Here is a 144,179-nt window from a genome sequence, read left to right on the forward strand (position 1 = left end):
CTGCAGAAAACAGTCTGCATTCCTATGTTGCTCTTGAATAATCAAAATCCAGAGCTTCGGTAAGGGTGCTCCTCATTTACAAGGTTAATTCCTCCAATAACAGCATCTCTACCCTCACACACAATTCACAGCTGAGAATTTATTGCACAGGCCAGAAACTCATTGGCTATGCAGTGTAAATAACCTTATCAAGAATGCAGAGAGAGGATCTGCATTACTGTTCTGTTGGGTCAGGAGGGTAAACACAACAGGAAAATGAGGCATTTGCCACTAAGTACTCCAAGTGATTTATTTTACTGTGCCTTTTTCATTTTGAGCCTTTTCACGTGCAAATGTTTGGATATTTTGCCCTCACCTATGCATTCGTTTAGCAATTTTTAAACTCTAGCGGGTGTGCGACTGTCCCGGAGGATAATTGCAGTACCTGTGGCTGTGTGTGAACCTGCTAAAGCTGAGATGAGCATTTCAGGCGAGAGTGAGTTGAGACTGAATCTGCTTTGCATTTGTGCATTTGCTTAGTTTCAAGACAGGATGAGAAGAAGAATGTCTCCCTCACAGTACAAAGTAAAATCGGTTGCTCTAGGTCTAACTGTGGTAGTTGGTCAGAGTCATGTTCAGGCAGGTTATTCTAACTCTTCAGTAGGATTCCATTGTTGGTATTTTCTATTTAGCTTTATGTGGATCAGTAAAAGAAAGCTGTCTGTAAATGCTTAGTTCCCCATTGGTCATGCATTACCTTTGTAATTAACATGGTCAGTTGTGCTAGTCACAGAGCACATGCGCAGGGATTGGCCTTTAAGAATGAACTTCATGATTACACGCAAATAATGAAGCCACACAGACACCTCTAGCTTTCTGTCCCAGACATCAGTTCTGTTCTCAGCTTGAGGACATTGACCTTTCTGTATGCCACCTATAAGCCTGGCCTTTTCTGTCCAAAGAGAGCCTTGTCCCACCACCTATCCTTTGGCACTCTCTACACTGTGTCACCATCTTTTCCCCAGAAGGCCTTAACTGTCATACCAGGGAATACATAGCAAGTTGGAACCCAAATATCATAAAATGTATATTTGCTCATTGATTTCAAAAGAGGACATATTCAACCTTTAGATTCTATGGAGTTTCTCTCTCTGTCTCTCTGTCTCTCTGTCTCTGTCTCTGTCTCTGTCTCTCTCTCTCTCTCTCTCTCTCTCTCTCTCTCTGTCTCTCTCTGTCTCTCTTTCTCTCTTCCTCGCTTCCTCGCTTCCTCCCTTCCTCCTTCCTGTCTCTCTCTCTGTGTGCTTGTGCATGTGTGCATGTATGTGTGTGCGTGTGTGTGTGTGTGTGTGTGCGCGTGTGTGCGTGTGTGTATGATATCCTGTGTATACACATGAGTTTGGGGGGCCATTAAGCTATGTATGTGAGTATGGAGGTCAAAGACTGAAATTAGGCACATTTCTTAATTGTTCTCCACCACATTTATTGAGTAAGGATATCTCCATAAACTTAGCTCATGCTATTTGTGCTAGAATGGCTGTCTAGCAAGCCTGTAGGATGTGCCTATCTTCCCGTCATGCCATACCCCTTTACCTCAATACTGGGATTACAGACTTGTACCACTGGGTCATGCTTTGACATGGGTTCTGGGCATCCAAACTCAAGTCTTTATGCTTCCACAATAAGCACTTTACCCAATAAGACATCTATCTCTTTGGGACCAATTTCATGAACTTTGAGTCTGTAGTCTGAATTGACAACTGGATGATAATCCCGATAGTTAGAGGTCAGTACATTTTTTTTTTCAAATAAGAGATATTTGTTTGGGAAATTCAATGATTTTTAAGAAAACTTGGGTTTTCTGTTTCTAGCTGAACTTTAGAAACAATGCTAATAGATAATTCTGTGCTCTTTCTTATGTGAATTTACCAACAGAGAAGGCTAGATTTACTAACACCTTAAGTAGGGCCACTTGTTCTGCCAAGTGTGCTAGAGATACAACAATTCTTTATTTAGTGTGCAAATACAACACGCAATTCTCCATTTTTCTTCTTTTTTCCTTTATTTTTTAATGTCCAGCTTTTGTACTTCTGAACACATTGGCTGGGCATTGTGGTCTTACTGGGACCATGATGTATCTTTTCTCTGTCACATTTTTATTCTCCTCTTTCCTATAAGTCTCAATCCATACTCTGTTTTCTTCAGCAGCAATACATCTCTATGTAACCTTTAGGATGGGTACTTATTTAACCTAAGTATGTTGGTTTTGATGATTTTACTTTTAGAAATTTATATATTGTTTATTTTACCCTTACATTCCATGCAATCTAGATATTTTAAAATGATGTAACCTTTAACACTGTCTACTATATTCACTCATTCTTACATGCAAATGATTTTTGCATCATCAGTATTAATGAAAATACCATTTTAAAGCATGGCTACCTACTATAAATCATAATCACAATTTAAAACCTATCTTAGTGGGATCTTTAGGAATAACATTTATTAATTATTTATGTTTTCAATATGTCTCTTTTATTTATATAATGGGGTGAGACTTTTTGAATCTATGTTTATAAGGGAAATTAGTCTGTAATTATCCTTTTTTGTTGGCTTTTTATATGGCTTGAGTGTCAGGGTAACTGCCATGTCATAAAACAAATTGCAAAATATTTCATCTCTTTCTATTTCATGGAATAATTAGAAGAGTATTGGCTTTAGCTCTCTTTGGAAATTCTGTTAAATTTCTCTGGTAGAGTGATCTGGTTCTAGGCTTTTTTGTTCAGCGACTTTTAATTACTGCTTCTATTTCATTAGAGGATATAGGTCTGTTTAAGTTGCTTGTGTGATATTGATTTAACCTCGGCAAGTGACATGTCTTGAGAAAATTATTATTTATTTTAGATTTTACAATTTGGAATACAGGTTTTAAAAAGTTTCTCCTTAGGTTCCTCTGGATTTCTTTGGTGTCTCTTGTTATGTCTCTCTTTTAATATTCTCTAATCTGTTAATTTGAATATTCTTCTTCCAATTTTTAGTTACTTTTAATAGTTTGTCAATCTTACTGATTTTTCAAAGAACCAATTCTTTCTTTTATTGATTCTTTGGATTTTTGTGGACTTTTTTCTATTTTATTGATTTCAACACTGAATTTGATTATTTCTTGCATATATTTCTTTTGGATATGATTTCTTCTTTTTGTTTGAAGGTTTTTTGGTGTTCTTGTAAGTGGTTTATATGAGAACTCTCCAATTTTTTAAATGTAGTACTTAGTGGTATGAGTTTGCCTCTTAGAACTGCCTTCATCGTGTCTAATAAGTTTGGGTGTGTTGTGTGTGTACTTTCATTCCATTCTAAAAAGTTTTTATTTCCTTTGCTAATTTCTGTCCTCATTTCTGACTCATTTTTTTATTCAGTAGAGAATTTTTCAGTTTCTATGAATTTGTAAGTATTCTGTTTTGGCTGTAGTTGATATCAGCTTTAATCCATCATGGTCAGAAGGCATGCAGGGTCATTCTTTTTTTTTTTATGTTTTAGTATGAAGTCAGTTTTGGAGAAAGTTGTATGAGTTGCTGAGAAGAGGGTATATTCTTTTGTGTTTGGGTGAAATGTTCTATAAATATGTTAGGTCGAATTAGTTTATAATCCCAGCTTCAGCAACTCTTTGTTTAGTTTATGCCTGAATAACCTGCCTATTGGTAAATGTGGCATACTGAAGTCTCCTCTATCAATGTGTGAGTGTTAATTGTGATTTATGCTGTAGTTGTGTTGCTTTTATAAACTTGGATACTTTTGCATTTTGTGCACGGATGTTAGGAATTGTACTATCTTCTTAGTGGAATTTCCTTTGATGATAAGTATGTATTTTCCTTCCCCATATCTTTTTCCATCCTTTTACCTTGACATTATCTTTATCTTGTTAAAGCGTGTTTGTTGGATGAAAACACGCTTGGAAGATGGATCCTGTTTTCTCATCCATTTTATTATTCTGTGTATTTTTACTGAGGAATTGGGACCATTGATAATGAGAGATATCAGTGACCAATGACTGTTGATTCATATTATTTTGCTGTTATTTTTATTGTGTATGTATGTGTATGTATATGTATTTGTCTTTTTGTGCATTTATGTGTGTGTATGTGTACATGTTTGTGTTCATGTGCATGTGTGCTTGTGTGCATGCATGTGTGAGTGTGTGTGTGTGTGTGTGTGTGTTTTCCATCTAGGAATTGTTGTGGTCTGAGATTATTTATTTTTTTTTGCAGTTTTTTTTTGCAGTTTTTTTTTATTCGATATAATTTATTTACATTTCAAATGATTTCCCCTTTTCTAGCCCCCCCACTCCCCGAAAGTCCCGTAAGCCCCCTTCTCTTCCCCTGTCCTCCCATCCACCCCTTCCCACTTCCCCGTTCTGGTTTTGCTGAATACTGTTTCACTGAGTCTTTCCAGAACCAGGGGCCACTCCTCCTTTCTTCTTGTACCTCATTTGATGTGTGGATTATGTTTTGGGTATTCCAGTTTTCTAGGTTAATATCCACTTATTAGTGAGTGCATACCATGATTCACCTTTTGAGTCTGGGTTACCTCACTTAGTATGATATTCTCTAGCTCCATCCATTTGCCTAAGAATTTCATGAATTCATTGTTTCTAATGGCTGAATAGTACTCCATTGTGTAGATATACCACATTTTTTGCATCCACTCTTCTGTTGAGGGATACCTGGGTTCTTTCCAGCATCTGGCAATTATAAATAGGGCTGCTATGAACATAGTAGAACATGTATCCTTATTACATGGTGGGGAGTCTTCTGGGTATATGCCCAGGAATGGTATAGCAGGATCTTCTGGAAGTGAGGTGCCCAGTTTTCGGAGGAACCGCCAGACTGCTTTCCAGAGTGGTTGTACCAATTTGCAACCCCACCAGCAGTGGAGGAGTGTTCCTCTTTCTCCACACCCTCTCCAACACCTGCTGTCTCCTGAATTTTTAATCTTAGCCATTCTGACTGGTGTAAGATGAAATCTTAGGGTTGTTTTGATTTGCATTTCCCTAATGACTAATGAAGTTGAGCATTTTTTAAGATGCTTCTCGGCCATCCGAAGTTCTTCAGGTGAGAATTCTTTGTTTAACTCTGTACCCCATTTTTTAATAGGGTTGTTTGGTTTTCTGGAGTCTAACTTCTTGAGTTCTTTATATATATTGGATATTAGCCCTCTATCTGATGTAGGATTGGTGAAGATATTTTCCCAATTTGTTGGTTGCCGATTTGTCCTCTTGATGGTGTCCTTTGCCTTACAGAAACTTTGCAATTTTATGAGGTCCCATTTGTCATTTCTTGATCTTAGAGCATACGCTATTGGTGTTCTGTTCAGAAACTTTCTCCCTGTACCGATGTCCTCAAGGGTCTTCCCCAGTTTCTTTTCTATTAGCTTCAGAGTGTCTGGCTTTATGTGGAGGTCCTTGATCCATTTGGATTTGAGCTTAGTACAAGGAGACAAGGATGGATCAATTCGCATTCTTCTGCATGCTGCCCTCCAGTTGAACCAGCACCATTTGTTGAAAAGGCTATCTTTTTTCCATTGGATGTTTTCAGCCTCTTTGTCGAGGATCAAGTGGCCATAGGTGTGTGGGTTCATTTCTGGATCTTCAATCCTGTTCCATTGATCCTCCTGTCTGTCACTGTACCAATACCATGCAATTTTTAACACTATTGCTCTGTAGTATTGCTTGAGGTCAGGGATACTGATTCCCCCAGATTTTCTTTTGTTGCTGAGAATGGTTTTAGCTATCCTGGGTTTTTTGTTGTTCTAGATGAATTTGATAATTGCTCTTTCTAACTCTGTGAAGAATTGAGTTGGGATTTTGATGGGTATTTCATTGAATCTGTATAGTGCTTTAGGCAAAATGGCCATTTTAACTATATTGATTCTACCGATCCATGAGCATGGGAGGTTTTCCCATTTTTTGAGGTCTTCTTCCATTTCCTTCTTCAGAGTCTTGAAGTTCTTGTCATACAGATCTTTCACATGTTTGGTAAGAGTCACCCCAAGATACTTTATACTGTTTGAGGCTATTGTGAAGGGGGTCATTTCCCTAATTTCTTTCTCAGCCTGCTTATCCTTTGAGTATAGGAAGGCCACTGATTTGCTTGAGTTGATTTTATAACCTGCCACTTTGCTGAAGTTGTTTATTAGCTGTAGGAGCTCTCTAGTGGAGTTCTTTGGGTCACTTAGGTAGACGATCATGTCGTCTGCAAATAATGATAGTTTGACTTCTTCCTTTCCAATTTGTATCCCTTTGACCTCCTTATGTTGTCGAATTGCCCGAGCTAGTACCTCAAGTACAATATTGAAAAGATAAGGAGAAAGGAGGCAGCCTTGTCTGGTCCCTGATTTCAGTGGGATTGCTTCAAGTTTCTCTCCATTTAGTTTGATGCTGGCTACCGGTTTGCTGTATATTGCTTTTACTATGTTTAGGTATGGGCCTTGAATTCCTCTTCTCTCCAAGACTTTAAGCATGAAGGGATGCTGAATTTTTTCAAATGCTTTTTCAGCATCCAATGAAATGACCATGTGTTTTTGTTCTTTGAGTTTGTTTATGTAGTGGATTGTATTGATGGATTTCCGTATATTGAACCAACCCTGCATTCCCGGGATAAAGCCTACTTGATCATGGTGGATGATCGTTTTGATGTGTTCTTGGATTCGGTTGGCAAGAATTTTATTGAGTATTTTTGCATCGATGTTCATAAGGGAAATTGGTCTGAAGTTCTCTTTCTTTGTTGGATCTTTTTGTGGCTTTGGTATCAGCGTAATTGTGGCTTCGTAGAAGGAATTGGGTAGTGTTCCTTCTGTTTCTATTTTGTGGAATAGTTTGAAGAGTATTGGTGTTAACTCTACTTTGAAGGTCTGGTAGAATTCTGCACTGAAGCCATCTGGTCCTGTGCTTTTTTTGGTTGGAAGACTTTCTATGACTCCTTCTATTTCTTTAGGCATTATGGGACTGTTTAGATGGTCTAGTTGGTCCTGATTTAATTTTGGTATATGGTATCTGTCAAGGAAATTGTCCATTTCCTCCAGATTCTCCAGTTGTGTTGAGTACAGGCTCTTGTAGTAGGATCTGATGATTTTTTGGATTTCCTCAGTTTCCGTTGTTATATCTCCCTTTTCATTTCTAAGTTTGTTAATTTGGATACTTTCTCTGTGCCCTTTGGTCAGTCTGGCTAAGGGTTTATCTATCTTGTTGATTTTCTCAAAGAACCAGCTCCTGGTTTTGTTGATTTTTTGTATGGTTCTCTTTGTTTCTACTTGATTGATTTCGGCCCTGAGTTTGATGATTTCCTGCCTTCTACTCCTCCTGGGCGAAATAGCTTCTTTTTGTTCTAGGGCTTTCAGGTGTGTCATTAAGCTGGTAATGTATGCTCTCTCCATTTTCTTTTTGGAGGCACTCAGGGCTATGAGTTTTCCTCTTAGCACTGCTTTCATTGTGTCCCATAGATTTGGGTATGTTGTGTTTTCATTTTCATTGTGTTCTAAAAAGTCTTTAATTTCTTTCTTTATTTCTTCCTTGACCAAGGTATCATTGAGTAGAGTATTGTTCAGTTTCCACGTGTATGTGGGTTTTCTGTTGTTTCTGTTGCTATTGAAGACCACTTTTACTCCATAGTGATCAGATAGGAGGCATGGGATTAGTTCTATCTTCTTATATTTGTGGAGGTCTGTCTTGTGACCAATTATATGGTCGATTTTGGAGAAGGTACCATGAGGTGCTGAGAAAAAGGTATATTCTTTTGTTTTAGGATAGAATGTTCTATATATATCTGTTAAATCTAATTGGTCCAAAGCTTCAATTAGTTTCGTTGTGTCCCTGTTTAGTTTCTGTTTTCCTGATCGGTCCATTGAGGAAAGTGCAGTGTTGAAGTCACCCACAATTATTGTGTTAGGTGCAATGTGTGCTTTTAGTTTTAATAAAGTTTCTTTTACGAAAGAGGGTGCCCTTGCATTTGGGGCATAGATGTTCAGGATTGATAGTTCTTCTTTTTGTATTTTTCCTTTGACCAGCAAGAAGTGTCCCTCAGGGTTTCTTTTGATGACTTTGGGTTGAAAGTCAATTTTATCTGATATTAAAATGGCTACTCCAGCTTGTTTCCTGGTGGTCTGAGATTATTATTCTTTGTGTTTTCTTGGGTATCGTTAACATCTTTATGTTGAAGATTTCCTTTTAGTGTAGTCTATAATCTGTATTTGTGGATAGAAAAGCTTAAATTTAGTGTTATCATAGTTTCTCCATCTATTGTGATTAAAAGTTTTGCTAGGTACTTAGTCTGGGTTGATATCTGTGCTGTCCAGACCTTTTCTACTTTGAGTGTCTCCATTAAGATCAGCTATTATTCTAAGTGGTCTACCTTTATATATTTGGTCTTTTTTTAAGTTCTTTCTTTTTGATGTACATTTTGTGCTTTGATTATTATGTGTTAAGAGGAATTTCTTTTCTTGCCCAGTCTATTTGGTTTTTGAATGCTTCTTGTACATTTATGGGTATCTCTTTCTTTAGGTTAGGGAAGTTTTCTTTTATGATTGTGTTGAAAATATTTTAAGTGCTTCTGACTTTTATCAGGGACCAACTCCAGCTACAAGATCCTGAGACAGGAAAGGGGTATTGACAAAAATGAAGACACCAACCACCTACCTTTTGACTTTCAAGCAAATGGCCCTGAGGACTTGGAGCCATCTTTATTTATAAAATCACAACCCTGCTTGCCTGAACAGTGACATCATTGGTTATTTTATTAAAAGAAATCACAAAATCAGCATTATAGAAGCCCCATCATTACAAAAAGCCCAATTGTTTCCCTTCCTCTTGCTCCCCTCACCCCCAATGGGTCAATCACCCCCTGACCTTAGTTTGTACCACAAAGTACAATTTTGTCAAGCCCCAAATAAATATCTAGCTAGGCAGGTCCTGTAGGCATGAGCACATACACAGGTGTTAGCAAATGCAATTACACAGTTATGCAAGGTGAGACACAGATTAAACATTGGTGGGTAAAAAGTTCAATCTTCACATAGCACCCCTATGTCATAATACTTTTTAAATTATATAGAAAGACATGTTCATTGTACCAAGAAACCTTTTCTAACATGTACCTGATACCAACTTCTCAAGAACCATTTTAAAATCTCTATTGATCAGACATATCTTCCTTATTTTAAGTCTCTGTTGATCAGTTACAGGATATTCCGTGTGACTGTAGCTGTTTATCTAAAGGTATTGTTACATGTCCCCAAATATGTAGGATTTTTTTATTCGATATATTTATTTACATTTCAAATGATTTCCCCTTTCTTTGATCCCACCTCCCTGAAAGTCCCATAAGCCCTCTTTCCTCCCCCTGTTCCCCCATCCACCCCTTCCCATTTCCTTGTTCTGGTATTCCCCTACACTGCTACACTGAGCCTTTCCGAAACTAGGGGCCACTCCTTCGTTCTTCTTGGACATAATTTGATATGTGGATTGTATCTTGGGTATTCCAAGCGTCTAGGTTAATATCTGCTTATCAGTGAGTACATGCCATGAGTGTTCTTTTGAGACTGGGTTACCTCACTTAGGATGATGTTCTCCAGATCCATCCATTTGTCTACTTTTATGAGGTCCCATTTGTCAATTCTTGATCTTAGAGCATAAGCTGTTGGTGTTCTGTTCAGGAACTTTCTGCCTAGGAACAATAGAAGTAGAAAGAGGAGAGGCAGGTTCCACTCCTCTAGAGTCTTAAGAGAAACATAAAACCATCCACAGGGCTTTTAGCCTGAGTGATCCTGACCTTACCCATGACCAACAAGGTGAAACTAAACTTTGCTATGAGTATAGATAGTACAGGGAAAGTAAGGAGGGTGTGTAGCACATGTGATCTCAGTAATAAGCATAGAGGCTACCAAATTCATCACAGGTCCTTGCCAAGTGAGCAGTGGTTTCCATGGGCCTTGCCACACAAGAGTCTAAGGATTTCCACTGGCCTTGCCACAATAGAATTCTCTCAGTGAAGCACTCATATGCTGTTCTCTTCATGGCCACTGCCAACCTGGGTTTCTTTTTCTATTCCCATTACACTTAGATCTGATCTTTTCATATTGTTCCATATTTCCTGGATGTTTTGGGACAACATTTGTTTAGAGTTAGTATTTTTTAAATTATATATTTTTATTTTCTATATTCTTTGTTTACATTCCAAATGATTTCCCCTTTCCCAGTTCCCCCCTCCTCATATATCCCATAAACCTTCTTTTCTCCACTCGTTCTCCAATCACCTCTCCTTTTTCTCTGTCCTGATACTCCCCTCCAATGCTAGATCAAGCCTTTCCAGGATCAGAACCCTCTCCTTACTTCTTCATGGGAGTCATTTGTTATGCTAATTGTGCCTTGGGTATTCAGAGCTTCTGGGCAAATTAATATCCACTTATTAGAGATTGCATTCCATATGTATTCTTTTGTGATTGGGTTGCCTCACTTAGGGTGATATTTTCCAGATCTAACCATTTGCTTAAAAATTTCATGAATTCATTGTTTTTAATTGCTGAGTAGTATTCCATTGTGTAAATATACAACATTTTCTGTATCCATTCCTCCATTGAGGGACATATGTGTTCTTTCCAGCTTCTGGCTATTATAAATAAGGCTGCTATGAACATAATGGAGCATGGGTCTTTATTGCATGCCGGGGAATCCTTTGGGTATATGCCCAGGAGAGGTATAGCAGGGTCCTCTGGAAGTGTCATGTCCAGTTTTCTGAGGAACCGCCAGACTGATTTCCAAAGTGGTTGTACCATCTTACAACCCCACCAGCAGTGGAGGAGTGTTCCTCTTTCTCTACATCCTTGCCAATACCTGCTGTCTCCTGAGTTTTTAACCTTAGCCATTCTGACTGGTGTGAGGTAAAATCTCAGGGTTGTTTTGATTTGCATTTCCCTAATGACTAATGATGTTGAGCATTTCTTAAGGAGCTTCTTGGCCATCCGAATTTCTTCAGGTGAAAATTCTTTAGTTTTGTACCCCATTTTTAATAGGGTTATTTGGTTCCCAGGGGTCTAACTTCTTGAGTTCGTTGTATATATTGGATATTAGCCCTCTATCAGATGTAGGGTTGGTGAAAATCTTTTCCCAATTTGTTGGTTGCTGATTTGTCCTTTTGACAGTGTCCTTTGCCTTACAGAAACTTTGTAATTTTATGAGATCCCATTTGTCAATTCTTGATCTTAGAGCATAAGCTATTGGTGTTCTGTTCAGGAACTTTCCCCCTGTGCCCATGTCCTCAAGGGTCTTCCCCAGTTTCTTTTCTGTTAGTTTTATATGTGTGTCTGGTTTTATGTGGAGGTCCGTGATCCATTTGGAGTTGAGTTTAGTACAAGGAGATAAGAATGGATCAATTCGCATTCTTATGCATGCTGACCTCCAGTTGAACCAGCACCATCTGTTGAAAAGGCTATCTTTTTTTCCACTGGATGTTTTCTGCTCCTTTGTCGAAGATCAAGTGACCATAGTTGTGTGAATTCTTCACACAACTTCAATTCTATTCCATTGGTCCACTTGTCTGTCACTGTGCCAATACCATGCAGTTTTTAACACTATTGCTCTGTAGTATTGCTTGAGGTGTGGGATACTATTCCCCTTGAAGTTCTTTTACTGTTGAGAATAGTTTTAGCTATCCTGGGTTTTTTGTCATTCCAGATGAATTTGAGAATTGCTTTTTCTAACTCTGAAGAACTGAGTTGGGATTTTGATGGGGATTGCATTGAATCTATATATTGCTGTTGGCAAGATGGCCATTTTAACTATATTAACCCTGCCAATTCATGAGCATGGGAGATTTTTCTATTTTCCGAGGTCTTCAATTTCCTTCTTCAGAGACCTGACATTCTTGTCGTATAGATTTTTCACTTGTTTGGTTAGAGTCACACCAAGATACTTTATATTGTTTGTGGCTATTGTGAAGGGTGTCATTTCCCTAACTTCTTTCTCAGCCTGCTTATCCTTTGATTATAGGAAGGCAACTGATTTGCTTGAGCTGATTTTATAACCAGCCACTTTGCTGAAGTTGTTTATCAGCTGTAGGAGTTCTCTGGTGGAGTTTTTTGGGTCATTTAAATAGACTATCATGTCATCTGCAAATAGTGATAATTTGAATTCTTCCTTTCCAATTTGTATCCCTTTAACCTCCTTATGTTGTCTAATTGCTCTAGCTAGTATTTCAAGTACTATATTGAAAAGATATGGAGAGAGAGGACAGCCTTGTCTAGTCCCTGATTTCAGTGAGGTTGCTTCAGGTTTCTCTCCATTTAGTTTGATGTTGGCTACCGGTTTGCTGTATATTGCTTTAACTATGTTTAGGTATGGGTCTTGAATTCCTGTTCTTTCCAAGACTTTTAGCATGAAAGGATGTTGAATTTTGTCAAATGCCTTTTCAGCATCTAATGATATGATCATATGGTTTTTTTACTTTGAGTTTGTTTATGTAGTGGATTGCTTTGATGGATTTCCTTATATTGAACCATCCCTGCATCCCTGGAATGAAGCCTACCGGATCATGGTGGATGATCGTTTTGATGTGTTCTTGGATTCCGTTGGCAAGAATTTTATTAAGTATTTTTGCATCAATATTTGTAAGGGAATTTGGCCTGAAGTTCTCTTTCTTTGCTGGATCTTTGTGTGGTTTTGGTGACAGTGTAATTGTGACTTCATAGAACGAGTTGGGTAGTCTTCCTTCTGGTTCTATTTTGTGGAATAGTTTGAAGAGAATTGGTGTTAGGTCTTCTATGAAGGTGTGATAGAATTCTGCACTGAAGCCATCTGTTCCCGTGCTTTTTTTTTTTTTTTTGGTTGGGAGACTTTCTATGACCCCTTTTATTTCTTTAGAGGTTATAGAACTGTTTAGATGTCAAATTTGATCCTGATTTAATTTTGGTGTCTGATATCTGTCTAGGAAACTGTCCATTTCCTCCAGATTCTCCAGTTGTGTTGAGTATAGGCTTTTGTAGTAGGATCTAATGATTTTTTGAATTTCCTTAGTTTCTGTTGTTATATCTTCCTTTTCATTTCTAATTTTGTTAATCTGGATACTTTCTCTGTGCCCTTTGGTTAGTTTGGCTAAGGGTTTATCTATCTTGTTGATTTTCTCAAAGAACCAGCTCCTGGTTTTGTTGATTCTTTGGTTCTCTTTGTATCTATTTGAGTGATTTCAGCCCTGAGTTTGATGATTTCCTGACTTCTACTCCTCCTGGGTGAAATAGCTTTTTTTTTTTTTCTGTTCCAGGACTTTCAGGTGTGCCTTTATGCTGCTAGTGTGTGCTCTCTCCATTTTCTTGTTGGAGGCACTCAGGGCTATGAGTTTTCCTCTTAGCACTGCTTTCATTGTGTCCCATAGATTTGGGTATACTGTGTCTTCATTTTCATTAAATTCTAAAAAGTCATTGATTTCTTTCTTTGTTTCTTTGTTGACCAAGGTATTATTGAGTACAATATTGTTCAGTTTCCATGTGTATGTGGGCTTTCTGTTGTTTTTGTTGCTATTGAAGACCACTTTTACTCCATAGTTTTCTGATAGGAGGTATGGAATTATTTTGATCTTTTTATATTTTTTGAGGTCTGTCTTGTGACCAATTATATGATCAATTTTGGAGAAGGTACCATGAGGTGCTGAGAAAAAGGTATATTCTTTTGCTTTAGGATAGAATGTTCTATATATATCTGTTAAATTTAATTGGTCTAAAGCTTCAATTAGTTTCACTGTGTACCTGTTCAGTTTCTGTTTTCCTGATAGGTCCATTGAAGAAAGTGCAGTGAGGAAGTCACCCACAATTATTGTGTTAGGTGCAATGTGTGCTTTGAGCTTTAGTAAAGTTTCTTTTATAAGTGAGGGTGCCCTTGCATTTGGTGCATAGATGTTCAGTATTGAGAGTTCTTCTTCGTGTATTTTTCCTTTGACCAGCAAGAAGTGTACCGCAGAGTCTCTTTTGATGACTTTGGGTTGAAAGTCAATTTTATCTGATATTGGAATGGCTACTCCAGCTTGTTTTCTGAGACCATTAGCTTGTAAAATTGTTTTCCAGCCTTTTACTCTAAGGTAGTGTTTTTCTTTGACACTGAGATGTGTTTCCCGTATGCAGCAGAATGTAGGGTCCTGTTTACGTATCCAGTCTGTTAGTCTATGCCTTTTTTATTGGAACATGGAGCCCATTGATGTTAAGAGACATTAAAGAATAGTGATTATTACTTCCTGTCATTTGTGATGTTATTTTTTAAATTTGGATGGTTATCTTCTTTTGGGTTTGATGAAAGAAGTTTGCTATCTTGCTTTTTCCAGGGTGAAGTTTCCCACCTTGTATTGGGGTTTTCCTCCTATTATCCTTTGTAGGGTTGGGTTTGTGGAAAGATATTGGGTAAACTTGGTTTTGTCATGGAATATCTTAGTTTCTCCATCTATGGTAATTGATAGTTTTGCTGGGTATAGTAGTTTTGGTTGCCATTTGTGTTCTCTTAGAGTCTGCATGAGATCTGCCCAGAATCTTCTAGCTTTCATAGTCTCTGGTGAGAAATTTGGTGTGATTCTGATAGGCCTTCCTTTATATGTTACTTGGCCTTTTTCTCTTACTGCCTTTAATATTCTTTCTTTGTTTCGTATATTTGGGGTTTTGATTATGATGTGATGGTAGGTATTCCTGTTCTGGTCCAGTCTGTTTGGAGTTCTGTAGGCTTCTTATATATTCATGGGCATATCTCTCTTTAGGTTAGGGAAGTTTTCTTCCATAATTTTATTGAAGATATTTGCTGACCCTTTAAGTTGTAAATCTTCACTCTCATCTATGCCTATAATCCTTAGGTTTGGTCTTTTCATTGTGTCCTGGATTTCCTGGATATTTTGAGTTACAAGCTTTTTACATTTTGCATTTTCTTTAACTGTCGAGTCCATGGTTTCTTGGTATCTTCAGCATCTGAGATTCTTTCTTCTATCTCTTGTATTCTGTTGTTGATATTTGTATGTATAACCCCTGATTTCTTCTCAAGGTGTTCTATCTCCAAAGTTGTCTCCCTTTGAGTTTTTTTTTATTTTTTATTTACATTTCAAGTGATTTATCCTTTTCTGGTCCCCTACTCCCTGAAAGTCACATAAGCCCCCTTCCCTCCCCTTGTTCTCCCAACCACCCCTTCCCACTTCCCTGTTCTGGTTTGCTTTATATTGCTACACTGAGTCTTTCCAGAAACAGGGGCCACTCCTCCATTCTTCCTGTACCTCATTTGATGTGTGGATTATGTTTTAGGTATTCCAGTTTTCCAGTCTAATATCCACTTATTAGTAAGTGCATACCATGATTGATCATTTGAGACTGGGTTACCTCACTTAGTATGATATTCTCCAGCTGCATCCATTTGCCTAAAAATTTCATGAATTTATTGTTTCTAATGGCTGAATAGCAGTCCATTGTGTATGTATGCCACATTTTTTGCATCCACTCTTCTGTTGAGGGATACCTGGGTTCTTTCCAGCTTCTGGCTATTATAAATAGGGCTGCTATGAACATAGTGGAGCATATATCCTTATTACATGGTGGGGAATCCTCTGGGTATATGCCCAGGAGTGGTATAGCAGGATCTTTCGGAAGTGACGTGCCCAGTTTTCTGAGGAACCACTAGACTGATTTCCAGAGTGGTTGTACCAATTTGTAACCCCACCAGCAGTGGAGGAGTGTTCCTCTTTCTCCACATCCTTGCCAATACCTGCTGTCTCCTGAGTTTTCAATCTTAGTCATTCTGACTGGTGTAAGGTGAAATCTCAGGGTTGTTTTGACTTGCATTTCCCTAATGACTAATGAAGTTGAGCATTTTTTAAGATGTTCCCCTGCCATCCAAAGTTCTTCAGGTGAGAATTCTTTGTTTAACTCTGTACCCCATTTTTAATAGGGTTATTTGGTTTTCTGGGGTCTAACGTCTTGAGTTCTTTGTATATATTGGATATTAGCCCTCTATCTGATATAGGGTTGGTGAAGATCTTTTCACAATTTGTTGGTTGCCGATTTGTCCTTTTGATGGTGTCCTTTGCCTTACAGAAACTTTGTAATTTTATGAGGTCCCATTTGTCAATTCTTGATCTTAGAGCATACGCTATTAGTGTTCTGTTCAGGAACTTTCCCCCTGTACCAATGTCCTCAAGGGTCTTCCCCAGTTTCTTTTCTATTAGCTTCAGAGTGTCTGGCTTTATGTGGAGGTCCTTGATTCATTTGGAGTTAAGCTTAGTATAAGGAGACAAGGATGGATCAATTCCCATTCTTCTGCATGCTGACTTCCAGTTGATCCAACACCATTTGTTGAAAAGGCTATCTTTTTTCCATTGGATGTTTTCAGCCCCTTTGTCGAGGATCAAGTGGCCATAGGTGTGTGGGTTCATTTCTGGATCTTCAATCCTGTTCCATTGATCTGTCCGCCTGTCACTGTACCAATACCATGCAGATTTTAACACTATTGCTCTGTTATATTGCTTGAGGTCAGAATTGATTATATTGATTCCCCCAGAATTTCTTTTGTTGTTGAGAGTAGTTTTAGCTATCCTGTTTTTTTTGTCATTCCAGATGAATTTGATAATTGCTCTTTCTAACTCTATGAAGAATTGAGTTGGGATTTTGATGGGTATTGCATTGAATTTGTTTATTGCTTTTGGTAAAATGGCCATTTTAACCATATTAATCCTGCCAATCCATGAGCATGGGAGGTTTTTCCATTTTTTTGAGGTCTTCTTCCATTTCCTTCTTCAGAGTCTTGAAGTTCTTGTCATACAGATCTTTCACATGTTTGGTAAGAGTCACCCCAAGGTACTTTATACTGTTTGTGGCTATTGTGAAGGGTGTCATTTCCCTAATTTCTTTCTCAGCCTGCTTATCCTTTGAGTATAGGAAGCCAACTGATTTGCTTGAGTTGATTTTATAACCAGCCACTTTGCTGAAGTTGTTTATCAGCTGTAGGAGTTCTCTAGTGGAGTTTTTTGGTTCACTTAGGTAGACTATCATATCATCTGCATATAATGATAGTTTGACTTCTTCCTTTCCAATTTGTATCCCTTTGACCTCCTTATGTTGTATAATTGCCTGAGCTAGTACCTCAAGTACAATATTGAGAAGATAAGGAGAAAGGGGGCAGCCCTGTCTAGTCCCTGATTTTAGTGGGACTGTTTCAAGTTTCTCTCCATTTAGTTTGATGCTCGCTACCAGGTTGCTGTATATTGCTTTTACTACGTTTAGGTATGGGCCTTGAATTCCTGTTCTTTCCAAGACTTTAAGCGTGAAAGGATCCTGAATTATGTCAAATGCTTTTTCAGCATTCAATGAAATGACCATGTGGTTTTTTTCTTTGAGTTTGTTTATGTAGTGGATTGCATTGATGGATTTCCGTATATTGAGCCAACCCTGCATGCCTGGAATAAAGCCTTCTTGATCATGGTGGATTATCGTTTTTATGTGTTCTTTGATTCATTTGGCAAAAATTCTATTGAGTATTTTTGCATCGATGTTCACAAGAGAAATTGGTCTGAAGTTCTCTTTCTTTGTTGGATCTTTGTGTGGTTTTCGTATCAGCATAATTGTGGCTTCATAGAAGGAATTGGGTAGTGTTCCTTCTGTTTCTATTTTGTGGAACAGTTTGAAGAGTATTGGTGTTAGGTCTTCGTTGAAGGTCTGATAGAATTCTGCACTGAAGCCATCTGGTCCTGTGCTTTTTTTGGGGGGGGTTGGAAGGCTTTCTATGTTCCCTTCTATTTCTTTAGGGGTTATGGGACTGTTTAGATGATCTATTTGGTCCTGATTTAATTTTGGTATTTGGTATCTGTTTAGGAAATTGTGCAATTCCTCCAGATTTTCCAGTTGTGTTGAATATAGGCTTTTATAGTAGGATCTGATGATTTTTTTGAATTTCCTAAGTTTCTGTTGTTATATCCTCCTTTTCATCAGTAATTTTGTTAATTTGGATACTTTCTCTCTGCCCTTTGGTCAGTCTGGCTAAAGGTTTATCTATCTTGTTGATTTTATCAAAAAAAAAAAAAAACAGCTCCTGAATTTATTGATTCTTTGTAAGTTTCTCTTTGTCTCCACTTGACTGATTTCATCCCTGAGTTTGATGATTTCCTGTCTTCTACTCCTCCTTGGTGAATTGGCTTCTTTTTGTTCCAGGGCTTTCAGGTGTGTCATTAAGCTGCTAGTGTGTGCACTCTCCATTTTCTTTTTTGGAGGCACTCAGGGCTATGAGTTTTCCTCTTAGCACTGCTTTCATTGTGTCCCAAAGATTTGGGTATGTTGTCCCTTCATTTTCATTAAATTCTAAAAAGTCATTGATTTCTTTCTTTATTTCTTCTTTGGCCAAGGTGTCATTGAGTAGAGTATTGTTCAGCCTCCATGTGTATGTGGGTTTTCTGTTGTTTTTTTTGTTGCCAGTGAACACCACTCTTACTCCATAGTGATCTGATAGGAGGCATGCGATTATTTCGATCTTTTTATATTTGTTGAGGTCTGTCTTGTGACCAATTATATAGTCGATTTTGGAGAAGGTACCATGAGGTGCTGAGAAAAAGGTATATTCTTTTGTTTTAGCGTGAAATGTTCTATAAATATCAGTCAAGTCCAATTGGTCCAAAGCTTCAATTAGTTTTATTGTGTCCCTATTTAGTGTCTGGTTTCCTGATCGGTCCATTGAGGAAAGTGCAGTGTTGAAGTCACCCACAATTATTGTGTTAGGTGTAATGTGTGCTTTGAGCTTTAGTAAAGTTTCTTTTAAAAATGAGGGTGCCCTTGCATTTGGCACATAGATGTTCAGAATTGAACGTTCTTCCTGGTGGATTTTTCCTTTGACCAGCAAAAGTGTCCTTCTGTATTTCTTTTGATGACTTTAGGTTGAAAGTCAATTTTATTTGATATTAGAATGGGTACTCCGGCTCGTTTCCTGACACCATTGGCTTGTAAAATTGTCTTCCAGCCTTTTAGTCTAAGGTAGTTTCTGTCTTTGACATTGAGGTGTCTTTCCTGTATGCAGCAAAATGTAGGGACCTGTTTCCTTATCCAGTCTGTTAGTCTATGTAGTTTTATTGGGGAGTTGAGTCCATTGATGTTAAGAGATATTAATTAATAGTGATTATTATTTCCTGTCATTTTCTTTTTTTTTCATATTTATTTTTATTTATTTATATTTTTTATTTACATTGCAAATGATTTCCCCTTTTCTGGGTCCCCACTCCCCACAAGTCCCATAAGCCCTCTTCTGTCCCCCTATTCTTCCATCTACCCCTTCCCACTTCCCTGTTCTGGAATTCCCCTATACTCTTGCACTGAGTCTTTCCAGAACCAGGGGCCACTCCTCCATTCTTTTTGGACATCATTTAATGTGTGGATTATGTCCTGTGTATTCAAAGTTTCTAGGCTAATACCCACTTATCAGTGAGTGCATACCATGATTAATCTTTTGAGATTGGGTTACCTCACTTAGTATGATGTTCTCCAGCTCCATCCATTTGTCTAAGAATTTCATGAATTCATTGTTTCTAATGGCTGAATAGTACTCCATTGTGTAAATATACCACATTTTTTGTATCCATTCCTCCGTTGAAAGACATCTAGGTTCTTTCCAGCTTCTGGCTATTACAAATAGGGCTGCTATGAACATAGTGGAGCATGTGTCCTTACTGCATGCTAAAGAATCCTCTGGATATATGCCCAGTAGTGGTATAACAGGGTCCTCAGGAAGTGACATGCCCAGTTTTCTGAGAAACCGCCAGACTGATTTCCAAAGTGGTTGCACCATCTTGCAATCCCACCAGCAGTGGAGGAGTGTTCCTCTTTCTCCACATCCTTGCCAACACCTGCTGTCTCCTGAGTTTTTGACCTTAGCCATTCTGACTGGTGTGAGGTGAAATCTCAGGGTTGTTTTGATTTGCATTTCCCTAATGATTAATGATGTTGAACATTTCTTTTTTTTTCCATGAAAATTTCCAATTTTAATGACATTTCAATTAGAATATCATTCATGATTAAGAAAATGCACCACCACCAATAGCAACATGCACACAAATAAAAGGGAACTCATCTTTTCTTTTTTTAATTTTTTTATTCGATATAATTTATTTACATTTCAAATGCTTTCCCCTTTTCTAGCCCCCCCACTCCCCGAAAGTCCCGTAAGCCCCCTTCTCTTCCCCTGTCCTCCCACCCACCCCTTCCCACTTCCCCGTTCTGGTTTTGCTGAATACTGTTTCCCTGAGTCTTTCCAGAACCAGGGGCCACTCCTCCTTTCTTCTTGTACCTCATTTGATGTGTGGATTATGTTTTGGTTATTCCAGTTTTCTAGGTTAATATCCACTTATTAGTGAGTGCATACCATGATTCACCTTTTGAGTCTGGGTTACCTCACTGAGTATGATATTCTCTAGCTCCATCCATTTGCCTAAGAATTTCATGAATTCGTTGTTTCTAATGGCTGAATAGTACTCCATTGTGTAGATATACCACATTTTTTGCATCCACTCTTCTGTTGAGGGATACCTGGGTTCTTTCCAGCATCTGGCAATTATAAATAGGGCTGCTATGAACATAGTAGAACATGTATCCTTATTACATGGTGGGGAGTCTTCTGGGTATATGCCCAGGAGTGGTATAGCAGGATCTTCTGGAAGTGAGGTGCCCAGTTTTTGGAGGAACCGCCAGACTGATTTCCAGAGTGGTTGTACCAATTTGCAACCCCACCAGCAGTGGAGGAGTGTTCCTCTTTCTCCACACCCTCTCCAACACCTGCTGTCTCCTGAATTTTTAATCTTAGCCATTCTGACTGGTGTAAGATGAAATCTTAGTGTTGCTTTGATTTGCATTTCCCTAATGACTAATGAAGTTGAGCATTTTTTAAGATGCTTCTCCGCCATCCGAAGTTCTTCAGGTGAGAATTCTTTGTTTAACTCTGTACCCCATTTTTTAATAGGGTTGTTTGGTTTTCTGGAGTCTAACTTCTTGAGTTCTTTATATATATTGGATATTAGCCCTCTATCTGATGTAGGATTGGTGAAGATCTTTTCCCAATTTGTTGGTTGCCGATCTGTCCTCTTGATGGTGTCCTTTGCCTTACAGAAACTCTGTAAACTTATGAGGTCCCATTTGTCAATTCTTGCTCTTAGAGCATACGCTATTGGTGTTCTGTTCAGAAATTTTCTCCCTGTACCGATGTCCTCAAGGGTCTTCCCCAGTTTCTTTTCTATTAGCTTCAGAGTGTCTGGCTTTATGTGGAGGTCCTTGATCCATTTGGATTTGAGCTTAGTACAAGGAGACAAGGATGGATCAATTCGCATTCTTCTGCATGCTGCCCTCCAGTTGAACCAGCACCATTTGTTGAAAAGGCTATCTTTTTTCCATTGGATGTTTTCAGCCTCTTTGTCGAGGATCAAGTGGCCATAGGTGTGTGGGTTCATTTCTGGATCTTCAATCCTGTTCCATTGATCCTCCTGTCTGTCACTGTACCAATACCATGCAGTTTTTAACACTATTGCTCTGTAGTATTGCTTGAGGTCAGGGATACTGATTCCCCCAGATTTCCTTTTGTTGCTGAGAATAGTTTTAGCTATCCTGGGTTTTTTGTTGTTCCAGATGAATTTGATAATTGCTCTTTCTAACTCTGTGAAGAATTGAGTTGGGATTTTGATGGGTATTGCATTGAATCTGTATAGTGCTTTAGGCAAAATGGCCATTTTAACTATATTGATTCTACCGATCCATGAGCATGGGAGGTTTTCCCATTTTTTGAGGTCTTCTTCCATTTCCTTCTTCAGAGTCTTGAAGTTCTTGTCATACAGATCTTTCACATGTTTGGTAAGAGTCACCCCAAGATACTTTATACTGTTTGAAGCTATTGTGAAGGGGGTCATTTCCCTAATTTCTTTCTCAGCCTGCTTATCCTTTGAGTATAGGAAGGCCACTGATTTGCTTGAGTTGATTTTATAACCTGCCACTTTGCTGAAGTTGTTTATCAGCTGTAGGAGCTCTCTAGTGGAGTTCTTTGGGTCACTTAGGTAGACGATCATGTCGTCTGCAAATAATGATAGTTTGACTTCTTCCTTTCCAATTTGTATCCCTTTGACCTCCTTATGTTGTCGAATTGCCCGAGCTAGTACCTCAAGTACAATATTGAAAAGATAAGGAGAAAGGGGGCAGCCTTGTCTGGTCCCTGATTTCAGTGGGATTGCTTCAAGTTTCTCTCCATTTAGTTTGATGCTGGCTACCGGTTTGCTGTATATTGCTTTTACTATGTTTAGGTATGGGCCTTGAATTCCTGTTCTCTCCAAGACTTTAAGCATGAAGGGATGCTGAATTTTGTCAAATGCTTTTTCAGCATCCAATGAAATGACCATGTGGTTTTGTTCTTTGAGTTTGTTTATGTAGTGGATTGTATTGATGGATTTCCGTATATTGAACCAACCCTGCATTCCCGGGATAAAGCCTACTTGATCATGGTGGATGATTGTTTTGATGTGTTCTTGGATTCGGTTGGCAAGAATTTTATTGAGTATTTTTGCATCGATGTTCATAAGGGAAATTGGTCTGAAGTTCTTTTTCTTTGTTGGATCTTTGTGTGGCTTTGGTATCAGCGTAATTGTGGCTTCATAGAAGGAATTGGGTAGTGTTCCTTCTGTTTCTATTTTGTGGAATAGTTTGAAGAGTATTGGTGTTAACTCTTCTTTGAAGGTCTGGTAGAATTCTGCACTGAAGCCATCTGGTCCTGTGCTTTTTTTGGTTGGAAGACTTTCTATGACTCCTTCTATTTCTTTAGGCATTATGGGACTGTTTAGATGGTCTAGTTGGTCCTGATTTAATTTTGGTATATGGTATCTGTCAAGGAAATTGTCCATTTCCTCCAGATTCTCCAGTTGTGTTGAGTACAGGCTCTTGTAGTAGGATCTGATGATTTTTTGGATTTCCTCAGTTTCCGTTGTTATATCTCTCTTTTCATTTCTAAGTTTGTTAATTTGGATACTTTCTCTGTGCCCTTTGGTCAGTCTAGCTAAGGGTTTATCTATCTTGTTGATTTTCTCAAAGAACCAGCTCCTGGTTTTGTTGATTTTTTGTATGGTTCTCTTTGTTTCTACTTGATTGATTTCGGCCCTGAGTTTGATGATTTCCTGCCTTCTACTCCTCCTGGGCGAAATAGCTTCTTTTTGTTCTAGGGCTTTCAGGTGTGTCATTAAGCTGGTAATGTATGCTCTCTCCATTTTCTTTTTGGAGGCACTCAGGGCTATGAGTTTTCCTCTTAGCACTGCTTTCATTGTGTCCCATAGATTTGGGTATGTTGTGTTTTCATTTTCATTGTGTTCTAAAAAGTCTTTAATTTCTTTCTTTATTTCTTCCTTGACCAAGGTATCATTGAGTAGAGTATTGTTCAGTTTCCACGTGTATGTGGGTTTTCTGTTGTTTCTGTTGCTATTGAAGACCACTTTTACTCCATAGTGATCAGATAGGAGGCATGGGATTAGTTCTATCTTCTTATATTTGTTGAGGTCTGTCTTGTGACCAATTATATGGTCGATTTTGGAGAAGGTACCATGAGGTGCTGAGAAAAAGGTATATTCTTTTGTTTTAGGATAGAATGTTCTATATATATCTGTTAAATCTAATTGGTCCAAAGCTTCAATTAGTTTCATTGTGTCCCTGTTTAGTTTCTGTTTTCCTGATCGGTCCATTGAGGAAAGTGCAGTGTTGAAGTCACCCACAATTATTGTGTTAGGTGCAATGTGTGCTTTTAGTTTTAATAAAGTTTCTTTTACGAAAGAGGGTGCCCTTGCATTTGGAACATTTCTTAAGGTGTTTCTCAGCTCTCTGAATTCTTCATGTGAAAATTCTCCTGTCATTTTCATTGTTAATTTTATATTTGAGTGGTTATCTTCTTTTGGGTTTGATGAAAGAAGATAACTATCTTGCTTTTTCCAGAGTTTCATTTCGCTCCTTGTATTGGAGTTTTCCTCCTATTATTCTTTGTAGAGCTGAGCTTGTAGAAAGATATTGTGTAAATATGGTTTCGTCATAGAATATCTTGGTTTCTCCATCTGTTGTTATTGAGTGTTTTGCTGGGTATAGTAGTCTTGGCTGACATTTGTGTTCTCTTAGAGTCTGCATGAGATCTGCCCGGGATCTTCTAGCTTTCATGGTCTCTGGTGAGAAGTCTGGTGTGATTCTGATAGGTCTTCTTTTATATATTACTTGGCCTTTTTATCTTGCTGCCTTTAATAGTTTTTTTTTTTTTTTGTTTAGTACATTTGGGGTTTTGATTATTATGTGACGAGAGGTATTTCTGCTCAGGTCCAGTGTGTTTGGAGTTCTGTAGGCTTCTTGTATATCCATGGGCATCTCTCTCTTTAAGTTAGGAAAGTTTTCTTCCATAATTTTGTTGAAGATATTTGCAGGCCCTTTCAGCTGTAAATTTTCACTCTCATCTATACCTGTAATCCTTAGGTTTGGTCTTCTCATTGTGTCCTGGATTTCCTGGATGTTCTGGGATACAAGCTTTTTGCATTTTGCATTTTGCATTTTCTTAGACTGTTGAGTCAATTGTTTTTATGGTATCTTTAGCATCTGAGATTCTTTCTTCCATGTCTTTTATTCTTTTGTTGATATTTGTATCTATGGCCCCTGATTTCTTCTCAAGGTTTTCTATCTCCAAAGTTGTCTCCCTTTGTGATTTCTTAGTTGTTTCTACTTCTGATTTTAGATCCTGGATGGTTTGCCTAGCTCCTTCACTTTCTTGTTTGTGCTTTCCTGTAATTCTTTAAGAAATTTTTGTGTTTCCTCTTTCATGACCTCAGCCTGTTTTCCAAAGTTCTCCTGTATTTCTTCAAGTGATTTTTGTGTTTCCTCCTTATTGGCTTCTGAATTTTCCCGAATTTCTTTCAATGATTTTTGTGTTTCCCTTTTAATGTCTCCTAACTTTTGATCCATTTTCTCCTGAATGTCTTTAAGAGATTTATTTATGTCCTTCATATGATCCTGTAACAGCATCATGAGTAGTGATTTTTAAATCCAAATCTTTTTTTTTCTAGAGTGTTGGGGTATCCAGGCCATGCTGCTAATGGAGAATTGGGTTCAGATGCTGCCATATTGCCTTGGTTTCTGTTAGTAACATTCCTATGCTTGCCTTTTGCCATCTAGTTCTCACCGGTATTAGTTGGTCTTGTTGTCAATGCTGGACTTACCAGTGCAAGCTTCCTCTTTGCAGCTGGTCTCCTGGTGCACAGCTGACCTCCTCCACTGCCTGGAGATGGGGTGCCTTGGCCCAGGCTGTTCCTGAGCCCAAAACTGAGGCCTTAGGGCTCCCACCAGAGACCTCAGGGCTGGATCCTCAGCTCTGCAGGGCCAGTCTCACCAGAGCATGCTACTTGCTCCCAGCAGGCCTCTGGGTGTACAGCTGTCCTCTTGCTCTTCCTGGAGACTGGGTGCTGTGGCCCAGGCTGTTCCAGATCCTGAAGCTGAGGCCTGAAGGTTCCCACCAGAGGCCTCAGGGCTGGATGCCCTGCTCTGCAGGGCTGGACTCCTAGAGTTAGCATTTCTTTGACTGAAGTATAGGTTTTCTTTGTTGTGTTTTCAATGTCTATCATCCTCTTTCCATCTTTTCTGTTCTATTGGTGACACTTGTTCTGAGGTTCCTGCTTGAGACCAAATTTTTTATTTCCAGTTTTCTCTCAATTTGGGTGTCTTTATTGGTATTTCCTCCTTCAGGTTTTGAATGTTCTCCCACCCCAACTCATTTTTTTCTTCTATTTTTGTATTTTAATAGATATTTTTAAGGAACTCATTAATTTCCTCTCTAAAAATCTCTAACACTTCATGCTCTGTCTTTCTGCTGGAGGAGGACTCTACAAGTTCCCTCTTCCAACTGTAGGGCATTTATCTAAGGTCTTTGTGTCCTGAAATTCTCTCACCTCCCAGGTCTCTGGTACATTCTAGAGGTTCTCCCCCCACTTCCTAACTCCTAAGTTTGCTTGTCTCCATTCTTTCTGCTGGCCCTCAGAGCTTCAGTCCTGCTCCCCACAGACCCTATCCCACAGTCAAAAACTCTGACCCAATCTGCAAGAACTACAGGGACAAAAATAGGGAAGAGCCCGAGGAAAAGGAGGTCCAGTGACAGGCCCAAATTGGTATGAAGCCCCCAACACATATACAGCAGAGGACTACAGGATCTGGACTCAGGCAGAGAAGCTGCACCTAACCCTCAAGAGACTTAGGGGCCCTGGGAGTTGGGAAGTCTGGTGGGGTGGTGGGGATGTGGGGGAACATCCTCTTGGAGATGGAGGGAGGAGGTCTGAGATGTGGAACAGTCGGAGGGTAGATTGGGAGGAGGATGACATCTGGACTGTAAAAACAAGATTAAAGAATAAAAAAATAGAAGATAAAAAGGATCTCTAACATATTCATAAAGGCCATTTTAAGGTCTCTGCCTCTTGCTTTAGCTATGTTGCAATGCTCAGTGCTTACAGTAGTAGGGTTGCTGGGCTCTAGCCGAGACTTGTTGTCCTGATTGTTCTTGATTATGATTTTATCCTGGAGTGTAGGCAACAAACTTTGGGAAGATTATAATTCTAGGTGTTGATTTCTACTCTTTGTCGGGTGGGTGTTCTGTTCCTTGGTTTCTGTTGCCTTCTGTGGATCTTGGGATGGTGGGTAGGTATGTGTTACCTGGTGAAACCTTCTCAGGGATCCTGATAGATGTGATCACTGTGGGTTCCCAGTAAATGCGTTTCTGGGATGAGACTTGGGAATTGCATTTGAAGAGGAGGAAGGAGAGGTGAAACTCTCTTTCCTATCTACTTTTTTTTTTTTTTAGCAAATGCTCTCTCTATCTATCTATCTATCTATCTATCTATCTATCTATCTATCTATATCTATATCTATATCTATATCTATATCTATATCTATATCTATATCTATATCTATATCTATATCTATATCTATATCTATATCTATATCATCTATATATATATATATATTAATATTTTTATTTTCTATATTCTTTGTTTACATTCCAAATGATTTCCCCTTTCCCGGATCCCTCCCCCCTCCTCATATGTACCATAAACCTTCTTCTCTCCATCCATTCTCCTATCACCTCCCTCCTTTTTTTTCTCTGTTCTTACATTCCCCTCCAATGCTAGATCAATCCTTTCCAGGATCAGGACCTTCTCCATACTTCTTCATGGGAGTCATTTGTTATGCGATTTGTGCCTTGGGTATTCAGGGCTTCTGGGCTAATTAATATCCACTTATCAGAGATTGCATTCCATGTGTATTCTTTTGTGATTGGGTTACCTCACTTAGGATGATATTTTCCAGATCAAACCATTTGCCTAAAAATTTTGTGAATTCATTGTTTCTAATTGCTGAGTAGTATTCCATTGTGTAAATATACCACATTTTCTGTATCCATTCCTCCTTTGAAGGGCATCTGGGTTCTTTCCAGCTTCTGGCTATTATAAATAAGGCTGCTATGAATATAATGGAGCATGTGTCTTTATTGCATGCTGGGGAATCCTTTGGGTATATGCCCAGGAGAGGTATAGCGGGGTCCTCTGGAAGTGTCATGTCCAGTTTTCTGAGGAACCGCCAGACTGATTTCCAAAGTGGTTGTACTATCTTACAGCCCCACCAGCAGTGGAGGAGTGTTCCTCTTTCTTAACGTCCTCGCCAACACCTGCTGTCTCCTGAGTTTTTGACTTTAGCCATTCTGACTGGTGTAAGGTGAAATCTCAGGGTTGTTTTGATTTGCATTTCCCTAATGCCTAATGATATTGAGCACTTCTTAAGGTGCCTCTCGGCCATCCAAATTTCTTCAGGTGAAAATTCTTTGTTTAGATCTGTGCCCCATTTTTTATAAGGTTATTTGGTTCCCCGGGGTCTAACTTCTTGAGTTCCTTGTATATATTGGATATTAGCCCTCTATCAGATGTAGGGTTGGTGAATATCCTTTCCCAATTTGGTGGTTGCCGTTTTGTCCTTTTAACAGTGTCCTTTGTCTTACAGAAACTTTGTAATTTTATGAGGTCCCATTTGTCAATTTTTGATGTTAGAGCATAATCTATTGGTGATCTGTTCAAGAACTTCCCCCCTCCACCCCCGTGCCCATGTACTCAAGGGTCTTCCCCAGTTTCTTTTCTATTAGTTTCAGTGTGTATGGTTTTACGTGGAGGTCCTTGATCCACTTGGAGTGAAGTTTAGTACATGGAGATAAGAATGGATCAATTTGCATTCTTCTGCATGCTGACCTCCAATTGAACCAGCACCATTTGTTGAAAAGGCTATCTTTTTTTCCACTGGATGTTTTTGGCTCCTTTGTCGAAGATCAAGTGACCTTAGTGTGTGGATTCATTTCTGGATCTTCAATTCTATTCCATTGGTCCACTTGTCTGTCACTGTGTCAATACCATGCAGTTTTTAATAGTATTGCTCTGTAGTATTGCTTGAAGTCAGGGATACTGATTCCCCCAGAATTTCTCTTGTTGTTGAAAATAGTTTTAGCTATCCTGGGTTTTTTTGTTATTCCAGATGAATTTGAGAATTGCTTTTTCTAATTCTGTGAAGAACTGAGTTGGGATTTTGATGGGGATTGCATTGAATCTGTAGATTGCTTTGGGCAAGATGGCCATTTTAACTATATTAATCCTGCCAATCCACGAGCATGGCAGATTTTTCCATTTTCTAAGGTCTTCTTCGATTTCCTTCTTCAGAGACCTGAAGTTCTTGTCATATAGATCTTTCACTTGTTTGGTTAGAGTCACACCAAGATACTTTATATTGTTTGTGGCTATTGTGAAGGGTGTCATTTCCCTAACTTTTTTCTCAGCCTGCTTATCCTTTGAGTATAGGAAGGCAACTGATTTGCTTGAGTTGATTTTATAACCAGCCACTTTGCTGAAGTTGTTTATCAGCTGTAGGAGTTCTCTGGTGGAGGTTTTCGGGTCACTTAAGTAGACTATCATGTCATCTGCAAATAGTGATAATTTGAATTCTTCCTTTCCAATTTGTATCCCCTTGACCTCCTTATGTTGTCTAATTGCTCTAGCTAGAACTTCAAGTAATATATTGAAAAGGTATGGAGAGAGAGGACAGCCTTGCCTAGTCCCTGATTTTAGTGGGACTGCTTCAAGTTTCTCTCCATTTAGTTTGATGTTGGCTACCGGTTTGCTGTATATTGCTTTAACGATGTTTAGGTATGGGCCTTGAATTCCTGTTCTTTCCAAGACTTTTAGCATAAAAGGATGCTGAATTTTGTCAAATGCTTTTTCTGCATCTAATGAGATGATCATATGGTTTTTTTCCTTGAGTTTGTTTATGTAGTGGATAGCATTGATGGATTTCCTTATACTGAACCATCCCTTCTTCCCTGGGATGAAGCCCACTTGATCGTGGTGGATGATCGTTTTGATGTGTTCTTGGATTCGGTTGGCAAGAATTTTAGTAAGTATTTTTGCATCAGTATTCATAAGAGAAATTGGCCTGAAGTTCTCTTTCTTTGTTGCATCTTTGTGTGGTTTTGGTATCAGCGGAGCTGTGGCTTCATAGAACGAGTTGGGTAGAATTCCTTCTGTTTCTATTTTGGGGAATAGTTTGAAGAGTATTGGTGTTAGGTGTTCTATGAAGGTCTGATAGAATTCTGCACTGAAGCCTGTACTTTTTTGCTTGGGAGACTTTCTATGACCCTTTTTATTTCTTCAGGTGTTATGGGACTGTTTAGTTGATCTATTTGATCCTGATTTAGTTGTGGTGTAGGATATCTGTCTAGGAAACTGTCCATTTCCTCCAGATTCCAGTTGTGTTGAGTATAGTTTTTTGTAGTATGATGTAATGATTTTTTGAATTTCCTCAGTTTCTGTTGTTATATCTCCCTTTTCATTTCTAAGTTTGTTAATCTGGATACTGTCTCTGTGCCCTTTGGTTAGTCTGGCTAAGGGTTTATCTATCTTGTTGATTTTCTCAAAGAACCAGCTCCTGGTTTTGTTGATTCTTTGTATGGCTCTCTTTGTTTCTACTTGATTGATTTCGGCCCTGAGTTTGATGATTTCCTGCCTTCTACTCCTCCTGGGTGAAATAGCTTCTTTTTGTTCCAGGGCTTTCAGGTGTGTCATTAAGCTGTTAGTGTATGCTCTCTCCATTTAGTTTTTGGAGGCACTCAGGGCTATGAGTTTTCCTCTTAGCATTGCTTTCATTGTGTCCCATAGATTTGGGTATGTTGTGTCTTCATTTTCATTAAGTTCTAAAAAGTCTTTAATTTCTTTCTTTATTTCTTCCTTGACCAAGGTATCATTGAGTAGAATGTTGTTCAGTTTCCACGTGTATGTGGGTTTTCTGTTGTTTTTGTTGCTATTGAAGACCACTTTTACTCCATAGTGATCTGATAGTAGGCATGGTATTAGTTCGATCCTCTTATATTTGTTGAGGTCTGTCTTGTGACCAATTATGTGGTCGATTTTGGAGAAGGTACCATGAGGTGCTGAGGAAAAGGTATATTCTTTTGCTTTAGGATAGAATGTTCTATATATATCTGTTAAATCTAATTCATCCAAAGCTTCAATTAGTTTCATTGTGTCCCTGTTCAGTTTCTGTTTTCCTGATCGGTCCATTGAGGAAAGTGCAGTGTTGAAGTCACCCACAATTATTGTGTTAGGTGCAATGTGTGCTTTAGCTTTAGTAAAGTTTCTTTTATGAATGAGGGTGCCCTTGCATTTGGAGCATAGATGTTCAGGATTGAGAGTTCTTCTTGTTGTATTTTTCCTTTGACCAGCAAGAAGTGTCCCTCAGAGTCTCTTTTGATGACTTTGGGTTGAAAGTCAATTTTATCTGATATTAGAATGGCTACTCCAGCTTGTTTCCTGAGACCATTTGCTTGTAAAATTGTCTTCCAGCCTTTTACTCTAAGGTAGTGTTTTTCTTTGACCCTGAGGTATGTTTCCTGTATGCAGCAAAATGTAGGGTCCTCTTTACATATCCAGTCAGTTAGTCTATATGTCTTTTTATTGGTGCATTGAGTCCATTGATGTTAAGAGATTTTAAGGAATAGTGATTGTTCCTTCCTGTCATTTTTGATGTTATTTTTTAAATTTGATTGTTTAACTTCTTTTGGGTTTGATGAGAGAAGGTTACTATCTTGCTTTTTCCAGGGTGAAGTTTCCCTCCTTGTATTGGTGTTTTCCTCCTATTATCCTTTGTAAGGCTGGGATTGTGGATAGATATTGGGTAAACTTGGTTTTGTCATGGAATATCTTAGTTTCTCTATCTATGGTGATTGAGAGTTTTGCTTGGTATAGTAGTTTTGACTGGCATTTGTGTTCTCCTAGAGTCTGCATGAGATCTGCCCAGGACCTTCTAGCTTTCATAGTCTCAGGTGAAAAGTCTGCTGTGATTCTGATAGGTCTTCCTTTATATGTTACTTGGCCTTTTTCTCTTACTACCTTTAATATTCTTTCTTTGTTTAGTACATTTGGTGTTTTGATTATTATGTGACGGGAGGTATTTCTGTTCCGGCCCAGTCTGTTTGGAGTTCTGTAGCCTTCTTGTATATTCATGGGCTTCTCTCTCTTTAGGTTAGGGATGTTTTCTTCCATAATTTTATTGAAGATATTTGCTGGACCTTTATTTGTAAATCTTCACTCTCATCTATGCCTATAATCCTTAGGTTTGGTCTTCTCATTGTGTCCTGGATTTCCGGGATATTTTGGGTTACAAGCTTTTTGCATTTTGCATTTTCTTTAACTGTTGAGTCCATGGTTTCTATGGTATCTTCAGCATCTGAGATTCTTTCTTCTATCTCTTGTATTCTGTTGTTGATATTTGCATTTATGTTCCCTGATTTCTTCCCAAGGTTTTGTATCTCCAAAGTTGTCTCCCTTTGAGTTTTCTTAGTTGTTTCTACTTCTGATTTTAGATCCTGGATGGTTTTGCTTAGCTCCTTCACTTGCTTGTTTGTGCTTTCCTGTAATTCCTTAAGAGCTTTTTCTGTTTCCTCTTTCATGACCTCAGACTGTTGACCAAAGTTTTCCTGTATTTTTTCAAGTGATTTTTGCGTTTCCTCCTTATTGGCTTTTGTATTCTCCTGAATTTCTTTAAATGATTTTTGTGTTTCCCTTGTAAGGGCTTCTAACTTTTGATCCATTTTCTCCTGAATTTCTTTAAGTATGTCCTTCATGTGTTCCTGTACCAGCATCATAACCAGTGATTTTAAATCCAAATCTTGTTTTACTGGTGTTATGGATTATCCAGGACATGCTGATAAAGGAGAATTGGGTTCAGATGCTGCCATATTGCCTTGATTTCTGTTAGTGACATTCTTGCGTTTGCATTTTGCCATTTAGTTCTCACTGGTGTTAGTTGGTCTTGTCAATGCTGGACTCACCAGTGCAAGCTGCCTCTTCCCAGGTGGCCTCTGGTGCACAGCTTACCTCCTGCACTGCCTGGAGACAGGGTCCTGTGGCCCAGGCTTTTCAGATCCCGAAGCAGACACCTGAAGGCTCCTGCTGGGGCCTGCTGGACTCACCAGAGCACACTGACTCCTCCCAGCCTGCCTCCTGGATGCCCCTCTTGCGTCTTGCAGGACCTGGAGATGTGGCGTTGCAACCCAGGCTGTTCTGGATCTGAGGGCTCCTGCCAGAGGCCTCAGGACTGGAACCTAAGCTCTGTGCTGTGGCAGCAAGCTGTGTGCTCCCAGTCTGCTTCCGGGTCCACACCAGGTCTCTTGTACTTCCTGGAGACTGAGTGCTGTGGCCCAGGCTGTTCAGATCCCGAAGCAGATACTTCTATCTACTTTCTTGACCAGAGTGATGGTTTATATTTTATATTCAGATAATTATTTAATTGCTTAGTATGGAGCTGAGTATCTGTGTTAGGCAAATGCATGTATTTATGTATTGATTTGCCTTTGGTTTTCCTTCCATGTAGCATTATTGAATATTCTATAACCATAATTTTACATTTCTCATCAAAGCTGGAAATGTGTAAATTCACCAAAACGTCATTTCTTTAAGAACTTTATGAGGTTCTAAAAAACGTGTTTATGTCTTTAAGAGAAAGCTACTCCTATCATGTCTACTAAAACTCCAGGAAAGTTGCATCACTCGCTTACTTTCTAAAGTCCTTGGGCTGCTGATGGCACAAGTGAAATGGCCTTTCAGCAACCTAACACTGGGATTCAGAAATGGTGAAGTCAAGAAGCCACTTAAAGTTTAATTCCCTCTTTATTAAGAATTCTTTTGAAAAAACAAAATTGCTTCTTGGCACCTAAAAGCATGTGAGAAACCTGTTGACTGGAAATTGGCCCAGGGACTTTATCCCTGAATAGATTCTTTGTTCATTAAAGGGTCTCTACAAATGTTATTCAAAAAGAGGGGCTGGGATTGAAAGACTGGTCACAAAAGGCCCAATAGACTTTCATTAGGTTTGAAATATAATAACATTAAATTTCTACAATATTTATTAGAGTATGTAAAAACAAATGTATTGCTATAATAATTGCTTATATAAATCTAAAAAATCCCCTTAAGAATGTAATTTTCAAAGGATTCTTGAGATTTCTAGATGCTTTCAAAGCTCCTACCTTCTCTGTTTATAACCATCATAAGAAAAACAAATGCTCTGAGTTCCAAACAACAAGGTATAAAAATTGTTTAATATAGACAAAGTAACTCTAGGCTGAGAAATTGGGAGCTAGAGGCAAATAGCATTGAATGTCCCCAAAGCTGCAGGTATCTAGAAGAAAGCCTTTGCATGTCAAGATTAGCAGATGGTCTCATTCCCTCTGGAGTCCACAGGCTCAACTGAATACTGACCTGGAATTACTTATTCAAAGAGTCTGGCCTATTCTGATGATTTAATATGTTGTGGAACAATAAACTGTGTCATTCAATTTGAGCATTGGAATTTGTCTAGTATGATTCAAAATAGTTATTTATGCTTGGACAATGTAGTTAACCATATTCAGATTTGACTGCTTCTTGAAAGTCAATTCTTATCCGGATTTAACTTTTAAAACTGGGACTTGTGAAACAAGTATGTATTTATGCTCTGCCCTTGAGCTGACACAAAGCAGACAGGGAATTTATGTAAGACCATACAAGGATTCTAATGATTTTTCAATCAGAATAATGATTTGACTCAAATAAAATAATTCTTCCACTTTGGGCACAGAAAATCAAAAATTAGAAATTGTCTTTAAAATTATAGGTGAGAAGGTAGTAACAACATTTATAAAATTAACTTTCTGTATAAATACAGTTATGAAGACAGATCCAATAGGATATAACTGTCTGTTCTGTCTATTACCTATAATTTACTGCTCTCATCTACCAAGAGAATTAAAAGAAAAATGAGTCAGTCAACTATGAAGAAGAAGAAATTCAAAGCCAAGGACTCTAAACCTGTATTCTAGCCAAATTAACACTTAAAATTAACCATCACACTTGTTTTACAAGTCATCTTAGAGAGACAATGATTTTAGTAGAGACACCTTCTGACTCTGAACTCTATTATATCCTCACTAGTAGTGAAATGATACTGAAGAGAATTTGATCTTACCATAAGAAGGACTGTTGAAGGAGCTAAGATTATGAAGAAGGGGTGATTTGGATAAAAGGCAATGAGTGTATTTAATTTGTCATACTGATTTATAGAGTATGTCACACTATCCCATGGATATTGTGTGTGTGTGTGTGTGTGTGTGTGTGTGTGTGTGTGTGTGAGGGGTATGCTCAGGGAAGTGACATAACTAGGTGGGGCATACTGCTATGGAAATTTGTTTTCAAAGCAATCCTATGGCTTTTATAATTAAAGCATTGAAGACAATGTAAATAAGTATAATTTAGCTAACAAGATGTCATATAGTGCTCAGCATAGAAACATATATGACTTTTACTAAAGTAACAGCAGATTTATCTGTCCTTCTGTGCTTATTATATTTAGATTTTAGAATGAGTAAACAGATAAGTGAATAAATAAACACTTGAATAAATTAGTGATAAATAATAAACAGATAAGTGAATAAATGCTTGAGTAAGTGAGTAAATGAATAGAATATTTTTGTTATGGAGTTTACTACAAGTTATAAAATTGAAATGAGAAGACAGGTTGGCATTGTTTTTACATTTTTTAACAATAAAATTTTTGAGTGTGTTCATTCATAGGCTTGGATAGTAACCAGAAGGTATTATGATATTTATAGACTCTCACTTTAAGTAAATCAATTTGAAAAAAATAATTTGTTTATGCATTTAATTGCTTCATTGCAACTTATCTTTGTTAAAATTTTCATCATAATGCAAGTGTATTATAAAAAGTCCTTTTATACACAGCCATATCTATGAAATATTTTAAATAAATGACTATCCTAAAACAAAAATTATGTAGCATATTCATATAGGAATATACATACACATGCAGACCCAAACACACAAACACATTACTCTCATTGCTATAAAAGTGACTACATGGAAGTAAACTAAAAGAAAGTGAAAAATTGAAAAGATGACAGTGAAAATTAAATAGCTTTATTCCATTTATGAAAAATGTTTCAGAGATTAGGTTCTTTTCCACATACTTTGTATTTTCTTCTATATATTCTGTAGGTCAAGTAATTCTTCATAATCTAGAAACTCTAAGCTGATTAATTTTGCTCTTCATATTTTATCCTCTGTTCTGTTAATTGTTTCAATTTAATATTCTTCTAAATGTGTAAAAAGTATCTATAATATTATGACCAACCCATTAGACAACTGATATCAAGAATTTCCTATTTTGACTTATTTTCCCTTCAAATTGTCACACATTTACATGATTCAATGCAATACATGAAAGTTTGATGTTGGGCCAATGGATATTCAGAATAATGAATGTATAAATGACACCGAGGTTCCAGTTTTCAGCTCAAGAGAACACTGCTATTAGCTAATGGGGTAGTACTCTTCTAAAAGAACATAGACTTTTTAGCAAGAAATTATTTGAGATTTTTTTTCCTGTTGAGTTGGTGACATGCTCTTGTCAGACTTTAGAAAATAGAAATTCAAAAGCCTACTCCAGGCTAACTATGGGCAAATGACTAAACTTCATGAGGTAGGAGTATAAAATCTGATGGGTTGAACACAAGTTTTGATCAGCTTATTTTTGGATAATTGGATTTCTGGAAATGTTGGGTAACACATTCTTTAATAAAAACCTTGTGCAGGATTGTAGCTACTGCAGCCCTCAGGCAAGCTTTCCTCTATTAAGGAAATTCTGTATTCTCCACTGGGACATGTTTCTTACTATACCTGAGATGGATCCATATCTAGGTTAACTGGTAGCTCACATTGAAAACATACATAATCTTCTAGCCCTTGTAGTACTTGGTGATTCCTGTTCTAAGAAAGAAACGACACCCAATTTGACTATAGGATTCAGGATAAATGTCCACACTTCCACCACAAGTACTAAAATATGATAAGATTCTATTTTTTTTATTTTTATTTTTGTAAAGATTCTGTTTTTAGCTTAGAAGTTATATGGAATCCTTGGTTTAAAAGATGTATTGCTGCCTTATTATGACAACAGAAATATGATTAGAACATTTTTTCCCCTAACATAATCTAGTTTGTGGCTTTCAACAAAGAGTCACTGGAAATGCAAACCACAATTCCAGCACTTTTATTGGCAAATAGGGCAATATTGGTGAGTGGATACAGTAATTGCTTTATAATATCCATCAGCACTTCAATTTACAATTATTTTAAGTCTAATGGTTTTGATCAGGCATTTCCAGAAATAAGTATGCTGAAGTAATCCAAGAAACAAGGAAATGCCTTGCAAATATGAGGGTGATTTAAAAGCTTTCTTAAAATTATTCAATATCAGTTACCTAGTAAAGCTAGTTCCTGGAATTGACCACGTGTAAATACACAACTGCCAAGAAATAATAGTACTGAAAATACTGCAGCCACCACAGACTCTTCATAGGAAGTGTCTAGCATATATCAAGTCATACATGGAAGGGCAGTGTCTAAAAACACCCAAAAGAGCAAACAGTAGCTGATGTGTCATGCCAAAAATGAGACACAATATATCAATCTTTCCACTGCTGATTTAATGTTATGAACTCAACAGTTTTTAAATAACATTTTCTCCTTTTGCAATAAAATAAATACAGTATGATTGTGCATGTTTATGCTGATCTAGATGGAGAGAGCAGTGTAAGAGGGGCCCAGGTGTATGCTGAGAACTCGACAGGATAGCTGCAGGTTCCAAGGTTATCTTAGGTTGCATAGCGGGACTCTGATTCAAAGACACAAACACACGATAACATATTCTGCTTTTAGATTCCTTAATTTAGAAGTAATTTTTTAGGTTGCTTGTTGAGCTGAGAAATCCTTTGTTCTTGTTCATGAAGTATATTTAGACATAGTTTCAACTACAGTTAAATGTGTTTTTGTAATTTGTCTGTAATGTATAGCCTAAACTCCTCCGAGACAGAGCTAAGCCAGGAGTTCACTATGTTACAACAAACTTTGTGAATATCTGAGAAATACCATTTCTGAATTCTGCATATAGTAAGAATACAATTAGGTTATACTTATAATATATCCATATACCAAGTGAAGATAAAAAATAAAAAGATCTGGGTCTGAGTGGGTTGTAGGGATGAGGTTTTAATGATCATGGTAATTATGGGGATGGAGAAAGAGGAAAAAAGGAAATGTGGAGGATACACTCAATGTAAAACTATATTACTATGAAAGATATTGTTATGTAACACATTACAATATATACATACAATACAATTTTAAAAAATATACTGTATGGCTGTTGGACTGAATATTTTATCCTAAATGAAAACTAAACTATGTGTATTTGTAAGTTGCTGCACGTGACTGAGTTTGGACCCCTTTTAAAGCACAGAATTCTGAACACGATGCTGAACATTTTATTACACAAAGATATTAAGCTACAAGTAGGTTACTTTTCTTTGTAATACAGTGGTTGATTGTAGAGCTTAAATATATCCCGATTCTTCATACTGAAAAGGCATTTATTCTAAATGATATGAAGGATGTAAATCTCTTCTGAGTACGGCATCACAATTTTGACTTACATAACTAGTTTACTCACACATACTATGTTATGGAGGGAGGGCTTTGCACTTTCTTTTTCTAGCTAAAGTGACTCTCTCATTAAAGTTGTAGTTAAATGGCCTTTAAAGAATGGTAGGGAAGAGCCAGGTAATTGAGGAGTCTTGCTAACCAGAGTGCCTTCTTGCTCTAAATTCAACCTCTTGTAAAAACCGGTGTTTACCGACACCTTCTGATTATAAATCATTCAGCCCTTTTCTGGACAGGAAAACTGCTCAACTTTCCATTTCTAGTGCTAATATTCATTCATGTGAATGAATATTAGATATGAGTTAAATTATCCTCTGCTAGAAGCATATTTGTATTATCAGAAAGCACAATTACTCAGTCATTTAGCCCAAAAATATAGCCTACAAGGCAAGATACTTCTTTAATTAGAGGCTTAGAGTTTACATGTGACTGGCAATTTTTCTCTTAGAGTTTTGCAGGATAAGTGACATTGTTGTGCATCACATTTTCAAAGGAAAAAGGTAATAAATAATGTCAGCTACTGTATCTGAACTGTTTTATCTTTTCCTTACTGAAAGCCTCTAATGGAATTATTGTCTTTTTAGCTAACCAACTTGCATAGCATGTGGGTAGCGGTATTCAATATTTATGACGGGCTTGTTTCTCATAGAACTAAAGCAAACAATTCTCATGCTAGAGTTGACAGAACTTATCAATTGCTACTTGAACCTGTTGCATTTTCATCGTAAGACGCAAAGCTGTGGAAGTCATGGCTGCTATGCATTCAAAGTAAAGCCTGAACCATCTCTGAGAAACATTTGACTCAAAAGCCGCACTGTACAGGCACACCTGCCAGAGCTTTCAGAAATGATCAAAAGATGCTTCTCCTGTCAATATGATTGCAACTATACTAGGGCTGCTATTATCATTACCATGATTATAATTCATTACAAAATTTCAAAGAAGCTTATGTATGTAGTATTTGTTTTCCAGTGCTAAAGATCGAATCCAGGCCTTGGGTTATGTTAGGAAAGCTAGCTACTACGGAGATATATAGTCAGCCCTTTGAGGAAGTTTATATTAATAGAATTTGAAAAATCAATAGATTTCTATACCTCTTGTTGACTCACGCAGAAGAATATTAAGCTTGTTTAGAGATTTGACACCCCTTTGTAAAACAGAGCCTGGATTTGCTTGGTGTGGAAAATAGCAAATTTTCAACATCAAATAAGAGGTAGAAAACATTGTGAGTAGCCCTGGGCTGTTATTTTTCATTGGTTACATTAGATTTAAAAATCACTTACTTTTTAGGAAAAGCATTTGACTTCGAGGATTGGCTAAAAATCGTAAAGAGACTGAACTCTTGAGTTTTAATCCTAATTCACAATAGCCATAGGCAACTTGCCTATTACATGGAGGTAACTGAGTACTTAAATGTTGTTAATGTTCTCTGAGTCAATTGAATAAAATGAAGTGTTATACAGGTATAGGCCAGTGGCATTACTGGCTGAACATTGTGCCTTTTCAGAAGCGGCATTATTAAGTATGAATGAAATGCTATAAATCAACACAATGGGCTTCCTCCTCCTGTACAGTTATCCCCAAGAATAATGGCACACAAAGTAAAGCTTTGCCCTGGTCTCTTTGAAGTGCCTTGAAAGGCATCCCCAAGCCATGTGTTCCAGCTTCCCACTTTTCTTTCCAATGAGAAGTCATAGGCACTATTTGAAAGGAATGCTTATTTGACTTCTAGGTGGGTGCAAGGCTCCCAAGGCTTGTGGGGGTAGGAGTTGTTTGGAAGCCCCTAGACAAAAGCAGAGATTATACAGCTGCTTGGGTGTCTGGCTCCTTCTTCACAATTGGGTCCTGTTTGATTTGTTTGCATTGACATTCTTTTAGTCATTATTACCGGCATCAAACCAGCTTTCACAACGATATTCCATATCGCATTTTCATCACTACATGAAATGTAGCATTGAAAGGACTAGGCATCTTTCATAAAGCACAACAGGACATTGACAGTTGAGCAGATTAGCTCCTGATTCAATCCCAGGGCTTCTTACTCTAGGATCTTTTTTTCCCTTGTAGACCTGCAGGCTTTCCCTCATCATGCTGACCAAGGCTCTCTTCACACATACCACACAAGACTCCTGTACAGGGTAAAATGGAAGATCAAAAGCAGGTATGGAAAATAGGAGCATGCTAGTGAAATGAAGTCTGAAAGACGCTCAGGTTTCATGTTGGTGATGATTAGCCTTGCAGAATCTCAGACCCGTGGAAGCATTTTTGCTTGTCTAAAAAACCCAGCTTTTTTTTCTTTCTTTCTTTCTTCTTCTTCTTTTTTTTTTTGAAAGGACTTTTCATAATGAGCAAGTCTTCTCTCATTTGAAGGTTGGAATCTTTTCTGAAAAAGTTTGGTAGGCATTTGAGCACTGTCACATGCAGTGAACCAGGCACATGGAGGACAGCTGACTACAGAACCAGAGACTTGGGTAAGTGCCCAGCGCTGAAGCCACTCAGAGTGGCTGCTAAGGCTGCCCTTGAGTGAGCATTGGAAGTCTCGTTTTAATTTAATTATATCTCTGTAACTCTCACAGGACAACCATTAGTAAAACAGTGTTTTTGGTTCTGCTGATAGGTAAATGAATTTGCCTGGGAAACGTAAAAAATTGTTCTGCATTTCACAAAATTAGATTTTTGAGCACTGTAGCCCTTTGTGATTATTTTGATGAGATTTGAAGAAAAGACTAACTCTTTGAGTTGCTTTTTAAAGCTTGAGGTCCTAAGTTGTGTAGGATTTCCATACCATCATATTTTTTTGGTATAAATCTCTGTTACATATAAGCCTGATATAGCCCAGAGACAATCTGGTAGTGAAAGCAAACAGACAGTTTATATTGCTGATTTCTAATCAAAGCTCCATTGCACCAGAGAAGCTGGCTGGATATGGGTGGCACCATCTCTAGTTACAAAGATGATATGATAATTGAAAATAATTGTAGCTTGAGTTTTCTCTAGCTGAAATAATTTTAACTTCCAGCTTCACATTGTTAAGTATTGATCTAGAATCTCAAATGACCTGTGGGAACTCACCCACAACTGATGGAATACCTTGATTTCCATTTCTTTGGAGGTTCCTTCCTTTCCTGTGGTTCCTTCCATTTTCTACTTGCCAGAACTAGTTAGTTTCTGGGGTTAAAGTGGAGGTCTTAACTTCTTAGGTCCATATATTTGAGATGATATTACTTTTAGTTCTTTGCTTCTCTTGGTTATATAAATTCATATAATAATTCTACAGGTTTCATATAATTTATTCTACAGGTTAAAGCAAAATAATTCTTAATTATAATGAAAGCAAAGGCATTGAATTTATTTAAACTTCTAGGATTTCTCTCCATATGCACAGGAAAATCTGGCCTAATTTTCTTTTCAACTACTGGGCTTTCCTAGTGCATGTGACATAATTCAAAATTCTTACATGAGTGATGTAGTTATAAATTGTTTATTTCCCAAGCAATTTTTATTTACAAGGATAATACTTACTTAGCAAAATATAAAAATTTGGAAATACACTGGGTGTAATTTTGTTTTAGAGTTTTTTTTTCTAGAAACATCCTTAAAATAGAGCCATCATTCTTAATTGTTGCCTTATACTATAACAAGACCATAGTAGATATTCCAGTAAACTAACACACTTGAAGACATTTGAAGCTTAATATTTTCCTCTCAAAGATAGTTTATACTTCTTTCCTCTCAAAGATAGTTTATACACAGATAATAATTGAATTTCAATACTAGAAATTTGTATTTTAAAGGTAAATTTTGATCAGTTGAATCAAAGGCAGATGTATGAGCTGTAATCTATTATGTTATGGTATCAAACCTTAAATTTCCAAAAACTTACTCTGTATTGCTTTCAATGGCTTGGGCAGCATTAGGATCATTAGGGGAGATTGATAATACCTTCTATTTTCTAAAAACCCGTAAAAAGAAAGTAATACTTGCTTGCAAGAAGCTCCCTTTGTTGACTAATTTACTAGATTTATGCTTTGTTTTTCTGGATTTAAGCTGAGATGTAAAGGAGCTCAAAACTATAAATTAGGGTTGATTTGTTTGCTGTGTTTTGTTTTTACTGCGAAATGGTTTAGCTGGGAAGTATATATTGTAACCTTGCCAAGATGCAGCGAAGGAAAGCCTTAAGCTAGAGTTTTACAAACTTTGGGTTATTCTTCATTGTTATTAGCTGTCTAAGGTGATCTCAAGTGGGAAATTATATAGCATGCCAACTTCCATTTCTTCAGTGATGAGGAAAAGAGGTACCTTAAGCAGTGGCCCATCAACCCTGTCAACTCAACAGGGCTCTTCCAATGCTGAATGCAAATTGCACTGAGGCTAATGACCAGTGACCTTCACCAAGGCTCACAAAAATTAATAGCAAAGAAATAAAAATATATTTATTGAATTAATTTTTTCTTGGAAATATATTACATCCCAAAGTCTAGATTTAAAACTTATATGTACATAGTCATATACTAATTGTTTTTATCATCTCTGTCAAGTCGAACATATTAAAGTCAGATAGGAAATGTTTTATATTTTGTAAATATCTGTCTCTACTACCCTTATCAGTCATTATAACCCAAAAATAACCATAGAAATTAGTGTATGCATGCAAACTGTGTTCCAGTAACCATGTATTATAAACACATTGCATTTGAATTTTATGTAGCTTTTACATTTTTAAATGAAATGTTATTCCTTTACTTTCTTTTAAACATTTAAAAGTGTGGAAATTACTCAGGTCACAGGTCATATAAAAAGTAGTTTATGGGCAAAATTTGGTCATAGTTTAATACTCTGGTTTAAAATTAATTGTCTAGAACTTACAAGTGAAATACTAATATAATAAATTGTAAAATATAAGATTATTCATGGCCATGCTTAAAATGGTGTAGAAAAATAACACTTAAAAATGGAAGTTAATAAAAGAACCCCAAAGCTGCCCAGCCCCAAGAACACCAAAGCTGAAGCTAGATTTCTGTGATCGATTAGTGTTTGCTATCACTACGTGTGTAAAATGTTACCCAGACTCCAATATCTAACATCCAAAATCTAGGAGATGCTTTTTATTTTTACTTTCTCTAAACGAGGGCTGAGAAAATGCAAAAAAAAAAAAATCAGTGGCTTTATTGTTACAAAGTTAAGAGTATAAAATAAGGCTGAAAGGAAGCTTTCACTGATATTACCTTCATTAAACATAAAATTGCTTCATTCATCAGAGAAGGATGATTGCCACTTGTTATTTTATTTTAGGATGTAAGGTTTGTTAAATGTACTTATCTTAGACATACCCAGGCATGTCCCCACCCGTGTCTCAGCTAAGCACGTTATCATTGTGCCACAGGACAGAAATATTTATGTTTCAGGAATTGTACTTTCATGTTAAATCATCTTTCATTAGATAGAAAATATCAAGGTGTTCTAAAGAAATGGTCAACTTTTCTATTTCAAATGCAAATTATAGAAAATTACATATGGTAAGTTATAACAATTTTGCACCTTTAAGTATTCTATTCTTTTATGGATTTTTTTAAATAATGGAATTTATTTATATTTAAAACTCATGTGTATTTGTGCTCTTGAATTTAAATTCTGACATACAGAAAAAACTCTAAACAGAAATTTATTTTGAAGAAACTTTAAAATTATAGTGCAATTATGTGTTTCTGGTTTCTAAAATCCTTGGATTATCAAGTCTACCAAAACAAATGCCATCCCTATTAAAAAGATTTAAAAAGAAATATTTAGTAGGAAATTGTGCTGTTTATATTTGAGGGTTCTTTCAGCTGATATTGATATTGTTTATGAGGCACAAAAATACTAGCTGAACAAACTTCTTAAGTGAATCAATTAATCAAAGTACAGAACATAAATATACTAGTTGAATATTCTTTAAAAATGAAGTTAATTTATCAACTAAATTTGACTAGTTTTAATTCATGAATTTTACATAAATAGACATAATTTTAAATAAATTTGCATACCACAAATCCTTTTTTTCTTCCCTTGTTTGTATTAAAGGCATATTCACCCAATATAAATTACTTCTGGTTATTGGTGAGCTGATTGGGATTTAATGTGATTAATGTTTAGATGAAATTGAAAATTTTAATTTCATTAGTAATGGAATGACTAAACACTGAAGTACAGTCTTGACAAGGATTAAGTGTTGATTCATTTAATTTTCCACATTTCCTTTGGTTAAAAGATAAACATCCATTAACAAACAGTTTTTGAGAGTCTGTTGCTCATCTTGTCCTCTGCTAGAGTCTACCTAACAAAGACGAAAGCACATTTCATTCTTAAGGAACTTATGGATGTATTAGAAGTGAGAACAAAGGTCAGCACACAAGTGTGACTTTTGGCAGGAGGAGATGGTTGGCAATGTCTGGAGAGCTTTTGAGGGTCACAGCTTGAGAAGGGAAGTGAACCTAGCAGACCATGGCGTAAAGCCAAGGTCTCTGTTAAATATTCCATGACAGAGAATTATCAATAACACTGAATTCAGGAGACTGAATCCAGTGCAGTACAGTTTCAGGACTACTATTATACAACAAGACAAAAGCTTTTCCAGGAATACAGAGAAAGGCATGATCGGCTTTAGAATGTGTGTGTGTGTGTGTGTGTGTGTGTGTGTGTGTGTAGTGTGTGTGTAGTGTGCACTGGTGGAGAAATGTCTTGAAAGAAGTGTTAACTGTAAAAAAAAATATTCTTGAAAAACAGACTACAAAGAGACATTCATGTGGAGTGAGCTGGTAGCATCTGTTTTCCAGACTCCATACAGAGGAACCAAAATGAGCTAGAATAAAGATATGTGAAATAACTTCTTATCTTGGGAAGCTGTAAGAATCTTTGAGGTGAAGGATAGGTGGAGGGAAACAGAAATCTGGGTTTGCTCAGGTAAGAATTGATTTATTTAGCCATATCACAGTCACAGAATTGTAGCTTTGTTCTGAACAATGTTAGAAAGAAGGATATCAGTGACAGGCTTGACATGATCAGGCAGAGAACCATGGGCTTTTTGAACCTTTGTGGGAATAGTTAGGGATCTGAAGGAAACAAAAACATTTAGTATTTATGTTGGAAATGAGCCCTGGGTGAAAATTCTCTCTGTTGTTTCTTTATAAATATGATTTTGATCCAGTGGCTTTTACTTTTGGTTGGAATTATACCAAAGATGTAAAAATTGATTCCTAGTCTTTTCATTAGTGTGTTTGCTGCTGATTGGTTGATTCTGGGAGGATTGAACTGTGGTGTTGTGGTGATAGAGAGCAGTGTCCTTTTTTGAAATTGTGCTTTCAGAGTCCAACTATGTGCTCAAAAATAAAACTTATTTACCAACAAAACAAAGCACTAGAGGCTGGAGAGTTCAGCAGTTAAGAATAAACATAGACTAATTAATATCCACTAGGTATATGCCCAGGAGAGGTATAGCAGGGTCCTCTGGAAGTCTCATGTCCAGTTTTCTGAGGAACCTCCAGACTGATTTCCACAGTGGTTGTAGCATCTTACAGCCCCACCAGCAGTGAAAGAGTGTTCCTCTTTCTCCACATCCTCGCCAACACCTGCTGTCTCCTGAGTTTTTGACCTTAGCCATTCTGAATGGTGTAAGGTGAAATCTCAGGGTTGTTTTGATCTGCATTTCCCTAATGACTAATGATGTTGAGCACTTCTTAAGGTGCCTCTCGGCCATCCGAATTTCTTCAGGTTAAAATTCTTTGTTAAGATCTGTACCCCATTTTTAATAGGGTTATTTGGTTCCCTGGGGTCTAACTTCTTGAGTTCTTTGTATATATTGGATATTAGCCCTCTATCAGATGTGGAGTTGGTGAATATCCTTTCCCAAATTGATGGTTGCCATTTTGTCCTTTTAACAGTGTCCTTTGCCTTACAAATTGCATAACAAATGACTCCCATGTAGAAGTATGGACAGGGTCCTGATCCTGGAAAGGATTGATCTAGCATGGGAAGGGAATATAAGGACAGAGAAAAAGGAGGGAGGTGATTGGAGAAGGGATAGAGAGAAGAAGGTTTATGGGACATATGGGGAGGGGGGATCCGGGAAAGGGGAAATCATTTGGAATGTAAACAAAGAATATAGAAAATAAAAATATTAAAAAAAAGAATAAACAGACGGCTCCTTCAGAGGACCTGGGTTCTGTGCGGCAGTGGACTTTGCCAGTAAACTTAGAAAGAAATGAGTGGTTCAGAAACATCAGCAACCATCTGAGGATGGTAGGAGTTTCCCTGGCCCCTGCCAGAATTTCTGGCCTGGAATACATGACCACGCTCCCCACTTAGGGATGTGACCAAAGTCACATAGTCCAGAACAGAGTGTTCCATACTACTAAGGTATCTAGATTGGCCCTAAGGGTTTAGCCAATGAGTTTCTTTTCCTGGACATTCCTTCCTGAAAAAGGTATTTAATCTCTGGCCCACCCCAGGGCAGTTGTTTTCACCCACTTTCCACAATGAACAATCAACAAACAGTTTAGAACCAAGGATTCTTACATCAAGAACCACCTTGGGGATCATGGAGGAAGCCTTCATCTACAGAGCCATGGTGGCTGAGTCTCCCACAGAAGGCCCCTCCTTGCTCTCTGACAACTGAGAATGAGCTAAGGTGGAGTTCGCCCTCCCTCTGGCTCTGGGGTTATCCTAGCAGGCCCGAGAAACTTCTCCATGTGGTTTCCAGTAGAGTCTGGATGCCCGGAGTCAGGGAACCTCAGCTTCGGCCTCAGCCTGAGCTGTTTCTCAAATCGGACTGAGGCCCATTTCTTAAGCTGTGTTTTCCCACCCCCTGAGCGTTGTATTGGTACTTCCTACACGCCCAGCATCTGATGCTGGGTAAATGCAGTCTAGTGTTCTGTGTTTCTTCTGCCCAGCAGAGTTCCCACACCCCAGTGGCAAGGCTGAACTGGAACCACAGGGTTCAATTTCTAGAAAGCACACGGTTTATTTTTAATAAACAAATTAGTTTATTCTTTAACAATTTCTTACATTTATAAAGTGCATTCTGAATATATTCTTCCCTCCATCCTATTTTATTCTCTTCTCTCTCTCTTTCTTAATTTTTGTTACAGGTTCTCTTAATGAATCTGAAGTTTACCATTTAGAGTAGACTGACTGGTCACTGAACTGGATTCTGCCTGTCTCTAACCCCCAGGTCCTGGAATTAAAGCCATAAGCAACCATGCCTTGGTTGTACAGGGGACCAGGAGATTTGAACTCAGGTCCTCTTGCTTCCACAGGAAGTTCCCCTTCTCACCAAGTCATCTCTCCAGTCTCTCTCTCCAGTCTCTAATCTCTCTCTGGTCTCTCTCTCTCTCTCTCTCTCTCTCTCTCTCTCTCTCTCTCTCTCTCTCTCTCTCTCTCCCTCTTTCTCTGTCTGTCTGTCTGTCTGTCTGTCTCTGAATTTGCATTTTTAAGAGGGTGAAGACCACTATATTATCCAGAGGATTTTCTTTGTCTCATTTGAAAAATATTAACTGATGGTCTAAATCCTCCAATAAACTGACACAGACTAATAGACTGGATTAGAAACCCCACCCATTTTTCTATGTTTCTCCAAGAAGCACATCTTACCATCAAGGATAGACATTGCCTCTTGGAAAAAGGATGGAAAAAGGCATTCTAGACAAATGAACCCAGGGAGCAAGTAGGTGTAGTCATTTAAATAGTCAATCCCTACACTTCTTCATGCTTGTAGGTTAACTTTGAAGGGAGACGTCCAATGGATGCAGTAAAGCAAACACGCTTTGCAGTTTATTTCACAACCAATTTCCTGTCACCAGTGATATCTTTTATGCATCTTCTCACAGACACATTTTCATCATAATGAGCTTTTGTTTCACACTGTCCTTAGCAGAACATTTCCCAAAACAATCTCAAGTAAATTTACTTGGGGAAGAGATTTCAATGTCTCTGTGGATTTATGTTTAAATTTGTCTCAGGCCCCAGTAGCCTGGTTACAATTAGTACATTATCTGTAGTCTGAGGCACATCCAAACATCTCAGTCTCCTTCTCACTTCCTTCTTATCTCCTCCATGGTCACTTTACTGATGCTGAGTTCTTCAGTGTAGAGAGCTTGCCACACCTTTTGTGGTCCATAGATGTATGTATTGGTTATTTTATTTACATACATTTCAAATGTCGTCCCCTTTCCTGGTCATGCCTCTACAAACCTCCATCCCATCCTCCATCCCCTTTGTCTCTAAGAGGGTGTATCTAGATCTGGACCAGTCCTTTAGATCCCCAAAGCCACTGTTGTTAATGAGACAGGAGCTAAGAGCCATACCGAGAGTTATATTTTATATTCCTGACTCTAGCTATTACAGGACTGTAAGTTCATTAGAATTGTGCTTATCCCATCCAGACTCTAAACCTCATAAGCTATTTATTTCCTTAACAGGTATTACTTAAGTTATAGTACTATAATACCTTCTCTTTCAGAACCCATCATGTCAACCTTGATAGTATTGACTTTGACCATGTAAATAAATTAGCCTGATTTCTGTCTCTGTGTCTAACCCAGCTAGCTGAAGAACTGCCATTAAGCAAATTTGTTTGATGTATTTACATAAGCTATTTATTTACTTAATCACGTGGGTCTTTGCTTCATAGATATGGTGATGTGAAGGCATGTGCAGTGTCCCAGAGATGTCACTGAGGAGTTACTTAGAGATTACTTACTTTTGAGATTTCATAGGATGTTGCAATGTTGCAAATATACAACATTGAACTAACTTAATTGGTAATATTTTGTACAATTCACACACTTATTTTTTGATGGCCCATTTAAAATAGAAATACAGTTGCTACTTAAAAGTCAGAAATAATAATTATTTCTCTTTAATGAGGTGATCATTTTAGTTGAATTAAGAGTAAAGATTTGATACAGTAGTAACTGTTAGTCATCCATGAATGAGTGATTTTTAAAAATTACTAAAATAAAACCAAATGATGCTTACTAAGAATAAGCAGAGCAGGAGAGATAGTTTAGTGGGAGAAGGCACTTACTGTCAATCTTCATGACCTGAGTTGGATCAAAGAGACCTGTGTGGAAGGAAGAGAGACTGTACCCCTATAAATTATTCTCTGATGTCCATACACATGGCTCGACTCTCAAACATTTGCCCAAGACTCATTCCCACTACATCTCTCTGTCTCTCTTTGTGTTTTTGTGTCTCTGTCTTTGTCTCTGTCTCTGTATCTCTGTGTCTCTCTGTCTCACTCTGTCTCTGTCTGTCTGTCTCTCTCTTGCACATACACATACACACACAGACACTGAATAATCATAACATAAATGTTAAATTGCAGTTTTCTTTGAGTTCGACACTTATCTTAATTTCAGTGGATCTGTTTCCTTCTTGCACATCATTTCATCACATGTATATCACTGTGCTGCTCGCAAACAAATGAATTTGGAATTTTACAAATACTTTGGTAACTGATTCTTATTTCTTATCATTCAGATTATTCATAGAAAACCTGCATTAGCCCCTTGCCATCAATTCCTATGACTAACAGGTAAAGGTGGTTTGTTTGCCCCCCTGGCAATATTTAAAAGGAAGGCCAGAAAATGTATTATCTTCCCTGAAACAACTTAACAAATAAGATAAGAACCCAGGAACAATAATGAGCACAGGACTAAGTATGCATTTTAGGCAAAACAAAATATTAGTACAAATTACCAGTGGCCTATTTTATTTTGTGATTATTGTTTCCTGAGGCCATTCAAGGAAAAACAGCAAAACTGTCATAGCAAAAAGACATTAAATAAACATATGCGGCCAATGGCAATACACTTTTTATATAATTTAAACTTTGTTATTATATTATATTACAATATGCTATATTATATTATATGTTTTGTTAATGGAAGGAAGACTCAAAATTTCCCAAAGTGAGAGTACTAATACATCTTTAGCATTATGGAGATGCTGTTTCTTAGGATGAAAACATCCAAAGATAGAGTCTTCTGCTTGTACCATCTACATCAACTGTCAGGGTAGGAAGAAGCAGGGCGCCAGAGCCTTCTGATGTAATGACATCTGATTTTGTATAACAGGGAAAGGTTTTTTTTTTCTTGCAGCTGCTAAAGCTTCCTAGGTCTACAGTCTTTTTGCAGATTGACACCATTCTGTAGCCTCATATGTCATACTTGGTCATGAGTTAATCTGGTAACTTTGCCAGTCCACATTGATAATTAGTACAGAAGAGAAGCAGAGTCTAAACCCAATGCTAAGTTTACACTTTTTTTTTTTTTTTTGGAAATTGTGACATATACATCACATTCTAGGAAATAGATAATGTACCAGGAAATGTCTGTTGGAAGCTAGGAGAAAGCTATTAGATGCCTAGACTCATTTTATGATGGTGAGATTTTTTATTGAAATAGAGAATCTTTCATTGCACCTAAGTTATGTAATCTAAGTTAATATCTAGGATGGTGAAACTAAAATATTTCCCCTTTGATCGCAAACTTCCTAACAGCATAAACCAATACTATGTGCGTTAATGCCTGTACCATCATACTGGCATTTACAGTCAACAAATTCAACCACAATTACCACAAACTACATAAGCAGTCTTCCTATTATTCTAGTTACTGGGTTCATTACTATATAAATGTGGACACAATTCAAGCTGATTCACTTTCATTGAGTTTAATTTCAAAGTAACTGTCACATACAATTATATCTAGTGTAAAATTTTAATAGTATTTTTATTTAGGTATGTGTGTGAGAGAGAGTGTGTATGTGCACGTGCACATGTGTACATGCACATGAGCATGCACACACATATGTATGTGTTATCAGTTGTTACATGGATGTCAGAGGACAATTATTTTCAAGATTCTGTTTTCTTATACCATGCTGGTCTTGGGATCAAACTCAGGTTGCCAGGACCTTTGCCTGACAAGCCTTCTTGCCAGAACAACATTCGTGTTGTGTGTGACATACATTGTGTGAGACATACATTGATATTTTGGAAAATACAATCCATGATTTTTAAGGCTTAGTACTCAATTAAATATATAAATCTACCAAACTATCTTTCCAGATCTTAAATTTAAATTTTACTTCTAGAATTTCGCAGACATTGTTAAGCATTAATTTTCAAAATGAGCATTTTCAGTCTAGATCTGACAGCCTTTTCATTCAAGAGTGGATTCCTCAAATCAGTCCTTCCTGATATTCCCAGCTAAACTACATTATTCCATTAGACTTTCCTGAAGGATCTTTTATGCTTGCTTTCCAGCATTATAAAATGTATTCACAAGCATCTTGTCACAAGTGTGATTATTAATATGATGTTGATCCACTCTTTAAAAGTCTATGAACTCTGTAAAGTAAGTCGTACTTTGCCTCTTTTGCTCATCACTGGACCTAAGGAACTCTGGCCATTAAACTTAAATAAAAATGTTTGATAATTACTTGTAATAAGCAGAGAGTGAATGGATTCGTGAAAAATTTGAAATAGTGAAAAAATCTTATTGATTCTTGTTCAGCATGACAAGGACCCTTTATGTTAAAGTACTTACTTCCCAGGAGCCTGATACAGCTGTCTCCTGGGAAGGCCTGCCAGAGCCTGACCAATACAGATGTGGATTCTTGCAGCCAACCATCAGACTGAGCACGGGGACCCCAATGGAGGCATTAGGGGAAGGACTGAAGGAGGTGCAGGGGTTTGCAATCCCATAGAAAGAACAAAAATATCAACCAACCAGAAACCCCTCCCCCCAGAACTTCCAAGGTCTAAACCACCAACCAAGGAATACACATGGAGGGCTTATGGCTCCAGCTGCATCTGAAGCAGAGGATGGCCTTATCTGGCATCAATGGGAAGGGATACTTTAGTCAGCTATTTCAGCTGCCTATAACTAATTTCTCGATAATCAAAAATATATTTATGCCAATGGTTTAAAATTATTGAAATGTAACTGCATACCTTAGTCAGTCAAGTTATGCATATATAAATACTTTTTTATTGGTTATTTTATTTATTTACATTTCAAGTGTTATCCCCCTTAACAGTTTCCCCTTGGCAAATCCCTGATCCTATCCCCTCTTCCTGCTCTATGAGGGGTTCTCCCCGACCCACCTACCCACCTATTCCCACCTCACAGCCCTAGCATTCCCCAACACTGGGCATTGAGCCTTCACAGGACCAAGGAGCTCCCTTCGTTGTATCCTCTGGTAAATATTTTGTAGATCATCTCTATTAAAAAAGAACTATTCTCATTCTGTAATAGTCATACTAATAGTCAATTTTCTAATTAGAAGGAAGTGATTGTTTATGCAAATAAACCAAAATTATCATTTTATTATTAATTGGTTGTGATTATACCCCATGTAAGATGGGAAAGTCAATATACTAGCATGGCTTCAAAGGTCTTACAGAATGATAAAATATACAAATATCTTACAAAAGAACTTGATGAATTATTAAGAAAGAAAAGCTTTTAAGGTGATTTAATTCAGTCTGTCAGCTCACTTACTCCTCTCAAACTAAGGTTCAGAATACATGATCTAAGGCAAACAGGGCGCATTAGCTGATCACGGGATGACTTGAGGAAATCCTCGGCAGATAGACAAATGGAGGAGATTTCAAAAGGAAATAAATGAACACTCTCTCTGTGCCAGATAATACTGGCAGAGGTTTTTCTCACAGGAGCCGCCTTTAGCTTTTATATTTCCTTGTGGTATATACATCAGCAGACTCAGAACCATAAAATTTTGCAATGTGCTCTTGATGGCGACACAGATTTCCCTTTTTCTTTGAGGCATGATTCTGAAACTGCATGGTGAGTTTTTATTCTTTGTTTAGCAAGACAAGGACACTTTATGTTAAAGAATATATATGTGCATAGTGATAGATGTTTCAGCTGAAGGTTTTATATTTTCATTTTCCTTTCCATGTATATGTTGCCTCTAGTGTCCAAGCATAATAGAAATAAACAATATAGAGCTTTAGTCTAGACATTCTGTCAAAAACCATCTTTCTTTATTAAAAACTTATGGTCTCCAGCACTCTAGCACTTTAAAAACAGTGATTCTGGAGGAAGAGCCAAGGCATTCTTTTTTCTTTCCCTAGTGGGAAGACTACAGCAGCAGGATTCATAACTCAGCAAGACAGTAGCTTCCCTGGAAAGCATCAGTGCTTCTTTACCTAGGTCCTGATGCTTTCTTCTGAAAGGGGAGTGGCCCTTCACTTTCTTGCCTCAAACTTTGACGTATGTCACAATACACATATTTATCTCCTATCTTTCTCTGTAAACTTTGGTTTCTAGCCAACTTCAAGCTGCTTGGACCGTTTAAGAGGCTCCCTATGGAGGAAGCCATGATGGATGTTGCAGAAAAACTTTCAAATGTGCCTCTGCCAGCCAGAGACGCACACCTCTGTAGGGAAGCTGGAGCTAAAATGTAGGGCAGAAAAGATGTCTGGGGCGTCAGAGATACTGAGAGAGACACTGCAGAATTTTGGGAATCGTGTGTGTGTGTGTGTGTGTGTGTGAGTTGTGCCTGTGTGTGTTTGTGTGTGTACATGCATGTATGTGTGTTTGTATGTGTGCGCACGCGTGTGCATTTCAAACTCTCAGATTCAGCTTAGTGAAAAAGCACCAAACTTGGAATGATCATTCATTTGAGGAGATTATATTTAGTTACCTTTCCACTTTTCTTTTCTGCTATATAATCTAGCACATATGAAGCCCATATAGTTTAGAAAGCATGGACTTTGACAAGATGTTGTACCCATTTGACTTTGTAAAGTTATTTCTTAGGTAGAGACAAAGGTATTTCCAGGCATGTTTGATCCCTTCAAATTGCTTCTCCCCTGTACCCAGTTGCCAATTCACTGGGGTGGTGGTGATGGTCCCCCACCTCCAGTTCTTAGGGGTGGCGGCTCTACTTCATATTTCTAGGCACTACTTAGTATTCACATTTTCACTCCAAAAAAAATGGCTGATACAACTTTTCAAGGTGTCTGTTATTACTAGAGAACAATGTATGCACTAATAAAGTTTTCTTTCTTTTTAATTTGGGTACTATGTAAATAGAGAAAGAAGTATTAGTTAGATAGAGGAACTGGTTGTTTGTAGCTTAGAGCTGCTCCTATGAATTGTTGGTATGTTTCTGACAGTGTCACATTCACTCTCAGCACTCCTCTTCTCCATCCCCCACTTTTCGTCTACTCTAAACCCCATTGCAAAATCGCGTACATATTTTATATTGTACTCATAGACTGTTTTTCATTTCTTTTACTGAAATATAAGTCCTGTGAAAGTTGTTTTCTATTGCTGTCTTATGCTTCTCTTATAGCACCAGTTACGTGAAAACATTCGATAATTATTTGCTAGATTAATAAAAGATAAATGGGACACTGATTAAGTGTACTTTGCAAATACTAAATTTTCCTTTGATTTGGTGACATGTGTATCATGCTTTGGACTCGTATATCACACACTCACTGCAATAATTTTTAGAATCTTTAAGAATAAATCCTGATACAAGCTGGATGTTTTGCCTTGAGCTGGTTTCATAACAATTCAAATTCTTTATTTTCTTTCCCTCAAGAATAAAGAGAATAAATTGCACATTTGGTTAAACCAAATATGTATATGAAGTGCTTAAAACATTCTGGTACACAGTCAGCCCTTACAAGCTATTTGTGCTTTCATTAAGTCAATTTGCAAAAAGTAATATTCTTCATGCTCTCATGGACTAAATGAAATAGTTATGGAAATTATGTAGATATTAAAAAATGTTTTGCCTCAATCATCAGATTCATTTTTCTCAGGGCATATATAAGCATACATTATTAATATAATTTACTTTTTGTAAAGTAGCAGGACATTAATTACATTTATTGAACGAACCCAAATGAAATCAAACTGTAGTGCAAACATTGCAAAGTTCAAGCTGAATTCTGAATTCTTGACTACCATTTCCTAGGTCTGTGACCCTGTGTAACTCAATTAAGTCTTATGCATGGGTAAAGTCAAATCTCTACTAATCTTAATATGTGCGTGACTATTAAGCACAGCTCTATGTTTAGAACATACCAAGTTGAAAGAAAAATATGTATTAAATATGAGATTATAATGTGTTTATATAAAATGTTCTGTAAAATGCCATTTATGAAAGAATTGTATCAACATTTACAAAATTTAATGAGAAGCAAGAGTTTATTTTATTTTTCATTTCAAATTTAATCACAAGTAAAACAAACCTATGAAGAACTTCCTATTTTTTACAAAAGGTGTAATTTAGTAAATATTGATATGTGGGAAAACAATTCATTCAGCATAAGGCTTCTTTTGTGTCATTAATACCTATTAGTTCAGTGTGAGAAATGTCAGGGTGCTTTTGTTAAGTTGACTTTTTTCTCTTTTGTTTGTTTTTTTGAAACACAGTTTTATTATCTAGCCAGCCTTGAATTCATGATGATTTTACCTCTTTAGTCTCCTTATTTATAGGATTATACATGTACAGTAGCACAGTTTCTGGCTATTCTGAATAAAGCAGTATGTGGTGACCCTGAACTGTAATCTCCAAGCTTTCTCTGTCTTCAGAATTTAGAGATAATAAGGTCTGAAGATTAGCATCTTGGTTTTGAAATGACAAAAATCTAACAAATGACTGAGAAGAACCTGGATTCATTTTTGCTAACATAAAAAGTAAATGTGGTTTTTCTTAGAGTAAGCTGCCTTCCACTTCTGCCTTCTTCTTCACTAAGAATGTAAACTGGAAAGTTTTAATCTGTAGGATGATGCTGTAGCATTTGTACAAAACAATAGGAAGGATGTTGAGAGATGTTTTTTGGACAATCTCAGATTTTTTTTTTTGTTTTGTGTCTTTTTTTTAATAACAAATTTTTTTATTTGATATACTTTTTATTTACATTTCAAATGATTTCCCCTTTTCTTGTCCCCCCACTCTCCGAAAGTCCCATAAGCCCCCTTCCCTCCCCCTGTTCGCCCACCTACCCCTTCCCACTTCCCTGTTCTGGTTTTGCCCTATACTGCTACACTGAGTCTTTCCAGAAGGGGCCACTCCTCCTTTCTTCTTGTACCTCATTTGATGTGTGGATTATGTTTTGGGTATTCCAGGTTTCTAGGTTAATATCCACTTATTAGTGAGTGCATACCATGATTGATCATTTGAGACTGGGTTACCTCACTTAGTATGATGTTCTCCAGCTCCATCCATTTGCCTAAGAATTTCATGAATTCATTATTTCTAATGGCTGAATAGTACTCTATTATGTATATATACCACATTTTTTGCATCCATTTTTCTGGTGAGGGATACCTGAGTTCTTTCCAGCTTCTGGCTATTATAAATAGGGCTGCTATGAACATAGTAGAGCATGTATCCTTATTACATGGTGGGGAATCCTCTGGGTATATGCCCAGAACTGGTATAGCAGGATCTTCCAGAAGTGATGCTCCCCGTTTTCTGAGGAACCACCAGACTGATTTCCAGAGTGGTTGTACCAATTTGCAACCCCACCGGCAGTGGAGGAGTGTTCCTCTTTCTCCACATCCTCGCCAACACCTGCTGTCTCCTGAATTTTTAATCTTAGCCATTCTGACTGGTATAAGGTGAAATCTCAGGGTTGTTTTGGTTTGCATTTGCCTAATGACTAATGAAGTTGAGCATTTTTTAAGATGCTTCTCAGCTATTCAAAGTTCTTCAGGTGAGAATTCTTTGTTTAGCTCTGTACCCCATTTTTAATAGGGTTATTTGGTTTTCTGGTGTCTAACTTCTTGAGTTCTTTGTATATATTGAATATTAGCCCTCTATCTGATGTAGTGTTGGTGAAGGTCTTTTTCCAATTTGTTGGTTGCCAATTTGTCCTTTTGATGGTGTCCTTTGCCTTACAGAAACTTTGTAATTTTATGAGGTCCCATTTGTCATTTCTTGATCTTAGAGCATACGCTATTGGTGATCTGTTCAGAAACTTTCCCCTGTACTGATGTCCTTAAGGGTCTTCCCCAGTTTCTTTTCTATTAGCTTCAGAGTGTCTGGCTTTATGTGGAGGTCCTTGATCCATTTGAACTTGAGCTTAGTACAAGGAGACAAGGATAGATCAATTCGCATTCTTCTGCATGCTGACCTCCAGTTGAACCAGCACCATTTGTTGAAAAGGCTATCTTTTTTTCCATTGGATGTTTTCAGCCCCTTTCTCGAGGATCAAGTGGCCATAGGTATGTGGGTTCATTTCTGGATCTTTAATCCTGTTCCATTGATCAGCCTGCCTGTCACTGTACCAATACCATGCAGTTTTTAACACTATTGCTCTGTAGTATTGCTTGAAGTCAGGGATACTGATTCCCCCAGAATTTCTTTTGTTGTTGAGAATAGTTTTAGCTATCCTGGGTTTTTTTGTTATCCCAGATGAATTTGAGAATTGCTCTTTCTAACTCTATGAAGATTTGATGTGCAGTTGAGAGGCAAGTATTTTACTACTGCTCTTGTTAGACTGGTTCAGCATTTGAAAACACAGAATATTTCATATTATGCTTTTTTTCTACAGTGAGAGGAGGGAACCTCTCTCAAAAAAACCCGTATCTGTTTTCAAATTTGTATCAGTAGAACAACATTTATTAATTTGCAGAAATGAAAGATCTGTTAAATATTACAAACCTTGAAAATGCAAAAGAAATAGCCAATGATTCTGAATGGAAATGAGAGTAACAGCTGACATATTCAGTAACTGTTGATACTAGGGTAGCTCATGCAATGGGCTTGCTATCAGAAAACACTTCAAAGAAAACTGTAGGAGTAGATTTGCATTCCCCTCACTAGTTTTTCAGGTCAATTAAACTCCCCAAGTCTCAGTTTCTCTCTTTTATATGTCAAGTAATGATCCCAATGAGCAGGTGGCTTATTATAGAAATATAAAGGAGAAGGTACAGGTGAAAATCTGCCACACCCATGCCACACCCATGTGCAGAGTGCATGCTTGGGAGGCTATGTTTTGCTTCTGAAAAGCAAAAGGTGGCTGTTGTTTCAGTTTAATAAAAGTAATCTAACCAGATAAAATTCCTGGTTATGGACCAATCAGTGACAATATTTTTGTGTGGGGTTGGGTAGGGTGGAGAAAATCGTGTGGAGTTAAGAGTTTCCAGTAATTTTGGGGGTTTAAAAGGATCCACAGTAGTAAGGGCGTGGCAGTGCAGTATCCCATGCAGACTGCCTTCCTCCTTTTCCTAGCCATCTTCCAGAACCTACAAAAGAAGGGCTTGTTCTGTTCTATTTTAAGTGTCTTGAGGACCTAGACTGTGGTGATGTATATGTGGCCAGCAAAACCCAGGGTGTAGGTCAGCTATTCCTGTGAGTCCTTTGTTTATGTCATGTAACAAGGATTTAGAAGACTTGTTCTTACGGAAGTTGTGAGGAGACATTGTGACTGAGATGTGGTAACACCAGAGGAAGGATGCTCCTGTTGAATTATTTGTTCAGTCTATTTTTGAGAGTAAAATCATACCTTCCTTTCCCACATCCTCACCAAAGTGACTCTGTTCACCATAAACTTTTTGTGCTAAAATGATGTTTCAAAAGAGAGGCACATTTCCTTCCTTTTATTGAAGACTTGGTAAATCATACAAGGCAGATCTTTAAAGGCAGTTCAAATATCATTTTTATCCCCAAAGCCCAAGCTTTTAAAATGCACTAGATTGAGTAAACATTTATGCTTTTATTTTTCGTACCTTTTATGTGTAGTCACAAACCACTAACTGAAATGATATTTTTTCTTCCCCTGCTCCCTCCCCCCTTTTCAGTGTACAAACTATACTGTGGGAATAAATTGAACATTTCTGGAAGCCATTTTAACTTCATCAGGCCAATAAAAGCTCATCCAAGAAAGCATTATTGAACATTCAGTCAATGTCCATTTATTTTCCAAACCCACATTGGCATCTTACAGAACAACTTCCTTTACTTTATCCTAGGAATTCAGTGTTTTTGTGCAAAGCTATTAGTCTTCATATCCCATTAAGGAACAGGCATTCATTGGAGCAGCTACAGTCTTACACACACATTCAGCTTTCCTCATCTTTTGCTTGATTTCTGTGTTTCCCAAGAAAGTATTCTGCAAACCATTGATTCTTGAGACAGTGCCATAGTCTAGAATTGCTTTGTGGAAAGAAGGGAAATTTCTGATGTTATTTGGTCATTGATAATATTCTCCAAATAGTGCACAGAATGCTAGACTGTTTGTGTACTGATATCACACATGTGCCACTGCCTCTAAATTTGCTAGTTTGTTTAGCTGTACCGTGTGAACTGGCTAGATATTGGGTTGAGTTTAATCCTATTTACAGTGTTGTTTTTCATGCTTCATATGATTTAGAATCATTTCTCCTAGGACAAAAAACACAACACTTTTACCATTATCAAACCTAAGATAAGGCAATAAAATAATCTTGTATCAAAAAAATCTGTCCTCACTTTTTTGTGATGACTTTGTATCGACCTCAGGCTTTGACTGTATAGCCATATGTTGCTTATTGTACAAAAGGCTGAGGTCTGCCTTGGTCTTTTCAGTGAGAAAGACTGATGTTGTTGATGTGTTCTTGACTCTTACTCTTTCTTAGGTTTTGCCATGGAACGAATATGGTTGCTGCTCCTTCTAGCGATCAGAGTGTTTCCAGGGTCTGCACAGTTCAACAGTTACAACTGTGATGCCAACCTCCACAGCAGATTTCCTGGTGAGCCTGACCTTCATCTACTGTCTAATTACTTCTGGAACGAACAGTTATATAGCCAATGACTTAAATATATAGCGAAAATGGTGTTGATTCATTTACATTAGGTAGATATTAACAAATGGGAGATGAGATCAAGACACGTTCTTCTGGAATTTTAATTTATATACATATTAACATATAGGATATATAGAATGGTCACCAAAGTTAATATCAGCATAATGACTGCTCACAAATGTGGAAAATATTGGCCAGTGGGCAATACTTTGTGAATATTATTTCCTTCAAAATATTTGCGTAATTGGTGATTTTTTCAGTTAATTAATTCAGACTTTTGAAACTGTCTTTACATGTTTTTATATTTATGTAGAAGTCATATTTAATGAAATAATTGTGAAATATTTTGCGATAGTTCAAAAATACTGATTCAATGAAATGTTTGTCACCATCAAAGTGGCACAGGTCAATTTTTGAAAGAATTTCACAAAAACCTATCAATATAACAGTTGTGAAATTCTGGCCATATTAGTGGGTAAATCCTACAGCTTAATAAATAAACATGTAATAAGGATGTACTCTATACCTAATCTAAGTATCATTGTCTATTTGCTTGAGTTGCATGATCTGCAGTCCATATTTAAAAAGTTAAGATCAGAAAATGGTTTTCAAGTCCATCATGTGAACTGCAAGATTCTGCATTCTCCATGCTTGCCAAACTCCCATTTTTGGAAGATGTGAGGGTAATAAACTGGAATAGAGCAATCAGTAGATGGTTTCATTTGTTGAAGTGAAATTTTTGCATCAGAATCAAGCCTGGAGTGTGGCCAAATGGTTTCATAAACTCAGATCTATTGTCTGGGGTCTTCTCCTCTCAGGAAAAATCATTGTGGCAAATGCTCAAAGGTGAATCTGTAGAGGGTGTGAAGGTGAAACTTTAATAGCATTGAGTGTCACAAATGAATTATCTTTTAAAATCATCTTTAGAATGGCTAACTTCAAACCTACACATAGGTAAGATTACCTAAAAAATACACACCCTCATATTGGCCATAGAGATTGATTTGCTGTACACATTTATAATTTTTGTCCCATCTCTCCTTTCCACTCCTATTTCTGAACTATTTAAAAGTAATCCTATTTTTTTTGTGCTTTGGTATGCATATCTAGTAGAAATAACTTTTAAAATCATTAAACTTTATGCACATAACTAACACACTTATTAATTCCTTGATATGCTTTAATGCTCAGCCAAGTTGCCTCTAATTTGGTCATTTGTTCTGTACTATAGAATCTATAGGATCCTGACACTCTGGATTCAGCTGAGTGCAAGTCAGAGATGCAGAGATGTTGTCAGCACATTCTTCTTCACACCATGAGAACTAATTAAAGCTGCACTTTTGAGTAAATTATGTTCAGTTGTTTTGGCAAGAATGTTCTCTATTATATGATGTAAGGGAAATGTTCTTACTTTATTTTGTAAGCAGAAAAGAGACCATGAATCCTTTTAAAACATGTCTTTGACAGGTGTTATATGGTCTGTTTTGTTTCATGAAGACATGTTTGAAAGAGAGTCAAGTTAGAAAAGACTATGGGCAGAGAGAAAGATTATGAAGCTACTGGCAGAAGGGGTAATAGAAGGAGACATCTTTGTTAAGAGAAATGTTTGTGTTGGACTCAGTGGAGCATGAGATTGATTTGATTTGGGAGAGAAATGGAAGGCTAGATGGTGTTTTGCCACGGGCAACTGGTGTTGATGCTGTTAACTAATGTGGAAAATAAAAACACTGTGTGATTTAAAAAGAAAGTTGGGGGTCTGGAAAAAACTGGGATAGGGAACTTTCTTGAGAATGGAGAGTGGTATTGTTTCTTTCCTGGCAGGAAGTTCAGACCCAGGTCTGAGAAAGGATGTCACAAGTGAAGGCAGCTATATCAGAACTGAATCTCTGCTTCGAGTGTGAGCTGGAAATGGGGGTGAGCATAAAAAAGGCTACTGTAAAGATTGTTTTTATGATGAAGGAAAAAGAAGGATATGTAAAAAAGAGTGTTTTTTGATACTGAGCCCTGAGCTCTCACAATGAAAAATCCTCAGAGACTGGAAATACTAAGGGGAAATGCGTAACATAATGAGGAAGAGACCATAGACTGTTATAGGTAGACTGTTTTATTTATTTATTTATTTATTTATTTATTTATTTATTTATTTGAGAATGAAAAATAAAGACACAGAGGAGGGTAGAGGTACCGATTGTGTTCGACAAATCAGGCAGTGAGAGGTAGCCTTTGTGAGTCCTGAGAGATCAGAGGGTCTTGATAGGGTAGTTTGGACAGGCTTACCTGGGTAGCTATGAGGGCTGGATCACTTCTCCAATAGATTTTTCAGCAGAGACAATCTGGCTGATATAATTCTATGTCCCTCCTCCTATTCCTCTTTCTCCTCCTCCTGTTCTTCCACCTCTTCCTCCTCCTCCTCATTTCTACTTCCATGCTTATATATTTTCTCTTTTTTTATATAAAGTAATTTTCATACATTGTATTCTGATCATGGTTGTTTCTTCCCTAGCTCCTCCCAGATCCTTCCCACACTCACCCAATGCCACACCTTTTCTTTGTCTCTTAAATAGAATAAAACATGTTGATTGGATACAAAGTAATTAGGACAGCAAAAGATTTTATTTATTCTATGTTATAAAATGAAGAACTGTATTATAACATTCATTTGTAATAGTTAATAGTATATACTGACAATTGAAAACAAAATTAGTTTGAGTAGTTGTGGGATCCATTACCTCATCCTAAGAACCATGATCTGTATTTACATAAGACCAATGAGTCAATATAGGTTTATGATTAATAATAACTGACCATGTGTTTTCACTTTCTTCTAGAGTCCATTATTCCATTAAAAAGGATAATCACGAGTTGAGAAACTATTACTGAAAATAGAATCTCCTGGTCTAAAACTCCTGTGTGCCTATATAGTAAAGAAGAAAACACTTTGGGCATTGAATAACATTAATCTCCGCATGTCATGTGTACCATGTCAGAGGCATGCAGAATGCAAGACTTTTCTTTAGGATGTCTGCATTCTTAACCTAGCCAAGTGAGGCAGTCATAGCATATGCTTTTAGGACAAACAACAACTGTCGTTTACATAAGACTGTGACAGTAATGTATCTGGTAATTGGCTGATTGTGTTAACTTAAAAGATTTATTCAGAAGAAAAGTTATTCTTTCATATTTTCATAACAGGAGTATCCTTGACATTTGAAGCAAGCTTTGCACTAAAAGTAAGCCTCTCCCTTCTTGCAGTGTCTAGGATGGTTCTCTCTTTCCCTATGTCCCTCTCATCTCTCCTCTCTCTCTCTCTCTCTCTCTCTCTCTCTCTCTCTCTCTCTCTCTCTCTCTCTCCCTCTCCCTCTCCCTCTCCCTCTCCCTCTCCCTCTCCCCCTCCCTCTCCCTCCCCCTCTCTCTCTTATTATATAAAAATATGCTTGTGTCATAAAAGTTAACCACAAGCTATCTATATTTTTTAGAGAATTTTCATATACTTCAAAGAGAACAGAAAATACATTTCTAAGTTACTTAAAATAAATCCTCTGAAAAGAGGGTGGAAGAAGAATTCTCTAATTTCCAACAGAGAGAACTGATTAAAGTTCTTGTTTCAGTCATGCTAACACTATCATGGGAGACAGATGCCAGAACTTTCCAAATGTTCATGCTTTCTATACAGTCACCAACAGACACACACACACACACACACACACACACACACACACACACACATGGTTAAAATTGAAACTTTGTATTAATGGAAAACAAAACCTCCTAAAATTCAAATAAAGCAGAAGTCTCAGGAGAGGCTTTAGGCTTTTATGAGTATCACATTATATCCTTTCTTGGTTTGCAGGTTGTTTGCAGAAAGAACAGAGTGAGCAAATAAAGCCTAAAAGTTAATTGCTCATTCCCCTTTGGCTTTTATTTTTGAATCAGAGATTTTCTTGGGGTCATTAGGAGCCCGAGGATCTACTCCAATCCTAAGCACTATGATGGAATGACAGTGAATCAGGCCAGAGAGAGAGGACCATCTAAATGCAAAGCAATGTTAATAAAGATGGGAATTATCATCCTGCCCTATCTGACCTCTGGTGTTTCAGGAAACTAGAGTTATTTTCTCTAATTTCCATGGCATTTATTCTTGGGTGGAGATAAACACCATGGTCCTAACTTGTTTAAATTTAAAGAAATACCACCTAATTTTAAAGGTCAGTGTTCTCTTGTTGTGACAAGGAACAGATGCATGATCCACCGAGATCCTGCTTGCACACTTCTCAGACTAAACTCACAGATGACTTTTAGATACTAAAGCTATTTTTCGATGGACTAAGCTTACAGATAGACAAAAGCACTGTCCTTTGAGTTTGAGGGATACCTTCTAGAACCAGCTTCTGATTTAGAAGTGAGTAGAAGGGAAAGATTAGACAACATTTATAGTCTTGTGAAGAAGTTTTTATTGATAAAGGTACAACCAAAGAGATTACCAGGTACTTGAGCACTTAGGTTCTGAAATTATCATAGGGTGAACGAAACCCTGGGCAAGTTGATGCTTCATAACTTTTAACTTGACATTCTATTTAAAATATCACTAATAACAGTAACAGGGTTCATATATTGTTATGTACATCCCTTTTTTATTTCTCACAACAAAGTCATTTTTAAATGTCATTTTGTAGTAGAAAAACAAATTTAGATTTTGTCTATATTTGTCAGGTGTATTACTTAGGGTCCTCTAGAGTCACAGAACTTATGGAATGTGTCTGTATATTAAGGTAATTTGCTGTAATGATTTATAATCTGTGGTCCAACTACCCTAACAATGTACAGCTGTAAATGGGAAGTCCAAAATTTAGTTCTGCTCAGTCCCATGAGGCTAGTTATTTCACCTGGTCTTCTGCATAAGCTGGAATCCTGAAGAAGTAGGATCCAACAGATGTGTGGCAAGTAAGTGCAAGCAGGTGAAGAAGAATGATGTCCTTTTTACCAATGTCCTTATGTAGGCCTCCAGTAGAAGGTGTGGCACAGATTAACTTGCATACCACCACGCCTGGATCTGGAACTTGCTTTGTCCAAGAGATCTGGTTGCCTAAGTCTCCTAGTATTAAAGGCACATACTACCTTGTCTGGGCCTAAGTTTTTCATTGCACTGTGCCTCAAGATGTCCATGCCAAGTTCCTGGTCAGAAGCCTGTGTCCTCCAGCCTCAAGATCTATATCACAGGTGTGCTCTCTATTTTTGAATTGTAGTTCATTCTAGATGTGGTCAAGTTGACAACCGGGAATTCCTGTCACATCAGATTAACAGCAGTGATATAAAAGCTAGTACCCTTTCAATCAAATGTTGAAGCCCCCCAGCTCCAATGACCTTCAGATAGCAAGCTTAAAAGATGATGCTAGGATGAAGAATCACACATAAAATGTTGCTTCATTAAAGAATAAAAAAAGCTACATATTTGTTTAGCCTTTTCTAGATTTTCTTGATAATGGAGTATTTTTCTGACAATGTCTATCCTGAGTGTCCTGCAGGAAATAAATGGAGAATCACTCATTCGGGGGTAGAATTAGTGAGTTCATTGTGTGTTTGCCTTTGCTTAATTGTTGCCTTGTTCCATTTTTGAGGATCAGGGAGCAGAATCACATTTTCTGGGACTCTGTCCGGTCCTCTGTGAAGATAAAGAAAGCCAAATTTCCTGTCTTCCTACTTGGGGCAGGACTTTGGTCTCCTGTTTGTCAAGATGATGCCTGCTTCCTGCTTTGTACCCGTGACTATAATTATTAAACAGATGAGGCTGAAGAACTGAGCCAAGCATTGGATACCAGTCACAGTCTTATTAATCGACAGTGATACAGCATCCTGGAGGAGTTCGCAATTAGTCAGCAAGAGCAGCAACTGAATAATTCAAGGTTCACCCCTATTTAATAGCAAGATTATTTACCACATGAAAACTGCATTTCCACAGTAAAAGTAAAACTTGTATTACCCTCTCCCTTTTTTTTCTTCCTTAAAACATTTATCAGACTCCTCTGGTTACAGAGTATAGCGGCCAATGTGATTATAAGTCTTCAAGTTTGCCTCAGACGCCACATGAATATCTGAAAGCCCAGGAAACAGCAGCTTGTATTTGCTAACGAGAAACAGATGTTGCCATGAAAAAATAAGGTGGTAAGAAACCTGTTCAATATAGAGAGGAAACTTGAATCCCTAATCCACTTTAAATTCTTCATCAGCTGCTGGTATTTTGCGTAGATGAAATATCAATACCCCTTAAGGACTTCTTGCTGTTTTAGTACCGATGCCTCATTCTTGTATAAAAACTTTGTGAAAGGAAATATAACTTTAAAAACGAGTTAAAGAAACACACACACATCTGCTCTCTAGGTAGTGGCAAGGAGACAGGCTTTGTAAGCTAGGGCAGTATGAACACCTAGCACTTTTATTTTAGAATAGAAGAATTGGAAACATTATATAAATTATTCTTAAAGCCTGTGATAATGGCAAAAGTTAGTATTATAATATTTATTGCGGTCTAGGAGGTCAGTAGTTTCCAGGTAAAATTTTCTTTAAGACTTTAATGAGCTCTTCATTGTGCTGAAAACATTCCTTCTTCTCCAGTCAACTGGCTTTCATTTATGCTGTTAACCTTGCAGCGATACTTCTTTTTAGCATATGCACATCAGCCTGTGAATATACGCGTGATTGTGTTCACGTGATCCTGGCTTCTGAGGTACACAGTGCCTCCATCTGCTCTAAGTTGACCATCCACTCTATTGCACTTCTCCTACCCTTCCAGAGTCCCCGTGGGCAGGGGTAGATATTTCTTTTCAATCCCTTAACCACAATGCACTGTCTTTGCTAAAAGCATCACTTTTGGAAACAGCACTCCACTAGGTACAATAGTGTATTGAAGTGGGATGTTCTGCTGTGCTTTGTGGAACGGGTTATAAAAATGAGAAAGGGAGACTGGTCCTTTTTTAAGTTCTGTCATGTGGGTTGTTACTGCTGTTTAATTTCATTAAGATTCAAAATGTGATATTTCATCAGACTAAGAAAAGATTATGCACACACACACACACACACACACACACGCACGCACACACTTCCTCTTATTGCTTTTATATTTGAACCTTCCCTCTTAGACACTTGTGCATCCTACCAATACATTTTTGGTGGGCATGCTTAGTTTTCTCAGATGAAATTGTCCTAAGAGCTTCTGCCTAATCAAAATAATTAGCTGTATCTTAGCAACTGAATTGACTAAGAGATTCCGCATGAGCATCATTGGGAGCCTGAGAGAGATATGAGAATTGCAGGACTCACTTACACCCACATGACGCAGTACCTGTATTTTAATGCATTTCCTTGATAATTCACCTTTCTCCATAAAGTGTAAGAGGTGACACTTAGAGAGCTCGTGATGATCTTCCTGGCTTCATGGATGGAAGGCATTGTGTGCGTGCCATTGCATTCCATGACTGGCTGTCTGACACTTGCTGCTATTAGTGATGACAGCCTGCAGCAAATAAGTCAATGGGAATAGAAAATGGTTTGAAAATTATTAGAAGGAAGGTAAGTTATCAAGACTAACTTAAAAAATAAATAACAATATAGACACAAATATCAAAGCCCCATTATTTTCATACTGTTTACAATGTTCAATATGAAGTCAGATAATAGCTACCAATCAGGTAAGTGATGTTCACTGGAAACTCTGAATACAGATCCATTCTTAGGCAGCTGGCAAACCCAGATGTGATAGACAGTCAAGGTGGATCTGTCTGTTGCTGTATATTTTCTTTGTCTGTGAAACTTAGAACCTGTATTAAATAGTTAGAAACCATGAGTGTTATTTGTGAAAGAATTACAGCAAATATATAAGTAAGCACTTGTTAGTATTTCTAGGCACATTGGGAAAAAACTAGAATCTTTGGTAAGTTTATAATCAATGGAAAAGAAAATCTCTGCTCACAGATAATATAAAAGTGATTTTATAGCCTCATTCTTTTTTTTAATTTTTTTATTCGATATAATTTATTTACATTTCAAATGATTTCCCCTTTTCTAGCCCCCCACTCCCCGAAAGTCCCATAAGTCCCCTTCTATAGCCTCATTCTTAAAGCATTATGGAAGAGGGCACATAAGAACCAGAGAAACTAGGCAGTCACACCAAAGGACATCATTGAAGCCACTTTGTCTGGTATTAGATTATTTCTCTTTTTGATCTGAATGTTCTCCTCAGTAATGGTATAGCTAGCTGTTAATAGAGAGACAAGTTTATACTCCAGTTTTATTCTTTCCCATCTGATAATATTATACTCTTCTTTTTGACTACTTGTTGTCTGTTTTGTCTTGAGTGTCCCATACAGACCCCAGCCTCCCAAGAACTAGTTCTATCTTCTTTTCCTTTTCCTTAAACCTTTACTTCACAGAATAAATTCACTTAGCAATCAAGCCATCCCCCATCTCCCCAAAAAAGCCTGATTGTGATGACATCCATTGTTCTTAACGACATCACCTAATCAATTTCTTCTAGAACTCAGACAGTTAAGATTATGCCACTTTTTACTGACAGTCTCGTTCCAAACACATTGACTTGACCAAGACCAGTAGTAGGTGACGTTCAAAGAGAGCTTCCATGTCACAAGGCCATGTTGTAAGTGACCTTTTCCTTCCATTTTCTTCTTTATTCAACCACAATCCACAAAGCTTCTTCATGTCTTGGAGCACCATCACCCTGACATGAAGATTAATGCCTAATAAGTACAAGACAGATGTACTTTTGAATCTTTCATTGACACAAAGTAGCATTCACTTTGGACACAATAAAGCCTAATAGCCTCTGGTCTAGAACAAAAGTGATGGCGCTGATTTTTAAGATCAACCCTAAGGTATCCTACCACTTGAAAACATCATAAAGACTGACTTCTAGAACTTCTCTTCCTATGCTTATTTGAACCACTGCTCTGCAGTGATCAGTACAACCTTGCAGCCAGATTTCAAGATATTGTTATCTTAGTATCAGAAGATACAAGTGTATAGATAATGTGATTAATTCCACTGATCCCTGCTCTTATAATTGAATAATATAGTTTGACAACATTAGGGTTTCTGAATGGCACTAAAAGGTGGTTTAATCTCCAAGCTAAACTGCTTAAAATCAACTGAGAAGGAGTCAGGCTTTAACAGGCTAAGAATTTGTGGCTTCAACTGGATGTTGCTGGATTAACACAAAATGACTATGGGACTGTTGAGAGAAAGAACAAAGGCAGCTCTACTTATTCAATATATAAATGATGTCCTGCAAACATGTGCCTGGTAAGTCGGGCCTAGAGACAAAAATGCAATCACATTTTCAGGGAATGGTATTGCACTCGTGGGAAAGAGGTTGTATAATATCTTTATTCACATATATAGACTGAGCTCCATCATGCCTTTAAATTTATTCATATGGTAAGAATAGTCTATGAACCCAACCAGGATATATATATACATATACATATCCACGAGGAGTTAGATGGCTGGCAGAGTTGTGGTACATTGATACTTTGCAGGATGTCAACAAATCTGCTCCACGCTAAGGCATGGTCACAATGATAGGTGAAAAGTATGTGCAACGTTGTTTTTTTAACCAGTATGTTTTATTAACTTATTTCAATGTTTTAATGAGAAGTTTAGCTTGTCTGAGATCTCAGTGAAAAGCAGTGGCCTATTGACACTGTAACTACACATAGACTGAGCAGGTCTGCGGCTCAAATGCGCTTGGCATCTTTAAACAGAAAACATTAGCAGTCACCTCCTAGGGAAAAAAAAATCACTGCTTTGCTCTTGTCATTAACTTACAATCATTGGATTAATACTCCAGTATTGTGCAAATAAATGTCATCCAGGCCAGTCACTGGCAGCCAAAGCTTCTAAGAGGTTTAGCTATTGAAAGCAAGTGTTATTCACTAGCTGGAAAAATATCTTTCCTTTGATAGCAACTGTCTCTTGGCAACTTGAAGTATCTTTTATTCCTCTGTCTCAAAGCTTCCCAAATGGTAAAGTTGAGCTGAAATGGATGTCTTTAGTATCTACAACCAGAAAAAAATATAAAAAAGAAAGAAAATATGTTTCTCTGAGTGACAGTGAAAGTCTCTAGAAAACTGTGAGAGAATGGATTTGACCAGATCTTCTTTCTTCCTCTGCAAAAGTCCTTTAATTTGTTACCATATCTTCAAGTGGAATCAGCTTGTAGCGAATTCAGCTCCACTGCAGGGTTACAAGACTTTGGCAGTAAAGCAGAAAATGGAAACAAGCTTACATCTGGACACAGAAACCGTTTCCATCTGCTAAGGTGAATGCTAAGCAGCAATTAATCCCTTCAAACAGAGGGCTGAAGCTGAAGACTCTGGCTGGCTTCAGTCAAGGACAGGAAACCTGCCTCCTTGGACATGCACATCAGCCTGCACGTCTTTTTAGTATGTTTACAATATATAAAGTAACGTAATCATATCCATACATTGTGTATAAATCAAACTTAGAATGAACTCATGAATAGTTGAATATTCTACTTAACTTTTAGGTAGGCATTTTGTTGTGGTAAAGAGATGGACCATTTCAGATGTAAAGGTTGCCCAATCTTAATTGTGCTTTATATATGACTTCATTTCCTGATATTTGTTTTGCTTTGTATTTTAAATTCATGATGAAAATGCAACTGTCTGCATTTTGGAACTCAGAATTTATTTCTTTATTCCCACAATCCTTCTGGATTTACATATGCTTCATTCTTTTATTTTACTTGGCTAACTCCTTCAAAACTAAGCTCAATGCCATCTTCTCCAGAAAGCTCTTCTTAGTGAGCTCATCTGGGTTACTTTGGCTTTCTCTGTCACGCATCACCCACTGTCCAATATTTCTGTGAGTCATGTTATTGTGTTTGTTTTCCAGAATAAATTGTTATAAACAGGACTACTGCTTTTAAAATGCTCAATGCAGTCTATTGCTCCAATGCTTTATACAATTAATTACTCTCTGGAGTGCCTTAGTGAATATAGTAGGTTTAATACCTTCTGGGACATACAGTTTATTGGACAAACATCAAAATGCATGCAAAATTTTAATGCTGTATGACAGCAAAACTAAAGTGGCATACTTTGTATTTAGGATCTGGGAAATCTTTGAGAAAAGAAATAAATTTGAGATTTGAAGAGTGAGTTACTGAGATAAAGTTTGGGCATGTGACGAGCTAGTACCATGCTGAGTATTAAAGCATATGTAGTGACATGTGTCAGTCTTAAGGATGCACTTTGAAATCTTGACATTTTTGACCTGGGATACATTTATATACCTCTCTGTTAGATCATGCATTATAATTTTCCCAAACATTCTTTATGCTCCTGGGACAGGAACCTTCTATGCCAGGAGGTAAACATATTCTGGCATCTATCAATCAGTATAATCCTTTTAAACAAATGGACACCATTTTGTTTAATGAATGTGGGGAGCAGGCATGGTACAAGAGGAGAATGTAAGATGCTCAAGGCAAGGGAAGGACGGCAGTGAATCTTGCAGAACTATTTGACACATGAACTTTGGCCTAAATGAAAGAATCAACATTTTAGGCTATAAATAAGAAGTTGGTATAGTTGAATTAATAGTACACCAAATGAAGGGGGGCAAACGTAGATAGATACTCAATAAATGCTTTATAAATACTCAAAATTAATGATTTTATTCTAAGGAAGAGGAACATTTAAAAATTATGGTTGCATTTAAATGGTTAATGTAGCTTCAGCCCTATTCCCTAGTTTAAGTGTATTTATTATTTTCTATGGTGGCAAATCTTCATTAATTTTATTTTCCTATCCATGAATGGATTATTAGGATTTTCTCATACATCTAGCCCTACTATTTTTCTTTTGCCCACAAACAGATTTTTGGTTATTCTACATAATTGCAATGAGTTTGAAATTATTATCAAATATGCAAACTTCCATCTTGACTTATTCACTTTCTCAAAATATATAGTTCATTTTACTAGTAAAAAGTGTAGAGAATCATTTCAAAATATATCTACTACTGATATCATTAAGAAGTCTGAGTTACTTTAGCGAATTCTTTGATGAATATCTTGAACGAGATTTACATAATCCTTAGGTGAACATTCTTTATCACATGTCAAAACTATTTTATTTGGTTTAGTTTTTGTTTCTTTTTAAATAATCAAGGTAATTTATCCAAGTGGTACAATCAGCTTTGTTTGTTTCCACATTTTGTAAATTTGATGCCTGATTTGATTCTTCCTCTTATTGGCAATCCATGTTAAAAATGGTGAATGTATGGTGCTCATTTGCTAGTACGTATACAGCAAAGTACCACCCAGAAAATGATTTAAAATAATGGACACTTATTGTCTCACAAGATGAATTAAAACCATGCATGCTATCTCACAGTTCTGAAGGTCAGAGACTCAGCATCAGGGTGGGTTCCTTTTAAGAGTCTGCAAAGCAATCTTTGATGTTCCTCTTTAGCTCGGTGATGATGTTCAGACAGTCTGGGTGCGCCGTTCCAGACACACCATTCCACTCTTCATCATTCCACACTCTGCCATCAGCTCATGTTCTTCCTCCATCCTCTAACTGCATCTGTCATCTTCGGTTGGAGCGCACTTTACCCGGTGACCTCATCGTCACTCAACTAATTAACTTTGTAGCAATCCCATTTTCTAATAAAGTCTGGAGCATGAGAGGTTGGAACTTTGCTATATTGTTTCCTAGGATGGGATCACCCAGCAAAAGTAAAACCTGCTGCTAGGAATTACTTGTCTGCTGAACTCTCCTTTTTCTATGCACTCTCTTTATTATTCATAGGAAAATGGGTAGAGATATGAAAACCTTCTCTCTCTTCCTGAATATGTGTGTGTGCACACGCATGCACATGTGCATGTGTGTGTGTGTGTTTATGCATGTGGTCATGCCTAGAATGTTTTCTGATAAATCACAGAAGCACGGAGAACCATGCAAATTATGTTTAGCTTTTCTATGCCCAGCTAATGCATGCAGTATCACTGGCACCTTTCTCTTACAGCAAGCTATGCATTTTGTCCACAGTATCAGCACACCATATTTCGTTTTCTTAGTATGATTTACTATACACTAAATAAAATGAAGCTATTCAAGGTGACTTTTGTTTCCATGTCCTGAGTAGGATGAGACACCAAATGTGTTGAATAATTTGGTGGAGGGCAGGTTTTAACTTCTTCCTTTCTCTTGAGAAAACACATCTTTTGTATCACTTCACTTTAGACAGGAAATCTGAATAATTCAGTAACTCTAGTTCTAAATTTTCTCAGTAACCCGATTTTCCCCCACTCAATTCTCCTGTCATTCAACAGTGCTCGACTGGCATCAAATTCATATCATTTGAATAGCAGATTCAAGGAAACAGAGGTGACACAGAATGTGTCAAAAATTTCCTATTACATACTAAATCAATGACTATTACTCTTAATAACTTGCACATTGGATAAAGACTAGAAATGAGTTACACAAAGGAGATGGTAAATAAAGGAGAGAACACTTAAGTCAATCACCTGCTCTCTACTGTGCTTTTATGACTTACTTGTACTTTTATGGTTTTTTTGTTGTTGTTGTTTTTTTTTTTTGCTTCAGCGGAAAGAGACATCAGTGTCTACTGTGGAGTGCAGGCCATTACGATGAAGATTAATTTTTGCACGGTCCTTTTCTCGGGATATTCTGAAACAGATCTGGCACTGAATGGAAGGCATGGGGATTCTCACTGCAGGGGCTTCATCAATAACAACACCTTTCCCGCGGTGGTCATTTTCATCATTAATCTCAGCACCTTGGAGGGTTGTGGAAACAATTTAGTGGTGAGATTACTACGAAATCCTGTGCTATACCTGAGGTCATAAATAAGCAAGCTCCTGTTTCATGAAATAATCAGGAGCCCAATCTATCTTCAGGAAAAAAATTCCAATAAAGCTAAACAAATCATTTTCTTTTGCCTGTTTGGAGGTTGAACTCCCAAATATACAATTCTGTCTTCTGATAATGGTTCTGTTGATAGGAGCTGGGCTGGGGAGATGCATGTGCTCGGCTACGGTCCTCTAAGCAGCATTCTGTTAGATTGACACTGATGGACATCTCTAACAGCGAGCCATATTCTTTATGCTTGTGTGGGTGCATCAGATGATAAGAATGCTTTTGTTCCTTTGCTGTGATCTAGATCTCATGACCTCATTCAGTAAGAAAGATTGAAGATAGAATGGGAAACCTGAACTGTTTTTTTCATGATTACCCTTGACTGGTCGCCATCGATATTGTGTAAAAATGGCTGTTTCATGTGTGAAGTTCTTCTTGGTGTAGGACTGCCCATTGCATTTAAAAAATGCTTACTATACCCAGTTTTACCCATAGTATTCTGGAAGTACCCTTTTCCAGCTATTTTGACAGCCAAAGCAGTGGTTTGAACATTTTTACTCTGACTGAGAATTCATAATTAACATCATTCACCATTTTATAAATTCACTTATCAAAAACAGAAGTAAAGAAAAAAATTGACACTCGAGGGAAAGAAAATTAATTGAAATTAAAAATATCTGCGGGAGCATCAATTATATTACATCTTACCTAGTACTATGTTTTATTGAGCTTGCTCACATATCATCTTATCAATAAATCTTAACAAAAGTGGGATAATATACACTATTGCTTAATGCATTAAAAAAAGAAAAAATTGGCTTTCAGTCTTTAAAAATTATTTCTAGGGATGAAAATGGAAGGCCTGATTATTCTCTGGGCATGGTTTCTAAGATTTGGTGGAGGCTAGAAGAAAGGAAAGAGATTTATTTGAATCTCCTTCTTTATCTTATCCCAAAGGGCAGTTAAAATATTGTGCCCATGACCATTTCTAAGCCTGCAGACTGTGTATTGTTTACTCTTTTTATTAAAAACGCTTATTCATCTCTCTGAGTTGTGTTTAGAGAGGTTATGAAGCAGGCCTAAGGGAGGAAGTGCTTAGTCAGTTATTGTATGTTTTGTTTCCTCATGGTGAGAGCACAGGTAGGGACCTGCAGAATCTCCCTTCCTCCTTCAAAGCCTCATTTTCATAGACTGAAGTCACTGTTGCCTCACTTGATAGACCATAACACAGAAGAGAAGGCAGGGAAAATACTATCCTGCACATGTGTGCTTTTTACATTTAGAAAGCTTGTGGATTTGGGTGAGGCGAAAAGGAGAGAAAAGGCTGAAGGAATGTGCTCAAAGGCCAGAGCAAGGAGAGCTTTGGGAGGAAGGAGTATATCCAGTGTGGAAGTCTAAATAGGCTCGTGAAATGGTTCAGCAGGTGGAGACTGGAGATCTGCATTCTAGCGAAAGAACAAGAGAAGGGCTGAAGGAAAGATCCAGCTACACAGTGTTGTCCCCTGAACCCCACATATGTGTCAGAGTCTTCATACCACATGCACATGACAACATCGGCAACAGCAAGAGCAGCAGTCATAGCAACAGCCACAGAGACAGTAACAGCCATAGAAAGAACGACCCCCATAGAAACAGCAACGGCAACAATTGTAACAATGAAAAAGTCTAGAGCTACAAAACTACTGTGCCAAACAGAGCCAAAAGAAATCTTTTAAGTCACTGAAATCATTGGAATTTATCAATGAGGCTTTTAAAAATTGTCAACTTCTATATATGTAATTTTTTTTTTTTCCGAGACAGGGTTTCTCTGTGTAGCCCTGGCTGTCCTGGAACTCACTCTGTAGACCAGGCTGGCTTTCAGACTCAGAAATCTGCCTGCCTCTGTCTCCCAAGTGCTGGGATTACAGGCGTGCACCACCACCACCCGGCTATTTTTTTCCTTTCTTATGAAATAAATAGGAGTCAAGTGTCTGTAGTATACATAAAGTTCCATTTAGTGTAAAAGACACATTGTCACTTATACATTTATAAGATATGTATAATTTCAAATCCATAACAAGTAAAACAAAATGAGAAATAGGCTGTCATAATATGTTATTTGCATGGATGGAGCTGGAGAACATCATACTAAGTGAGGTAACCCAGTCTCAAAAGATCAATCATGGTATGCACTCACTGATAAGTGGATATTAGCCTAGAAACTTTGAATACCCAGGATATAATCCACAAATTAAATGATGTCCAAAAAGAACGGAGGAGTGGCCCCTGGTTCTGGAAAGACTCAGTGCAAGAGTATAGGGGAATTCCAGAACAGGGAAGTGGGAAGGGGTGGATGGAAGAACAGGGGGACGGAAGAGGGCTAATGGGACTTGCGGGGAGTGGGGACCCAGAAAAGGGGAAATCATTTGAAATGTAAATAAAAAATATATCAATAAAAAAATAAAGTGTCTATATTTGCTTATGACAACATTTAATAATTGAACTTGATCTGCTGTTCTAATAGGTGTCCACAATTCCTGGTGTTGGTGCTTCTGGAAATGCAACCTCAGTACAGATAGGAAATATTTCTGGATATATTGATACTCCCGACCCGCCAACAGTTATCAGCTATCTTCCTGGGCTCCTTTACAAATTTAGTTGTAGTTATCCATTGGAATACCTGGTTAATAATACCCAGCTTGCTTCGTGAGTTCATGTTTATTCTTTTTTTTTAACCTCATATTGTCTTTCTGCTTGTGTCTTATTTTTGATGGACTGGTAGTCTGACTAAAACAATGTAATGGAGCACAGCATTGGCTCAACCATCTATCATCTCTGTCATCTATTTATCATCTATCTATCTATCTATCTATCTATCTATCTATCTATCTATCATCTATAATTTATCCATCTAGTATCTATCAATTATCTATCTATCTATCTATCATCTATAATTTATCCATCTATTATCTATCAATTATCTATCTATCTATCTATCATCTATCTATCTATAATTTATCCATCTACTATCTATCAATCTATCTCTCTATCTATCTATCTATCTACCATCATCTGTCACTTATCTCTCTGTCTTCTAAGTTACTATATCTATTTATTATTGTGTATCTTCTATCAAATAATTTATATTGTCTCTCTATCATCTGTCTATCTATCCTCTATCTGTGTATCTATGTATCATCTATGTATGTATCTTTCTTTCTATCTATCTATCTATCTATCTATCTATCTATCTATGTATTTTTTTACCTATCTATCATCTATCTATCATCTATATTCTATTTATCAACCAACCTATCAATTTATATCTATCATCTATGTATCATTATATATCATATCATATATAATATCTATCTGTCATTAATCATCTATGTATTTATGATTGCTTATTTAGCATTGTTTTTATTTCCTATGCCCAAAAGCCTTGGGTGCTTATGTAGTTCTAAAGTGTTGTAGTGTCTCTAATGCATAGTGCATCTGATCACTGTACTTCTGGGTCCTTCTTGACCCAACTGTCACTTGTCTTCCCTATTGGATTCTACAGCTCCAGACTCTGAGTTCCTATAACTTTTGCAGAAGGAAGAAGGACAGCATGACACAGGCCCAAGAAATTCTAGACAAAGACTGAAGCTAGGGAATATATCCATGTCCTTATTTATCATTTCCAAAAATACATACATGAAGATGCACTATGTCCACAACATAATCACCTAAATTTGACAACTATTTTTTGACAAAATGGAAGAACTGAATGAAAAGTTTTTCTTTCTATTTGACATTTTGTATTATAAGGTTCTAGTTATTGTTTAATCTCAGTACATGAGCTTATGGAAGCTATTTTTTGTTTTAGGGTTTAAAATAGAGTAGTTTTTCATAGCACGTTGATGGTATCTGCCTCAGTCAAAGGCGAAGCCTAAGGGTGGAAAGGCTTCGAGGACAAAGATGTAGGAAGAACCATTCTTCATTCTATTCTCACCTGGAATATCTAAGGAATCTGTTTATTTATAAATCAATGCTTTATTAAGACTCTATTATTTACAATATACTGTTTATTCTACTATGAATAAAGGTGAGCAAATCTCTGACTTCATAGAACTTGTAAAATTGATGAAATTCTATTTGCCTAAAATTTAAGTTCTTAGGAAGTTAGTTTTCCAGCAAAAAACTCTTACATATGTAATGCTAAATAAAAAGATGATTTTATCAATAAAATGGATCATAAATGATAGTCTATCTTCATTTGATTTCCCTTGCTTTTTGATAATTTGCCATATTGGTGATTTAAACACTATACCTATTGCAGACCTAGTTAAAAGTATGTCAAGTTAACTTAAGAGTTTATTGTCTAAAATTGAACATCTGGGTATAAATAAAACTTTTAATTTAAAATCTCATTCGTGTGTTCCCTCTTTGAAATTGGTTTTAGGTCCTCAGCTGCTATTTCTGTGAGAGAGAACAATGGGACATTTGTCAGCACTTTGAACTTGCTCCTTTATAACGTAAGTTGACGGGTGAAAGACGTTATTTTGCCTTCCTCCATTGTGAGGAGTCATTTATGTGAATGGCGTTTCGATAAAAACCTACTGAAAGTCACATTATCCCTGGTGCAACTTGGTAACATTTATCCATCTTGTTTTCATTTTCATATATCTTAGTTATAAAGGTGTGCTGCAAGTTCCATTACATTTTCTAAAAGTTGATAAATGATTGAAATTTCCTACCATAAATGTGATTCTGTAATAGTTATTCCTAGAATCCATCTTGCATCTCCTCCATCTCTCTCTCTCTCTCTCTCTCTCTCTCTCTCTCTCTCTCTCTCTCTCTCTCTCTCTCTCTCTCTCTGTGTGTGTGTGTGTGTGTGTGTGTTTGTTCATAGTCAGTGTTAGGATTTGGGACAGTAGTGTGCTTGTAAGACAAAGATACACACAGTTCAAATGATACATCTCTCGGAGGAATCATTGGTGATGAATGTGTTAATAATTTGAACATGGGTTCTGGCTGATGACTGCTCTGTCACATCTGAAATAATTTGTACTGATGAGACAGCATTGTCTAAACTTTTGTCATGTAAATATCGAGAGTGGCAGCAACATGTGAAAAATACATGGGTTTCTATTTATAAGTGTAACATTAATCCCCCAAATGATATTTTCATGTTGATTAAAATTTTTATTCATACATTTTAAATGCCTGATTTAAATATCAATTTTTCAATCTATCAACCAACATTTTTGTAAATTATGAATCTGATTTTTGCATTATTATTCATGTCATCATGGCACTGAGTTATAATTCATGCAACTGATTTAAAAGTCAGCGCTTTATCTGTTGAATATAATGAGCTATAAATATTGTAGTAGGACATTTTGCAAAGGCATTTAAAAAAATCATGTTTATAAGTTTGTGGTTTGACACCACAGAGTTCTAAACAACACATTAAAGTGTGTGGTACTGAAGATTGCCTTTCTGCCATTTGTAAACTTTTTTTTCCCTGAAAATCAACTTGGTTCTATATATTTAGCAACTAAGTACAGGCATTTTATGCAGAACATAACCATATATTTATAATTTTTGTGTTCAATATTTAGAAAAGTAGCCTTAAGTTGCAGAATTATCTCTGTTGAGTTCTGTGTGTAAATTCTCTGAGGAAGAACTGAGGCTGGCCATGTTGGAGTCATCAATACTGAGTGAAACAGAGATGAGGAGTTTTATTATTAACATAGTGAAAAAACACATCAATACCAGCCGGGCACGGTGGCGCACCTTTAATTCCAGCACAGGGAGGCAGAGGCAGGTGGATATCTGTGAGTTTAAGGCCAGCCTAGTCTACAAAGCGAATCCAGGTCAGCCAGGGAGAAACCCTGTTTTGGAAAATTAACCAATAAACGAACCAACCAACCAACCAACCAACCAACCAACCAGAATCCATATACCACTCAATAGTATCTTTATTTTCTGTGAAATTAAGCTATTTTTATCCACTGGAAAGGCAGAAATCAAACCTTTGAGAGAAGGCAATCTTCATGTTAAAATATCTTCATAACTAGAAATAGTGTGACAGTCCCATGGCCCAGGCATATTCAGAAACCTACAGAGGTTTTGTTGATGCCAAATAAAAACTTAATAATCTTCATAATAAAATAACTTAATAATCTTCATATTTCAATTCAATAGTAGAAGGTAATCATTTTTATCATACTGTAATTGAAAAAAGTGTCAAGAGTTGAATTTTAATCACTAATTGTCATTACAATATTAATAATTGAGTTAAAATAAAATTAAACTGTAAAATTTCCTTACAAATGACATCTTAAAATTAAACCATTTCTTAAAAAAACAGGTATTTTTATGTGTCTCTGTGTATGGCGTATGCATGTGTATTTGTGATACATATTTGTATATAGAAGTTAATGTTAAAACCCTGAGTTATTGGCAGATTGTCAACAGTCTTGCCCCATTTTTTTTCCTGCTTCATTTACTAAGTCAAGATCTTTCAGGCAAACTCAGAGCTTGCGAATGGGGCTAGTCTGGGTAGCTAGCTTGCTCAGGGGATCCCTTGTCTGTGCTTCTTGACATTTGCGTGTCTTTGGAGAGAATGAATCCTGTCCCTCATGGTGTGCAGTGAGACTTTGAACCACTGAGTCCTCTTCATAGATACAGTTTTAAACTTTTTTTTAAGTTTAAAGATTTACTATTTTAAAGCAAATTTAGCTTTATAGACAATTTGACTAAAAATATAAAATAGAACATTTCAATACACCTCTACACCCCTGTAAATATTTTATCTCTTTTTATGTCTTTTACGAGTATGGTTTATTAGTGAAAAAAATGAACTAGTGTAGAGATATTTCTGTAAGCTAAGGGTAATCATTATGTTTAATTCACCTATTTTAGTGTCTGTTCTATGAATCTTGAAAATCATAGAGGGACATGTATCATTAACTGTGCTCATGTGTAAATATCATTGTCCCAAACTAGTCTAACATCATATTATTTTACTATACGATGAAACATTAAAAATCAGGAATTTATATTAGAAAAGAAAATGTTGGAATACTTTCATTAATTGATTCCAAACCACATTTATTATTTATTTTGGATAATACTCTTTAGTTACTCAAATGTAATTGCATTGTAGTATTTAAAATTTAATGTTATTTACAGCTATTAGTAATCATACTTTCCTCTAGAGAAATATGTATCCCTAGGCATGCTTGCAATTTATTTTACATGCCTAATGCTGAACTCTTTTCTGTGGTCTGATGTTGTAAGAACAGAAACAGCTACACAGTGTCTGGATACAGCTTTCTTCCTTCTGACATGTTTGTGTATAATAGGACATAGTCTAATTGCTTAAGAAAGTTTTATTTATAAAAAAGTAACTTTTATTGGAGATGACATTTCTATGCATTGAATTCATTTTTACTGGAATTGTGGCCTTCTCTGTGTAATAAGAAAGTAACTATTTCTGTGTAAAATAGAAAGCAAGATGCCTTTTGTATTTGAGTTGTATCTAGCTATTAGTGTTCGATGAGTGGCTGAATAAATAGGGGCATGCAAGCAGTGATGAGAAAAATCTGATGACTCATGATCAAACCAAAAAGGGGATGGATGTCATTTGCAAATGTTTTATGAGCCATTTCTCATTAAGAAAGTCACAATTCTTTGGGACAATATTAATTTAAACAAAAGATGCAAGAGCAAGATGGGTAATGAATTAAAATTTCCTTGAAGACACTGGAAAAGAAATCCAGAAACATTATGAATAAATATACTAGATCTCTGAGTGGATATAGAAACATCACTACTCCAACTCCATCCATTTGTCTAAGAATTTCAAGAATTCATTGTTTCTAATGGCTGAATAGTACTCCATTGTGTCTATATATCACATTTTCTGTATCCATTCTTCCATTGAGGGATACCTGGGTTCTTTCCAGCTTCTGGCTATTATAAATAGGGCTGCTATGAACATAGTGGAGCACGTATCCTTAGTACATGCTGGGGAATCCTCTGGGTATATACCCAGGAGTGGTAAAGCAGGGTCCTCCAGAAGTGTCATGCCCAGTTTTCTGAGGAACCTCCAGACTGATTTCCAGAGTGGTTGTACCAGTTTGCAAACCCACCAGCAGTGGAGGGGTGTTCTTAGACAAATGGATGGAGTTGGAGAACATCATACTAAGTGAGGTAACCCAGTCTCAAAAGATCAATCATGGTTTGCACTCACTAATAAGTGGATATTAGTTTAGAAAATTAGAATACCCAAAACATAACCCACACATCAAATGAGGTACAAGAAGAACGGAGGAGTGGCCCCTGGTTCTGGAAGGATTCAGTGTAGCAGTATAGGGCAAAACCAGAACTAGGAAGTGGGAATGGGTGGGTGGGAGAACAGGGGGAGGGAAGGGGGCTTATGGGACTTTTGGGGTGGGGGGGCCTGAAAAGGGGAAATCATTTGGAATGTAAATAAAAAATATATCGAATAAAAAAAAGAGAAAAAAAGAGACATCACTACTTATCACATAGGTGTAGACAATGATTAGAAATACAGAGGCTTACATTTCCCCAAATGCATCATGCAGTCTTTCCTGCATCTGTCTGTCTCAAAAATGGAATGTTCCCTCATGGATGCAATTCTTTCAAATGTCATATATCCAAACCCTACTGTTTTAATGTTAAAAATTCTAAATATGCTGCTTTTCTCCAACCAAATAAATGTGATATGCTCCATAACCTTTGGTGACTAAAATTTCACAATGAATGGCAAAAATGATTTTGCTATAAAACAGCAAATATTTTGAGTTATTAATTTTACAAAAATAATTTTTGAAAGTTAACTTTTGAATTTCTACCTTGCTACTTTACTGTGATGTTGGGGGCTGATAGGTATAAGTTTTTTAGAATTGCTCTAAAATGTTTAAGGAAAAGGAAAATTTGAACAAGTCTTTTATTGCAGAAATTTTGACAATTCAGAGATTATATTGGTCTCTCCCCTGTGTTTCTCTGTGTCTCCCCTGTCTTTCTCTCTCTCTGACTCTGTCTTTCTCTGTCTCTGTGTCTTTCTGTGTCTCTCTGTCTCTGTCTGTCTCTGTCTCTCTGTCTCTGTCTCTCTCTCTCTCTCTCTGTCTCTCTCTCTCTCTCTCTCCTCTATCTTCTTTCCCCTCTGGCTGTAAGTTAAATTTTGGTAAATTTGGATTATCAGATCAGAAGTGATTCTAGATAAATGAAAGATTTCACAAAATGAGCACCTGGCACTCCAACAGTGAAAGGCTTCAACTGAAGCATATTTAATTAAAGGAAACTTAAATTAGAGACTAATAAAAGTAAATAGAGTCCTAATTTAAATCAACACAATATTGAAAGTTGAATACTAAACAAAGTGATACTAACCATTAACTATTTAATATAATTTACATGTACTAAATATTAACCATCATATGTAATTAAATCATGTAAACAAGACAATATGTGCACCAAAATCAACTTTTTGTATTCATCTGTATTTGGAGAATTTTTGCCAACATGTGGGTGAAATAAATCCCTTTGGAGTCAATTATGTAAATATATGCTGATTTGAATGATCTTTGTTTCTTTAACAATTTTAAGTATTAAAGTTTCTATTGATAGAAAGGTAATGACATGTGGTTTATTTATTATTTCATCATTAGGATTCAACCTACAGAGAGCAATTAATTATCCCGAGTATAGGATTACCCTTGAAAACCAAAGTGTTTGCAGCTGTGCAAGCTACTAATCTGGATGGCAGGTAATTGTGTACCCTTACCTTGATTAGCTAAATTATTTAGCTTTCCCCAGGCATAATGTTAGCTTATTCATTCTGAAGTCTTACTTGAAATATATGATCATTGCCACACCATTAAGTCACACTAATAAAAATATACAACAAATTATAAGGGCTACAGGAGTGCTACTCATTTTATGTCATTAATTGTGAAATAGCAAGGCTTCCCATAAACAAACAGGAGTAATGACTGAAAGAGGCCTTGTGGTGATCTTCTGGGATGCCAGAATGGTTTATATTTCTTCATCAGATAAATAGCTAGTGCAATGTCATTTGATACACCTGTAATTTTTTTATTGGCTCTGTAGGTGTATCGAAAATTTATAAAGTAACTGTCACAGTAAGAATCTGTACTAAAATTATATAAAACAGTTTTCAGAAAGAACTCTGCAAATAAATAAATAAAAGCCAACTGTATTTTTGAACATTCACTTCAACTTTCTAGGAAAATAACACCTCAAAAAGAAAATCCTCAGAACTGAAAGTGATCATATCATGGCATTGTTTAAAATAAGAGCAAAATAAAAACAAAGCAAAAAACCCCACAAGAAACAAACAAATAAAAATATGAGAACTTAAATGCTGAAGATCCTATTTGACCCTTTAAAACTATGTAACAGATGGTGGTTTATTTGTGGGGTGTAGACTGTGTTTTAAATTTGGGACTCCCTAGGACATTTGTATACTGTAGAAGTGGGGTGTAACTTCACATTCTCTCTGTCCTTCTAACCATTAATTATGCAGCATGAAACTATTTAAAATCATTTTACTTATTATTCACATTTATTTCCTGTGACTATATATATATATGATGCAAAGCACTGGGATGATGAAAGTCATAAATCTTACTCTAATATAATCTGATGGAAGAAAGTTCTGTATCCTCGTGGCTTCTACTGATAAAATGCTATCAGGAAATCCCACTCCTATCCCTATTGAGTCAATTCATACACCAAACACATTAACTATGTCATTATGACTGTATTTTTATGGCATTAGCGTAACTTCTTTAAACAGTGTGAATCATACTGAAATGTATCTGGATGGCAGTGCAATTCACTTTGCAGTTTTGTTTCTCCAGGCTTTGACTATCCACCCGCCTTACCTTCTGTTATTTGTGACATTCATTTCCATTTCAATTGACAATTGTTGCAGAATTCTAAATGCATAGTTTTTAGAGAAATGTTTAATAAACAAGAAACTTTTGTAGATAGCAAATATTGAAAATATAATTCAAATGTTAAGAAGTTGGCTAATACTTTCCTTGGATTGACTACCAAGACTCTAGGAGGATTCTGAACCAGATCATGTTTGTTTCTCTCTGCAGATGGAATGTTTTAATGGATTATTGCTATACGACCCCATCTGGGAATCCAAATGATGATACCCGGTATGATCTCTTCCTCAGGTAGGTGTCTAAATCTTGCTTTGCAACCAAAGACCCCATTATAGAAAATTAAAATGTAATATATAGGTCATACAAACAATTTATACAGCACTTGAAACTTTCACAATTTGGACTTTTAGGCTGTAGTACAAAAGTTAAAAACAGTTTGCAACACAAAATATTGGCAAGTCTGTTGTAGAAGTAGAATTGTAACTAAGTTGCATCTACTAACAATGTTTTATTCATGCTTAGGAGATAGGGGATATTTCACATTCTCATGTACTGTAGACTATAAGGTTATCATTCTCAATAAAAGAGAGCAACAGGATGGCATTGTTTATTGGCAGTTATACCATCTTATCATATGTCAAAAAGACAGTAAAACTAAAGTAATAGTTGGAAAATTTAGATCCAAATGCGTTTTTGTTCATTTATCAGTATTTAATATGAAAGTTTAATATAGCCTGCTATTTTTTTTTATCAGAGCCAGTAATTTCAACTTGGTTCCCCAATAGACAGTGATAGAGTGAATGCAATCTATGTCTAAGGAAAGGAGACATTGATCATAAAACCATTCAATCATTCCAACTCCCCTTCAGCATTTTTATCTGACAGCAGAACAGACTTGAGAGATAAGCAATGTCTTCTAATCACACTTGTAAAGTGCACTTGGCTCAGATCATTGCAGTTATTGACACATGATGGGTGAAACATAATGGGAAACCAAAGAATGTGCTTTATTGGCTAATCAAGGTTAAGATGGCGCTTAGAGGATATGGCCAAACTACATTTTTAATATATTAGATTTCTGGAGAGGTTAAACTCAGCTAGGTTTTGGAGAAAAAAATGTCAGTGTATATGAAAAGGCTTAAAGGAGTTTATGTTCTTTGATTTGACCCTTCCAAATTTAGAAGTATATTTTTCAGGATTTATGATATTGTAGTCTATCAGGTTTAGTAAACTGTAAAGCAGGAGTAAATTGCATACACAGCAATAAAAAAAAAACAGTGAATGACAGAGAACCAGTTAGTCAAGGAGTTCACATCAGTGCAGCTATCATGTGGTGAGTTATTAAATGGAAATTATTTTATAATTTCACCCTTTCATCCTCTTGATCCTTTCATTCCTGAAAATTAAAAACGTAAGTATATGAAGAAGTGAAGCTTAAGAAGTGACATACATAACTTTGTATATAGTGAGACTCACTTGTATAAAAAGCCACTATAAACTACAAGTATCATTGCGATTTGACATTTACTTACCAGCATTATTTCTGTAATCATCACAAATGAATCATATTGAATGTGATCTTGAGACTTATGGGATAAATATGGTGTATGGTGACAACTTCCTAATTATTTTGGGTTATCTACTGGAAATTTTAGAGGGTAAAAGAGGGCTGCTGGTGCCTTATATATAATAGCCAGAAGCTGGAAAGAACCCAGATGTCCCTCAACAGAGGAATGGATACAGAAAATGTGGTACATTTACACAATGGAGTACTACTCAGCTATTAAAAATAATAACTTCATGAAATTCTTAGGCAAATGGATGGAACTAGAAAATATCATTCTGAGTGAGGTTATCCAATCACAAAAAACACACATGGTATGCACTCACTGATAAGTGGATATTAGCCTCAAAGCTTGGAATACCCAAGATACACTTCACAGGCCACATGAAGCTCAAGAAGAAGGAAGACCAAAATTTGGATGCTTCAGTCCTTCTTAGAAGGGGGAACAAAATACTCATGAGAGGTAAAGGGTGAGAGGGACTTGGGAAGAAGAGAGGAGGGGGAGGGGAAAGGGGGAACAGGATCAGGATCAGGTATGGGAGGAGACAGGGATGATGTATTGAGGGTCAGGAATTTGAACAGAGGTGTGTAGCAATGAGGGATGGTGAAGTAGGGGGAGCTACCAGCAAGTTCTAGATGCCAGGAAAGCAAGAGGCTTCCAGGACCCAAGAGGGATGAGATTGGCTGAAATACCCAACATAGGGGAAGGAGGACCTGTAGAGACCATATCCAGAGATTAGGCAAGGCCCCTGATTGGAGGATGGGACCACCCACTCATCTCCTAATTTTTAACCCTGAAGGGCTCCTGTCTAAAGAGATACAGGCACAAAGTGCGGAGCAGCAACTGAAGGAAAGGCCATCCAGAGACTCCACCCCCACCCCCAGAGGGGAAACCAGGAAAGGGGTTAACATTTGAAATGTAAATACATAAAATATCCAATTAAAAAAGAAGAGGGCTGCTGCTGAGGGCAAATTCTAGAAGTGACTTGAGGCAATGTGGCTAAAAGGAGTCTCCTGAGAATTGGAGATGCTGGCAGCAGGGCTGAGGTCCAACAGTTGCCAAGGCTGGGGAAATTCAGAAGTGGTGTTGGAGAGTGTTCCTGGAGACTCTAGAAGAGTAGATCTTGTTAAATGGAAGGAAAGGTAAAAGACTCCTGAGTGTCCTTCCCTGCTCTTGGAGAGCAGGAGAGTCAATGAATTCTCTGAATTTCTTAAACTCAGCAGGGTACAGAAAGTTCAGCTATAGCATTGCAATGCAGCTGAACACCTCTTCTATCGCCTTAAAACAGAAGCATGGAGCCCTTGAGCTGGAGAAACCATGAAGAAAGTCTTCACCGTTCTACTTTACTTTAGGAGCCTCTGAAAGTAACAAGTCCAGCTAAATACCAATACTTAAGACAGAAACCATATCAAAGAAACCATTTCTTTGCAATGCTGCAAAGCACTAAAATAAAGAAATTATTGAAAAATGGGAGAAAAATAGTTTTAAATATAAATTCATCACAAAGAAATATAGAATAGAAGACACTTGTAACTGAGCATATCAATACTAATTTTAAAATTACTGAAAGAAAATGTCAGTAGAAATGATTAAATTGTTAGAACCCAGGAAAATAAAATATAAAAATAGAAAGAAAAGCAATGAAATGGGAAAGGAAAACTGGACAAATTTAAGGTGGAAATAGAGGTCACTAGAATATATTCCTATGAATAGAGCCGTGTAGTAATAGAATACAAGGCATGGAAGGCAAAAGTAATAAATGTGAATAAAAAGAAACAGCAAAGACAAAAAAGAGGCGACTGATCTTGAAATGTCAGACAAAAAAGTAGCTAAATGGAATAAAACACGTATTTGATGCCTATTTTCATTGTGTGTGTACATGCTATATAAAATATATAAATTATATTACGATGAAATCCCTACACACACCTATGCATACAAACACATACATGCATGCACATAAAAGCACATAGAGACTCATAAACACATGCACACTTCTATACACATACATACACACACATACACACAAGAACACATACACACAAGCACATACATATATGTACACAAATCTATACACATACACAATGGTACATACATATATCAACATTATAATAATATTATAAAAGAGATTGTCACTTGGATCTTCATAAAATGCAGAAATACCACTTGGATTCAAAAGGAAATACACTAATAATTTAAAATATATTAGGGAAAAGATTATTTGAAAAAAAGCAACAGGCTAATGTGGTGAAGAAAAATGTCTGATTAAATACCTAGGAAATGCAAAATATGAGGTAGGGAGTAAGATGCAGAGAGTGTGCTCCACTAGATCTCATAGAAATAGTTCTAATGTTAGCAAAGGATGTAGTGGTGTGCTAGAAACAAAGTATTGAGTGGTAAGTTTAGAAGTAGATCTCAGAACAGGAGATTTCAGCACAGTAGAGTGCTACAAATGAGAGGGAACAAACAGGGATTTAAACAAAAAGAAAATCTCAAAACAGTGAATAATTATAAGAAAACTATCAGTTTTATACTTCACTCAATACAACATAGTAAACCCCAAATCAATTATTAATTTAAAATACATAAAATTCAGCTTTAGAAGTAGCAGAATAAAATACTTCTAAAACTTTGGAATAACAACTTGCAATATATGTATCAACTCAGGAACCCATCTCCCTACTACATGAAAATCTTTAATGAATCAGAAAGGGGAAGGTCACAGTAGAATTTGGCAAAGGAAGCACACAGTTTTCAGTATATATGAAAAAATAAACAAGCTTATTTATAGTATGTACAGCATACATTAAAATTATTACTGTCAATCAAGCAGAAAACAATCCAATAATATATATATAATATGCAATTATATATGTATATATTTATATAGCATTTATAGAAGGAAATGTGGTAAATAAATTAAATTATCCTAGAGATATGTGTAATATTTTGTGTAGATTTAATAGTCATTAGTTTTTTATTACAATGATCATCAAAGAAATCAATTTTAATTAAATAAGGAATTGATTAAAAAATTCTAGCTTTAGTGTACACTGGAACATTCTACTGTTGTTTAAAAATAGTGATGGGGATCTGAAGAATGAAATGGTTTATGTAAAATGTATTAAAATAACCTTTTCTTATATGAATATATCTCTATTTTCAAATATCCTGGGAGAATACAAAATATGTACAATAATCCCCCCCCTCCCGCCAAAGGATTTACATGTGAGTGTGGTATGGACATGGGAGGGTGGTTTCATGTTTAGTTTACATCATTCAAACCTTTGAATCCTGGAACAGTATGGAGCTCCTAAAATTGATGTTACCCTGTGGCCAGAAACTGCTCTGTTTACATTTTACGATCTATTTATGCTTGTCACAACTACTTGATTTGTTTGTACCTGTCCCATTATCTGCAAGAAAGCATGTTTTTAGCTTATGATGTAATGAGGGTGCCCTTTGTGTCACACAGATTAGCCCATTAGTCCATGAGTCTCAGGTGGTCGTACTTTCCAGTGATGCCCTGTTTTCTGATCCCCTCAAATGTAGCTGTGACAAAGATCCTCAGACCACTGTCATCGAAAATGGCAGAAGCCAACGGGGCCGGTTTTCATTTGAAGTTTTCCGTTTTGTGAAACACAAGAATCAAAAAATGTCCACTGTCTTCCTGCACTGCCTCACGAAACTCTGCAGAGCTGACGACTGCCCTCTCCTCATGCCAGTACGTCTATAAGCAATTTCACTTTAAGTCACTGAACTGATTTAAGCTGAAGGACTATTAGCTTTCAGGAAAGTCATAGGTCAGGGTGAACTATGAGCTGATTGTTCAATCAGTAAGGATTTATTGATTGCCTATTTTGTGCCAAGCTGGGTATGAAGTGTTGAAGCTATCGTGGATTTGGGTTCAATTGGCTTATCTGTTCGGATCATGAAAGAATGGTCAAAAAACAAAACAAAAGCAATAGTAGCAAAGGCAGATGAGTATGTGGGTTGTAGCAAGTGGAGTGATTGTCATTTGATAAAGGAGAGGACAGTTGGTGGGATTGACAGAGGGGATGATATGGCTGGTGATTTTGAGAATGGGATAATCTCTAGCAGGGTAAAGACCAAGTGTGAGAGACAGCCCACACCAAGGGTGCTCAGAAGTTATAGACACAGGTAATGGGATAGGAGGGGCAGATGGTGAAGAGAAACATGAGGAGGGTTGGGCTGGTTCTAGAAGATGGATTAGTGCCAGATGGTTCAGGAACACATTCAATTAAAAGTTAAAAGTCTCTGAAAGATCTGGATCAAATGGGATAAAGCCATTATCAAACTGTAGATAAAGTGAGGTAGAAATTTAAGAAATTCAGAACTTTTATATTTAGACAGGGTCCCTAGAATTACATTAATATTAACCAGAGAACAAGCACGAGTAGTTTTTCAAATTTAAACTAGCTTTAATGTTTATATTTAATCCCCAAATATGTGTGTAAATATGAAGTTATTTCCTAAACTCATTGATTCCTTTGGTCTTAACTCACTGGATTAGATGGAGGCAAAAAGCAGAGCTCACATTATTTTGGGTCTATGCTGACCAACATTTTAGGGAAGAATTTATTAAAGGCTTGAGAGAAATAAAAGTGGCCGAGTTTGATAAACACAGCTTGTTTTCAGGAGAGCTGTTGAGCTATGTAAACTAATGAGGCAGTGCACAATTACAGCGGGGAGGAAATAAGAAATGTGGTCCAAGCTAGGAGAAGAAACGCTGCAGTATTTATATGCAAAGTAATTAAATAAATGCACAGAAGGAAATGAATAAAATTAAACATGTGGTATGTCTTCCAAAAGAATCTGCTTTCCAAATGGCCATAAAGAAACAATTTTGTGCTGGGGTGGAATTTCATTTGTTTTCATTAACACCTCAGATTTGTGGCAACAGAAAAAGGAGAGATGCTCAGAGATGGACAACTTGGACCCCGCAGAGCACTTCTGGAAACGCGGTCCTGTCTGCAGGACCGATCATCACCCGGAGCGGTAAGAAAGCAGCGGAGGGAGGATGGGATAGGGTATTTTCCGGAGGGGAAACAGGAAAGGGGAGAACATTTGAAATGTAAATAAAGAAAATGTCTAATAAAAAAAAAGCCCCTCTTTTTGTATTTAGTCAGAGAAGGAGGCAAAAATGGTGGACTACTTGGTCTCTAAGGAGAGGTTCCTGTTTCTAAACAGCACTACTTAACGATGAGACTAGTGAATAAGTTTAATATCACAACAGTTTCTCATTTACCCAGTGTTTACATTAGAGGCAGTGTTGCCTTCTGTATATTTTCTCATTTTACACACACACACACACACACACACACACAAGTAAAAAGAGTATCTTTTTTAAAAAAGCAACATTTTTTCCCCACAAGTTATGCCCTCTGTTCTGGAAACCTTTTCTTAACTTACTGCCCCCAACCATGTCTTTCTTTTCTGAACTCTCTATGTCTTTGTCAATCATCTTATTAAACATTGTTGAGTTGTCCAGGTTTAGTACCACTGGCTCCATTGCTTCCTTCTCTACCAAGTGGTACATGTTCACAGGCACACATTTATATGTGCACCTGAGCACTGTGTCAGTATGCATATATCCTTATGGACACAAACATTTTTTTCACACATGTTTATGCACAAAAACACACAGATGTGACAAAGGATATGAATTTAATTCTGTATCAATCTAGATGCTTCCAGAACTGATTGGAAAAATCAGACATGTGGTAAATGTCACTGAAACTGAAGCTGGACACACTCGACTCTAGGTCTAGCTTTTATTCTAAAAAGTCACATGACTACTAATTACTGCATTTTTGCTGGATATATGATTCCTCATGTTTAGTATGTAGAGTTTTTAAAGGTGGGTTTAAAGATACTTTATAAAGTAGTTGCAAATGTCCTCTAAAAACAATTTTGGTTTGGTTTATATGATAATAATATTTTCTAAATTTTATATTAGCCATAAGGCTGATATTATCTTTCAATTAAATTGTCTTTACCTTTTTGCCAATGTCACCCATTTAATAGAACAAAAACCCTGTTTTCCTGAAATACATAATTAAGTAAAAGAGTACTTTTAGATTAAAAATGCTTGAAATTGAGTTAATATCATGTTTGAATAAGCATACTATTATTGAAAAAGAAGCCATCAGGACCTTTACTTAATTCAGAAAATTGTTAAATCTGAGATTTCAAGCTTAGTCTCCACTCTCTGAGGATTTGTCTGAACGGTTGGAAGATGACTATTTTGGGGTTTGTTAAAGACCCAAGTCTTAATTCTATCTAGTTATAAAAAAATTGCTGACTGAATTACATTGGATAGAAATCTAATTCTTATTTCCAATAATTAGGAATGATTTAGGGCAGGCAAAACAAAACTAATTTTATATTTATGGAATGTATGTTCAATAATTTTCCTATTAAACATGACCTCTGAAAGAGGTTTCTGTGTCCATAATGAATGGATGCTTAACAAATTAGTAACCTTGTTTCCTTCTTACCTGGACCTCCCGCCAATTTAAACATTATAACTTTTAAATATTTTGTTACTATAAGATCATTTTCAAAAGTAAACAATTAAGACCCTCAAACCCTATTAAAGCTACCTATCCAGGTTTCTTGATTTCACCAGTCCCAAGTCTCACTCCCTAAAATATCTCATCTTTGAAAGCCCCCTTTTATGTGTGAGTGAGAATCTCTCTGTGTGTAGCAGATATGTGTGAGGCCAGAAGTCAATATCGCTATCTCTGGATTTGGAGTCATAGGTGGTCGTGAGTAGCCTGATGTGAGGGCTGGGAACCTAACCCAGATGTAGCGAGGACTCTTAGTTGCTGTGCTATCTTCCACATTTGTTTATCCTGAAAGCATAAGAAACCTGGCTCCTGTTGTCACGCCCAGAGTTCCTCCTTTCTGGTTTGTGAACTGTTTCCACATCAAGCACGTTCAGAATCTTACCCAGTCAAACTTAGCTTTCTCTACTGGCCAAGCCTGAAAGAATCATCTTCAGAGCCTTGTGACAACTTTTGGAGTCCTTCTGTCTCGCTCTACCTCATTTTATTTTGCTATTATTTTGATCAATAGCATGAGGTTAGTCATTAAAATGGCCTCAGTGCTTACAGTTCGATATATCAACATTGGAATGCTACAAGATCCATGCAGTCTTAAAAGTTCCACCAGAGTCCAGAAGTCAAGGCATGTTTACCCTTAGACAAAGCCCATGTAAAATTAATATCCAGCTTTATGACCAGAGCTATCCTTTTTTTCTTTAGCTCACTAAAGTTTTTGCTTGAGTCTTCTAAAAGTTATCCTTCTAGATGTAATGATGGATTTTCTATAGGGAAGTCCATTTCAGGCTTGGTTTGCCTGCTATAAAGCCCGGATCCTTGGAAGTTTTGCTCGATTTACTAAGTGAGCCAGCCAATCGCTGCTAGGGAAATTTCTGGCTTATGTCACTTTTTCTTAGTTGAAAAGTCTTAGGAATCTTCTTTTGTTTTGCTTTTTAATGAAATCAAGTTTGTTTTTGTTATTTTTGCCCAATAACATTATCCCTTTTGTTAGGTCATTTATAAAAATTTCCATATATTTTAAAATGTAAAATCCTTAAAGTTTCTGCAGTGTTCTTTCTAGAAGCTTCTAAATGTTAACATTTCTAATGTAGACAGTTGGCTGTGGTGAGTAAATCTGGTACAAATTCTGGAAAACAAGAACACTTGTTTTGCTAACGTTGAGTTGCTATGAATAACCCAAAGTTTGAACTCTTGTTCAAGTAGTATCATTAAGTTTTGGGGTAGTTAATAATTCATAAGCACACACTTATTTAGTCTCTACATAGGACAGGCACTCTGCTAGAAACTAACTCATGAAGTTTCCCCTTAAGGGATGTAGAGTTCAGAGCTAGACTATTAACACACATTATACAATGGGAACTTTTAAAAGTTTAGTGCTTGTCTAAATGTAAAATATAGAGTTCATTAGGCAACATAAGTAATTAAACACCTTTTAAGTTTGCCAGAGATAAGGGAAATATTTATTCTGCATATTATCTTCCCAGTGAGTACTGTTTACATATTTTCACTTAGTACAGCTTTTTAGATGTGGTGTGAAGGGGAACACATCATTGCAATATGTATGCCATTTCTGGTATGCACAGCTGTGATACTGCTACTATTGCCTCTGCCCCGTGAATCCTCTGACAGTTGAAAATTCTTTGCACATCTCACTGAGTTTAATATTCAAACTTATGTAATACCTTCAGCCTTTTAAAAAACACTTTATTTATTGAAAAGGGAAGTAAAGGGAAGTAAAAACACTTTATGATAAAATTAAAGATTTACATGGAAAATATTTAGATAAACATGTTAAAATTGACAATTTTCATGGGAAATTAAGGAGTAAAGTGGTAGATATGTAATGTAAAGCATTACTAAATTAATTTAAGTATGGGATAGAAACATTTTATGATAGAATTGAAGATTTAAGTGGAAAATATTCTGATAAAACTGTAGAAAAATGTAGAAAAAGATGTTAGAATTGAAGATTATAATGGAAAATTTTATATAGGTATAATAATGGTAGGCATAAAAGTATTCATAAGTTGATTAAAAGTGGGATTATAAACATTTTCTGATAAACTTGAAGATTTGCATGGAAAATATTTCTGATAAAATTGTAGAAATATATAGAAAAAAACATGTTAAAATTGAAGATTATCATGGAAATTATATAGATAAAATGATAGGCAAAAAGATAATTCTAAGTTGATGGAAGGTGGAATTATAAACATTTTCAGATAACACTGAAGATTTACATGGAAAATATTATTGGTAAGATTCAAGAAATAAAATACTCCCAGCACATAATAATCAAAATACCAAATTCACTAAACAAAGAAAGAATATTAAAAGCAGTAAGGGAAAAAGGGCAAGTAACTTATAAAGGCAGACCTTTCAGAATCACACCAGACTTCTCACCAGAGACGATGAAAGCTAGAAGATCCTTGGCAGACGTTATACAGACCCTAAGAGAACACAAATGCCAGTCCAGGATACTATACTTTCAGCCTTAATGCCTTTCTTTTGGCATATATGTACAAATCAAGACTGATAGGACTGGAAGGAACTCAGAAGCCAATGGTGACTCAACACTCCCAAGAAATATCTGCCTCCTCTTCAGGGCTACACACTGATTTTAATTACAATGACACAGTAAATTAGAGGATATCAAAAACAACAAACAGAAAACCAATCCTCTACAGAAGCTATTCAAAGGAAATTTCAAACTACATCCTAACAGTACATGGTTTGGATGCAGCTATCTGACAGTGGCACAATGCTTTTATCTTCTCTGCTGTAGAAGCTGGAACTAGTGCTTCCATTTGACATGAGGGGTTTTGTCTTAACACACAGGGACATTTTGCTCATAGCCAAGTGTTCATGGGGGGTATCCAGAATATTGTTTTTTTCAGTAGTGGTTGGTAATGGGATTGCAGAAGTTTTGATGTTCTTTTAACCTTAGGATGAAGAAAATAGTGAGTGTGTGTGTGTGTGTGTGTGTGTGTGTGCTTGAGGAATCTATTCTTAGCATCTCTGCTTCATTCTGAACATTTCATAGAAAGGAGCTATTTACTCAAAGCAATCTAAAAGGAATTAAATGTACCCCAGAAAGGACATATAAAAAGGATTTCAACTTATCTTATAAAAAGGACATGGAAGTCTTTCGGATGAATCTCCACAGTCCATTCATCTCATTTATTTCCATGAGAAAAAAAAATAACTGTATAGGGATTTTAAGGGAAGGCTGGGATGTTCCTATGAGTGTCATTTTTCTTTTTTGTCCTAATACAATGCAGTGCACATTGTAAAGCATTCTCTGAATGAATACCAGTGCACATTGTAAACCATCCCCAAAATGAATGCTCACATACATTGTAAAGAGTTCTCTGAGTGAAAGACATATTAGCCTCGAAATCTCTATTTCAGGACGTGATAACAGAACTATATTTTGTGGCATGAATCAAGTGTGTGAAAGAAGACAGAATCAGATATTTTAAAAATGTTTCCCTGGGGCAAGTATATAAAATAATTTTGTTTGTGAAGATTAATATTTCAACTATTGAAATATTTTTCTATACTTGGTCAGTTTATGTTATTTTAGAAAAGAAGACTGAACTGGAATTGTGATGTTCACATATGTTTACTTTGCCATAGAGGTAATGACAGATGGAAATTTACTCACCTGTAAGATGGGTGTGGCAATAATGTCTAAGCCAACTTGAGGGTTAAATATGGCAACCCATGAAGTAGTACTTTATGGTCTCAATGGTGTTACAGTTACACATGCATTAATTGTAAAAGAAAAAAAGTGTTTAAATAATAATCAACTATGCATATCTTATGATTTAAGCAACAATCACAAGCACACATGTACACGTTAATGTGAACATGAAATACTCTAGTTGCAGACTCAAAGGTTTATCTTAACATGATTGCAAATGCGGCAATAGGATTGGGGAAGCTCAGTATATGTGCTCATTGATGCTGCGACGTTCACCAAGGAAAAGGGAAAGCTGACAGCCCCAACGTTCCTCTTAGCAGAAACCAGGAGGACTCTGACTCAAGTTCAGGTTCCATTTGACCTTTTGTTCAGTTACTAAGTGTGCATTTATCTTCTTGGATCTCATAATGATGTTTTTGGAGATTATGTTAGGCAAATGGGCAACACTTAAAATAGAGTGACATTAAATAATGAATATTTCTCTGTAGCGAACAACAAATGGCAGGTTATAGGCCCATCAAAAATGTAATAGCTGTTAACAATTACTGCCCTCCCCAACCTGCCAGAGAGAAAATGATGAAAAAAATGTCGGCAGGAAAGGATACAGTGTAATATATTTTGTGACTGTGTTTGTAGACGTGAGGATGATATTCCATATAGGCAGAGTAGAAATTTGGAAAAGAAAAGTTTATAGGCTTTCATTCACGAATACTCCATGGAGCTCGGGTGAGGGGTTGGGAAAGAAAATTAATAGGATGGAGTATTAAAATTTAGGGAGCTGGAACACATAAAAACAAATGCGTGCATCGATGTTTTCACTTCTGTTTTTCTATTATCTCTCCTCAGATGAGACTCCAACCAACAATTCACAGCTTGGTAAGATAATTAGCAAATAAAAGTGCTATGTTTCAAAATGTTTCGGCGATCTGTTATGAAACTGTAGCTGGCCAGTATATTGAGTTCTAGTTTCCCCAGTTTGCTAAGTTTTAAGTAACAGTTCACAAAAGGATTTTAAACCCATGTGTGATGTGTTGGCCAATTTTATTAAAACCTTTAGCTTTTATTTTGGTTTGTTTCATTACTGGGATATCAAACTTCTGATTTTTTGGGTCTTCGGTTGAATTGTAGTCAATACATTATAACATACTCCAGTGTGCTGCTGTGAAATACTGGTCAGGGATATTCTATAGGAGCAAAGTGGGAAGGTGGTGTGTAAAGTACACCTTGAAGACTGTGAAACAGTGTATGTGTTTCTTACAGGTTCCTTGAGTGTGCCTCCGTTTCAGCTGAATGCCGTCACCAGCTCTCTGATCTCAGGAATGGTCATTCTGGGAGTCATGTGCCTCTCTCTCCTCTTGTGCTCACTGACCCTTCTACACCGAAAGGGATCCGCCAGCTTGGTATTGAATGGCGTAAGAAATCCTGTCTTTGAATGACAGTGACTGGTCCTGCTCCAGGAGGAAGGTGTCACTGACCACTCTGTGTGACTGTGGTCAGCAGTCCATCTAAGGTCAAAGACAGCCACACTTGATTTTTTTTTTCTTAGGTTAGGAAGATTTCTTATTGTGTAGCTCATGAGTGTTAAGATAGTGAAAGACTTTTTGATGATATTGTGACTGCCACCTATGTAAGTGGCCAACCCCAGTTTCTTATCATCAGAGGGCACATTGACAATAAATAAAAAATATTCAGGACATAGACCTTATAAGGTCAGGCATTTTTCACTTCATTTGTAATTTCTGTTGATTGTTGGCGTAAGAGGTCAATCTAGCCATGGAGGAAAAAAGAAAGAATTTGTTTCATTTTCCTCTAAGCAGTAAAGCCCCATGCAATGGTTTTAAATTACTGTATTTGATCTAAAAACACAAGCTACTGTTTTGTTTTTATGATTCCAGGTAATTTCAGCTTAAGGCTACATTTTAAAGGGACATTTGTGAGTTAACTACTATTTCTACCGACCTACTGTGTCATGGATTGATTTTTTTTTTATCCTGATGACATTTGTTTAAAAAGAAAATGCCAAACAAAACTACAAATACACTTGGAAAATCTATTCACATAACAAATAGCAAACATGGTTTTTAATGTCCACAGGTTGCATTGTGGATTAGCAAATTATTCCTTTGGATAGGAATGGCTGTGAAGCTTCGTCGTGGTACACGTGGGACCATCAGCACAAGTTAACTCACGTGGCAGTTAAACACTCAACTTCCATGTATCTAGTATCAAGGCCACTGTGGGAAGGTTATTGCTAATTCACAAGTCATAACACGAGAAGCAGACATTGTCAGTACCATATAAGCATGACTCTCCCATTAGGGTTTCCCAGCAGGCCAGTGTTCTTTTTATCCTAGAACAAAGAGGAAATACAGAGTAAGTGTTGTTTGTAGAACATTTTAGGAGCCAGCATGAAAAAGATGTTCCTTTTTCCTAAACTTTTTATGAGAAGTGAGGAAATAAATGGTCTAAAGGAGTTTTCTTTGTAAGTCATCACTTTTCTAGATGCTATAATAACTACACAATGAACAATAGCTTCACCCAGTACTAAACGGTGAGCACATTTAATGCTTTAACTGTTTTGCAATAATAATAATAATAATGATGATGATGATGATGATGATGATGATGATATTTTACTCAATTTTTAAACAAGTCATGTTCAACAAAATCAAAAACAAATTTTATGTTCAAATTGTTTCCACAACTGAACCAGTAAAAGAACTCAATGACATATATCAAAGTCTGTTATTTGCAGCGACTAGTAGTGCTGTATTAACTGTAGAAATCTGATGTCACGACACTGTGATTCATTATTCAGGACAGATTTTAATATGCCATATGTAAATCAATATGCAATTTTAGATTGGCTTGAAGTGGAGTATGTACATTGAATTAATATAATAATTAAATCAATCACCAAGTTAAAAGACCACCCTTTTTCCAATTTGCTTGAATATTTCTGGAGCAAGTGTTTATATTACAATAATTATCAATATAATTACCTCAGCTCTTCTATTTCAAGGTGGGTGGCACAAAGTGAAAAAGAACCTGAGGGAAGAAATCCTGGATAATTTCTTCAATATTAAACAAAAATTAAGCCCCTTAAAAAGTCAATCAGCCCGTTCATTCTGCCCTCCTTCTGTGGTAACATGATTAACTGATCATCACACTGTAGGATTCTCTGTGTCCATGGACAGTACTGAAATACTGTGGCGAATCTAGCTCAGAGAGATGCCTTGGGTTACTAGCAGTTCGAGCTGGAACTCTGTGACTAGTGCAGTAGATCATTGAGCTGGCTTATCTGTTTGAATTTTTTGCCTTTGGATAGTTATTGCTTCAGTGTTTGTCCCTTAAATCCTGCACTTCTTTCACAGAACTAAATAATCAACAAACCCTACACTTCATTTCATAGAACAGAATATTTAACACATGCCATTTTGGAAACACCTCAAGCCTCATATTTCCTTTTGCTGCCCTTTTTAAAGCAAAGATATAAGCAGGTTAGCTTCATTCCTCTTTGCCCTGTAATACTCAAATTGTAGGTTCTGTTTTAGTTACTCTGAGTTTTTGTTTTTTTGTTTTTTTTGGTTATTGTAGTAGGAAGACCTTACAAATATATGCAAATGTCTTTTCAGTTTTAATACCTCAAACTGTATTTTTTTTTTTTTTTTGTGCTTCAGGGGTAAGGTCTGATGACATGTACAAAATTAATAAAAATAATCTGAAATGAAAATATTAGCCTGTTTATTTAAGACTTCTTCTTCTTTTTATTCTTCTTCTTTTTATTTCTTCTTCCTGTTCCATGTTGCCTATTCTTTCAGGAATGCTGAGAATGAATGGCTCTAAAGTAAACATCATCAAGGAAGGCGGGTAGTGTCTGTAGACAGATGAAGTCTGTCCTAGATACACTGAGCTTCCTAGCAATGGAGCTAATTTGGGGTCTTCATTTATGGTCCTTTACCTGGAACTTGAGCTGTAAGATGGACTTTAATGCTTTGGTGGATGTAGTAAAAAGAAAGGACCGGGCTGGAATGATAGCTCAGTGCTTAACATCACTGCCTGAAGGTCATGAGTTCAAATCCAAGCAACCACATGGTGGCTCACAACCATCCATAATGAGATCTGACGCCCTCTTCTGGGATGTATGAAGAGAGCTTCAGTGTACTTACATATAATAAATAAATCTTAAAAAAAAAAGGACCTTGGCTTTTGTGTTGTAGTTACAGATCTGACAGTTCTCATGTCATCTTCCCCTCTTAGGGAAGGAGAGGTGGGAATAAACACAGCAATGAAGATAACTTCTTTTTAGGTCTAAGTGAGAATGCAGTCTTACTGGATATGGCACGGAATCCTTAGGTACAGCAAGTTAGCTTAGTGAGCATCACTGCTCCATGAATTTTGTGGGATTGGTGGAGCCTGTAGCATCACTTTGCATACCATCAGGTAGTAGAACCTCAGAAGCAAGAAGACAGCAGTTCATGGGTAATACCTGCTGTCACCATATATGAAGTATAGTTTTCAGAGTACTCCAGGAGAGAATTATGAGAGAATCGAGAACCTGAACACATACTTTCATTCCATATGTATAAATTAAAGAAGACACAGACCATAGATCTATTGCTTTTGACAACAAGACTGTTCAATTATCTGCAACTAAAAAGACCTTTAACACAAACAGTACCACTTTATAATTGGGAAAAGAACTTTAAGTTTTGGTTACTAAACAAAATAAATGCATGGATAAGGTGAAATATTTCTCAGAATTCTATATGAAATTGCTAGCATATACAGGCAATAAATAATGATGCACACAAGTAGTGTTTATACACAAAATATAAAGTAAAATGCTATCCATCCATCCATCTATCCATCTACCCATCTACCCAACTGTCCATCCATCCACCCACCTACCCAACCATCCATCTATCCACCCATCCACCCATCCAGCCACTCACCCACCCATCCATCCATCCATCCATCCATCCATCCATCCATCCATCCATCCACCCACCCACCCACCCATCCATCCATCCATCTATCTTTTGGAAAGTAATACAATGCATAAAAAGGAATAGCCTCATAGAACTGTAGAGTCTGAACCAGCTTTAGGCCTGCTGCAGGGAAGGTGAGTTTCAGGGAAACTGATGGTATATATAGCTGCAATCAGGAAGCATAATACACACCCACGAAGAACAAATGTCTTCCTTCAAGTCAAAGGCAAGATAAACACAATGTCAAAGTTTGAAAGGTAGCAAGGAAGGAGGTCTTTCTCTTGCTTTTTGTTCTAGTCAGGCTCTGAACTGATTGCATGTATCAAATCCCTTAGCAACAAAAGTTCCTACTAAGTCTGGGGTAGTAGGGCATGAATGCATAAAAAATGTCAAAAAAATTGACAGTGCTGTCAAGTAGTTTGAAATATTTATTATGTACATATAAGGGATCATGAAAAAGGACTCTATTTTACAATTAATGAATAATATGGATCAAATGTAAAGAAGACTGGCCCAGGAGTAGGAGGGAAGCGGTGAATTATGAAAAATGCTGTTATCCCTGTGGTATGAGGATAAATAGAATACAGGACGTATGACCTAGCATTAACTCAGGGCCTATGTTTTATGTGGCTTTGAGAGTCCTAGTATGAAAAAAGAAATAATATAACAGTGGCAATAAAGAACATTAGACACAGTAGCAGACATAATTGGGGACAAATCTAACAGGACAGGGCTGGGCATGAAGAGGAGAGGCGATGTGTTAGACAAAGCCAGTTCCTGGAGGAGACAGGACTAGAATGGTTGACAGCTGTTACCCTTACGCAACACAAAGCAATTCACCTCTTGCACAGGCTCAGTGGAAACCAGATGAATGGAAACCAGTTGAAACACTATGTTTCTGTGTTTGTGAGAATGCATTGGCTGACAGCTTTTGTGTGAACCTTATTGGTCTGCAAGTTCAAGTAACACAAGAGAAATGAAACAGCCTTGACTAATGCACTTTTCTGAAACAGCCAGGAAAGACTTGGTTTGGGTTAGGGGGTTGGACTTTGTTCATTTGTACTCAACATAACAGAGACCTCTGCTAAGCAGTCTTCATATTTAAATCCCTGTGAAGTGAAACTGAGAATTATGATTATTATCTCCAATTCTCCTTTGCTTCAAGAATCTGAATATTTCCTTCTCATCTACATTAGCAACATAACTACCTTGATTTTCCCTTTCATTTTCAATGAAAAAGAGAGTAGTCTTGCTGTGGTGTTTAGCTAGAGTCAAAAGCAGTGGGGTTCAGTTCCATTAGGGGCAAAACTGTGTGTAGCATTGTACAAAACAGAATTCATTACTTAGTCATCTTGCTTGTTAGGCTATTCAACTCAACACTGTAAATTCTTGAAGAGTGACGGATTGACAATTGCTTCAGATCTGAATCAAGGGTGTATAAATCATGGGGCCATTTCTTTCTTCCTACATAGCTTTGTGCCTGTGCTTTTAAAGGTGTGAACAACAGGTGCACATGAATGGCTGCCTTAGGGAAAAAAATAATGTTTTGGCAATAATTTACTTCTTTAGAATTAGAATCAACTTATTTAAGGCTGCTATTTGTTACCAAGGAGGTGTAATAGAAAGAGAATAATTCAGCTTGCTGTTTCTGAAAGAAATTGATCCCATTTACAATTTATGGAGATGAAACCCTATTTTTTGGTATCTCACCTCAACTTCTGAACACAGTGAGGGGCAAATTGATTCACCTCTCTTTTTAAAGAGTTCTTTAAAATTTTAATTATTTGCAGTATGTCATTAAGTATTACATATAGGTATAATGACGCTTTCTCTCATTTTCCAAATTAATCTTTCTTGTGTTTTGTCATAAATGATTTGTGATTCTACAGCTCTAATGCAATCTCATTTAAAATGGTAACAAAGAGAATGGTTAAATATAGAATGGTGTAGTTATTTAATTATTGCAGAGATTCTTTCCTTGGATAAAATAGTGCACACACAGTTGATGCTACACTCACAATTTTACCTGTGAAGAAACCTGCCTCCACCCAATGACTACTAACTTTGTGGACTCATCTCTCTAGGCTGGTATTGCTGCCAATCTAGATGATGTCTCTCTAACCTTGTTTTCTTTCTTTTTTTTTTTTTGTCTTACTCAATGTACAGAAAACATTATATATAGCTGTTTTTAATAGAGTTTATTCAGGGTATGGGGAGGGGAATTAAGAGGGTAGTAGAGGCAGATTAAGGCAGGGAGAGGGAGAGAGTAAACAAGTAGAGGCTGGCCATGATCACATGGAGAGAGGGGGAGGGGAATGGGGAAGGGAGGGTGGAAGAGAAATGCCCAAGAGAGAAGCAAGAGAGCAAGAATAAGAGAGCAAGAGAGGGAGGAGGGGGCAAGCAGCCCCTTTATAACAGCCAGGGCTGCCTGGCTGTTTCCAGGTAATTGTAGGTTGGCATTTAGACAGTGTACTAACATTCCCCTGTTTTGGTTTAATCAAAAAAGAAAAAAACTAGAAGAGGTGATGGCGAAGCAGGAATAGGGTCATTGTGCATTGTGATATCTGGATGCTTCATGCTGGCAATGGGCACTATGTCTCTAGGGAACCTAGAGGAATGGGTATGGGGAATGTTGTTCAATCTTAGGACAGTAGGCTGTTTCCTTGCTGTCCAAGGTCTGTGGAGCCATCTGAGGATAGGTCAGAAGGACCAGGTACAATAGGAGCGTCTGTGTCTGTGACAGGAGATTGAGCATCTGAAGTTATTTCTCTGGAGCTGGCCTGGATGTAGTAAATGCCTGGACTTGACAAGATGTTGAAACACGTTATTCTAGGAAGAGAATAAGAGTACATTTGGGGGAAAGAAATTTTTTTCTTAAGATGTATATTTGAAACTCAGAGAAATCCCACCCTTTGAGACAGGTAGTAAGTGGGAATTTTGAGCAGATGTGCTTGTCTCGGTGGAGCCTATTTGGTCCATGAGAGGTAGACCTGAGTGAACTTACAAACTTACAAAAGAGATAACAACATGTGGTAACCACAGGAATAGTCTCTAAGGTGAACATTTTGTGGAGCAGAAGAAACAAGAATTTGTGATTAAAAAGTTGGAACATATAGTGGAATGTTTTATTAGGGTTGGGCAAATTTATAAGAACTCAAATACTGTTAGGACAGTAGCATTGAAAGAGGAGGATATATGAGGCAATTAATCACTGGAAACTGAATTTGCGTAATGAGATAACAGATTACATCTGTTAAAGTTTTTTTCTAGCTGATACCTTAGCTGTCAATGTAGTCAGAAGTCTGAGAAATAAACAAAAATCTGTCCATTTTATATATATATATATATATATATATATATATATATATATATGTATGTATGTATATATATATATATATATGTATGTATGTATGTATATATATTAGATATATAAAATTTTTTTAATTTTACATTTGATTTTACATTTACAATAGCTGAACTTTATTTACATTTCAAATGTTATCCCCTTTCCTCACTACCCCTTCAAAAACCCCTTATCCCATCCCACCTTCCCCCCCATCCCCCATCCCCGCTTACCAACCACCTTCCCCCGCCCCACTTTCCTGATCTGGCATTTCCCTACACTGGGGCATCAAGCCTTCACAGGACCAATGGCCTCTTCTCTTATAGATGTCTGAAAAGGCCATCTTCTGCTGTATGTGTAACTAGAGTTGTGGGTCCTTCCATGTGTGCCCTTTGGTTGGTGGCTTAGTTCCTGGGAGATCTGAGGGTACTGGTTGGTACATGTTATTTTTTATTCTGTGGGGCTGCAACCCTCTCTTTAGCTCCTTGGATCCTTGCTCTATCCTCAAGTGGGAACCCTATGCCCAGTCCATTGTTTGACTGTGAGCCATGGATATTTTGATCTCCCTTCTAAGAAGTACCAGAGTATCCACAGTTTGGTCTTCCTTCTTGAGCTTCACGTGGTCTATGAATTGTATCTTGGGTATTCTGAGCTTTTGGGCTAATATTCACTTATCAGCAAGTACATACCATATGTGTTCTTTTGTGTTTGGGTTACGTCATTCAGGATGATATTTTCTAGTTTTGTTGTTGTTGTTGTATTTGTTCTTTTTTTTTAGTTTTGTCTAAGAATTTCATGAATTCATTGTTTTTAATAGCTGAGTAGTACTCCATTGTGTAAATGTACCACATTCTCTGTGTTCATTCCTCTGTTGAGGGTCATCTTGGTTCTTTCCAGCTTCTGGCTATTATAAATAGGGCTGCTATGAACATAGTGGAGCATGTGTCCTTATTACTTGTTGGAGCATCTTCTGGGTATATGCCCAGGAGTGGTATATCTGGGTCCTCAGATAGTACTATGTTCTGCTCAATGCAGCAGTGTAGGGGAATACCAGAACAGGGAAGTGGGAAAGGGTTGATTGGGGAACAGGGGGAGGGAAGAGGGCTTTTTGGACTTTTGGGGGGGATCCAGGAAAGGGGAAATCATTTGAAATGTAAATAAAGAATATATCGAATTAAAAAAAGAATAATGGGGATAATTTGTAAAATCTAGGTGCACAGCTTTTATTATTATCAGTTGGTTTTGAAATTATTGTATAGGCATTTTGTGAATTGAGAACTTATTTATATATATGTGATTTGTGGGGAAAAAAGATTAACTGATTAATAATGTTTCTCCTTTACATATTCCTCAAAGAGCTGTAAACCTACAGAAAAATGCCTACTTCAGGGTTTCTACCATCCTAGAACAGTACATGTATTTTGGTTTAATTCGATAGAATATATAGAAAGTTGTATTTTCATAAGTTCAAGTCCACTTTCTTTCCTTTTCTCGTCTAACTTTTCCATCTAGTATCCAGAAGAAATCTCTCTTTCAATCTGGTGACTGACCCTATCAATAATTGTTCACAACATTTGGATACTTTTGAGTCCATAAAGTATATTTTGCTTCATTTCTTCCTGCCTTCCCGATTGGATTCATTAGTTAATTCACCTTTCAGAGTTAAGGATTAAGTATTTCACTTTCAAATTCTCATTAATCACTTGAGGCAAATGTTCTTTTTTATATATGCCAATCTTTGTGACAGTTCAGGATTAATGGGCTTTTATTGATTAATGTGGTTTTATAGATATTGTACCATTAATAGATGACAAATCAAACTACCCAAAATTAAATGTAATATGCAGCAGCCTTATAATTACTTATAGGTACTACTACTTCTACTATGTGTTGGCTGACTATATTGGTTTTATTTTATTATATAATAAGTACACTTATACTGTCTAGACTTGCATTCTATTGCAATACTAGTTAAAAACCACAGTAGCTTAAATAAGCATTTTTCTTTTTATTTATTTATTTACACACCAGATTTCATTCCCCCTCCCCACCCACCCTCTGACTGTTCCACATCCCTTACTTCTGCCAAACCCCACTGTCTCCAGGAGGATGCCTCCAGTCTTTACTCCCTACCCCATATCCCACCTGACTTCTAAACTCCCTGGGGTCTCCAGTCTCTTGAGGGTTAGGTGCATCATCCCTGATTGAACCCAGACCCAGCAGTCCTGTATGTGTTGGGGTCTCATAGCAGCTAGTGTATGCTGCCTGGTTGGTGGTCCAGTGTTTGAGAGATCTTAGGGATCCAGGTTAATTGAGACTGCTGGTCCTCCTACAGGGTCACCTACCTCCTTAGCTTCTTTCAGACTTTCCCTAATTCAACCACAGTGCTCAGCTGCTTCTGTCCATAGGTTGGGTGTAAATGTCTACATCTGACTCTTTCAATTGCTTGTTGGGTCTTCCAGAGTGTGGCCATGCTAGGTCCATTTTGGGGAGTGCTCCATAGCCTCAGTAAGCCTTGTGTCAAGCCTAAGACCTCCCCTTGAGCTTTATCCCCACTTTGGGCCTGTTGCTGGACCTTCTTTTCCTCAGGCTCCTTTCCATTTCCATCTCTGCAGTTCTTTCGAACAGGAACAGTCATGGGTTAGAGTTGTAACTGTGGGATGTCCCCACTTCCTCTTTTTCTGTGGTTGGATCCTTGTGTGATTTAGGTATCAGAGTAATTGTGGCTTCATAGAGCGAGTTAGGTAGTGTTCCTTTTGTTTCTATTTTATGGAATAAGTTGAGGAATTTGATGTAACTGCCAGGACTGGCACCACAGTCTACTCCTCACAGCCCCCAGGTTGAGCCTCCTTTTGTCTTGCTGCTCTGGGCCTGAAATCCTTGTTCTAAACAGATTCAAAACAGAGAAAGGTTAAAAAAAAAGCATTGTGAAGTTTGCATAATTTAAGGAAGGGTTTTGGCAACTCTTGCAGGGCACTTTCTTTACACACTGAATAAACTTAGTTAAGTAGTCAATTGTATCAGCAAGGGAATCTGGGAAATGTAGTCTTATTGAACATGTATAGAGGATCAGCCTATCAGAGGACCCAATTTAGATGTGATACTTGTGCCTTGAAAATGTTAGATGAGCTGCTTTATGTACAATGATGTTTGTTATTTTATTAGTAACAAAAATATGAAAAGTGTTCTAAAGTACAGAAATTTTAGCTTTAGTTGTAGCTTAGAAGTAGTATGGTAGTTTTATGTGGTCTAACAATAATATACAAACACAGAATTAGTTATGGAAGACTTTTTTTTTATCAAACTAGAAAACTCATGCTGTGATATAAAATAAAAATAAAATAAAAACGGGACATAGACACAAACACAACAGAAGTTCTAAGAGAAAAAGACAAGAATGAAGCTGACATAAATAACTATAATCAAATAAAAATGGTTTTTAATCCTGCATCTTATATGTTTCTGTGACAAAGTGTCTAGGTCCTTTAAATTGGAAGCCATTTTTAGTTGACATATAATTGAGAAGCTGGGGGAATGTATTTTGTCTGTATTCTTGTCACCAGCCCACCAGGTCTCAACGTCATTTAGGTTTATCTACTAGAAAACAAAAGATTTGTACCTAAAAGTATATCAACAGAGAAGTCAAATTTCTGAACATTTGTTTCCCTTGAGAGGTAGTTAAGATTCAATGGCTTTGTTCATTCCTGAGCAATTTAACAATGTGCTCCACATATAAATGATCTTTAGTGTGCTTCAGACCACACCATGGCAGCATACTAAGCAGATGCAGGAACTCTGGCTTGTTTGAACAGCAATGTAAGAGCTATCTGACTCACTGTTTTCCATCTATGTGTCCGTTATCCCCGTATCACCAGCGTTATGGCCCCAAAACCATGCACACTTAGAAAACTGAGTTAAACTCTGGGAAACAGTTGAAAAGCACCACCATCATCATCATGTCAGCAATAAAAATGATGTTTGCCCATACGCTCAGGAGCCATTGGCTGGAATGTTTGGAATCATCACCCATGCGTACTGTCATCATCATCATCATCATCATCATCATCATCAACAACAACAACAATAACAACAACAATAACAGCAACGACATCCATACTGATTATTGTAATTTTTGTTTGTTTGTTTTCAAGTAATCTGTTCCCCTTGTCCTCTAGAGCTGAGAGTAGCTGCATGTAATGAATATTGCTTGTATGAAAGGCCATTTCCAGAATAAATATAATACCACTTTCTGCCGTTTTCTCAGAAAAATGACACAGGAACAAGGTACCAGAATTCTTCAGAGTATAACCACACTTCAGCATGAGCCATTTCTTGAAGTAAACCTGTAACTATTTCCTATGCACTTTTACCTTACTTCATCGTCACATCAATAATAGCAAATGCATTGCCAATTTTCCATATTTTTTCCACTACCTCTTAGGCATTTCTCTAAGACACCCAATCTAAGACTCCACTATAAACACAACTATAGAATAACTTCATCACAAACTGAAGAGAAAGGTGATGGTTATATTAGCTTCTTCATTAACTTTTCTTCAGATAGGGATTATTCCTTAAAATGGCATCCAACAAAAGTTGCTTTCTTCGTATCCTGCAGGGTTAAAGTAGAGGCGGGAGGACAGCATGGCTTTCTAAACTGTCAACTGCACAGAACCAAAACTCGATCGCATTTTACCTCAGTTCGAAATCAGCATTTTCCCCTTACGATGGGATAAGAGAATAAGAGAGCCAAGGATAGCACAGCAATGTGTTTATCTATGGCTCTTTAGTCAAAATTACTTTTTCCAATATCTAAGTTCTGTGCTAACTCTAAATGGAAGGCAGGAAGCAAAGAATGATGTGCTGCTTTAAATGTAGATGGGGGATAAGATGTTGAGACTAAAATTTAAAAAACCACACTAGGACAGATTCATTCCGCTCTCACATTTAAATAATGTTCACATTAAATAATTGTTCCAAAGGAACTGTCAGAGTGAAACAGTCAGTCATCGCTTTGCCTATCTCAGTTCTGACAGCTTTAAAAGACTCAAGCTCACAGTAACGCTATGAAAATTATTTTTTTTTTAAAAAAAAAAGCCATTTGCAAAACATGAGCAAAATTTTATTTCTGCTTGATTATTGACAGGTAAATGAACAACTCCTATAATCTTGAAGAAGGGAAGCCTCTTAGATTATATTGGTTATGTAGGATGTGCCCCAGGAATTTAGAATTAGTAGAATGTACGCATAATTTACAAAGTTATGGACAATATTGTTCTCAACTATCATCTCAGTTGACATTGGTGTCTGTGTTTCCTAAGCTCAGAAAAAAGGTGGAACGCACTATGGAATGCACGCCCTTTGCAAACCATGCTTGGAACATTCTAGAGGCCTAAACACTTGTAATGTCAAGAAACTGAATGCTTGTTCAAGGAGCATGTTGTTGACGTCTGATAGATGATATCAGATAATGAATAATATCTGTCTGAAGAAAAGAAGGGTGAGTAGAAGTGAAGGAACTTTAGGGACTGGCAGAGCATTGTGACTCACAACAATGTCATCCCAACTTTTGCCTTACATGAGGACAGATGCAAGCTTGGAAAAAGCAAGTCATACATAGGACATCCAAGGATACATGGAGAGTCTCAAACAAAACATATTCTTTCTTGAATGACAGCTCTTAATAATTCTCAAGTGTGTGCCATGATTGGCACCTTTTACTACTATCAGAGGATTGGTCAGATATATCACTCGGAAATCCCATAGTTTTGAATTAATACAGTCAATTCTCTTAGCCTCTAAGAAAGGCAGTTGCTTTTGATGTCCAATTTATATACTAAGGTATGTCAAAGTATCTTTTTTATTATTTTCAACTCAAGCTGTTTGGAACATGCCTAGTACATTCCTGTCTATCATCTTGTGATGTAAAATGAACATGCCTCAAACTGTCCCTGCCTGCCATTTCAGTCTTCTACATGTCTGTTCCCTGACATTGAGAGAAGCATAGTTCTCTATCTTACATTCTGGCACTATAAACTTAAACTTAGCATGCTCAGGGAATGCCCTAGGCAGATGTCCTGAGGAAGGTGCCTATCTGCAAAATACTTTATTACATAAGTGCTTTCTTACGTAGACTTCCTAATGGGAAACCCTTGGCTTTACATCCTTTGTGAGGAGAGGACATTGCTTTGGAAATAACTCCCTGACACAAGGAATGGTTCACTTTCTGTTCTTATATTTTGGCCATGTTTATTTTGCCTTTATACTCACCAAAATGTGATTCAACTGCACTCTCATTCACAATTCTATTGTTTTCTTGAACTCGTGTACTTTCTAAAATAAGGATGACATTAACTCCAGAGATTTAAAGGAGAACACCATAGGTAATGGTACCATCTTTGTGTTTCCAACAAGCCAGAAAGTTATATTCTAACCATTGTCCAAACTTGGGACCGTGTCTTCATTATGAAATCCATCTACTTTGTTTTGCACAGCATTTTCACCTTATTGATAACACTAACCTGTGACCTCTTGGTCACAAAGGCTGTTTCAGGTGACCTGGTTAGGATAAGAGTGTTCTCTTAGTGCTCATTGTCTATTCTTGTAAACCACAATACACACTTTGGGTTTAAGTTTAATCAATTTTCAGACTGAAAAATCCACTGATCAAAACACAAGTACCTGGATTCCTCTGTTCTCTACCATGTGGCTTAGAGACACAAATTTCTGCCTACAATGGTACTCTGTAGTTGTCTAGACTGTGTAGTTTGTTTTTGAACAGTATCACATATGAGAGAGAAAGGGCATTGATTTAGAACTGGAAATGGTTTGATTCATATTTTAATTCTTTGTTAGCTGTGCAACCTTGAGAAAGTCAGGAAGCCTCTTTGAACTTCGATGTTATGAAATGAAAGTTTCATAGCAGCATTTTGGGTTAGAATGAAAACCAGAGATGATCTAGATAGCCAGTTTAAGACCTAGCACACAGTCGATAACAGCCTTACACTTTCTGATCTCCTCTTACTATTACACCCACGCTGTGTCACTATTGTTACTTTTTAGTTAATTCTATGTGATGTTTCAGAGTCCTAAGACCATGCATGTGGTGTCAGCTTAACACAGTTTAAATTCTGGCTGAGACATATCATATGGCTTACTTGTATATACCAACTGAAAAATACAATAGTAATTTTACTACTGGACTTTGCAAGGGCTCCTAAGATATTAGTAACACACGTTGATTATCAGAACACCAGAACATTGCAAACGTGTAATCTAGATGAGTTCCCATTGGTGCTTCATTCTTCAACTCTGTTGTTACTTCTCTCCACTATTTTATTTGTGCTCTCGAATATTGTCCATTGGTGGAAAAAAATCATCCCATAATTTATTCTTCTAATAAGTATTTTTTGCAGACCTACTGTGTGAGAGGGCTTGGGAACAGAAAAAAAAAAACATTTGTTTCATTGATTGAAAGCACAGATTTGCAATTATAACTTACAAGTGTTCCAAATCAGTTTCTCATTCTGTAAACTAGAATGATAGTTCCTTCAGGGGATATGTTAGGGCTCAGTAAATAAGAGGAGGTAATGAACATGATTTCATTTTTTTTTAAATTTTTTTATTCGATATAATTTATTTACATCTCAAATGATTTCCCCTTTTCTAGCCCCCCACTCCCTGAAAGTCCCGTAAGCCCCCTTCTCTTCCCCTGTCCTCCCACCCACCCCTTCCCACTTCCCCATTCTGGTTTTGTCGAATACTGCTTCACTGAGTCTTTCCAGAACCAGGGGCCACTCCTCCTTTCTTCTTGTACCTCATTTGATGTGTGGATTATGTTTTGGGTATTCCAGTTTTCTAGGTTAATATCCACTTATTAGTGAGTGCATACCATGATTCACCTTTTGAGTCTGGGTTACCTCACTTAGTATGATGTTCTCTAGCTCCATCCATTTGCCTAAGAATTTCATGAATTCATTGTTTCTAATGGCTGAATAGTACTCCATTGTGTAGATATACCACATTTTTTGCATCCACTCTTCTGTTGAGGGATACCTGGGTTCTTTCCAGCATCTGGCAATTATAAATAGGGCTGCTATGAACATAGTAGAGCATGTATCCTTATTACATGGTGGGGAATCCTCTGGGTATATGCCCAGGAGTGGTATAGCAGGATCTTCTGGAAGTGAGGTGCCCAGTTTTCGGAGGAACCACCAGACTGATTTCCAGAGTGGTTGTACCAATTTGCAACCCCACCAGCAGTGGAGGAGTGTTCCATGAACATGATTTCAAATGCAGAAGTGAGAAGCTTCAAATCAGACCCACAATTGCTCTTTCAGCACCTTTGCAGAACACACAGCACCAAATCAGAGTCGCCTAATGGACCCTCCTTCGCATACCTCCTCCCCCCAAAACACACACATACATTGCTTCTCGAATTTGTCTGGAAGCCTTTGCACTCTTTTTTTCAACTTTTAAAATGTTTTTATTTATTCTCTGAGTATTTCATACAACATAAATTGAGCGTATACTTTCCTCTTCCCAAATTCCTTCCAGATTCCTCCCAAATCCCCATCAAAATTATATGCCTTTGTACTCTTAATGGAATGAGCTAAGAAGAAAGAACAAATAACCCCCCAAACAAAAAGAAAAGAACATATGAATTGGAAAATGCAGCCTCACAAAGGTGTAAACATTTTCAAGTGTTTAAACCGACATTTGAGGTACTACTTCAAAGTACTGATTATCATCACCAAAGGCATTTGTTAAGAGGAACATTTATAAACTTCCAAGACTGATGTGGTCAAAAGGTTTGTGTTTTCCTTAAAATTTATGTGTTGAAGTTCAATTTTGAAATTAATATTATTATGTTTTGACTGAGCAACATCTCCCGTTCCCCCTTAGTCTCATGTTTCATTACTTGGCCCCCCAGATGCTGGTGCTATTTGGGAAGATGCTGGAACCTTTAAGAGGAAGAGACTTGTTGAAAGAAATTCAACACTGGAGCCTGGGTTTGTTTTTTGTTTTTGGGCTTTTGTTTTTTTTTTTTTTTTTTTTTTTTTTTTTTTTTTTTTTTTGGTCAAGGTATTTTATCACATCAAGAGAAAAAAAAATCTATTTAAATATGAGTAGTGAGATTTTACCAGGTGGTTTGGGAAGCAAGTCCTTCTTGATCTTAATCAGTATGTTGCCAGAATTGGAAGATTCTTCTGGTCTTGTCTTGTTTTGTTTGTTTTGTACTAAGGATTAATCCTGAGGCTTCATGCACTCTAAGAAGGCAGAGTATGGTTTAGTTAAATTCCAAGCTTCCAAGTCTGGAAGATCTTCTCTCATAAGCTCTTCACACTCACAGTTAGTATGTTTGTCTTTCCCAACAGTAAGAGCTAAGGTAGATAGAGCTGAGAACGAGCAGATGGGTTCTCTGTAGACACAGAATCTATAAGGGCTTAGATCCTTAAGGTCAGTCTCCAGAAATGTGAGAAATATATTTATTTTGTTTATAGAGCATACAACTTACTGCCTTCGTTTGTTCTGGTAGACCAAATAAGCTAATATAAAGATCAGATTCTGAAAAGAAGAATTTTGCTTTGATCATCAAGTTTGGACATTTGAGCTGAATTTTCTGGAGGATATGTCAGTCTGTCTCTGCTCTGAGCTGCCTAGCTGAAGGTTACTGCAAAGCCAGTGGTGAGAAAGCAGAGTTGATTATATTTCAGAATTCTCTCTATCAAAGGGAATGAGAGGGGCTTACATTAGTTTACCTTTGCTCTCTCTCCCTGGACCCACTGACACTGGGTCTCTACAGGTCCATCAAGCTGAACTAGTTCTCTCTGTCACCTGTCATAACTTCATTTCTGATCCCTGACTTATCCACTTTTATGACAGCCTACCTAGCCTGTTCATTTGTCTCTGTATCTATCAGATGGTGCCCAGCTGGAATTATGGACAGCAGATCAAACGCGTCACTAATGTTAAAACAATGCTCTTTTGAGTCATCTCTTGCTCCACTTGCTCTGGAGTCTATGCTAGTCTAGACACAGCCTCAGTCTGTGTGGGGTTAGGCTGGGAATTTTAGATGTGTTATTATCCTGCCAGTGTATGGGACTCCTCTACCACCTAAATCTCTGCTCCTTCCATTATGACATAGTCTGATGACCGTGCTCACAACTTCTATCTACTTGAACTAAGTGACTGAGACGAGGATTCTTTTGAAAAGAGTTATTTTCAAGCTCTTCTGGACATCAAGTTAAGATACCCTGGCCATTCAAATCATAAAACTCAAAAGAGGGCAAGCAAAAATACTGTTAATTAAATGTTTAATCTTTATTATGGCTAGCATATTAATTTTAAGTAGTTTAATTTATAGGATAATACAGTTTTATTTATGTGCAGCATATATACTTTATAGCATAGAGTACCCTCTTGTATAATCCATGTATATAAGATATTTATGTTCATTTTATTGGACTCTAAGCATAATTTTACTATTTAATATATGGGAGAATTTTATAGTTATTTTTATAGCACCATTGGCCTAAGCTAGACTTTTATGCCAAGTCTTGTGTCAAAAACAGGACTCTCAATTTTAACATGGCTTCTATGGAAAACTACATAAATCTATTGTTCTTTATGAACATCTGCTTTTCTGCATTTTTAGGAAAGCAGAAGGACAGAGGCACAGGGTCTCTTATTTCAATTCTTTCCTCTTTGTGCAAGTTTTTTGGAATAGTGATTTTTCTCTTGTAATTATGAATCCCCCTCCTTCTTGTTTTGCAAGACAGGGTTTCTCTCTGTATTCCTGTCTGTCCTGGAACTTACTCTGTTGACCAGGGTAGCCTCGAACTCAGATATCCACCTGCTTCTGCCTCCTGAGTGCTGGGATTAAAGATGTGTGCCACCATCACCTGGCTCATTATGAAATTTTTAATCTGAGTCAAATACACATTTCTCTGAGAATCAAACTCCACAGGAAACTACAGAAGTTCAAAAGGTGTGTGTGTGTGTGTGTGTGTGTGTGTGTGTGTCTGTGTGCAGGTGTTCAATATATAAATATATTATAACTTCTCAAAACTTCTCAGAAAATCATTTCAATTAGAAGGAAAGCTGTTGACATACATACAAGTTTGATTTTATCTTTATTTACATAGTTTTTTAACAAAAGAAAAACCACAAGGATTTATGGTATTTGTGTGTGTGTGTGTGTCTCTGTGTGTGTGTCTGTGTGTCTGTGTGTCTGTGTGTGTGCGTGTGTGTGTGTGAATGTGTGCTTGACTGTTTGCATGCGTAAATGCACAGATGATTTCAGAGGTCAGAGGAAGGTGTGTGTTCTACTGGAGCTGGAGTTATAAGTGGTTGTGATGCAAGGAACTGAACTTGGGTTCTCTGAACAGACAGCAAGCACTCTTGAGCACTGAGCCCGGTGATTTGTCTTTTATTTTACAAATATTTTTATTAATTATTTTATACACTCCATATTTTATTCCCTACTCTGCCAACTCCTGTCCACCCTCCGACTGTTCCACAACCCACACCACCTCACCTCCCCCTGTCTCCAAGTGGATGACCCACCCCACCCACCTGACCTCTAAACTCCCTGGGGCCTCCAGTCTCTTGAGGGTTAGGTGCATCATCTCTGAATAAACACAGACCTGACAGTCCTCTATTATATGTGTACTAAGGGCCTTATATCAGGTGCTACCTGTTTGGTGGTCCAGTGTTTGAGAGATCCTGGGGGTCCAGATTAATTGAGACTGCTGGTCCTCCCACAGGGTCACCCTCAGCTTCATTCAGCCTTCCCTAATTCAACAGCAGGGGTCAGTTGCTTCTGTTCGTTGGTTGGGTGCACATATCTGCATCTGACCCTTTCAGCTGCTCGTTGGGTCATCCGGAGTGCTGTCATGCTAGGTCCATATTTTGTAAGTGCTCCATAGCCTCAGTAACAGTGCCAGGCCTTGGGATCTCCCCTTGCGCTGGATCCCACTTTGAGCCTGTCAATGGACCTTCTATTCTTCAGGCTCCTCTCTATTTCCATCCCTGTAATTCTTTCAGACAGAAACAATTATGGGTCAGAGTTATGACTGTGGGATGGCCTCCCTCTCCCTCATTTGGATCCCTGTTTTCCTGCTGGAGGTGGGCTCTATAAGTTCTCTTTCCCTACTGTCAGGCATTTCATCCAAGGTCCCTCCCTTTGAACTCTGAGTCTCTCTCATCTGGTGCATCATGGAGGGTCCCTGCAACCTCCTATCTCCCAAGGTTGCCTGTGTCCATTCTTTCTGCTGGCCCTCAGGGTCTTCAGTCCTTTCCCTTCACCCAATACCAGATCAGGTTCCCCTCTCCCTCCTACACCTCTCCACTTTCCCTCCATGGTCCCTCCCTCCCTTCTCACCTGTGATTGCTTTCTTCTCCATCCCAAGTGGGACTGAGGAGTCCTCAGTTGTGCCCTTCAGCTTGTTGACCTTTTTGAGCTCTGTGGACTGCATCTTGGGTATTCTGTACTCTTTTTTTGGATAATATCCATGTATTAGTGAGTACATACCATGCATGTCCTTTTGGATCCGAGTTACCTTACTCAGGATGCTTTTTTCTAGTTCCATCTATTTGCCTGCAAAACTCAGGATGTCCTTGTTCTTAGTAGCTGAGTAGTATTCTATTGTGTACATGAACCACATTTTTTGTATCCATTCTTCTGTTGTGGACATCTGTGTTGTTTCTAGCTTCTGGCTATCACAAATAAGGCTGCTATGAACATAGTGGAACATGGCATGTGGGGCATCTTTTGGGTATATTCCCAAGCTGGGTCTTGAGGTAGTTTCTATTTCCAATTTTCTGAGGAACCTCCAGAACAATTTCCAGAGTAGTTGTACCAGTTTGCGATCCCACCAGCAATGGAGAAGTGTTCCTCTTTCTCCACATCCTCTCCAAAGGGTGTTGACACCTGAGATTTTGATCATAGCTATTCTGATTGGTGTAAGGTAAAATCTCAGGATCATTTTTATTTGCATTTCCTTGATCATTAAGGACTTTGGACATTTTTTTTAGGTGTTTCTCAGCCATTCGAGATTCCTCAGTTGTGAAATCTTGGTTTAGTTCTATACCCCATTTTTTGATTGGGTTGTTTATTCTTTTGGTGATTAGCTTCTTGAGTTTTTTTATAAATTTTGGATATTAGTCCTCTATCGAATGTGGGGTTAGTTTGTTAATGCTGTTTTAACTGTTCTCCCATCAGTACAGTTTATACTTTGCTGGGTTCAGAGATCTAGGTGTTATTTGAACAGTGTGGGCTATAAACTTATCATGGTGGCCTTCTGGAACCTGACAGAAATGTATAGTGGATTACATTCTCAGTGACATTGGGGCCTGTATGAATAGTTCACCAGGCAGTTTTGCTAATGAAGTCAAATAGTTGGAATGAATAATATAAGATTGTAGTGTGAAAGTTAAAATAGCTACTTTTACTTTGGCAAATCCTAATCTCTAAAATTTCACTAGAGACCTTGTTAATAACTTTATTAATTTTTGTACAAGTGTGAATTATTATTCTACTTATTTTGTTAAACAATTTTAGTATATACTAAAATATTAATTTTAATAAAAACAGTATAATTACATCCAGGTTATGTATATTGTAACTAAATTTTCTGTGCTTGGGTTGAGAGTTACATTTTGACCTACATGAACTTAAGTTAAACTAAGAAAAGAAAAGGAACTTGGTAATTTACTAGCCACTTACTAGCTTTTAAATTAGCAAGTTACATTTTTTTCAGGCTCTATATAATAACAAAATCTGGAATAACAACATCTCATAAAGAGAAAAGATCTAATTATCTTTGCTTATTATTTAAAGCTTTTAATTTTCTGCCTGTTTTTCTTTCTCCTTACACATTGTAAGCTGTATGTCTTCACAAGTATCATTTTATTACTAATGAAAAGTCATATAAATTTAGAAATGATTTCATTTTATCCTGCGAGGCTAATTTCGAGTGAGAGGAAGTAGAATATTCCACACACACACAACAAAATTCTTATAGCCCCATTCTGAGGTTAAGTGCTCTGGTATCAATCCTATTTGACCAATTTAAATTGCAATTCAAATGGTTGGATTCTACCATCGGATTTTAATCACCATCAATTCAATCAGATTGGGCTTCCACAACCATTTGTAGTAAGTTCATTTTTTGCTTAACCAAAAAGACCATATGCTTTAAACAGATATTTCCTCTGTTAGTGCTTCCTTGGGAGGGAAACTGTTTTTATCAGCCTGTCCTTTATTCCCTTTGTTAACTCTTAGATAAATGACGTAAATAAAGTGACATCCATGTAAGGGTTAGACAAGAGAAAAGGAACATGGTGGTGCTCATTTCAAAAGACAAAAATCTTCATTTTTTTTTTTTTAAGGTTTGTGTTCATGTGGCCTTTCCATTTGAATTAGGAGCCTTCATTCTCAAAAAATTGACTGCGACCATTCAGTCTTTTTTATTTCCTTAGGGCTATTCTAAAGACATCCCTTCTTGAAACTGTTATTTTATAATCAAATGCAGTGATAATGATGAAGTAAAGGAAAAGAATCTTTAATAGTTATGCTGTGGTCTGAGTTCTAGGAGAGATGGATGTGATACGGACAGAGCCTGTTGCCAAGATGCACATTTATATCCACACAAAAGTAAAGTGTGGAGAAGGGAACAAAGGAGGCCCTCCTTCTCAGGCTACCTGGACTTCTCATTAATTACTTCCTGCCACCACTGGCCCACTTGGTGCGCGGTGACCTTTTAAGTGGTCCCAATGGCCTGAGCATTAGCCCATGGCAGCTTATGCAGCAGAGTTAAAAGTCAGGTGCATTGGAAACCTTTTCTTTGACTCTATCTAATGCCTTTGGTGCAAATATTGCCACATGTGAATTATTGATAGAAGGACAATGGTTTTGTTACTTAGGTTTTGGGAAGTTTGATATAACTGTGTCTGAAAGTGAAAGTGACTCTATTTCAATGCTCTAGCATCTTGACAAAAGACTCCTCAGAATATGAACATCATAGTAACTAAAATAGAAGGTGGCCAGAGATCTTTGTTTCTTTAGGTGGATCTACTACTATTATCATGAATTCTGACAGCTCTTTGATTGTAGCTAAGATTTACTTCTCTTTAACTAAATAATGAATAACTTAGGGACTGTCAAATTAAAATTCCTGGAAGATCTGTGTATCTCCTATTAAAATGTGAAGATATAAACAAAGACATGCCTTTACATAAACATGTGAAGATATTCATGAAGAGACTGTTTTGGTGCTTATCCCTTACTAGGCTTGTACAGGACACTGCATCATGTGAAGGTGTTTGCCAACTTCAGACTCAGTCAGGTCTTTTCTTGTTTTTGTAAGTCAGCATTTTGTTGCAGCAACAGAAAGCAAGCAAGAACACTGGGGAAATAATATACATTGATTTCTTAATAGCAGCTAATTGAGAATTATTAATCCATTCAGACTAAGCAAGGTACTAAGCAATAGGAGTCTACTATCAGTTAATTCCAAAGAGAATTGTGTACTCTTTGTGCATATGATGTCAGCAGAGTGAAGAACTGGTTGAATAGGAAATCATCTCAGCATGAGCAAAAGATAGATATTTATAAGTGGAATGGCTGGGGGAAAGGGTGATGAACAGTTTTTTAAAAAAAGAGACAGACAGACAGACAGACCAAAAGATAGAAGAGAAAAGAAAGAAAAGAGAATAAGGAAAAAGTCTATGAAAAGAGAAGATGTTCAGGGTGTGCATGTGTGTGTGTGTATGCATGTGTATGTATATATGTATGTATGTTTGCATGTGTGAGTGTAGAGAATCAAACTAGACATGTTTGTCATGCCTAGCATTGTTTTTCAGTAGAAAGAAACTACTTTCTTTCTTGACAGGAACTAAAGGGCTATGTTATTTCTTGCCTTGTATACACTTTTAAACACAATTTAAAATCTGATAACAGTCGATTACAGAAACAGATCAAACCCTTGTGATTCCCTCTTGTGATACAAAACAATCACGAGAAGCTGAATTTTCAGTGTATGGGTTTGGGATGAGTCTTACCAGACTCTTGGGTACCTTCCAACAGAGCTTGCATGACTGCCAGTTCTCAGGTGTGTGTTTATGGACAAACTTTTTTCTATCTTTCAAGGCTCTGCTTCCTCACATACAGCAGAAGAGGTGCCATGGAAGCTATGGAGAGCATTTGCTGAGGTCATTTGGTATAAACCTAGCACAAGGTCTGTCAGTGTATACTGTCAGTGTATGCCATTGGGGATCAAGCTGAGCCACTAACGATGACATTTCTGACCAATTCCTTATTATTCATACCTAATAATAAACAGGACACTCAAGTTCATTTCTCTAGTGCGGTGGTTCCCAAGCGTCCTAATGCTGTGACCCTTCAATAGTGTTCCTCATGCTGTGGTGACCCTCAAGTATCAAATTATTTCATTTATACTTTATGACTGTCATTTCCAGATTTTATTAATTGTAACGTAAATATCTGATATGTGGGATATCTCATATGTGATCCCTGTGAAAATGGTTGTTTAGCCCCCAGATGGGTTAAACCATGGGTTGAAAACTGCTGCTCTAAGGGCTCCATCTATTCCTTATTAAGTCAGGTCTAAGCCAAAAGACAACATGTTTGAGATGATTTTTTCCAGATTTAAATTTGAGAAAATTTTAGTTATTTATGGCATTTATGGAAAAGTAGCAGAACTTGAGTAATTAATTGGCATCTCTACCTCTAGGAGCTGTTAATCCCAGTCCATCTTAAATAGCACCTCCAGACCTATCTGTTAGAGCTGTTGCTTCACATTACTCTTCTGAATAAAACAAAACGAACGTAACAAAACAACCTTTCTAGACTCTCAGAGTATAAACAATGCTGTCTTTCTTAGAAAGTCTTTCTTCTAAGACATTCTTAGTATCTCACCACCTTCCAGCTTTCCTGTCCCTCATTTAAATGGTTTCTAACTTTTCTTGCCTTGTGACAGTAGTTAACTGGTTTTTGGCAAGTAAATGTTGACTGAGAAACTTTTCGGATCTACCATATCTCCACCATTTCTATCCTTTATAATTCAATTTCAAATTTTGTTTTGTTACGGCACTCTCTTCACCTTTCTTAAGCCTCCCAGACTCAGGCTTTTTTTTCCCACCTGTTTTCTATTTTTAAAAATATATCCATGTGAGAAGAAGTGCCTACCCTTGGAGAGACCTGAGGTGCTGTGGTGTGGGGGGTACCCAGGGTGGTCCTTATTTCCTCAGAGGAGAAGGGTATTGTGGAAAGGATTGTGGGAGGGGTGAGCAGGAGGGAACAGTGAGTGGGATATTAAGCAAATAAATAAAAAATATTTTTTTAAAAAAAGAAAGAAAAATATATCTGTGCTATCTCCCTGCATTTTGTCAGCATATTCTGAGATGCTGAGAGGCCAATGGCTGCGTAGTCATTTTTTTCTCCAGTCTCCACAGCACTATGTGATGCAACATTGACAAAGAAAGTAATAATGCAGGAGAAAAAAATTACTCACTTTTCTGTAATGAATTTGCTAAAACTGAGTTGCAGGAAGGGAAAAAAAGAACAAAAGGTAAAGGGCAGATGGATTTTAAAAAGTATTCCCAAATCCAAAGAGGGTAGAGGTTGGCTTTGCCCTATCTTTTAAATAGTCTTCTCTTAGCCCTTACATCCTTTTGATATTTAGCCAGAATTCACTAATATAAAAGTCTTAAGTGAAGACAGAAGGAGAAACAAAGCGTCTCTGTGTCAAGGTAGACTCAAGTCTTTCTTCTGAAGCGTTTCATAAGACCTTTACTGAACCCTAGTGTGGCTCAGGAACAGTAGCAAAGGACACCCATGAGGCTTTGATTTTTTTTCTTCTTCATTGATAGAACCTTGTATTAACTTGACTTAGACAGTTTGGCATACAGAGTAATATGAAAATGGCATTTTTCAGTTTCTTCATGTTTGCCTCCTGTTTCTACCTCAATATTCCATGGCTCTCTGAAGTTGTAAATTGCTTTGATGGGGGAGATGTTGAACACTGGAAAATAGAGGCAGAAAATAACTGGCAGTCGCCACCACCATTAACATGATCATTAGTGTTTTCCACATCTGTCAACTGGGCAGTGTGGTGTGGTCTACTTTAGGTGTCTGAACTCTTCATATTTTCTTTCTGTAAACAACAGTTTACTGTAAAATGTGCAGGCTCTTTAGGAATCATACCATTGATGGCTGTAGACCTAATACAATTAGACAGAATGTCAAATCTTTCATAAAATAATTGATGGGATAGTGTTTCCTATTTTAAAAATGTAAAAACTCAACCCAAATAATCTAATTTTTAAAATAAATGAATAAAATTTGCTAATAGCTAGTAGCGATGAGCCTCACACCAAGAAACAATAGAAACCAGTTGTCTTTATGGTGAGAAAAAGATAGACACAAGTGCTCTTTGCTTGAATCTTGTTTTAATCATAAAAATAGACAGGTTGAAGGAAAAATAGAGTGTATTCATTCTAAAGTTAGTAATTATACTGAGCAAATCAAATGCATGTGTTTTGGGCTGCTTGCCTGGCTGACTTCTAAATCAAAGCAGAATCATGGCAGGAACAAAGGTCCAGTATAACATTTTAATAACCCCTGCCTCCAAATTGGGTGTCTTGATTTCCTAAAGTGATCCTCTGAAGATGATTTCATTCTCTTAGTGGTCCGATCTCGCATGTGATCAAGTAGAAGCATGCAGAAGGTGCTTCAGTTTCTGTGATTTCACTCATTTACTTTTGTTCACACGTACCTTAAGTTTGTTTTGCAAGGATCTTCAAATTATTCAGGTTTCGCTTTTTCAAACTTGCTGCTTGATGCAACAGACCACACATATCATAGCTACATTGGTATTTCTACTGTGTCCACTGTTTCAGACAGATGCTGCCCGAAAAACCGCTGCTAGCTATAAAGTGAATAAAATATCAATGCCAAGCTGCAACATGCACAGCAGATGTAACCATTCTTTTCTGTAAACCCTGACCACCAACACAAGCTTTGTGAGAAATTGGCCATCAGCTCTTCCAGTCTCATAAACAGGGCTCTAATTAGCACACTGATAAATACTTCAACAACTTAGCAGACAGAGTAAGCATCCTGTCATCTAATTTACACAACTCTTTTCACATGCTCTGGCAGGGAAAGATAAACTGTTCTGCTGATACCAAGAACTTATGAAAGAAATAATAACATTGACATAAATTTATTTACAAAATAATCATATTATGCCAAATCCAGGTTCTTCTAGCAAATGTTGAAAATGCATTGAGTGAATAGGTGCAATTTACCACTACTGGTCTCATGTAAACATTGAGATTTTTTTATTCACATTTGAAGTATAACAGACAAACGTGTCTGTTGCTATATTAGGTTCCCTCTAATTACTGAACTACCCTGGGTTTTCAGAGATTTAAAATTAAGTCCATTTTAGATCAGATACCAACAAGTAGATTCTTTCCTAGTTCTTTCAATACATTCCTATTTGTTCAATTTCTTCCAAGTTGCACAGATTAAATGATTGGGTACACAGGTGTCTTCAGGCACTATGAGATTTGGATCAGAATTCAGAGCACTCAAGAAGTATTTGAAAACTTCCATATCTTGGGGTGACTCTTACCAAACATGCGAAAGATCTGTATGGCAAGAACTTCAAGACTCTGAAGAAGGAAATGGAAGAAGACCTCAAAAAATGGGAAAACCTCCCATGCTCATGGATCGGTAGAATCAATATAGTTAAAATGGCCATTTTGCCTAAAGCACTATACAGATTCAATGCAATACCCATCAAAATCCCAACTCAATTCTTCACAGAGTTAGAAAGAGCAATTATCAAATTCATCTGGAACAACAAAAAACCCAGGATAGCTAAAACTATTCTCAGCAACAAAAGAAAATCTGGGGGAATCAGTATCCCTGACCTCAAGCAATACTACAGAGCAATAGTGTTAAAAACTGCATGGTATTGGTACAGTGACAGGCAGGAGGATCAATGGAACAGGATTGAAGATCCAGAAATGAACCCACACACCTATGGCCACTTGATCCTCGACAAAGAGGCTGAAAACATCCAATGGAAAAAAGATAGCCTTTTCAACAAATGGTGCTGGTTCAACTGGAGGTCAGCATGCAGAAGAATGCGAATTGATCCATCCTTGTCTCCTTGTACTAAGCTCAAATCCAAATGGATCAAGGACCTCCACATAAAGCCAGACACTCTGAAGCTAATAGAAAAGAAACTGGGGAAGACCCTTGAGGACATCGGTACAGGGAGAAAGTTTCTGAACAGAACACCAATAGCGTATGCTCTAAGAGCAAGAATTGACAAATGGGACCTCATAAGGTTACAGAGTTTCTGTAAGGCAAAGGACACCGTCAAGAGGACAGATCGGCAACCAACAAATTGGGAAAAGATCTTCACCAATCCTACATCAGATAGAGGGCTAATATCCAATATATATAAAGAACTCAAGAAGTTAGACTCCAGAAAACCGAACAACCCTATTAAAAAATGGGGTACAGAGTTAAACAAAGAATTCTCACCTGAAGAACTTCGGATGGCGGAGAAGCATCTTAAAAAATGCTCCACTTCATTAGTCATTAGGGAAATGCAAATCAAAACAACCCTAAGATTTCATCTTACACCAGTCAGAATGGCTAAGATTAAAAATTCAGGAGACAGCAGGTGTTGGAGAGGGTGCGGAGAAAGAGGAACACTCCTCCACTGCTGGTGGGGTTGCAAATTGGTACAACCACTCTGGAAAGCAGTCTGGCGGTTCCTCCGAAAACTGGGCACCTCACTTCCAGAAGATCCTGCTATACCACTCCTGGGCATATACCCAGAGGATTCCCCACCATGTAATAAGGATACATGCTCTACTATGTTCATAGCAGCCCTATTTATAATTGCCAGATGCTGGAAAGAACCCAGGTATCCCTCAACAGAAGAGTGGATACAAAAAATGTGGTATATCTACACAATGGAGTACTATTCAGCCATTAGAAACAATGAATTCATGAAATTCTTAGGCAAATGGATGGAGCTAGAGAACATCATACTAAGTGAGGTAACCCAGACTCAAAAGGTGAATCATGGTATGCACTCACTAATAAGTGGTTATTAACCTAGAAAACTGGAATACCCAAAACATAATCCACACATCAAATGAGATACAAGAAGAAAGCAGGAGTGGTCCCTGGTTCTGGAAAGACTCAGTGAAACAGTATTTGGCAAAACCAGAACGGGGAACTGGGAAGGGGTGGGAGGGAGGACAGGGGAAGAGAAGGGGGCTTACGGGACTTTCGGGGAGTGGGGGGGGGCTAGAAAAGGGGAAATCATTTGAAATGTAAATAAATTATATCAAATAAAAAAAAAAGACAAAAAAAAAAAAAAAAAAAAAAAAAAAAAAAAAAAAAAAAAAAAAAAAAAAAAAGAAAACTTCCAGCAGATGCACAACCAGGTCTTGTGGAGAACTGGAAGTCACTAAGCATTCAAACTGCTCCAATGGTCCAATAACAACAACCTTACAATTTCTCTCCAACTCAATTTTACTTTCTCAATGTAATTTGTTCTCTACATCTGTTCCTACAACTTTTTAAAACTTGAGCTATCCTGGTTTCTGATTATTCATAGGCATAGTTTCTTTTTAGCTAATGCCCCCCCCCACCACTTTTCCCTACTGCATGCAAGAATACTCTGAACCTTATACCTAAGTTGTCAGACACACGGTGCAATCAAGACACATAAACATGCTCCAGTACAAAGCATCCATAAAATAGATATTTAAGTTTTGTAAATTTGTCATAGACTTTGTATATCATTGTAGGGTTTGGTGTCCTTTTGCAATGATGCTTTAAGTGAAACACAGGTGTTAAAGCAGCTAGAGTTCCAAATAACTGTCATGTATGAATTGTAACTTAACTTTGGATTTTTGAAACCATTATATCTTTTATGAGCATTGGACTGTGTGTAGAAAATCTTAGAAGTCTGATGAATGACATCAAAGAAAGATATCTACTGAGACAGAGAAGGAGAAAAACAAGAACAGGCAGCCTTCACACATTTATGTAGGTAGTATTGGCGCTTTATATTTTTATTGAAATTGAACCAATGTGACTTTCAAGGAAAAACATTTCTTTAGCTCTCAAAGGAATCAGGGTGTTAAAACTGTCCCCCCAGAACTTGGTGCATAATTGTTAAAATTAGAAATGTTATGTGTGCGAGAAACTGAGATTGGAGTTCATCTTATTCTTCTGTCACACCATTCTGTAGAAAATCTTCTGTAGAGCTCTAGAGGGTTTCAGATCTTTTATTTAGCTCTGAAGTGAACCAGTGTGTGGTCTGTCATCTCGCAGTGCTTGCTTTATGAGAAGCAAGTTTACACATCCAAGAAATCATTTCTCCTGTCCCAGATTCTACACTTGTAGAAAAGCACTCCAAGCAGCTCTTATGCTCTTACTCTGATAGCCAATGTTTCATGTGACCAATCAGCAAGACCACAGATTTCACTGAAGATATTGACAAATACCTTAAATAGATGCCCCCTACCCCAGATCTGAGCACTCAAAGTTATTTATACCTCAATCTTGTTTACATAATACTTAAAACATTTCAGAAGGCTAATTGTACAGTTTTCAAGGGATTTAATCTTAACATAAATTATGGCAGTAATTCAAGTTACAATTACCACCCACAACTTCAGCTGAATGTAAGGGTCACATCTAAGGGCCAGGTCTAAGGCAGGAATTAAAACATGGCTGTAAGCATATAGTAACTCCTCAGTCTCCATTAATATAGATATTATGATTTATGTGCTCTTGACTACAATCTTAGAATTTTATTTTCCATAAGAAATATAACCAATGCATCACACTAAACAAACCATTTGCAATACAAGAAATTAAATGGGATTGCAGAATCCTGGGGTATAATTAATGTCTACTCAGATACTCCATATTTTAAGGTAACTTACTTATGTAATAGAGAGTCTCCTAGGGCCACCCTAGTCCAACCCTGTGACAATTAAGCTTTCTATTAGACTCTTGGTCCTTGAGAAAACAAATAAGATTGTTTACTTTATTTGGGGGATATAGTTACAGAGTAAAGATAAAACCTCTTTCCAGTTCCTTGCTAACTCCTCAGATAAGGCAGAGAATGTGGAACTTTGTGGGTGGACAAAGGAGGTATAGTAGAATTTTATGGAAAAAGTAAAATAAATCTCTGTAATTGTTTTAGAAAAGATAACAAAATCTTTCACATACCCAATGACCACTCCATCCAGCATTAGAGTTTGAAGTGCTTTTAGGAGCCATACCGAACTATCAACAGTAATTACTGGATCCAAATATATTGTTGATATTCAGAACCTTGCAATAATTCCCACATCTCAGTTTTGCTCCACTTATATTTTCTGTAGGTTATGACCAATAATCATCTAATATGTTTTGACTGTCAAACTTTTATGCAATTGGTAATGATCCTTCGAAAATGGTTTCTGTGGCCAGTGAAGCTTTCACCCATAAACCATAGACCCAGGAAGGAAATGGGGAGCAGCCAGGCATTTTCTGTCTGCATTTGTATTCATTTGTATACAGATCCATAATTCCTAATGGTGCATCCTTTCATTCTCTAAATGTCACTCTTAAATGCTATGGTAATGCATACGGTTCTAAATAAAACTAGGACATTAAAAAAACCTCTTGTCCTTGTCATATCTTAGGATTTGATTACATTGACCACAGACAACTCAGAATAATAAAATAGGTTTGGAAAAATATCAGATCTAGGGTTTAACCGTGTCTCTACCTCTATTGTTAGCTACGCAGGAAGAACATTAGAACACAGGGAGCATGGCACTGCAGATCCAGGCTGAGTCAAGAAAGCAGTATTTATCTGTGAAGGCCCAGAGATGATGATTGGTAGATCTCAGTTGTGTGGAATCTGGGAAGCAAGAAAGCAACAAGTCAGTATCGATCATTTGGAATCTCAAAGGCCCTACTGTTAAGTTAGGGCCCATGATAGGACCTCAGTTTGGGTTTGGGGAAGACTGACTTTACCTTTCAGAATTGTTCAAAGTGAATCTCAGAATACACTTTGAATGGATTGGGTTATGGTTATTATAGTAATGCTAAGAAACAATGAGTGATAAGACATAAAGCCCTTACTAGATGTCAGGTGCTTTATCAAAATTTCCACACACTAACTCACTGTGTTATTACTGCAGTTGTGTAGCTGAATAAGGATACTAGATTTTGCAACCTGGGCAGTGGGGGCAAAGGCTTTTTGACTGTTTGTCTATGAACAAATAGTACCTCGCTCGGCTGGGTATCTCTTACAGGTAAGAGTCAGGTGGTGTCATTCATGGGCTCAGGTTAAGACCCAAGAGCAATTGTACTTCTCTTGATATTGAGAGAGTTTGACTTGCTATTCAGCCAAGTCCTCTGGGTAAACAGTCTTCTTTCTATTAATTGTTTTATTATCTAATTGTTGTTATGACATTGTCATACTGAAGGGCCTCTCCAAGGACTTTGAGATGAAGAAATTCTAATTGCCCTACCTGCTCTGAGAGTTATATTATAAAGTCAATAAACAGAGGAGAGATAAGCAGGAAATTGCCAAAGAGGCAGAGTTGTTCCCAGGCCTGCAAGATTTGATAGCAACTCAATGAAATGTGTTAACACATATTTTTATAAACAAAAATCAAATGAATCTATTAAAAGAGCATTAACAGCCTCAAGGACATATGAAAGGGGAGTTAAGGAGGCAAATTGAGACCTGACCTTTGCTGGCACAGTTTGGCGAATGAAGGAAACCTGGTAATAATGATAGCCAATGCATCTTTTTACTGAGACCATCTTTATGGGGCAATGGTGATGTCAATAGAATATCAAAATTTTTAGTTGTTTTTCACACTGTTCTTTGTCCTTTGGATTATTGTTGGGTTTCCCACACATTCTGTCTTTGGAGATGAAATGTTCTGGCTAGAATTGAGGAAATTAAATCAAGCAGATTTTACACTAAAATTAATCAGCTGTAACAGGTTTTATTTTCCAGTTTGTGAGTTTAGTTTGTATGAATCTATCTCAGAGACAGCTCGCTCTGACTGCTGTCATACAAGGCTACATCTCTTCAAGGCTAAGGTCCAGATGCTATCCTTGGAGATTTTTGAACTAATGTTATTTTTTAAAGTATCTTGGGAAGAGTACTAACTGGCCTGTTAGGGGAGCCATTCCCCTCTGCAGTACTCTGCCTTCTGGATGTTCATTTTACAAAAAGTTCTTTTTTTTCCTTTTTTTTATTCGATGTATTCTTTATTTACATTTTAAATGATTTCCCATTTTCTGGGTCCCCACTCCCCACAAGTCCCATAAGCCCTCTTCCCTCCCCCTGTTCCTCCATCAACTCCTTCCCACTTCCCTGTTCTGGTATTCCCCTATACTGTTGCATTGAGTCTTTCCAGAACCAGGGGCCTCTCCTCTGTTCTTTTTGGACATCATTTAATATGTGGATTATTTCTTGGGTATTCCAAGTTTCTAGGTTATTATCCACTTACAGTGAGTGCATACCATGACTGATCTTTTGAGACTGGGTTACGTCACTTAGTATGATGTTCTCCAGATCCATCTATTTGTCTATGAATTTCATGAATTCATTGTTTCTAATGGCTGAATAGTACTCCATTGTGTAAATATACCACATTTTTTGTATCCATTCCTCTGTTGAGGGACACCTGGGTTGTTTCCAGCTTCTGGCTACTACAAATAGAGCTGCTATGAACATAGTGGAGCATGTGTCCTTATTACATGCTGGAGAATCCTCTGGGTATATGCCCAGGAGTGGTATAGCAAGGTCCTCTGGAAGTGCCATGACCAGTTTTCTGAGGAACAGCCAGACTGATTTCCAAAGTGGTTGCACCATCTTACAAGCCCACCAGCAGTGGAGGAGTGTTCCTCTTTCTCCACATCCTCGCCAGCACCTGCTGTCTCAGTATCTGCCATTATGCTTTGTATTAGAGACAGTGTGGTGTAGGTGAAGATGCAGGTCTGGCTCTGGAAGAGCTTAGCACGCAGTGAACTGAAAAACACAGAATAGCCCTTTCAGCCTGACTTCTACCTGGCCGAGGGTGGAGCTATTGCAGAAGTTTACTTGGGGACTGTAATGCACTGCGATGCTGTGACTGGGGTAGCTAAAGAGAAAGAAGCATCTCTGGGTTCCTAACAACATCTTGGAAGCTGGATTTGGGCTGCGACTAGAGCATATGAGGTTTCATAGGATTTAGGCTGCTCCCTTTGTCCTGAATTTTGAGACCTTGCCAGGATACTTGGACAGGATTATGCTTACTTGTAATTGAACATCTTTTTCACCTTGTCCTTTATCACAACTGACATGGCTTTCCTTTTACACATGACCTGGCCAAAACAGATATCCAGATCTTTCTAGTCTACCCTGGATAAGATAATATTTAAAGGCTACCAACACTGTCTTATAAATTTTCAGTGTGACAAATATGTTTATATAGATGCACATAAAATATTTCCTTTACTTATATCATTCATTCACTAATTCATCTTTTTACAGTCTGTGTTGAACGATTGCTATGCAAGGCTCACCAGAGCTTTCTTTTAACTTCTTTATCCTAGAACTACAGATAAGCTTTGTATTACAATTGCAAGTAAATATCCATGCAAACTTACTTGGGAAAACTTGAGGCAGCAAGGATCCTGTGGCCCTGGTAGTATTGAGGTAGATCTTTAAAGGAAAAAAATGTGGGCTTTATTCAGGTGGAAAGAGAAGGTAAAATAAGGTAAAATAAGCTGTCGTTGCGTGGTAGAAGGAAGGATGCTGCCTTCTGTCAATGTTCAGGGCTGTGACTTTGGAAAGGTCTCTTTAGCTCTTTTTTTATTTGTCATTTTATTTATGTATATTTTGAATGTTGTCTCCCTTCTCAGTGGTTTCCCATCTGAAAATCCCCTATCTTATCCTCCCCAGCCCCCTGTGTCTAGGAGGGAGCTCCACCTACCCACCTACCCACTCACTCACTCTCTACCTCAGTGTCCTAGTATTCCCCTATCCTGGGGGAACTAGTCTTCACAGGACCAAGGGGCTCTTGGTCATCCATTGATGACAGATAAGGCCATCCTCTGCTACATAAGTGACTAAAGTCCTGGGTCACTCCATGTGTACTTTTTGGTTGGTGGTTTAGTTCCTGGGAGCTCTGGGGTGGGGGAGGGTCTGGTTGGTTGCTATTGCTGTTCTTCCTATGGGGTTGTGAACCCCTTCAGCTCCTTCGGTCCTTTCTCTAGCTCCTCCACTGAGGAACTGTGCTCAGTCTAATGGTTGGCTGGGAATATCTGCCTCTGTATTTGTCAGGCTCTGGCAAAGCTTTTTAGGTGGCAGCCGAACCAGGTTCCAGCTAGCAAGCACTTCTTGGCATCAGCAATAGTGTCTGGGTTTAGTATATGCAGATGGGATGGATCCCTAGGTGGAACAGTCTCTGGATGGTCTTCCCTCAGTCTCTGCTCCATGCTTTGCCCCTGCATGTCCTTTAGACAGGAACAATTCTATGTTATTATTTTTGAGATGGGTGTGTGGCCCTATTCTTCAATCAAGGGCCGTGCCAGACCTCTGGGCATCATCTCTACAGGTTTTCTCTCCCCTTTGTTGTTGTATTTCAGCTAATGTCATTCCTGTTGGCTCCTGGGAGCCTCTTGCTTTCCTGGCATCTGGGACTTTCTAGTGGCTTCCCCCAGTTCCCCATCCCCCACTGCTATACACCTCTGTTCAATTTCCTGACCCTCTGTATTTCTTCCCTGTTTCCTCCCACACCTGACCCTGCCCCCTTTCACCTCCCCTTCTCTCTTTGAGTGCCCTCCTTCCTTTTACCTCCCATGATTATTTTGTTCCCTCTTCTAGGTAGGACTGAAGTATCCACACTCTGGTGTTCCATCTTCTTGAGCTTCCTTTGGTCTGTGAGTTTTATCATGAGTATTCTGAGCTTTTTGCCTAATATCCACTTATCAATGAGTACATATCATGTGTTGTCTTTTGTGACTGAGTTACCTCACTCAGGATGATATTCTCTAGTTCCATTCATTTGTCTGTAAATTTCATGAAGTCATTGTTTTTAATATCTGAGTAGTATGCCATTGTGTACATGTACCACATGTTCTGTATCCATTCCTCTGCTGAGAAAATCTGAGTTGAGAGATAATAAGGTGGCTATGAACAGAGGAACGTCTGTCCTGGTTACATGTGGGAGCATCTTTTGGGTATATACACAGGAGTTGTATAGCTGGGTCCTTAGGTAGTACTATGTCCAATTTTCTGAGGAACCACCAGACTGATTTCCAGGGTGGTTGTACCAGCTTGAAATACCCCCAGCAACGGAGAAGTGTTCCCTCTTTCTCCACATCCTCACCAGTATCTGCTATTCCCTGAGTTTTTGATCTTAGCCATTCCATGAGGTAGAATCTCAGGGTCATTTTGTCTTGCATTTCCCTGATGACTAAGGATGTGCTTCTTGGCCATTTGAGATTCCTCAGTTGAGAATTCTTTGTTTAGCTCTGTACCCTGTGGATTGCGGTCTATATGCAGGTGAGGGTAGGCACAAGATAAAGCTAGAGACTGATTGGGCAATGGAAAAAGAAGGTGAACTGAGAGTTTTAGAGAAGAATATAGAGACAGATAAACAGAGAGGGAGACAGAGATGGAAGCTATAGGAGAGGAGGAGGAACCAGAACCATGCAGTCCTGGCAGCCATAAGTATTGGGGATTTCTTAGATGATTAAATAATAAGTAGGGTGCTTTTGCTCCATCTAGGTGTGTAGCTTGTGTTTAAATCAAGTGAGTTTTAAGTTCTTTGTGTTGGGCATTTTGTGGGTTGATAATTATTGATATAAATCTGACTAATAAATTACAAACATGTAGAGTTTTGATTTTGCCGAGTTATGGGGATTTGTGACAGCTAACCATAGGGGGTGGATGACTGGGAATGGGAGCAGGATCCACAGCATGAGAACAGCAAGTTGGGGACCATGCCGACACTGGGGCAGGAAATTGTCATCCTAGAACATAGATGGGTGCATAGAGTGGGTGCTTTTTTTTTTAATATTTCACACAACAGGATCCCATGTTTTAAGTTCTTTGTATATAATGGATATAAGCCCTCTATTAGATGTAGGGTTGGTAAAGGTATTTTCCCAATCTGTAGGTTACCGTTTTGTCCCAATTACAGTGTCCTTTAGGTTCCCATTTTCATTTTGATCTAAGTAAGATAAAAGTACATTCATCTCCACAGGAGTGTGAGGATTATGGTCATTATTACACGTTAAATTCTCTGAGCACAGGATCTCCAATGGAGGAGCTAGAGAGAGGACCCAAGGAGCTAAGGGGATTTGCAGTACCATAGGAGGAACATCAATATGAACCACCCAGTACCCAGAGCTTCCAGGGACTAAACCAGCAACCAAAGAGTACACATGGAGGGACCCATTGCTCCAGATGCATATGCAGCAGAGGATGGATTTGTTGGACATCAAAAGGAGAAGAGGCCCTTAGCCCTGAGAAAGCTAGATGCCCAGTATAGGAGAATGCCAGGACAGGAAATCTGGAGTGGGGTGGATTGGTGAGCAGGGAAAGGGGGATGGCCTAAGGGACTTTGGGGGGAAGGGGACCAGGAAATAGGAAAACATTTAAAATGTAAATAAAGAATATATCTAATAAAAAATTCTCTGTGAAATGAAAAAAATTCAGAATGGTCATGTGATGTGTTTTAGATTGATCCATCCTTGTCTCCTTGTACAAAGCTCAACTCCAAATGGATCAAGGACCTACACATAGAGCCATACATTCTGAATCTAATAGAAAAGAAACTGGGGAAGACCCTTGAGGACATTGGTACAGGGGGAAAGTTTCTGAACAGATCGCCAATAGCATATGCTCTAAGATCAAGAATTGACAAATGGGACCTCATAAAATTACAAAGTTTCTGCAAGACAAAGGGCACAATCAAAAGGACAAATTGGCAACCAACAAATTGGGAAAAGATCTTCACCAACCCTACATCAGATAGAGGGCTAATATCCAATATATACAAAGAACTCAAGAAGTTAAACCCCAGAAAACCAAATAACCCTATTAAAAATGGGGTACAGAGCTAAACAAAGAATTCTCACCTGAAGAACTTCAGATGGCGAAGAAGCATCTTAAAAAATGCTCAACTTCATTAGTCATTAGGGAAATACAAATTAAAACAACCTTGAGATTTCACCTTATACCAGTCAGAATGGCTAAAATTAAAAATTCATGAGACAGCAGGTGTTGGCAAGGATGTGGAGAAAGAGGAACACTCCTCCACTGTTGGTGGGGTTGCAAATTGGTACAACCACTCTGGAAATCAGTCTGGTGGTTCCCCCGAAAACTGGGCATGTCACTTCCAGAAGATCCTGCTATACTACTCCTGGGCATATACCCAGAGGATTCCCCAGCATGTAGTAAGGAGACATGCTCCACTATGTTCATAGCAGCCCTATTTATAATAGCCAGAAGCTGCAAAGAACCCAGGTATCCCTCAACAGAAGAATGGATGCAAAAAATGTGGTATATATACACAATGGAGTACTATTCAGCCATTAGAAACAATGAATTCAGGAAATTAATAGGCAAATGGATGGAGCTGGAGAACATCATACTAAATGAGGTAACCCAGTCTCAAAAGATCAGTCATGGTATGCACTCACTAATAAGTGGATATTAACCTAGAAAACTGGAATACCCAAAACATAATCCACACATCAAATGAGGTACAAGGAGAACGGAGGAGTGGCCCCTTGTTCTGGAAAGACTCAGTGTAGCAGTATAGGGCAAAACCAAAACAGGGAAGTGGGAAGGCGTGGATGGGAGGAAAGGGGGAGAGAAGGGGGCTTATGGGACTTTCAGGGAGTGGGGGGCCAGAAAAGGGAAATCATTTGAAATGTAAATAAAAAATATATCAAATGAAAAATAAATAATTACTTAAAAACAAAAACAAAAAATAAATTCCAGATGTTTGAGCTCTGAACTCTGATTGACTATCGTGTTGAGGAACTATAGAGAAAGCACTTCACCACTTTATCTGTCTCTGTCTCTGTCTCTGTCTCTCTTTCTCTCTTTCTCTACCTGTCACCTGTCTCTTTGTCTCTTTGTCTCTCAGTTTGTCTATCAATCTATCATCTATCTTTAGTCATTATGAAGATGAAAATGATATTTTCACTTGCCAGTGTTATAGAGCTGACATGGTTTTTACGTTAGATTACAGTATAAAATGCAACAAGCTTTTGGAAGTAAGATCTCTTATAAATGAAGTGACTGAGTACATGTTATAGCAACGAATATTGTTGATGAATGCTTCTTCTAAATGTGTTAATGTTCTTTTTCTAGTGGGAAAACAGGAAAGTGTTGACAAAGCTATCAAAATGTTGGTAGTCTGGGTAAGTACATTACAATTTTTATCTGTATTATGTAAAGTGTCTTTTTAAAACAAAACAAAACAATTCTCTTAATTTGTAAAAGTTTCACTATACTAGTACTTGGTTCTGGGTAATTACCATCAATGCCATTGAAGGTTTTGGGCTTGTATTTAATTTTAATAAGCAACATCAGCCCAATTTGAGAATGATTTTTATTTCAAAATTGAATTTCTAATGCAAATGTTGGAAAGAAGACTCTATAAACCCAAAGGCATACACAGGAGTTATGTCTTCATAATGGAAGCACAGCCAGCGATTACAGTAAGGATATAAACACAAGCATGGAACAGTCATTTGTGAATGATCGCATAACTCCTAATGCTTCTTCCTTTTGTTTTCCAGAAGCTGATTTTCCACTCTACTTAATCTGTTTCATTGACAGTTTAGGGTATCGTGTGACACCTATAGAAGTATTTTCCTCAATATTGCCAATATGAGTAACATCTTGTTATATAGAAAATGCCATGTGTAATGCTAGTTTGAATGGCTTCTGAGACAACATCAACATTGGTGACACCAGACATTATGTAGACCAACCCTAATCACTCTAGCAATGTGACACCTCAGTAAATCTGTGAGCATTAACATATAGTAGCATCAACTCAGCACCGTGTCATATTACAGTGTATCTTCCCAGAAACACGTTGGCTCTGGAATAGCACTGCTCAAGCATAAAGACTTGGAATGTAGCTATCAGTCACAAGCTTTGCTAAAATAATGATTCTATTTTTCAGTCTTAGCATTCATTTTTTTTTGTAAATTCTCTTTCAAAATTAGAACTATTCATTTTAAAGACATGATTTTGCTATCATGGCATAAAACATGCAGACTTTTACATTAGAAAACAATGTAAGACAAATTAGTTTAGTGGTAATTGCTTTCATTATTATTTTGGGGACAAAAATACCCTCAAGGCATTTCCAAAATTCCTTTGGAGACATATCTAAAATGAGATTTGTCCATGGGTGTTTAGAAATGTGAAAGAATTTACACCAGCAACCTTACTACAAGCTTGATATTAATATTGGGAGAAAGGCACGTACTCACATAAGAATGATGACAATAATAGGACAAAGAAGAATGGATTTTAATTGTAGAACCACAAAGGATTCATGAGTGTCCCAGTTCTTGAAACCAAATAAAAACCAGTTGAGGGTTGGGGAGATAGACCAGTGGTAGGACACCTGCTTCATGTGTACAGGGGTATGGTTTCCATTTCTATCACTAAACCAAACTAAACAAGACAAATCCAAACATAATAGAAACAGAAAAGGAACTGGAGACATGTTTATTTTATGTACATAGGATTTTTTTAAAAATGGAATCAACCAATATCCAGATAATTTATTTCTCACGTTCTGAACAAAAGCTATTATTCAAGAATATTTTGTACATACAGATAAGAAGAAACGTACAGAACTTTTTGAGTGATGCTCAACAAAATCCAGCAGTGTAATAGAATGCTATAAAACTTTTTTCAGTGAAGAATACATTTAACCAGTTTAAAAATCAGCAATACATGGCAATCTTTTATGAATCTTATACAGTCTACAAAAGAGGGAAATTATCACCATACATACGACTTTTATATTAGAAATGTTTTATATTAGGCAACCCCAAATACAGAGGCAGAAGGCTGCATATTTTAAAGAGATTAATGTTGTGAATTAGGAACTTTACACTGTTGTTCCTGCTGGCACTTTTAACTATAGTCTGTGTGCCTCCCATTATCACCTTATATATCATTACACTGGAAAAAATGTATCTGAGTGACAGTTTTATAACATTCACACATTATGAGCCAATTATGGAAGCACTGTCATAGGTTCCTCCTGTAGTGCTTTGTTGTTGGTGAGGATAGTTGATCCTGATTAAAAGTTAGATAATATAGCTCAATAGCTCTGGTTTGCTAAAAACCGTGAACGAGAGCTCTTCTAGACTACATATCATAGAAGCAAACGTGATTATTGGTTAAAAGTTTGTTTATCAGAAATCTGTTTCTGTACTAAAATTTATTCCAGTTTTTAATTTTAATGCTAAAGGACTATTTTGATGTAAATACTTTGTTTTTTTCATTATCATATTTATGCCTGTGAGTTCTTGGACTTTGGAATTTATTCTCAGTTTAATGTATTCTTGCCCATTTACAAATACCACTTCACAGTAGTGATGAGACTGACTTCTTCAACACCCTGCCCATCAGAAGTGCTCACCTGCTAACCAGTGATCCAGAGCTGTCCTCACATGCTGTGTGTGTGTCTCCTTAGCCTTGACTGCATCTCTATGTGTTGTAGAGGATTAGTACTGATGTTCTCTTCCTTATCATTTGTGTCTGGAAAGTAGTTTACATCAAGGTAATTATAACTAGTGTCCTGAGCCCCAGAGATGAGCCCCAGAGATGACTTTCAAGATGACTTTCAAGATGACTCTGACTAATAAATAGGTTCTAGCTGGTTATGTTTTTGAGCACATATCTTTCTTTTTCTAATTTTATTTAATCTTTTCTTACAGTCCTGATTTTATCCCCCACCCAGCCCACCCTCTGACTCTTCCACATCCCATACCTTCTTCCTCCATCTCCATGAGTATGTTCCCACACCCAACCCTCACCCAACCAGGCCTCCCTACTCCTTGGGATCCCCAGTCTCTTGAGGGTTAGATACATCTTCTGTGACTGAGTCCAGATCTGGCAGCCCTATGTTGCATATGTGTTGGGGGGCCTCATAGCAACCTGTGTATGCTGCCTGGTTGGTGGCCCAATGTCTGAGAGATCTTGGGGGTCCAGGTCAGTTGATACTGCTGGTCTTCCTACAACTAAGTCCCCTTCACTTCTGTTTCTTCCAGCTTTTCCGTAACTCAACCACAGGAGTCAACAGCTTCTGTCCTTTGGCTGGGTGTAAATATCTGCATCTACTCTTTCAGCTGCTTGTTGGGTCTTTGGAGGACAGTAATGATAGGCCCCTTTTTGTGAGTGCTCCATAGACTCAGTAATAGTGTCAGGCCTTGGGGCCTCCCCTTGAGCTGGATCCCAATTTGGGCCTGTCACTGGACCTCCTTTTTCTCAAGTTCTTCTCCATTTTTGATCCTGAAATTCTTCAGATGGGAACAATCCTGGGTCAGAGTTTTGACTACGGGATGGTGTACTGACTAGTTTTGTGTGTCAACTTGACACAGGCTGGAGTTATCACAGAGAAAGGAGCTTCAGTTGGGCAAGTGCCTCCATGAGATCCAGTTGTGGGGCATTTTCTCAATTAGTGATCAAGTGGGGAGGGCCCCTTGTGGGTGGTACCACCTTTGGGCTGGTGCTCTTGGGTTCTATAAGAGAGACTCTTACAGTGGCCATGTTTTGATTGTGAAGATTCTGTGATTTTGGTTAGCTGGGGCTGAAGAATCAGCTGTGAGTAACAAGATACCAGAACCACTAAAGCAAACCTTTGTGTTACTGAGACTATTGATGCTGGTTAGCTGGAGCTAAGAAATTAGCGGTGATTAAGAAGAGACCAGCATCACTGAGATGAAATCTTCTTGGAAGTGTTTTTTGAGAGCACAGAGAGTGTGTTCCAGAGATAGCCACAGTTGTATTTTGTGCTGTGGCTGGACTCGGTACTGTGTAAGTGTCACCCAGATGGTACTGGTTTTGAAGGCATGAAGGGGTCATGAAGAGCAGCTGAGGCTCTTGGCACAGTGAGAGGCCACGGAAGGCCATTGGTGAAGGTGCAGCCTCAGTTGCAATTGATGGCCTGGGACTTGAAGGGGTCATGCATAGGAACAGAGGCTTGTCACCATGAAGAGAGCCTATGAGAGGCTATTGGTGAAGCCTAATTACAGTAGAAGTCAGCAATGTTTTGGAGATGCCAGTGCCATGAGATGACCACCAAGAACAGCAGCAGCAGTGGAGTACAGGCAGCTGGAGCCTAGAAGACAAGCTGTGTGCTACAAAGGGCAGAGCTGGAGAAGTGACGCAAGCCCTTGGAGGAGCCTGGAAGATTGTGAGTTGGATCCCAGACATTGAACCACTGGAATTTGAGTTTTACTTTTGGTTGTGACTGTGCTCTGATATGTTTCCCTCTTGAAGGAAGAAAGTATTTTAGTGGAGACCACAGTTAAAAGACCTTGAATTTTTAAAAGACTGAATTTAAAGATATTCGACATTTTAAGGTGGTTGAACTTTTAATATGCAAATACTGTGGGACTTTTAAAGTAATTTAGATCTTGGGGATAAATAAAGTAAGGGTTGAGGCTTAATAGTGATGTGTTTGTGTGTCAAGTTGTCAAGGGGTCAATTGTACTGGCTAGTTTTGTGTGTCAACTTGACACAGGCTGGAATTATCACAGAGAAAGGAGCTTCAGTTGGGGAACTGCCTCCATGAGATCCAGTTGTGGGGCATTTTCTCAATTAGTGATCAAGTGGGGAGGGCCCCTTGTGGGTGTGCCATCCCTGGGCTGGTGGTCTTGGGTTCTGTAAGAGAACAGGCTGAGCAAGCCAGGGGAAGCAAGCCAGTAAGAAACATCCCTCCATGGCGTCTGCATCAGTTCATGCATCCTGACCTGCTTGAGTTCCAGTCCTGACTTCCTTTAATGATGAACTGCAATGTGGAAGTGTAAGCTCAATAAACCCTTTCCTCACCAACTTGCTTCTTGGTTATGATGTTTGTGCAGGAATAGAAACCCTGACTAAGATAGATGGCAACCCCATCCCTCACTTGATGTCCTGTCTTTCTGCTGGAGCTGGGGTCTACAAGTTCCCTCTCCCCACTGTAGGGCATTTCATCTAAGGTCCATCCCTTGAAGTCCTGACAGTCTCTCACCTCCAAGGCCTCTGGTACATTTTTGAGGGTTCCCCTACTTCCTAACTCCTGAGGTTGTCTGTTTCCATTCTTTCTGCTGGCCTTCATGGGTTCAGTCCTGTTCCACCTACCTGATACTTGATCATTCTCCCCTCTTTCTCTCTCTGTCCCCTTTCTCACCCAGGTCCCTCCATCCTTTCCTACTTCTGTGATTGCTTTCTTCTCCCTCCCAAGTGGGATTCAGGTATCCTCACTTGGACCCTTCAGCTTGTTAACCTTTCCGATTTTGTATCTTGGGTAGTCTCTACTTTTGGGGGGATAAAATCCACTTATTAGTGACTACATACCATGCATAGCCTTTTGGGTCTAAGTTACCTCACTCAGGATGATATTTTCTAGTTCCATCCATTTGCCTCGGGATGTCATTGTTCTTAATAGCTGAGTAGTATTCCATTGCATAAATGAACCACATTTTCTGTATCCATTCTTCTGTTTTGGGACATCTGGATTGTTTCCAGCTTCTGGTTATCACAAATAAGACTGCTATGGACATAGAAGAACATATGCCTCTGTGGCATGATGGGGCATCTTTTGGGTATATGACCATGGTATATCTAGATCTTCAGGTAGATCTATTTCCAATTTTTTGAGGAATCTCCAGTGGTTGTACCAGTTTGCCATCCCACAAAGTATGGAGGAGGGTTCCTTTCTCTATATCCTTGCCAACATGGAGCACATGTCTTTTATGTAGGAAGTCTGAAGCAGAGTCACAGAACTCGTAAGACATTGGTAACATTTTGTAAATAATCTGATGATATAGAGTGCTTTGACGAACTTTTAGGACAAAATCATCTTTTAAGAGATCCATGCTATGTTTGCAATTGTTAACAATGATAGCAATAAGTCATTATACTTAGAGGGCATTGGTGGTTTTCATCTTTCCTTGCTATATTTTAAGATTGTGTCTTTGTTGAAGGTTCAGGATGAGTAGGCCTTGGAATCTAGTCTTGAGGTGAAATTTGTTTGAGTATTTCTGATATAATTTTGCAAAGCTCTTCTAAATAGAATCTGGGGTGGAATGAGCAGATCTTACCAAACTGAGTTTCTGAGTATCACTCTGAGGTCACTGAACAATGATGCTGTGGGCACATGGTGCCTTAATCCTTCTCCTTGCTGTCAGAGAGGCATCACAATGAGGCTCAGCTTCCCACATAAATAGTGACTTCACTCATCCAAGAATATTCCATGTCAAGAGAGGCACACCTTTGTGGCAGAGTAGGTATCCTTGGACAGTTCCTACAAACATTTGCCAACCAGATCCTAATGCCTGGTACCAAGACAGCATGAGCACCTCCTCTGATGAGCCCAAGTTCTTGACTATCTGAAGAGAGATCTTTGCCACTTTTTGCAGTGTAATCTGGGATATGTAGGAAAATTTTCCCAACACTTGAAACAATAAATAGTATCCCACTGCTTGACACAATAAATAATAGTCTGTGGAAAACAGAAAAACAAATAAATTATTCAACATTTAAAAAGCCTCCTGGACTAATGATATACATTTGGTGTAGTCTCTAGGTGATGTTATTTACAAAATATTCAAAGCACAAGGATTGTCTGCATTTCCACAGTACTTAATTGTGCTATAAAAGATAAAAACTACCATCATATTATATTGGTTGCTGATTAAGCAACTTTGGTGATTAAATTCTGGAAGAAAAAAAAACACTTTATAATAAGCTATCTATAATTAAGTAATGTCATATCCAGGGTAGTAATGGGGACTTTTAATGAGGAAGACGATTGAAGGAAAGAGGACTTTTCTTACACGCATAGCAAGCCCATTACAGCCACCATTAGGCATGGGTCCAGAGTCACTTGCCAATAGAACCCATGGATACATTTAAGGAGAGAGGAAGGTATCCATAAAGGTCAACAGTTCAAAGGACTAATTCAATGGTACAGAAGGTCCCTATATCACCTCTCGTGTGTGTGTGTGTGTGTGTGTGTGTGTTGGGGGAAAGTCTCAGATCCTGAAAGTTTGATATTCTAAAAGGGAAGTTCTGGGCAGAATTTTTTTCTGAACTACAGTTTCCATTCTTATTTTTGACTCTCATGGGCTCCCTCCAGTTAGGCAGCTCATATGGAGGAATGTCCAATGCAACGTCATTGTCATTGCAGAGGTATTAAAATTACTGTGGGATGCAAACATTAATTTTCCAACTCATAATTCATTATTTGATATTTAGAATTCAGTGGGTCCAGGAACTGAAAATTTATTTTAATGTGTCCTAGCTGCTACCCTAGCTGTCAATCATTTTACTGATGATGGCTCATTCTTCTTAACAGATGGGGAGAACCGGAGGGCACCAGGACTCAGTTCATAGTTGACTTACTTTCAAGTGTGTGAATGGTTTTACATCTGATGGACTCCCTGTGTATTATGCTTTGCTCTCTGACTCATTGCCCATTGATAGAGAGGGAAATAATCGAACCAGTGAATATGGAATCCAATGTCACTGTCATAGAACTGAGCCATAGAACGTAAAGAGCGGCAAGAAAAGACTTCAAAGCATTTGTTCATATATTTGGTGAATTAGTGCACAGAAAGCACGGATCCCTGCTTATTCCTGAGGGCATGAGTTATTGTGGAGGATTTACAATTGTTTCCCGAAATGGCTTTTTAAAGTTGATTAGCATAGTTCACATTAAAGCATCTACCTTTATCTCACACGGACAATAAATGCTAAATGATCCAGGGTCGAAATTAGATTTTTTTTCCACAATCTAAATTCACTGAAATATTTAATTACCAAAGTGCCACTTAATTTTGTGCTGGCAGGAGGCTGAGGAGAGGCATAGAGCTCTA

The 144,179-nt window shown here is 37.5% G+C and overlaps 1 protein-coding gene across 1 annotated transcript; it reads left to right on the forward strand.

The window, feature by feature from the left end:
• The first annotated feature begins 59,787 nt into the window (after nucleotides 1-59,787).
• Nucleotides 59,788-98,076, forward strand: Zpld1 (zona pellucida like domain containing 1). The gene is made up of 10 exons (XM_052159019.1): nucleotides 59,788-59,893; nucleotides 73,594-73,814; nucleotides 76,370-76,551; nucleotides 78,290-78,362; nucleotides 83,532-83,629; nucleotides 84,993-85,073; nucleotides 89,900-90,071; nucleotides 91,258-91,366; nucleotides 97,487-97,516; nucleotides 97,901-98,076. The coding sequence occupies exons 1-10, from the start codon at nucleotides 59,788-59,790 to the stop codon at nucleotides 98,074-98,076; spliced, it is 1,248 nt and encodes a 415-aa protein (XP_052014979.1).
• Nucleotides 98,077-144,179: the final 46,103 nt, after the last annotated feature.

Source organism: Apodemus sylvaticus, chromosome 15 (genome assembly GCF_947179515.1).
Source record: "Apodemus sylvaticus chromosome 15, mApoSyl1.1, whole genome shotgun sequence".
NCBI lineage: Eukaryota > Metazoa > Chordata > Mammalia > Rodentia > Muridae > Apodemus > Apodemus sylvaticus.

What these genes read in the sequence shown, in the direction of transcription:
- Zpld1 (XM_052159019.1), top strand. Translation starts at nt 59,788, where the DNA reads ATGGAACGAATATGGTTGCTGCTCCTTCTAGCGATCAGAGTGTTTCCA. An exon ending in TGAACTTGCTCCTTTATAAC is followed by an intron (nt 78,363 to 83,531) that starts GTAAGTTGACGG and finishes TTTCATCATTAG; the next exon opens with GATTCAACCTACAGAGAGCA. An exon ending in AACCAACAATTCACAGCTTG is followed by an intron (nt 97,517 to 97,900) that starts GTAAGATAATTA and finishes TGTTTCTTACAG; the next exon opens with GTTCCTTGAGTGTGCCTCCG.